General features: G+C 46.7%; 1 protein-coding gene across 1 annotated transcript; it reads right to left on the minus strand.

Moving 5' to 3' along the window:
* Nucleotides 1-3659: 3659 nt before the first annotated feature.
* BAHCC1 (BAH domain and coiled-coil containing 1) lies at nt 3660-95409 on the minus strand. The gene is made up of 27 exons (XM_056867390.1): nt 95244-95409; nt 44559-44738; nt 40439-40561; nt 38337-40022; nt 37771-37876; nt 37201-37409; nt 35742-35900; nt 35345-35553; nt 33035-33350; nt 31325-32017; nt 27651-27850; nt 26910-27046; nt 26486-26611; nt 18175-18289; nt 16996-17263; nt 15758-15934; nt 14940-15241; nt 14638-14739; nt 14088-14220; nt 13418-13532; nt 12695-12770; nt 11240-11348; nt 10972-11094; nt 10305-10478; nt 6961-8045; nt 5266-5502; nt 3660-4564 (listed from the first exon to the last, which is right to left on the minus strand). The coding sequence occupies exons 1-27, from the start codon at nt 95407-95409 to the stop codon at nt 4358-4360; spliced, it is 7533 nt and encodes a 2510-aa protein (XP_056723368.1). The 3' UTR covers nt 3660-4357.
* Nucleotides 95410-144179: the final 48770 nt, after the last annotated feature.

A 144179-nucleotide genomic window follows, 5' to 3' on the forward strand; every position in this document is an offset into this window, starting at 1 on the left:
TGACAGATTCAAAAGGCACTTTCCACATCAAGGTAATGGAGATATGGGGGAAATATCTGATAGGAGGTGTCCAAAAGAACCCTGCCACAAATGCAGAGGCAATCCACTGCCAGCTCTGGTGGGTACAGAGAGCTCCTGCACCAATTGGTATGTGTGTGAATTAGAGCTGCCTTTAGGGCTTTCAGAAGGAGAGTAGTGCCAAGCTGCAAGGAGCGGTTCACAGTGTAGTTTACGGATACAGCAAGAGAAGCTGTCACCACAGCTCCTCCTGCCTGCTCCCTTTCTGGGTTGGTCTGCCCTCCTTTCTCCTGTATATTGAACAGGAGACCAATCAGCTGTGTTTCACAGAAAGAGGGAAAAGATGTGCAGACAAGAGAGCGAGAGCAGGAGACCCTGGAGTTATTGCACTAGCTATGACACAATTCTTTGGGTTTCAGCTTGGCAATCCAGCCTCCGCCCCTTGACGTATATGTGTCTTGAAGAACTTCTCGTAATCTCAGCAACAGTGCTGTCACTGTGCAAAGAGGGTGGGCAGAGATTTTGCCTTTCCCTTAAAATACTGCAGTGCAGCGGAAGGTACCCACCTGCTATGCATCCCAATGTTCCTTCTCTTGTTACCGTGTCCATTTTCCTCCTCAGTCTAAGAAGTAAACCTGGAGTGTTGTTTGCAACAGTACATTGGGGCAGCAGAAGAGGTTAGGCAAAGGGTCTGTTGGAGAAGCAAAGCTGAGTTGGTATGCTCTACCATTGCATTGAAATACTTCTACCTCCTTTAGGCAGGATCTTGAGATTGTAATCTTGACAAACCTAGATATACACAGACATTTTGAAACTCTTCTTTGCACTAGTTCTACAGGAGCTAGAGGTTTACTGGTTGGGGCATTTGTCCTTCTACTTACCTGTTGGCGTCCACCTAAGATGCTGACATAGCTTCCTTAGGTGGGCAATGGGGCCATCATGCAGCCACACTGAATGTGCTGCATTTTCTTGTTGCTGAACCTGCCTCTTACCTGATGGCTGCTCTTCTCTTTCCTCCATTCTCTTGGGTACTAGGGGCTTTGGATGGACTAAGAGGCTAAGTTAAGAGGGGTTTTTCAGAACTGAGATGGCAGGGAACTTCAAGCTGGAATTAAGAAACACCTCCAACTGAATGGCAGTAGGATTTGTGTTGAAAGCCTGCGTAAAGCAAGCTAGAGACAGGGGCTTGTACCAAAGTGGGCAAGTACCTATATTTGGTTGGGTCCCAAAATGATCATCCCACATTCTCCATGATATATAATCTGAACAGTGTCACATGACGATATTGGACATATGACCAGCTCCAAGGCTACTGTGCTTTCAGTAAGCTAGTTAACCGAAAAGTCATAGAGCCAGGCTCCTTCATACAACCCTATTTCAGGGGAATCTAAGCATAAATAGATGTGCAACGCAGAAACTGGTTCTCTAAATTCATCATTAATTGGAACTGCGACCAAAGAGCTCTGAAATAAATCCTTCACTGAACAGGAAACTTTGGCTTGCCTACAAGTTCCCATTCTGTTTAGAAAGACAACAGTCATGTGGATGGGAAGTGCTTCTTTCAGCCAAGGAGCTAACAGTGCAACCCCATGAAGAGTTTCTGTAGTCTAAGCTCACACTGCCATTCAGTGTCTGCATAGGTGTAACTCTGGATTAGACTGTACTGTAAAGGTTGCTCACTGCAGTTGAGGGTTAGGGTTCCCAACTGTAGCTTGGAAATCTCTGGAGATTTGGGGACAGAGCCTGGGGAGGGCAGAATTTGGGAAGGGGAGGAACTCAATGGGAATGTGATTCCATAGAGCACCCACTGAAGCTGTTATTCCCTCCAGGGAAATGGAGCTGTGTAGGCTGGATATGTTGTAATTACAAAAGAACTTCACCCCCCTTCAGGTTGGTCACCCTAAATTGAGCTCTTTTACCTGTAATTCCTAGAACTACCAACAAGAGCAATTGCTATGAACAAAAACAATTTTAGCTTCTAAGTTATCTGAAAATAGAGGATGTGCTAGTAGAAGTATTTACAAATTGGTAAAGAGATTTCCCCTTCATACACTAAGGTTGCAATTTTTGTCTGGTCAGGCTCTTGTTATCTTTTAATAGCTATTAAAAGCTGTCTATAATGAAGACAGATATTCAACAGGTGAATCTTTTCTTTAAGGGGATAGAGATTTACCAGAGCAGGTTTCTTTTGAGCTGTTCCCTACACAGAGAGATAATGGCAGCTAAGAATAAACTTCTTCAGTGGCTGATCTGGAGGGGTCTGAATCACAGCTAGACATCAGCTGGAAGACCCCATAGGTGAACACTGGCTAGAACCACATTCGAAATCTCCTCTCATGTACAGGAAAAAAAAATCAATTTCCTTCCTGTAGAGTTCATTATGATGGATAAGGGCTCTACTATATAATAACTGACGTGAGGTCCCTTTGCAATCCCTGTTGTGAAGGAATTCCAAAAGGTCTAGAATTTTGGCCCTTTCTGAGCCAGATAACAGGTGCAGAAAATTACATTTGAACCATTTTCATTAAGATGAAGTCATGATGATGTCAAGCATACCATCAAGACTGTAGGAGCAAGACAGGCCGACTCAATGTTCAATCTGTTAGTAATTGTTGAAGTTTCCAGCAATATCTAGTGCTCATCAGAAATGGGAATCTGGGAGGAGACCCTTCTGTACCATCTCTGCTGTGGGGATCGTTGGATGACCTCTTGTCTTACTGGATTAACAAAACATAAGAGGAAATACAAAAAAATCCCACTCCAGCAAAGCTAACCACTGCATGCTAGTGTGTGAACTTTGCATTTCACATGTAGGACATTCAGCTCCATACATGGAATAAATGACATATGTACCATCTGTTAGGAGAAGAATGAAAGTTAGCTTGAATGGATGTCACTTAATCTATACGTTACATGCAACCTCTGTCTCCTGCGCTTTGCATCCTGTTTAGGGATCCCTGTGTAGAATGCGACTCATCAAGTGGAAGTCATGTAGGGTGGTCCACCAGTTCCTCCATAAACCTGTTTTTGCTGCCTTCCAGGATTGCAAAAAAGTAGGTTGTAAAGCACCTGTCAAGTCACAATAGGTACATAGCTGTAGGGCTGCATTCAGCTTGGGTGAGCCACACTTTATGTGGGTTGACTGGTGCCATTTTTGTAAGAAGCATCCTTCAAAAACATTTTTTAAATATCCATTGCTCTAGACATCTCAACTGAGAGATCCATCTGCTGTTGTACTATCCATCTACCTTGGCTGAAGAGATCCTTTGGAAATGCTTTGAGGCATAATGGCAGCTTCCAGTTCCACTCACACAAAGACATATTAACATTAGCACCATCTCTGCATCTGTGCTCACAACTTTGGGCAGTATAACATGTAATTCCCACAAGGGACCTTGTTGTGTATGATGAACCCCAAGACACATCTCCTGTACACATCCTGTTGATGTGATGCATACCCTCAACTGGATGGATGTGGCCTTGGGCATATCCTACTCAATCATTCCAGCAGGGGCTTGCCTAGAGACATTCCTTATGTGAAATGGCATCTTACGTTGCCGTGTCCAGTGCTGTCCACAGAGGCCAAAGCTATGGTTTGTCCCAGCCCCATTCTCCCCCGTGAAGACCAGAATGCAAGATCCTGATTTTATAATAATATATATAATCTTCTCTTTAACAGGAGCATATTAACATCCGCAGACATTGTCAGAATAATTATCATTAGAATAACAATAATAATAATAATAATTAATAATAATAACAATAAAAAAGGGTAGGAGGGGTGGGGTGAGGTGAGTCTATAGTACACAGTCCTGTGAAAAGGTCGGCATAGCCTTTTGGAGGCTGCACCGCCATATCATTCAAGTGCCCCCTTCTGTATTTACACGCTTGCCTGGCGTCCGCACCCCCAGCTAAGCTGGGGGGAAAACAGTGCATTGAACACAAAATAAAACCCATCAAATAGCCCTCCCTTCCCGCCCCCTAAAACCTGCCGTTTTTGTCTTGTTTGTTTCTTTTCCATAAAACTTCCCATCAGAAATACATTATTTACACACAAAATAAATAGAGCGGTAACCTGATTTGTGTTTGGCCTGTGGCAAACAGTCAGAGGTACTAGGGAAAGTATGGCTTGGATTCAAATCTGTACAGAGCCGTGTGGGGAGCCGGGATCAGCCTGCAACCCCGGGCATGGCAAAGCCGGGCACCTTGCATATTTCAGGGCCTTGCATCCAATTGCCAGGAAATGGTGTGAGGAGATTGGCCCCTTCTACTGTCCCTTGGCCCTCCTGCCTCCCCCAGCCATTTTCTGGCCCTGGAGCAGTGGTTGTGTCCCGCAGTTTCAGCACAGGATAGGCACCCCATCTGCAGTCACAAGCCGGCCTGTAGTGGGGTCGTAACTCCCTGCCAGGTAGTAGAGGTCTTGCCGATCCTGGTATTTCTTGCTGCGGGAGAGCTGCTCATAGTGTTCGCGTTCAACCACCTGGCATTTGTGCGAGATGGTCTGGACGTCATTCTCATCTTCATGGCACGACTGGTACAGGGCATTCTGCAGGAAGGTCAAAGGTCAGAATGGAACCCAGGCATTGTGGTTAAGAACAAAAGGGCTGAGATGAAACCTGGGCTCCAGCACTGGAGGACCAGGCCTCTGTAAAGGCTTGCCTGCTGCACGCACTCAGCACAGTGAAGGTTTACCACATTTCAGCTCAAAATAACACTGAGGTATGGAGGGTGGGATGAGAATGTCCTGAAAACTATACCTCGACTCCCTCCCACTATGGCAGCATCACCCAATGTAACTGTGAGACATGTCCAACCAGCCTTCCCAGAAGCCACTGCTCAGGGCTACTACTTTTCCTTAACAGTGCACACACCACAGCAGGTGGAAGAAACGACTATGTGTATAAGGGAGGAACAGCAGAGCTTGGAGGTCTTGCTGCAAAGGCTCTAAAGGCCTGGTATGTCTTCTGAGCCCCCTGCCGAGGGGGAGAATGTCTATTACAGACTCATCTCTTACAGCCATCCTCAAATCAGAGATGGGCAGCAGCACATTAACTTTTATTGCACCCTTCTGCAGTTCTCTAGCTAGCTAGCTAGCCCCCCTCTGTTTGGGGGACCTTGGGTCTGTCTCCCCACCCATCTCATCTCTGCTCTGCTCTACTCTACTCTGCCCTGCCCCGAACCCCTCTCCTCCTATCTCTAGCTCAGCTTCTACGCTTGCCTCACTCACTTTCAGGCCTAGCCGCTCACCTTGCCATCGCTATGTCGCTTGCCCAGCTTGGTCTCCTCAGGATGATAGAACCATTTGACTTTGACAACCATGTTGCTGCCCCAAGATTCCCACATGCTCTCGATGCGGCCAATGTATGGCAAGTGAGGTCGCCCAGCAGACAGGAAGACAGCGCAGTCACCGATGCGCAGAGTCTCCTTGCCCCGTACAATCGCCTTGTAGAACAATTTCCGTGCTTTCCCCTTCATGCCACGGCGCTGCAGGGGAAGGACAAAGAATACTTAGTAAACAGTGGCCTACATGACACACACAGGGTCTTCCTTCTTCCTGGCTGCAAGCCCCCGGAAAGTTACCCAAGGGATTCTGATGGGTCACCATGGCAACAAAGCTCCCTGATTGTCAACAGACATCCAAAACCTATAGCAACGGAGCTTAACTGGGGTCCACTAAGTAGCGAAAGCAACCTCTTCTCCAGAGTGAATCCCTGATGTTTTTGCTTGAGGAGGTCTGAGAGAGGATAACCAACAAAAAAGCAAAAAATGGGGTTACCACATGGCTTTTATACCATCCCAGAGGTATTAGTGTCCACAAGGGGGTTATTGACACGGACAGCAGTCTGGGAATGACATGCAGGACTCAACTGGTGCCTTTCGGGCCACAATAATACAAAAAGGGCTGAACTGTTGACACCACTGTACCCACCAGGGCTTGATAACCCCCACACGCCCCCCCGCAGGAAAAGCTGTCTTCCACTTGCCATTCATGGGAGGCTGCCACTAAACAAGCCTCTACTAAGATCCCATCTTGGTAGGAATGTGGCAATTGTTGCAGAATTCTTTTGTAAAATATCTCACTGAATGCCAGTTACTACGGCACAGCAAATTCTGCCTGCCTACAAGGCTGAAATGACCCCTCATATCTTCTAGCAAACCTCAATCCCAATTTTGTGAAACTTTAGTAGTCTTCCCTCCCCACCAGCTGAGAAAGAGGCATGTTATTTTGTAGCCTGAACACACATGAAGTTGCTTTATACTGAATCAAACCATTGAACCATCAAGGACAGTATAGTCTACCCAGACTGGCAGTGGCTCTCTAGAGTCCCAGATCAAGATATTTCACACCTACCACCTGGTCCTTTTTAACTGGAAATGCTGGGGATTGAACCTGGGACTTTCTGCATGCAAAGCAGAGGCTCTTCCACATAGCCACAGCCCCTCCCCTCTTCAACATGTTTTTGTTATTAATGGGACCTGCTTCTGAGCAAGCATTCATTGGACTGCAGTAATAACATTCTAATTACTTAGGATGAGATCAGTGTGAAAAACAGGAATTCACTGTTATTTTGTCAGAAAATAGAGAAAGGGAAATTGGGTCTTTCCGTTCAGGACATTCACAGGAAAAGAGTCTGAAGAGAGGAGGAGACCTCCTAGCTTTAGCCTGTCCTTCTGTCAAAACTCAGAAAAGACTGGAGTCAATAATCACACGTATGAATCACTTCCTTCCAGCTCTACTAGTTTCTCTCATGTGGCCCTCCATCACAACAGCTCAAGCCAAAAACCTTCCAGCTCCTCTTTCGACAATGCAGTGTTTACAAAAAGACAACGCAAACTCAAACAGCCTTAATTTACATCATATAGTCTTACAGTCAATTCATAATATATATATTTTAAAAGAGGTCAGTTCTAAAGGTCCTGGTTGACTCCCAGTTCCCATACCTGAGTGGGATTCCCAGACCACTTCCAGAGCTGGCGTGCTGGTAGGAAAGCAGAGATCTTTGGCCGGTTTTCCACCGAGGGTAGCCGCTGCCGGCGGGAGAACTCTTTGGCTTTAGAGAAGCTCAGGGCCTCCTTGCGCCTAAGCTTGCCCTTGGCACCAGCACCAAAGCACCTCTGAAGAGTGCCACCCTTGGAACGCAGGGCTTGGGACTGAGCCAGCAGGGCCGGGACAGGGTGCGTGAGACAGGTCTGCAAGAGCAACGTGGAGTCCTCATCATCAGAGCTATAGGACGAGTCCTCGTTATCAGACGAGCAGAGACTGGAGGTGGAGCCGGAGCCAGAGCTGGAGGAGGTGGACGATCCAGAGGAAGAGGAAGAGACAGAAAGGCGCGTCAGGAAGCGGGAGGGGACACTGCCTCCCAGGTCATCCACCTCTTCATCTTCATCCATGTCTGAGTAGGAGCTATGACAGTCACTGTCACAGTGCAGCCCATACTCTGTTTGCCCAGTGTACTTGCGTAATGCCAGCCCCATGGGCAAAGCACTCTTTTTCTCCTTGATCCCCAAGGCAGGGTGGGCATAGCCATGGCCAGAAAGTGGCCCAAAGTCCTTGTCGCTCATCAGCAAGGCCTTGCAGTTTTTGTTCTTGGGTGAGGTCACACCCTCGTGGTCCAGCTTGATCAGATACTCGCCACCCACTTTCCGACGTCCTCCCTTGCCCAGCTCAGCATCCAACCGTTCAGCCTTCTTGGCACGAAGGAGCTTCTGGGCACCAGGCAGAACAAGGCCAGTGCTTCCAAAAGCTGAGTAGGAGTTGGCGATGCGGCTGAATGAGTCTGAGCCAAAGCCATTGCCAAAAACAGGGGCTGCCACGCTGTGTATGGGGAAGAGTGCCTCTTTGGCCCGCAGCTTCTTGCTGCTGCCATTGAGCTGGAAGAGGTTCTGTCGCATCACTGTGCTCTTGCTGGATGCCTTCCGCTTGGTCTGGGCCACAGCTGACCAGCTCAACAAAGGACTGGCACGACGGCCCAGGAAGTTGTCCCCAGGCAGGGATTTTGAACTCGAGTGCAGCAAGTCAGATTTACCTGGCAGGAAAGGACACAGATCAATATTAGCTACCAGCTCTACTAAATAACAGGGTCAAAACATGTCTTGTGTCCATTCTCAGGCAACTGTGTTTTCTCTGCTTGTGGTCAGGATCTGCTCAAATAGGCAAGCAAGGACAGACAATACTGATTATCCAGCTTTCCCCCTTCTGCAACTTCAGACCTGCTCCCTCTCCTCAATGAGTCATATTTATTTTTGTCTGAGCCTTGGACTTCACTCAATTTAATCCCAAAGCTGAAGATGCAACCTTTCCTGAGAAAGCTGTGAGAAGAAGGTACCTCATTTTTTTTCACATATGCTGATTCAGGCATTCAAATTAAAACATTCTCCCACTGACATCAAAGGTGTGCTGCAACTAAGGTGGAAAGTGCTGTCAAATCACAGCCAACTTATGGTGACTCTGTAGAGTTTCAAGGCAAGGGATGAATAGAGGTGGTTTGCCATTGCCTGCTGTGAAGAAGGCGATAGAAACCAGGATGCTGTGCTTGCCTTAGAAGCAGTTGATTGTCAGCTAAAGGGAGCCCTGGGAGTGGCGAGTGAAAGTGAGACATCCCGCTCTCAGTCAGCGAGAGGGGCAGTTCGGCTCCAGAGTTCAGGACAGGCAGAACTCTGAGAAGCTGGTGGCAGTTGTGGGTGGTTTAGTCCTCGGGGTGACACATAAAGGAACACAATTTTAAGTTGTTTAATACAGAATCAGCAACGAGGTCATAAGGACGTTAACTCTGAGTGAATACAGTGCGTCTGGGTTTTGACATTGGGAGTTAGCTCTGAGGAAAAAGAGAGTTCTCAAAAACCAGGGAGAGGGGAGTCGTCTCGGGTGTACTGAGTGATCCCTAAGTAAGGTTGAGGAGAATTAGTCTCTAGAGTCCTGAGTAATCCCAGTCCAGTTTAGGTGTTAAACTGTTGGCGAGTGTCGTGTAGTTCCTTACTCCAGAAACTGAAACTGCAGTGTGTTTTAAAGTCAACTCAAGTGAAATCTAAACAAGAAAATGACAAACAGAAGCAAGCCTCTAGCATCCTGAAGTGAATTTAACCATACCATCTAGAAGAACCAAACGTCTCTTGTGTAAATATTATTGTGAAGTGCCTACTCTCAGTTTGTTTTTGGAATTTCCTAATACCTTTCTGAAATCCAGGTTTACCTACCTAAATCTTCACCCTGCCTTACTGGTATAAATACATTTCTGTTGTTTTGAACTTTTACCACAAGACTCCGTGGGCCATCAAATTTCTGACAGACATAATTTCTCTGAAGAACCGAAGACTCCCTTCAATCTGCCACACCTGCCTCTGTGTAGAGACCCTGGAGTTTCTTGGTGATCTCCCATCCAAGCACTAATCAGAGCTGACCCTACTTAGCTTCTGAGATCTGATAAGACTGAGCTAGCTTGGGCCATGCTACAACTGTAGCCATCCAAAAAGGTGAGGGGAGGAGACAACATTGGTATAAAAAAAATAACAGGCATTAAGTAGACAGCAAGCCTAGTAAACTCTGCACTCAAATATTATCAAATATTCCTGCAGAATCCTGTCAACAATTGTAGAATAAGGTCAGGGAGTACCAACTGCCACTTCTTAAGATGTCTCAAAGGGCACTTAGGGTCCCTCCCCCAGTCTTCCATGGCAAAGCCCACCAGCAGTCCAAGATTTGCAAACAGTTCCTATCCCATGATGTGGCAAAACTGATACATAAACTGGGGCTGATTTGAAAAAAGGATTGTTTTGTAGAAATCTTAGTTGAATCTCCCCCCACCCTCATTTTGGTGAGTTTCAGGGATAATTGCAAAAAAAGGCTGTAGGAATAATAATAATAATTAGTACCACTGCTGGTTGGCTGGAATCAGCATTATTGTAAAATGAATATGTGGGGCAGTAAAAGGTTTAGTGCAGGACCCTCCCATCACATTTGCATCAACCCTGGCCAAAGCGTCCTGTTTGTTTGGACACCCATTTCTGACCACCAGAGCTCCACCAGTGCTTCTGAATCTCTGCTTAATATTCCACAGTGCCTACTCTTCAGGACCAGCACTGATGATTTGGCGTTGAAGGGTGACCCTCCTTTTCCTGTCAAGGTCTTGTGGCAGAGGGGACAGTGTTGGTCATTATGCAGCTACAGCTCCCCGGGTGGCTACAGCCAGTCACACTACCTCAGGCTAGTGTGCCTCACAGGGTTGTGAAGATAAAGAATAAGCCTTCAGCACCTTGAATGAAAAGGGAAGTGAGGGAGAGAGACTCACCAGCTTTTTCTTTGCTGGCAGCCTTCTTGCCAGAGCTTTTGATTGGCTCAGAGCCCTCACGTCCCTCAGCGCACAGGCTTGGTGCTGGCTCACTGGAATGGGGAACATCACTGGAAGATCTCTTGTTACGACGGCAGGAGGTGGAGACCAGTAGTGCAGGTGAGGGCTCTGTGCCTACAGAAGCAAAGAGAAGTCAAGGTGAGATAGAAGTTCCTACAACAGTCAGATTAATCATACTTATTAAGGATCTCTACTGAATCACGGTTCGGTGGCCCATCTGTCTTTGCCTCACATGTTTTCTCCTCTGTCAGTATGCATGTGCCCACACACAGTTAGCCAGGTGCACAGCCATACAGGGTCTCCCTCACTCTGCAGTACAGAAAGCGAGATATTCTTTATGCCAAAGGAATGACCACTATGATCTGAGCTGGAGGGAGGTTTTAAAGGATTCTGAACAAGGTGCAGGACAGATACACCAGACACATGGATTGTCACAAGATAACTTCTTAGCAAAGGTGCCAGTAAATACAAGGCTCTGCACTATAATGTGCAATGCAATAGTAACTCTGGACCTGTAAAGGCAAAACAAGACAAGAAGCACCTCAATGACAAACAACCTCTTCTCCAAAAGCACGGAACGGCCCTTGCCATTACCAAGGACACTTACACTGGATTTTAAAGTCTGATGGCAACAGCCGGATGTTGGACACGGCAATGTGGCCCGTGTCTCCGTCATCAAATTCAACGAGCACCGAGTCTGCGTCGTCCTCCTCCTCATCGCTTGAGGAACCTGCGAAGCAGAGGCTGTGTTACCCTTAGGTTCAAAGAAGCACATTTTAGGCCAGCTTCATTGCTGGTGGCAAGGGAGAAAACCTAGCCCGGAGACTTGGCTGCTCGTTGCACCTGGGGTCCTCTTTGCCAGCCCCCCTTCTCACCTCGGATGACATTCCCGGGGTAGAGGCAACGGGACTTCTGGCTCCAGTAAGCACAGACCCGAGTGCCAGGTGGGAGGCTGTGACTTGACTGGGGCCGCACGTCCAGAACCTGGAAAGAAACCAACGGCTCTAGGTTGGCAGATGGTCCACTGTGCTAGTCACAGAAACATTAGTGACATGACTGCCAAGCCAAAGGCGGCTGTCTTCTGTGTCTTGCATCATACAATGACAGTCAAGATGAAATCGGAAAATGAGCAGGCAGGATCTGGGAGGAAATGCTCCTGTATTCAGACGGCAGCACTTCTGTGACCTGAGTGGCTATCTGCCCCTCTTTCCTTGTCTTCAGTCAGGTTGTCCCCACCCTTTTATTCTGCCTAAACTGTACACTGTTTTGTCAGCTACCAGGCTTGCTCCTCAATATGGCACACATACCAAAGATCTGGTCTGGAGTAAGCCAAAGTTGCTAACAGCAATTTTTATCCCCAAACCAGCAATTCTGCATATATTTTATTGATCTGGTTTATATGATTTATTATAAGCACAAATTTGGCATTTCCTTTCGGTGGAACCTCTTTGCTCTCTCAAATTCTGTACTCGTTGTGATGAATAGACTTGAGTAAAAGTACTGGCATCAGCTAAAGCTGCCTTTCCAAGGGCTCTGCAGAATCTGAGAAGTGGGAGCACTGCATAGCCATACCATAAATAGGGCAGGCCTTCACAGCAGCTGTGTATGCACCCAATTGGGCACTGCAGGATGCACAACTGGACACTGGGAAATGTCTCTAGGAAAGGCAGCTATCATTTTGTCCACCACCACTGCTTGATGGAAAGCAAGACATCAGCTGTGACTACAAAAACCACGTAGATCCCACAATGTGCAGCTGATAAAGCATCAACACACAGCTCGGGTTGACTAGGGGCGAAAACGCATGGTCGCTGTAGCCGCCTTTATTCCCTGTTTAAGCCAGGATTCAGCCAGGATCGAATGCATGCATTTCGCTGAACATGCGTTCGATCCTGGCTGAATCCTGGCTGAAACAGGGAATAAAGGAGGCTAAAACGACCATGTGTTTTCGCCCTATGGCAATCTGATTGTACAAGGACATTTGACCCCCTAGCTTTAAAACTTGTAGATGCAATCTCACCTAAATACACCTTGCCTCCCCAATCCTATCCAAAGTATCCCAGCATCCAGATGTTGTGGGCCTCTCAGTTTATACCTTGCTTGTCTCAGCAAAAGTGCTTCTCTCCTGGGTCCTCTGTCAGCTTGTCTTTGCACATTAGCACAGAGGACTAGCCCTTCTTGATCCCTATCTCACAGGTATGTGCCTTATACATGAATACATTGCTTGCTATGGTTCCCAGTTGTATTGAAAACCCAGCTCCTCCACGCCCCCCCCCCCAATTGTCTAAGCGAGCTTGATTAATCCCAGGCCATGATCTATGGAGACTCACCGCTTCTTGTAGCAGCTGCTCCTGGGAATAGATCCTCTGCCGGTTCCCTCGCTCTCCCTCAATGACGATGCTGTAGCTATGGGAGGGACAAATCAATGACAGGATTTACACAGCTGAAATACATGAAAAGCTGGAGTAGTACTCAGCTTGGCTAATTCTGATATACAAGTGAGGGACCTGTGAGGAATCATGGGGGATAAAAGACACCCCCCCCACACTGGCACCATTGCCAGTTCAGGTCACACGCAGAGCGTTTAGCCAAGGTGGAATCTGAATGCAAGTCTCCCAGATCAAACTCTCGGTCCTTCTGCTGTTGACACAGGTCCCTTTTTGTGCAGATAAGTCAAGCAGAAGCCACTGGATATACACAGCCATGCACAAAGGCAAGGACTGGGTAGAGTCACCTGCCACTCTGTTTCCCGGTGGAGAGAACGGGCCCCCACTTTGGTCATGTGAATGCCGCAGCAGGAATTGCGGCAGTAAAGGAAACTTGGATCTCTGCTTGGTAAGGACTGCAATTGCCCATAACCAGCAGGTAGAGCAGAGTAGAAAGTAAGGCTTGGGAAGGAAAGGTGCATGGCAGGCATGAAAAAGGGAACCACCAGCTCTCCTAAATAATGGCATTCAAGGAGCAACAGCAGTGCTGCCGTTTGCTCTTGAAAGAACTCGCCCTCTCCGCCACATTCTTTGCCCTCCTTTGTGCTTGGGAAGCAGGGCCCTTACATGTCTGGTGGCTGCAGACTCTTCACACTGCCGGCATAGAGCAAGCTGTCCTCTTTGGGGATGAGCACGCGCAGTCCGTCCTGAAGATCCTCTTTGTGGATGTTGCACGGCTGGGCTGCAACCATAAGGCCAAGACATGAACCCCACAGCTCACTGTGTCCCTTTGCTTCTTTATGCTGGCAAAGTTCTCAAAATGCATTGTTTGGAACATACCAAAAAAAATCTACACAAGCTCATAAAATCATCTGACAGCAGCATTACAGTTCTAGGCGTGCATCATTCTCAGTGTGATGGAGAACAGGCTTACTAATGGATTATAATAGACTTCGGTCCTACAGCTCCTTGGAGGCTCTGAGATAGGATTCATCAGCCTCACACACATGTGGAGAATGGAGCCAAGCCAAGAATGAACTCAGGAGCCTGGACTCCACCACACTGTGGCATCCCAGAGTGGCCCAGCTCAGTCTCTTCTAAGCATTGGCCATGCCAGCCACATATCCCACATCTGCCCAAGATCTCAGATTTAGGTTTGGCAACACCTGCACCACCATTGCCAGTATTGTCTTCTCCTTTTCCATGCTCTCTGTCCTCGCTCCTGACCACCAAGCCATGTAGAGAGCCTTACTAGCCCCGGCTCCCCCACCAAATGTTAAATAAATAATAGACTCACCCACGGTCATGTCTTGCTCTGTACCAGAGGGTGGTACTTCCTCCTCTTCGGAGAAGCTGCTGTTGTCATCAAACTCAAAGTGATCCTCCATGGCAAAGCTCTCCATCAGCCGGCTGACAGCCCGGCCTTTGCACTGTGGAGAAAGGAAAGAAAATTGTGTCTCCTGTTTCACATAGTGTGCCCCCACACATGAACATGACAAACAGCCACTAGCCCAAGGTGAGAAGGGATTGAACAAAGGCCTCCCATGTCCAAAGTCAATGCTTAACCCTGTATATCACACTGGTCCTTGCCATACCACCCATTAAAGGGAAGACATGGGGCTTGAATGAATAGGGGATGGGTTCGTCTGCCTTCTTAGCTTCTTTCTGCCTCACCCAGGCAACTATATCAACAAAGCCAATACTCAGCAGTAGCAAGGGCCCTGGAGCCTTCAGCTCTTCCACCTCCTGTGGCTATACATCCATATACCCTCTTCCTTTTTAAGCATGGTACCTGGTGCCAAGGTGCTCATACCCTAAACTGAGAAAAAAATTGTTCTGGATCCTACCTGCTTGCTGACCACTTTGCTCTTGACTTTTGCCAGCTTCTTGCCCTTGCTCAAAATGGCCTTTGCATTGCGAGGTGAGAGTGCCAATGCCCCGTTCTTTCTCTGTCAAAGGGGGGAGGGGGATAGGCAGAAAGAGGAAGAAGTCAGTCAACACAATTCACCCTGGACTACAAGGACCTTTGTAGGACAGGGCTGGAAAGGCGCATCTTTTTTCAGTGCCTAGCACCCACAGGGACCAGTCTAACAAGGGCCATTCTATTATAGCAGCCACCTCATCAGGAACATTCCTGGTCTCTGCTTACCCTGAGGGCTGACTGCAGCACTTTGCTCTTGCGGGTGGCCTTCTTAAGGCGTTCACTGCTAAGCTTTCCTGCATCATCCCGGGCTGTGAATGACCTGGCCTGGCTGGCAGAGAAGAGCCCCTCACTGGTTGCGGATGTCCCAGGCCCGCAGTGCAGCTCCTTGGCCTTCAGCTTCTTCTTGTTGGAATTCTCACAAGATCCTGCTCGGCACACTGGTACCTTCTCTAGCCTCCTCACACCAGGCTTCACGGGACGACGCTTGATTTTGACTTGACCCTCAGGACTGGGGATTCTGCAGGGCCCTATGTCGATACAGAAGAGGACAACAATGAAGAAAGGGACCGAGTCTTAGCTAGTGGCCCTCTCTGACATAGACTCTATAATAGTAGTAAGCACATTTTTATGCAGTCCCTTATTTAGTACATTTTTATCCTGCAGCTTCCTCTAAGGAGCTCAGGACAGTTTACATTATTTCCCCAGCCGCCATTTTATCCTCACTACAACCATGTGAGATAGGCTGAGAGAATGGCCCAAGGTTAACCAGAGAGCTTAATGGCACAGTAGGAATTTGATCCTGGGTTTTCCATATCTTAATCTAACACCCTAACCACGACCGTTCTCATTAGCAGCTTGTAGGCCTACCTGAGGGCCTCCTCTGTCTTGGGGCTACAGTTTGGCATGGCATGGCAGATCTGGACCTTACCATTCTCAATGTAGTTTAAAAAGCTGGGGTTCTTCATTGCATCCATCCCTAGCCATTTGCCGATCAAGTTGCTGTGGCCTACTCTCAACCAGCTGGGATGTATTTGGAACGTTACCTAGTAATCCCTGTCTCTCCTTTTTCTTCTTTGCTTTCTGATTGGCTTCCATTTTCACAACTGAGGAAGGAGAGGGGCCAATCACAGAAGGGTTTACTGTCACATGAAGGGTGTCGCTGGTCAAGTTGTCACCACCACCATCATCATCACTCTCATAGTCTCTGTGGTGATTGTCATCTGTGGACAGAGAAGAACAAAGATACATTAATGGAAGGAGGGAGAGGACAACTTCAGTATGGGGAGGGGACTCAGCCATGCCTTGTCATCAACAACCATGTCCCAGTTTCTTCTCACACCAAGGACACACAAGACAAACACCATTTTATTTTTGAGGAGCACATTTCAATGTGAGCTGACAACCAAGGGTTTAGGCAGTGGTTCACAAAATATTTTACTACAAACACCTTCCAGTCTCACCTGGGACCTTATATTGCACTGCTTCTCCCTAATTCCATTACTGGCATCATGGTCAATCCACGATTTAGACCAATCTGGAAATTAACAGCCCTTGGGTAATATGGTGCTGGCCAGAGATATTGGTAATTCCCCCCACCCATATAGTTCATAATGGATAGAACAGTGGCCAAAGTTTTTAAACAAAAAACCCCACCCAAATAAAATTACTTGAATCTGTCAGACACTGCCTCCCTCTGTGCTGACCCAACTGGAAGGGTGACTGTGCACCCCCCCTTCCTACATCCTGGTTTTTGCCCCTTTGACAATATGTCTTTGTTCTATTGCCTTTGGGGAGTGGAAGTAGAATTCCTGTCTCAGTCTTGGCTTCCTGATAAGATGCCCCAGAAGCTCCAGGGGAAACCCGTAAGGCTGAAGTCAAATGGGAACGGACATAGGCCCCAGCAGAGGCTGTCCTGTGCAGTTATTTTTAAATTGCACAACTTCCTCTGCTTGCCAGCAGGAAACACACTGTGCTGTAAACTCCTGGCCAGAGCCAAAGATACCATACTTGTAAATGGCTTGGGAGAATCTAATTGCCTTTGCCTTTCTCAGTGCTCAGGTAGGATTCTGCCATCGTGGGAGGCCAGCAAAGAGCCCATAGTACACATACTTCTCTGCATAGTGTGAGATATCAGAAACAGTCCCAGGGCTTGAGTGCTCTCTTAGGAGCAACAACAGTAGTGCAAGCTAACCGCTGCAATGTTATCAGCACCCTCTCATATAGAACATCACCTTTGCTTCCAAGTTCCAACAGATTCCTTCTCCTCTGCCCTGATCAGTACCTGCATCAGCGTTCCCTGTGATCGGTTTGGCCTCCAAGACATCCAGGTCTTCCTGTGGGTATTTTGCAGAAGGTGTTGCCTTGGAGCTCTTGGGCCGAGAGAGTTTCTTTTGGATCCGGGTGCCAGGGCTAGGCTCTTTTCGGCGGAATGGGCCAATACTTGTGGGCAAGCCTTTGCTCTTGACTTTCTGCTTGAGATGGGAGACCTTGTGTACCACACTGGAAGCTAATTTGCTTTGGGAACTGCTCTTCTTGCAACACACCTTCTCCTGCAGGTCAAGCCACACAGAAGCAGACACATTATTCCTGGCAGAAGAAGCATGGACATTAACGCACTCTGGTCTTTCCCTGTTGCTCCTATCCACCCACTCCTGATTAGGGATGCCAGCCTCTAGATGAGATCTGGGAATCCCCCAAGAATTTCAGCTGATCTCCAGACTGCAGAGATCAGTTCCCCTCGAGAAAATGAATGCTTTGGAGGGTGGACTCTATGGCATTGTACCCCACTGAGGTCCCTGTCCTCTCCAGGCTCCATCCCCAAGTCTCCAGGAGTTTCCCAACTTGGATCTGGAAACCTTACCACCACCACCCATCACCTGCAAGCAGCCAGGGGGGACCTGGCAACGCTACCCCTGATCCACATATCAGAATCAGGAAACGGGGAAAGGCTGAAGCTGTTAACTTATCTGGTTCCACCACCACCCCTGCTGAAACTGCCTCCACTCTCTAAATCAGCTGTCAAATATTCAACTCAAACCACCAAAAAAGGAGGTTCTGCAACTTATCCTAACTGGTCTGTAAGGAAGCCCTCCCCCAGTCTTATTTACACATATTTTCCTTCAATTTAAATCAGAATCTCTATTTTCTGTATGAACAAACAATAGTTTCTACTATTTTTTTAATTGCAATCTTTTAAATGTTTGAAGATGATGATTAGAAATCCCCTGACCTCCTTAAGCCTCTTTATGAAGATCAAATATTATTTATCATTTAAACTTGGACTCTGCATATTCCAGGTTAAAAATGAATTACTTTAAAAGCTCGGACAGAACATAGTTTTCCTTGGCTCTGTCAGATCCAGTTTGTTTATAGGGTTCGTGGGCAGCTTCCTAGTCAATTGCTAGGAAACTAAAAGGATAAAGAAGATGGTGAGGCCAAGCAACCTCAACATTGGACTCACCTGGGAGCTCTTAATGCCGCCGTAAATGGTCTCTGATATTTTCCTTTTTTTCTTCTTGGGTTCTCCCTCAGCCCGTAGCTCTGCACACAGCAGAGATAAGCTGGCCTTTACTGACCTGTGAATGGGAGAGAGATGCTCAGTTTGGAGAGAGCCCAGTGGAAAGATACTGTGCCCATTGCCTCAGCTATGATGAAGAGAAGGCCATGGGCTGCTGAGTATAAGGTTGGAGTGCAAAGCAGATCTTCCTTTGGAATACAGGCATTCTTATATACATGTTCAGCAAGAATTAGCATAAGAACTAGAGCAGGGGTCTCCACCCTTTTTCAGCCTGTGAGCACCCCATTGGGCAGGATATAAAGGAATTAAATAAATATCTTGGGCTGCAACTTTGTGGCTTTAACAAGTTTATGCAAAATAAACCCTTTTGTACGCACAACCTATTTCGAGCTCAGCATTTGCACTGTCTTGGTGCAAGACCTGAGAGTTTCTTTTTGTTAAACAGTGTGAACAAGCCTCCTCATAATTGTTATAATCCCTGGAGCCAGAGATTGTGATGCAAAGGCAGGCAGGGCTGGGTATGTGCAGCTTTCCCCCTGGTTCTGTTCAGTGCTGGTGGTTTGTTAAATAACTGGGAATTTGTCCCATTGAACTCAGAGGAGGTTACTTCTGAGTAAACCTGCTTAGGATTGTGCCGCATGGGTGTAGCTCAGAGCACTCCTTCAGCCTTTAAACAACAGGGCTGGAGCTCTTTCTCTCCCATTTCTCCAGACAAGGGAGGGTACAGTGGGAACTAGGTGCTAAGACATCTGGGTTCTATTGAACTCCACGACTTCCTCAGGAAGCAGCTTTGACCAAGAATGAACTGTGGTTGCTATGTAAAACAGGAGAAACCAAATTTCTTCCTGCCCATAGTAGGACCAGTTGTTATTACTAGAAGGCTGCCTGTGAGCGTGATGGGCAGAGGAATGAAGGATGGAGAGGATGGTTATATATTGCAGGAACCCGTGTGTGTGTGTGAAAACACACTGCCCTGTGTTCTGCATGCACAGACACACATTTACTCCCTCTTGATCAGAATACCACCCTAGGAAACTTATACCTCTTGAAAACAAAGAAAATATTTAATTAAATAAGAATGCAACTTTTAAAACATAAAGTCAATCAAACCAATAAAATCCATTTAATGTTTTCCAAACTAGAAGAGCTCTACATTCCTTCCTAAGGGACAAGGGAGCTCAGACTGAAGCAGAAGCCCTTGAGCGGTGCATTGCATGGAGTAGAAATTGCTACTGAAAAGGCCTTGTTCCACACTTTGGCAAACCCTTTGCGGTGGGAATCTGAAGCAAGGACTCCCCTATAGTTCTTGAAAGAGGAGACGGCCCATATGGGAAGTCAAATGAAAGGGAATCATTTCAGAGGGAGCCGAGTTGTTCTGCTGTACAACAACTAGATTTAGGTCCAGTAGCACTTGAGGGACCAACAAGATTTTTGGAGTATGAGCTTTTGAGAGCCCACGCTCCCTTCATCAGAAGGGGAAAGTGCCCCTAGAAGGGCTGGTCAAACAATGACGTAGTGAAGCAGATAGAACCTCTTGCATGGAAGAGGTTACGCTGACACCACAGAATTGGACAGGCACTCCTGTGCGTGTTTTATGAGGGAGGAGAGGGGGAGATGGCATCCTGCCTCCCTCCCATGCGTCCTGAGGCTGCTATAGGAAAGGGAGGAGGCATTCCTGGATTTTTCATGCCTTCCAGCAACATTCCAGAACGGCTGCCATTTCTGCTGCAGCTCATTAATTCACAAGCGATGGTGGGGGCTGTGGGACAATCACCTCTTTCAGCTGAGCTTGTCAGAAGTGTTTATGTACAAGGGGACTGCCAGAGGAACCGCAGAGTAGTGCCTGCCCAGGAAGTTTAACTCCTCGGCCCTGAAAAGATGGCGATTTAGGAGCTGCACGAGTTGAGGAAGCGGTCTTCGTGCCACGTGGTCTGCTCTGAGGATACAGGTCTGACGGGCAGGTGGGGGGTATATCCCATAGGTTTTGGAGGAACCAATAGGCTAGGAGATACATGGAAAGTACATGCCTCAACAATAAGGAAGCATGTAATTCTGGATTAAAATGTCTCCCATTTCCATAGTCCTGAAACCTCTACTGGAAAAATATACAATAGTGAACAATATGAATTACACTATGTCAATTATCTTCTCTTTTCAGAATTTGGGGGGGGGGTTGTTAATGTGGAAGAGATGAATAAGGGGTCATGGGAAATATGTCAATAAGGGAAGATAGACAGGGGCTGGAGACCTTGGGGAAGCACTGGAGGTGGGGCACAGTGAAGATGTCACACTCTCTAAGTCAAAGGAAGCACCATCTAGTTTCTAAGGTTGGGAGTGAAACTTCTGTGTAGTGGGATGCCTGGTGTTCCTCCATTGCTACACCCACACACACGGATAAACTAAAATTGGCTGCACATTAATTCCTACAAAAAGTGTAGAACGTTAGTAGCATGTAATGCAGTGGTTTAGCAGGAACGCCTAATGTACTTTTGAGCTTTTCTTCATAACCGGCACAAAATCTGCTTAAAAGAAGAAGAAGAAAAAGAGAAGAATGCTAAACATTTCTACACAACATGCAGGAATCTATTCTCTGTGTTGCAGTACAACTGCAAATATGCAGATTCCTACCAGCTGTTGGTAATGACTTTGGTGTGTCTTAAAGTGTGCCTGCAGTAACAAAATAAAAATTCTGTGCTTGGGCAATGCACATTCTGTGACCTGTGTATATGATGCGAATTGGGCACATTTGTGTAAACTGCCTTATTGTGCAGAATGTATTCTGCATTTTTTTTTTGCTGTCCTGCACTGTTTTGTGCTGCTTCTCCAACTCACGGGAGAGGCAAGGAGCTATGTAGGGCACTGAAGCTCTGCCCCTAATCTTGGGAAAGCTCATTCAGCAGTTCTTCCGAGATTTCCACAGGCATTGCCCGTGCACTTGTCTTTTTCAAAGTGAAGGCAAAAAGCTGAATTGTGCGCTCACTACAGTTCTGCATTTCTTCTAGGCACCCACAAAAATGCAGCACACACAAAAGGCCTGCTTTTAACGTACAAATGCTCAGAGGACTCAGGTGGTTGCTCTGCAGGCTCCCACCCCCCAAAAAACAATCTAGCTCTTCCACAGAAAAGCTCAGTAAAATCCATAGGAGGAGCATTCCAGGATTCTCTCTGCAAGCTTTGCACTCTTCCTGTATATTCTTTGGGACGGTATGCAGCCAGTTTGGACCGGCATAGTGGAAAGGATGAGAAGAGGATTGATCCCATCTGGCACATTAAAGAAGCAATGAAGGGATGTGTTGCTTGATGCTGGGAGAAAGGAAAGAAGCAGCAAAGGCAGCATTGTATTATATTTCAAGCAGCCCGGATCAAGAAAAGAAAAGAAAAAAAGGGGGGGAGAGCGAGACAGAGAGAAAGGACCCCCGCCACATACACACAGAAACAAAAACGGGGTTTGGATTTATCTGGGGTGGGTCACCTTTTGACACCTTCTAAAGGATCTGCCCCACTCAGGTCTGGCAATGCTCTTACAACTTGTCCTGCTAGCATAGTAAATATGAAACAAATTAGCTCCCTGAAGGCTTTGTCCCATCCCCCAGTGCTGGATGCCTGCCCACTCTGATCTCAAATGCTCGTTAGTTCTAATTGCTCCACTCCAGCACCCAGAGAAGCTGCCTCGGTTTGCTCCACCCTGGGAATCCAGCCCAGGGTTTGAGGCTGCACAACCCCCCTACCCTCCCGCCACCCCTCTTCCCAAGACAGCTTCTGTTCACACTCCTCTCTCAGGCCCTGCCCCTGTACTTCAACCTTTTGACCCAGTGTCAACCCTGGAGCTGGTGCCAAATTCCATTCTGGCAGCTGCAGCGGGAAAGGAAGGAGGGAATTCCCTGGTTAAGACGAGAGAGGGATGGGACGGGAGCAGAGCACCCCGAGGCAGGCAAAGCGCCACGGGCAGAAAGAGGAACAGGCTGGCTCGTGGACAGCCAGCGACTCAGCGCTCTCGCGAGGGCCAGGCCCCCAGCCACCGCCCTGCAACGAAAGAATTACCATGGCTCAAGGCCGCCGCTCGGTTCCAGGGAGTGGCTGGAGGCAGGCAGGTTTGGCAGGAGGCTCTGCTCAGCGTGGGAAGCTCGAGGAGCAGGAATGTTCCTGATAGGAAGAAGGCCAAGAGGCTGGGCCTGCATCTGGTGTAGGAGCCTGGGTCCCTCAAACGAGGCCAAAAACCTCAGCCTGAGACACAAGGCAGGGATGCCACTATGGCTGGGAGCCTTGGCTCGGCACATAATAAGGGAATCCTATGCCACGGCTGTTTGCTGGGGCAGCTTTACAAGGCAAGTGCATATGTCAGCATGCAAATGAACAAGACAGAAAGCAATGCACGCCAGCCATCCAGTGCGCACTCAAGTATCATGGGCGGCAATACTGTTCTCTCTCTCTCTCTCTCTCTCTCTCCCCCCCTCTCTGTCTCTGGGAACCTGACTGTAAAAGTTTGTCTTGTGGGAAGGGCTGATTCAATGCGCACTTGCATATCAGCATAGTCATGCAAATTATAAGAATGTGCTACGGCATAAGCAAATATAACTATAATAAGCAAACACAATTATAATAAGCAAATATAAATACAAGCATGTTTGCATGTCTATGTGAGCAAGGAGTGTGAGCAAGAGGTGACCGAGGCCTATGGCAAAATGTGCCCTTGGCTTTTGCTGTCTTTGTGGCTGTTTGTACTGGCAGCGCCAATCCTGAGCCCCCTGTGTGAGCAGCATCCGATCCCACAGTCAAAGGGGTCATCTAAACCAGCTCACACTTCTAGTTATTATTAAAATGGCAATTATCAAATGCCATAATAGTTCCCAAAGGACTAAAAATTGGGGAGAGGTGGCTGTGCCCTGTATCTACACTAGAGTTGCTGACAGGCCTGAAGGAAAGTATCCTGTCCCTGGAAATAGGCAGCTGAAGCTTTTCATGGCATGGAGGTAAATAACATTTTCTAAAAGCTCTAGTAAAGGGACAGGTTATTATTCCTCCAGGCAGCCGGCAGCCCTAATATACACTCACAACCTTAACCCCAACGTAAGTATCCCTGATATTAGATTATGTTACTGGTGCCAATACCACTGGTGGAATGTACTGACATCGTTTACCACTAAAGACACTGGAAGGCAGTGTGACAGAGCTATCACTATCCATGCTATAGAACAGTCGAACATGTTTTGCGTGTCTGTACAGCACTTCAAGAAAACCTGTCACATGTTTGACCATATTAAGGTAGAGTGTGTATGTCATAGACCTCAAGTCTCTAAACATGTAATACATGTACTTGGCCCTAGATTTTAGTTCCTTCCTTTATGTGGAAGAGTTTTATGTCTCTGGATTTCCCCTTTGCAAGCAACTGGGAATTTTGAATGCTATTGTGCGCCATCCAGGAGGTAATGGAACTCAAAGAATGGAATCCCATAATTCAAAAAGGAAACATAGCTGTTAAAATTTGCCTTTGAACACACCCTGGTAAAGCAACTTCAGGAATCTTATCAATGCACACTAAAAATGCAGTGGGGCAAAGATAGTCATTTAGGGTCCTATTTGTAGCACATCTGACCCCCCACCCCCCATTTTTCCTTCTGTCACTGAACAGTTTAGTAATGCCAAGGCAGGGGCTCTACCAAAGCAGCTAACAGTGGATTCCCTTTTGAATTTGAAGTAGAAAGGAATTCTACTTTTCCCCAAGATAAATTCTTGTAAATTGGGGAGGGTTGCAGGGAGAAATGGGAAAATGCAAGCAAGATCTCCAACAAGCCCTGGACGGTTTCCATAAGCCATATGGCGGAGCCATGTTGCAACCCAAAGCCAACACTAACTGCTTTTTTTCCCCCTGTAACCTTCACTACATTTGCTAATGTTTTGTGACATAAAACCTAGAGATTAATTTTTTTTCTTCTGTCTTAATTGAAGGAACCATTTAGTACAGATTTAACTATTATTACCAAATCATCAGGATTGATGCAGCGCACACACGCGTGCTCCAATCATGTTTGGACTAGCTCGGAGGATTTATGCAAATGGGCCTGCCGGGAGAGGCAATTTGTAGCAGAGAAGGACAATTATACAGGGCCCGTGAGTGCGGGAATGACTGTGCCGGGCGGCTAATGGATAATCATAAAGCGCCAGCAGCAATGAACACCACTGCAGCGTGACCAATGACTTTATACAGCACAGATAAAGAGGCTTTTATGCAACGCTGCCTTCCTCTTCAAAGAGGGGCATTTCTTCCCCCACAGCGGTGCAGGAGGCAAGGCAGACATGGGGCAGGGAGCACAGTGAAATAGGCAACTCTCCAGCCCAGTTAATCTTCCAAGATTTTGCTGTCCACTGCTACGTTCCAGGGAAGTACCACACTCCGTGCTGAAATGCAACTGCTTCTGGGGTGGAGATAACAGCCATGAATAAGAGGAAGGTGGGGTGAATCCTACCCATATCCTACCACTCCACTAAGAAAAGTTTATTTGTTTGTTGGTTTATTAATTAAAATATTTATACCCCACCTTTCCTTTTGGCTCAAGTTTGAAGTCTTCCTCCAGCCTTAGGAGGCTTCCTCCAATTTAAGGGGCTCTTCTATTGGAGGAAACACAACTTTAGTTGGAGGAAGAAGCACTTAAGTTGGAGGAAGGCTGGATCTACCCCAGTACTGCTGTATATGACTTTTGTTGTGAAAACAGTAATTAAGAAGACACCCCAGTATTTCAATCTCAAAATATACTATCACCACCACTTACATACCAAACAAGTATTTTGTATGTTATATAATATTATTCTAGAATATTCTAATATTATTCTAGAACTGGGGATTGCAAGCATGGGACCTGTAAGGAAGCATCCAGGATAGGGGACATCTCATCTCCCTGTCCCCTACTGCCTTTCCTCTTGCTCACCCTCCCATCTCTGCTTTCTCCTCCCCCAGGGCTGCTTCTCTGTAGACCTTTTCCAAGTTGATGCCTCCCCCATCACTGCTGTCCAGGTGATGGAGGGAGTCTAGGTTGGAAGTGCTTTTTCACCCCCCTCCCCCAGGTAACCAGTGGTGAGAGTCTTGGAGCAGAGAGTGCACACTGCCTCACTGCTGGCCAGCTGATTGTGTGTGTGTGTGTGTGTATGTGTGTGTAAAAGAATGCATCTCCAACCCAGACCCCCCCTCCCATCAGCTGGTAGGTGGCAGAGAGTGCTTTCTGTTACAAGCCTCTTACCTCTATCTACCTTTTCAAGTGAACCCTCATGACACCTGCAGGATCTTTGGAACTGTTAGTAGCAACTTCTGCACTTGTGCAGAGTTTACTTCTTCAAGGGGAGGATAACTTCCCCCATTTTTTTAAGTTTTGGGATTTTTCTGCAAAATTGGGATTTCCCTCAAGTCAGTAGAAAAAATTCCCCTATCTGTACATGGCTCCACTGTGTGGGATTTTAAATCCTCCCTCTGGAGCCATGTTCAGAATTAGATATAAAAGTTTTTGTGGCATGGGTGTTTCTGTCTCTCATCCTAAGAATTTATACTGAATTTTGAAGTACAAAAATGAATAATAAGGCAATGGAGAGCAGGTACATATGAATTATCCATCTAGAGTGGAAAATCATATTGCTTCTAACACTTTAAAAACCTAAAGTTTAATGCATTCCCATATTGAAACACACAGATGTTCTTCTCCCAAAAATACAATCATATTTCCACAATCACCTGCATATACATACAGATTCTCTCTTTTCTCTTGCTGTTGCTACCTCAAAAACACAATTAGTCTCTTTCACATTACCGCCTTAGTCAATATGAGACAGAAACACACTCAACAACAGTGTCAAGTCCATGTCCTCAAACACAGATCACCCCCACACATCTCTAAAGTGTGGGATAGGGGTTACACAATTTAAAGTGGAAAAGTAGCAGGCAAAAGGGAGATACTGAACCTTTCCTGCTTCCTGCCTCTTTCACTCCGGCCCCTTTTCGAGACTGAAAATGAGTTTAACTGGGAGAAAAACAAACTTGGGTGTGTCAGCAGCCCCCCCCCCAATTCTACCTCAGGCCTTTTCCCTTCAAAGGCCCCTCCTCATCTTTTACAGGTAATTGCCAGCAACACTCATTTGGCACTGCAACATATAGCATACAGCAAAACTGCAAGAAAGATACATGTATGCATGTGCTCGCTCACAGTCCAGACAAACAGTGCTATGGTACCCTCTTTCCCTTTCTCCCCACAAGTCATGCCTGTTCACTCACTTGACCTTCCTGCTGTCGCTCTTGCTGACTGAACCCTGCCGTAGTGAGCTAAGCGTGCTGGAGTGCTTGCGTTTTCTGGGTCGTCCTGGTCCCCGTCGAGCCGGACTACGGGAACTCTCATCTCGCCTGCAAGCAATACCCACCATAAACACAGAGGAAAAATAGCAAGAACTTTCCAAACCCCTATACGTTGGGGTCTGTGCAAGCGTTCATTTGATGTGGTTGTATATCGAGAAGGCCTTTAAACTCTTTGTGCAAGTGAGTCGCTTGCTTGTTTGGCCTTCAGATGCCGTAGACAGACTTACTCCAAGAGGAGATGCTCTGTCCCACCCTTGCCCTTCTCATGGCGCCTTATCCACACTCGTCAGGGCAAGCAGGCAGACCCATCTTGCTAGGAATCTGTCGAGGAAGACGAGATACTCACTCATGGTCATGCCGCCTCTGCAGCTTGGCCAGTTCCCGTTGTTTCTCCTTGTAGCGCCGCTGCAGTTCTGCCAGCTGTGTACGCATCTCTACCTCTTGGGTGTCCAAGTTCTCAATGGCTGCTTTCAGAGGGCAAACCTGTGGGAATACAGAAAGCACTTTTCAGCTGTGAGGGAGAGTGTCATGGCCTATGTACCCCACACACTCATTGCCTATTATTTAATTCCTAACTTTGGCAAAGCCCCTCTTTTCTTTCCTGTAGCAGACCCAAGAGTTAAGTGTACTTCTGAAGTGAGGGTGGGTTAGAAGGCTAACTGGCTTCCACTTACATGCCAGAAATCTGACTTGAAGGGCCAACAAGCCAGGATCTAGCTCATAATAGCCCGGTTCTATTGCCTCATTTCACTGAGCCTTGAAGGTCAAAAATATGGACCCCAAATTAGGAAAAAAACAGTCAGTGAGGTATTATGGAGAAACTTTTCAGAAATGCATGACCCCGACTAATCCTTCTGGCAGCTGGCCACATTCAGAGTGGAGCCACAACAGACAAGATGGCTGAATTCTGTGGATTTAAAGGAGTAGACCTGCGGCTTAGGAACGGACAGAACACAAAGCTTCTGATTCATTCTGATTGGCACCCAACATGCTAGAGTCTGGGGCAGCAGAAGACTGGAGGGGAGCCTCTTCTTTGGCAAACCCCTCCACCAATTCATTTGGAGTACCTTGGCTGCAAGACACTTACTGATTTGGCCTTAGGGGTCCAGATGTATTTGCGGCGTGAGACCCTCATGCGAGGGCGCAGGTTAACGCACGGCGCAGCATCTGACAGGTTGCGGAGGTCCGGAGGGCTGCTCTCCAGGCCAGTAGCCTCAACAAGGGCCCAGGCTGCCGCTAGAGTGGCCAAGCTTTGCAGATTGAATGCCGCCAGGTCTTCATCCAACACTGAGGAAAAGTGAAAGGTTATTACTGGAGGAAGAGCATTCTCGACAAAAGGATGGGGTATGGTAAAGATATCAGAGAGCATTCACACACTCGTATCTTAATCTTTAGTTCTTAGTGGATATATTCAGGCTCAAAAAAAAAAAAAGGCAGAAACAATCACAGCCACCAATACTCCACCGTGTCAATTGTATACCATCTTTCAATCAACAAAATCTGCTAACCGGGTGTCAGCATGCACCTTGGACTTGGTTTGCACCACTGGCTGTGTACCATAGATCTGCTTTTCCAGGAAAACTCCAGCTACTTTCTCTGCTCCTTCCCTAGACACAACTGGTTTCCTTATTGAAATGGAAGACTGCAGAGTGGTAGTAACGTGGTCACTATCCTCCTTAAACAAGTTCTGGGGTTGGGATAGCTTGCAAGAAAACCTGACCCTAACTTGCTTCCACCTGTCTTATTCTTCATACACCAGTGTTCAAAGTCAACAGGCACACAGCCATGTTTATCTCAGGCACATACCACACATCCATCCAGGCCGAGAGAAGTTATTGAGATGCCACATACCTCAATAGGAGGCCAGAGAGTGTAATTCAAGCTAAGGGCCAGCAACTCAGAGCCGCCACTGGTAGAACTTAAGGGAAAGAGAGGCCCTATGAGATACCATTAAACTTGGAGGGGGCTTTAGGGAGAAGCCATGCTTTGGAAGGGGGGTTAAGAGCAATGCAGTTACCTCGCTGTACAAGAATTTAAGCGCGCCTGCAGATCACATGCAGACAGAAGAATAAAAAAGCATGAATAATGACCTTATTTGGTCGTTGCTCTGTGGGTCATGTTTGGGTACAAAAGTATGTGCTTATGAGTGTGCCGGCACACATGTGCGAGAGGGCATGCAGGGGAGTCCTTATGTGTGGTTTCCGTTCCACCGCGGGCAACGAACGGTTCCGGTGTGTGAGCAGTAACCGTTTGAGTATAGATGAAAAGCACAGACTTTGCGTAGCCACAGGGGGTGATAACCATCTGCACATGTGGGTTGGTGTACACCTCTCTGCTGGGGGAGGCAGGAGACGACAGGAGGCTCAAACGGCAGTGGAAAGGTGTAGGGACCCCCCAAAAAGGAGCACTTTTATGGTTTTTTGTTTTGATAAAGAATTCATTTTGCAAAGCTGGAATATTTGTGCACGAAGAAGAATTTGTTCTCTAAGGTGATAAAACTGAAACAGGAGACATAATCTTAACACCGGAGGCCTAGCAACTGTTCCTTCCTGGAAGGTGTTCCTATCTGGTAACACTACTTCCCCCATGAAACTGGATAACACAGATGAACGGGACAGGCCTCCAGGGCGACAAGATCCTCATAATAACAGGTCCATCCCAAGTCTCTGTTTTGCCCCAGTTGAAGGTCCACATTGGAAAATCCCTTGTCATACACAAACCATTGCTTTCTGCATGCAACCCAAGGTACTTGTCTTAAAGATCCTTGCCTTGCCTTCCAGTGAAAAATCACTAGTGAAAAAAAAATCTCAAAGGTATAATTTTCTGTAGCTAACCACCAGGACGTTGGAGAACTTAGATACAGCTCACCCTGTAACGGACATTCAAGGTACTTATACTCCATATCGAAGCACATCTAAGTAACAATGGAAGTGGGAAGCTAGCAACTCACATGTCACTTCCAAGTCCGACTTGATTACAAGAGGCCATTCTCAACATCCAGGTGCCTGTTGCTACGGCATGGCTTGGGTAATTCCACCCCCTGGATGGCACGTTACCCAACCACTAGTGCAAAGGAGAATTAAAGCCTGTAAGAAATGCACTTTGAAAGCAGGAAACCAGTGACCTGTGTGAGTGCAGACTGTTTTGCAAGCCCAGGCAGTATCTGACAGTATGGAATGCTTGACCAAACACACGGAAATGTCTACAGGGTTATTAGGGAGAGCACAGCTCATCCATACAAACTTGAAGGTTGCACGAGGAGCAGTGGCTCTGACTTAAGAGATACCAGCTGTTCTTCTGCCCTCCCAAAGCACTGCAACAACATTTGGATTTATTGTGTGTGTATGTGAAATCTGGACAGTGGGCAATGTCAGGCCTGGTTCTCATGAGAAAAGAGGCAGAAGAAAAAATTGAGAACCTCCCTAAACAATTGTGTGCTTGGGGAAGAAGCAGTGCGGCTGGGCAGGTGGGTTTGCTGGTGACTTGTGACTTTCAGTTGTCTGATGGGAAACTTGGATGTGCTCAGGGCTATTTGAGCAGGGCAATGGGAGACGGCTATTTGAGCAGGGCAATGCACAGCACACAGGAGAGTGATGTAGACATATTCTTCAATCACCAGTACAACATTGGGTGCCTAATGAAAGACAATAAAGGAGATTGCCCTGGCCATGGATTCAAATGCATCTACTTTATTTGCCTATGGTGCAAATCTGAAACGCTTCTCTCCAAGGTCTGAAGAAAGATTCCAAGAGTTCTGGCTCCAACCTTCCCCCCCACCCCCACAAGAATAACTTTACTACCGTGAACAAACTTGTGGTATCTAACTGATAACCAGTACTTCAGCGGTTCCCAAAGTTTTTGAGTCATGGAGCACTTTTCAGGATAGAAATTCATCATGGAGCACTAATTTTCACCCAGCACCCATATACTAAATTGAACGACAGTTGTATTTTTCTTTCCAATCTCTTCATGAAGCACTAGGAGATGTTTCACGGAGCACCAAGTGCTCCATGGAGCACAGTTTGGGAACCGCTGCACTAAAGATACAGGAATTGTGATCACACACACAAAGGATTTATTCAGCATTTGATTCTTTTCTTCAGCTTACTACTGCTGGTGTGGGCCTGACTTCTTTCTTTCTTTCTTTCTTTCTTTCTTTCTTTCTTTCTTTCTTTCTTTCTTTCTTTCTTTCTTTCTTTCTTTCTTTCTTTCTTTCTTTCTTTCTTTCTTTCTCTCTCTTTTTCTCTCTCTCTCTCTCTCTCTCTCACACACACACACACCCCATTGAATCAGACCATTGATCCCTCAAGGTCAGTACTATCTACTCAGACTGGCAGTGGTTCTGCAGGATCTCAGGTAGAGGTCTTTCACACCACCTAATACCTGATCATTATAACTGGAGATGCCAGGGGTTGAACCTAGGACTTCTGCATGCAAATCAGATGCTCTAGCACTAAGCCATGGCCCCTCGTCCAAGCAAATCCCTGCTCAACAGTCAGGAGGCAGGACTGGGTATATAGGCAAGCAGATGTTCCCAAATCCTCGATGTACACTGGGGATTTTGGCCCTGCCTCTGCAACCCTCTGAGAACCTACTCTGTTACTGAAGAGCAAATAGCCCCTGGATATCATTAACAAGACACGCAACAAGGCACCAAGTCAGGAGACACTTTCCCACCTCCACTCCCCCTTGCTACTCACTGGCTCAATTAAAGGGAAGGGAGAGGCAGAAGGCAGCGACCGAAGTCCCACACATTCTTACCATGGGTGGCAGCGTCACAGTGCTGCTGCCGGAGTTCCAGTTCAGCCAGCTCACTGAGCAGGGCAATGCCAGGAATCCCTGAGCTGCACGAGGAAGGCAAGGAGATGGGGGCTGCAGGGGTTGGGGGCTCCAAAGATGGGAGCTCGCCCAGATCAATGCTGGCAGCAATGAGAGCGTCCAGGCCACATGGTACCGCCTGCACATCAGTATGTGTCGAGGGGACATCTGGCGAGTTGATGTCGCTCTCGTCCTCCTGGAAGCCATCTTCCAGTGCTGCAGCTGGGCTATCCTCCACAGCCATGACCTCTGGGGCAGGCCCTGGGATGGCCACCTCTGGCCTGGCCTCTTCCGGAGGTTCTTGTGGGGCAGAGACCAAGTTGTCTGGGCTGTCCCCGACCAGCAGGGGGCAACGTGGCATCTCCTTGGTAAGTTCTGTAGAGCTTGGCCTCTGGGGATGGACCAGGAGGTGGGGAGGATGAGGATGGGAAGGTTCTGCTTCGGTGTCTGCAGCCCCATGGGATTGGCTGGCTTCTGTCTCACAGCCTGGCTCTTGCTCTGGTGGGAAAGTGCGTGACTGTTCTGGCTCGGCTGCCGTGGAAACAGTTTGCATAGTGTCAGGATCAGCTGGGTCCAGGGGTAATGGTGATGTATAGCCCAGACCAGCCACAGGATAGGAATAACCAGGGGGAAGGTCTGTTGAAAGAGAGAAAAAAAGAGTAGAAAGATAAGTACTGGCTAAAGGATGGTACCTCCTCAGAGCACACAGCCTGCCAGTGTATTCTTGAACTTTCCAAACCACACAGAACGCATATCAGTCTTCAGAGGTAGGGCACCCGTTCTGAGTCATATAACCTGACCCCATGTTCTTCCAAAGTTCTTGTAGATGCCATGTGAATGCCTCCAAATTTTGTAAATAAATTAGGGAAATACAAAACAAACATGCTCCCTTGCCAATTTATTCCAGTGACACAGTTTGATTTTTGAAGTTATCCCTTCTGCAATATGCCCAGGAAAAAAATGGTATGGTATGCCCTGACCTGGAAGACCCAGGCTAGCCTGATCTTGTCATCAGATCTCAGAAGCTAAGCAGGGTCAGCCCTGGTTAGTATTTGGATGGGAGACCACCAAGGAATACCAGGGTTGCTGTGAAGGAAGGCACGGGCAAACCACCTCTGTTAGTCTCTTGCCATGAAAAACCCAAAAGGGGTTGCCATACGTTGGCTGCGACTTGACGGCACTTTACACACACACACACACACACACACACACACACACACGTTATGTGGTAAATTCGCCAGGGACCAAGAGAGGTTGTGATCTTGATCATGCAAATTGTACATGGACTCTAGAAACTCTTCTGATCATGAACCTTTTTTAGACACTTCCCATAACATTACATTTCCCCCCCTCTTACACCCATGAGGACCAGAAACTTGCATTTTTATGAACAAGTACTTGGATTAATAGGATTTGAGCTGCGTTTGCCATAACTAGTGCTACATGCTGACATCAAAACCTTGCCGGAGGATAGCTCTTGCCTATGGCAAGGCATGCACCATAAAACTTATTAAGGAGTCCACGCCAGATGGTTGGTAACAAGTCTTATATCAAAAAGGATTTCCTGAACAAGTCTCACAGGTAACGGAGCTGCACATACGCAGTTTGCCCCAGACTCTCCCCTCTCATTCCTGGCCCATGATGAATCTCTACCTGGTTCCAGCGATTTGGGATAGTCCTGGGCTGGCTGCCCCTCAGGTTGCTTGTCCTCAGCCTCGGGACCGGCAGAGCTCTGTGTGGGCACTGGGCTTACGGCCGGTGAGCGGGGAACCACAGCAGGACAGACAGGTAAAGTGCAGGGGGCTGGGCATTTGGGCGGGTGGCAGCATGGGGAGAGCTTGGCTGAGCAGGCAGCTGTCGGGGACAGGCCCTTGGAGGGAGCATTTAAGGCAACAGCTTTGTGGGATGGTTTGAGTGGCTTCTCCGGGCCCGGCATCTCCAGCTCATGGGGAGGCTCTTCAGGCTTCCGCTGAAAAGATGAGAGACAGAAAGAAGGTCAACGGCAGATCGTGAGACCCAGTGCCTGTAAAACTATTTGGAGCTTCTGTGCACTCTGATGCTCTACACAAGGGACCAATAAGCATCCCTGTGTGTCCCTGCCATGTCCTCACCTCTTCCCGTGTCTTCTTCTACCCACCAGCTCTGAAATACACCCCACCCCTGATCCCACACTCAGACTGAGTAGGCAGCCATTGCTTGAGGTATATCCCCTTGGAGATCAGATGGCAACAACAACCTCTCTAGTTTTAAGGAACAATTGGATACGATCTTGTGTTTTTCATTCAGGGCTGAGAGTGCTTTCTGTGGTTTTTTGTTTTTAAGTTGACAGCAAATTCTGAACCAAGAAAGAAGAAGAGGTAGGTGGGGCTGAGAGAACTCTAAGCGAGCTGTAACTAGCCCAAGGTCACCCAGCTGGCTTCACGTGGAGGAGTGGGGAAACCAACCTGGTTCACCAGGTTAGAGTACACCGCTCCTAACCACCACTCTTAACCACTACACCAAACTGGCAAAGAAATTATGAATTACGCAACTTGTACAAATTCTGGGAATTACATCTAATTTACTAAGTTTGCTGTGTACAGGAAGGGCAAGGAGTTCTACAGGTACAAAAACTCCATTCCCTGACCAATGGAAATCTTAGAGCCAAACTACAAATGACAGAGGGCCCAGGTCCATCCCATGCCCGCTGACACCATTTTAAAAGCATTTGTAGTGCTTTAAAAATTGCCATGAGTGCCCGATCCAGATCAAATGTGTTGTGCATCAACCCCAGGAGCTCTTGTCCCCCGCCTCTACACACCTTTTGGCACTTTAAAAGGTATGGGTGGGGGTTAACAAGAGTTCCTGGGGCCATCGTACCATGCACCAGATCTAGATTGGGGCCTCACAGCAATTTTTTAAAAAACTACAAATGGTTTTTAAATGGACCTGTGTCCTCCGTCACTTGTAGTTTGGCCCTTATTTAGCCTTGTTTCCAAGAATTCACCAGGCATTTCTTCCATTCTTTCAAGCCCCTTTTTACAATTGTAGAAATTTGTCATTGGGAAAGTTCAGTTCCAAGGAAAGGTAAATCCTGAACCCAGGATAATACTGTACTCCCCCCCCCCGCCCCATGCTTACAGAATTTAAACATTCACAAGCACTAATCATGTCCCTTTGGAATAAGGACGAATGCTGTTATTTCAAATAATTTCCCCAACCGCTACCATTTTCTCTAGGACAACAAAGATGAATACTGCTAGAGACAGGGCCTTGTATCCAGTGAACCAAGAGTTGCACAAAGCTCATGGACTTCTTGCTTCCCCCTTCCCATTGCAGCCCACTGAGCCCCTTCCCATTGCAGCCCACTGAGCCCCCCCCCCAAATCTGCTCCTGGGGATCATAGGGCCCTCACAAAAAAGTATCAAGGCAAAGTGGGAGGGCAGCAAAAATCAATACTCTTCTTCGCTAACAGAAGGACTCTTCTCTCAGCAGATGATGGTAGGATACAAGCCAGGATGCTCAGTGGCATGGAACTATATATAATTCCATTTCCTTTGAGATGACACTGTGGATAGGTTTTGCTCTCATTGGGGTTTGAATATACATGACGTGTTGAGCCAGGTCACACTGACTGTAGAACCTATGGATTGTTTTGTTTTGTCCTCCATGGCCGCATGTGATGTGAGTCATGTTCAGATATTTGCTGTGCTGTCACCTTTCGGCAACACTTGGTGTGTGTGTGTGTGTTTGTAAGAGGGACAGTCCCTCTGGTCTGGACTGTGTGAATTGATCTGTATTCAGAAAAGCTACAGAGGTGGTAGTCTAGGGATTTTCAGCAAGGAGCAAGATTAAACGACCATTCGATCCCTTCCATTTTGATTATCCATGTTCTCCAAAGAAAAGGGAAGAGGTTTCTAACCAAGAGATTCTCCGCTTTCTCCAGCCCCACATCAAGAGAGGCCTGTCTCTCCACACACTTACCTGGCTGTGTGTGTGCCGCTGTACTTCCAGTGCCTGTGCTGCACGCTGTTGCTGTTGCTGCTGCTGCTGCTGCAGGGCATAGAGCTCTTGCTGACGCAGAAACTGGGAGCGGGAGTAGACCGGGAGCTGGCCTGTGTGCTGCAGGTGAGAGCCAGGCCCTCGGCTAGGATACATGGGCGGCCAAATAGATGCCTGATCCATCACCTCAGCTGCTGGGAGACAGGTGCGTCAATTGGAGAGGTAAACAGTGGCAATCCACCTGAAACAGTCCTTCCTGATCCATGAACCAAGAGGATCACGTCTATCTGTTCTCATCAGTGCTGCCTTATCCCCCACCCCAGTTAGTAATCAACAGAAGCAGGATTTACTAGCCAGTCCCTTTCCAGCTGCTACTTACCCAGTGTGTGGGGGGCACCATGGGCTGGAGGCTCAGATGGCAGGATGACCAGCTGGGCAGGCGGCTCCTGCGACAGGGGGAAGACTGGTTGCATGGCACTGGGCATAGAGGCTGGGAAGCCAGGTGGTAAGTTCTGATGTAGAGCAGGATGCCCGATGCCTGGAGTGAGAGGGGGCAAAACACACTGGATTTAGTAAGGGAGCCCAACCCACTCAACACACTCCCAAAGCCATCTCCTATTCCCCCAAGGAGAGGAGCCAGCATCACAAGAGCAGACTTTGCCTTTCTGGTCTTCCTTGGGATAAGCTGTTTCACATGTGAGTCAATGTAATGTATATAGGTGGCAAAATGGACAAACGTTTCGTTCATCAGATATGATGTCGTGAATATACTTCTGGTACACAGAGGTGGTATCAGTGTAAGGAAATTAATTGTGTGTCTTTAGAGAACAAGTTTGGGTTGGATAGTGCTGTCGTCTCCCCTTTGTCTCTACTTGGCAATTAGTAGTGGTCCCAGCAGGGCAATACCTGTGAGGGCCAAACCATAAGGTAGACCAGAATCTGGTTTTGCTCAGACTGTGGGCCTCTTCCTATGGCATGCAGGTCCACATAGAAAACATTGTGCATGAGTGGAAGTTTATGTTGCATGTTCTGGAAAGTAAACACATGAGCACACGACACTGCCTTGGACTGAATCAGGATTATTGTCTACTCAGACTGGCAGTAGCTCTCCAGCATTTCAGGTAGAAGTCTTTTACATCACCTGACAGATCCTTTAACTGGAGATGCCAGGGATTGAGCCAAGAAGATGCTCTGCCACTGAGCCATGGCTCCTCAAGTGGTGATGGACAGCCATATGTGATGATCTGCAGGCAGGCTGCATGTTATTTTTTACTTCCCATGTGGAAATGTGTGAAAGAGCCCTGAGTGTCAGTATTTCTGGGGAGCATTACTGCCCCCTTTGGACCAAACAGCATCTGAAGCAGAAGATCGGAGTAAGCCATACATCTCTCATCATTGCTCACCTAAAGAATGGGCCAAACAGCAGAGGAGTTGCCAAGCAGAACTGATGGAACAACATACGGCAAAACGGCATCTGCTTGGCATGCAGAAGGTCCCAGGTTCCATCCCCAGCATCTCCAGTTAAAGGGACGAGGCAAGTAGGTGATGTGAAAACCTTGAGACCCTCGAGAGCCACTGCCGGTCTGAGTAGACAATACTGACTGATGGACCAAAAAGGTCTGATTCAGTATAAGGCAGCTTCATGTGTTCAAAAGCTAAAAATCAGGTGAGATTAGCAAAGAAGAATAGAAAGAAGCTGAAACTGCTGAACAGTCAGTGCTAGAGGGTTGCAAACTGAGGGGGGGGGGCGGAAATGGATGCAGGTGACCTAGGCCCCACTAAAGGCTCAAGTTTAGTTACAGACTGCAGAATGCACTTCCAGCAAGAAGAGTACTGACCGTATGAGTGTCCACCCATCCAAAGTGAAGGGCTGCGTGTCCGGGGCAACCAATGGGTATGAGCTGGATGGGTGTGGGCAGCTGGGTCTCCTCCCAACTGGCTGGCCTGCAGCGATGAACTGCCTGCAATCATCAGGTGGGGGGTCAGATCTCCGGGGCAGCTGCTTGATGGGTGGATGCGGGCAAACTCCACCAGGTCCTTGTTGTCCCTGTTAGACCAAAACTCATGATGAGGCACGGGCAGGTCAACTGGAATGGAGTGATAACTCCAGCCCTGGCAAAAGGGCTGCAAAATGGGTCATCACAACATCTTAAGGCCTTTAATCCTCACAGTTTGGAAGTGACAGCCTGCCTCTCACATGAACACTTCAATCCTTTGGGCTGATCCTAGATGGGAAATCCCCTACCACTCCAAGACAGCCCGCAAAAATTGTTCTGCCATAGTGCAATATGGGTCCTGCTCAGTACCTTCCAGGGGCCCAATGATATTATCCCAACCTCATTATAATATCCCATTAGCAGCTCAACGTTATTTCACGCCCCAGCCCAGAAGTTGGTCTGAACCCTTACTGGAGCAGAAGGTCTCTCCCTGCAATCCCTAGCCGCTCCTCACACAACCGGCTCCGTTCCTCCTCAGCATCCAGGTCAATGACATGCACAGGCCGTGCCGCACCAGCTGTGCAGGGGGGGGGGGAAACAGACAGGCACAATTAGTAACACCCTCTGGCAGCCACAACACACGTGGACTTCCCTTTCTTCTGGGGAGAGGAGTGGGGGGAGCAAGAAGAAACTGGAAAACAGGTCACAGCCAAAGACTGGCATCCATCTCCGTGCATGAAAAGTGGGACTGGCACCTCCAGTGAAGAAAGGGACAAGGGCTCCCAAGCGAGGGACTTTAGAAGACTGGTAAGAGTGGCTCAGGTATCACGGTCTGGAAGACTGGAATGAGAGGCCTTGGCTGACAGAAAGAGAAGCCAGGGTTTGGTGAGTAGGGGCTACAAACCAAGACTGGAAAGAAGGGCATAATGTTTAAGGGGAGAAATGAGAAGATGGTGGTTGGAAAACAACATTGCCAATCTGTACAGAGTTCAGCCTTCTCTGCTGTCACACTGTCACGCTCACACTGTCACGCTCACCTTTGAGACCCATGGCAGCCCGGCCTTGGCGACTGGAGCTAGATCCATAGGCAGGCTCAGGCCGACTCAGCGTATCCTTCTGACGTGCCACAGCCACAGCAATGCCCACAGGAGGCTGACGCACCTCGCCATCACCATGGCCCAGCTCATGGTCCCTAGTGCGGGCACAGTCTGGGCGTTCCAGCTCTTGCTGTCCTTTGGCCCCCAGGAACTTGCCCCCGTCCTGATGGGCACAGCTGCCCTTGAGGCTGCCCAGGCCCACAAAAGGAGCTTTCTGACCCACAATAAGTGCTTGGTTGCTGTATTTCAGCAGGTTTTTCATGGCGGACACTTCGTCTGGGGGAGTCTGCATTTCCTGGGTCAGCACCGAGCCCTGCGTCATGAGGGCGGCCTGCTGGAGGCTGCTGCTGAAAGGGTCCAAGTAGGAGCTTTTCCTTTCCTCTGCCATGGACAAGGGAGGGCCCTGGCCCTGAACAGGCCATGGTGGCAAGTGGGGCCCATTGTAGCTCAGAGAGCTCAGCTCCATTGATTTGCGCTTGGACTCTGCATGGCTGCCCACCTGCTCCATCTCTGGCTGCAAGTGCTGCTGGTGGCGGATTCGAGCCACTTTCTGGGTGCTGGGTGTTGGCGGCTCCTTGGGGGCCTTGTCTAAAGTGCAGCAGGACTGGCTGAGTTTACACAGTGTCTCCTGAGGGCTGGGCCGAGCGCAATCCTGAGGTGGCACCATCTCGAAGTGCCCACTCTTAGGTTGGTGGGGCAAGCTACCAAAATGGCCGTCAGAGCCAGCGTTGTTCAGGTACTCTAGGCCTTTGAGGCGGGCGTTGGAATTCTGTGGCCACTCCAGCCGCCGCTCAACTTTGCCCTCTGCTTTGAGGTGAGAGAAAGGGTGGTTTCCATACGCGGATGGGTGCTCTGGGCCCACATCGTGGGGGCGCTCCTTGCCCTCACAGGGCTCAGACGGCACCTGGAAGGAGCGGCTTTTATCAGTCAAATGGCCTACAGAAGGCACAAAAGTGGCCCCGCTGATCCGTAACTCCCGGCTGGCCTTGTCCTGCAGATGGCACATCCCGTCTGGACTGGAATGAAGCTGCAGGCAGGGAAAGCTGCCGGTTGTTGTGCTCAGGGCGGGGGGCCCCGTGGGCAGGCTGGAAGGGACAGTGTAGGAGACTGAATGGTGCAGCATCTGCCGCCGCTCCAGGCACTCGCTGTAGGACTGGGGAGGCTCGTGGTGGCTGAGTTCCTTGGCACAACGGCTCTGGACGCCAGTGTGGCGTGGCAAGATGCCGCCACCACCACAGCTGGGGAGTACAGCTTTCCCCGAGTCACCATTCAGCACCTTGGAGCTCAGCAGGCACGAGGGCAGGTGTTTGGGGCGGTTGTCGCAAGAGCCCCGCTGGGGAGGCCCGTCCTTGCAGTTCCCCTCAGGTGTCATCGGCATCACCAGTTTGTGCCGCTCCTTGGCCTCCTCATCAGCTGGCCGCTCCTTGGCCTCTCCCTTGGCCCCTTTGTCTTTAGACAGCACAAAGCGCTCGTAGTCCTTGTGGCACTTTTGTCCATGGCCAGCCTCTCGGTCCCGGCTGCAGGAGCCAATAGGGTGGCCGGGTGCTGCCCGGGCAATGCTGGGGAAGTTGTGATTGGCTGAGAGCAGGGTGGGCTGAGCTGGCAGATTCCGCAGATAGAAATTGTCTGCGGAAAACAAGAAGTGATTAGAATCTGTCTACTAAATACAGCATCCCATACAACCTCCTTGATGCAGCCCAAATATCTTATCTTAATATCTTAAAACCTCTTCCTGCCAGCATACTGACGTTTCCCCCTTTCAAGAATTGTGCCACTTGGCAAGCAGAGGTTGAAACAGTATATACCTGGTTCACACCTGGAAGATGTGACAGGGAGGTGGAATTGGCAACAGGTACTGAACCCTGAGTGCTTTAAAAAAGACAGATAAATTTCGTTCTTTCTCTTTCCCCTCTCTTCTCCTCCTTTCAATTGTCCACTCAATTTGTGCCCTTGATGGAGAGGTCGATTCCACTGTGCTTCTCCCATCCCTTGGGGGGCACACTCACACATTCCCCACCTTCTGACCAAGCCCCAACACTTGCCTTTCTGGCTTTCATAGAAACGGTGCTGACCATACAGGACATTGCTGTTTCCATGGTGATCCAAGTGGCTCATAGGAAGAAAAGTGGATGCTAAGCTCCCAGAGAACCTCGGGTAACCTGGAGCTAAAACAAGAGGCGGTGAGGAATGAAATGCCAATGTCACAATATAATGGCCAAGAAACAAAGTCACTGGCTGGGGCCCTTCGTCTGACCTGTCTCGACGCATATGTCTAAACAAGACTGCCAAGGGGGAATTCAAAACCTTTGTTAAGTCAGACTTTTTGCCGTGGCTGTATTAAGAGCCACCCAGTGCCCAGGGTTGGGAATTACTGGGTTTCAAAGCAGCAGGGGTTCCGCAGGAAAAGAGTATTTCCAAGTTACTGCCACTGTGTCAGAGAACTCATCTGATGGTGTATGACACTTCTAGGGAACACCTGGCAAAGGGAGTTGAAATAGGGCAAAAACAAAGGGGAGGGGGGACATCAAGACCAACAACACACCGAACTACCACAGCTTAAGACAATTCTGATGTACACAGATGACTGGATTCTTCACTAGGCAAAGCATGGATGCCTTGAATATTAGTTGCTTAGTCGTGTGAAAAGTGAAAACCTCTGCCTATTTTGTAATAGGAGGCTTGCCCCAGAGGAAATGGCAGTGAATCAACAAGGCTAAATAAAATAGAAAATAAATCCAAATTCTGCACCAAGGTAGCTAAAATTTTGCAATCAAAATAAAGTTTGCAAATCAAACACATATGCATATATTTTGCATGCTTTTCAATAACATATTCTGCTTGCACACTTCAGGTTTTTGAAGAATTTTGAATATTTTGGCAAGGACAGAGGGAGAGAGAAGAATAACTAGGATTGTAGGTTGGCAATGCATAGTACCATGAACAAGGAATAAAGAGCAGTAGAGTGATTTGAAGATCTGTACTCTGACCATTGTAAGCCCTTCTCTCAGTCCAGTTCTGTTGTTTTCTGCAGGGTACAAACTTGGTTTCTTTAAAATATTAACATACAAGCTGAGGTTCTGGAGACTGTGAATCACCTGAAGCTACACAATAAAACCAATTCCATGCCTGTGCAGATTAACTACTACATATGCATGAAATACACCCGGGCGCTGACTTTACAGTCTTTGCCGGAATTGTAACCTCTGGCTTCCTGCCAGTCTGCATCTTGGTCAAGTGTCAAATGCCACCACTAAGGGTTTTAACTAGGAGAAAAGCAGAGGAGAGTCAAGTAATTTGATTGGTGCCAAGGTGAGCATTACTGAATCTGCCAAATGTGGCCTCAAAAGTACCGGCTCCAGGTTGTGTATGTTAAGGCTCAGAGGCTTTGGGTAGATTTCACACTTTCCCACGCAGGTTCCTATGTGATCTCAGAGGAATCTCTCATTTGTGTGGGTGCTCTTGAGCAGGTCAACCTCTAGCTCCCTCATTTGTAAAGTAAGATGAATTAGTGACCTATTGCACAAAGGTTTGCAAAAGGGGGAAAACATAGAGATAAAGATACAGAAATGTTTGCTATACTACCCCAAAAACCAACTGTGCCTTTTGTTTAAACTTAAAAGGAATATACCACACTATAAATCTGTTTTTTTTTAAAAAGGATAATGTCGGCATGATTAAACTAACACACATACAACACTATCCTATGAACACTTTGGAAGTAAGCCCCATTGAACAGACCTGAGTAGGGTTCTGCGTAGACCTGTTTAGGATTGTTTTCATAATGAGGGGAAATATAATTTCCCCAAGAAAACTATTTGCTTTTTAAATGATGAAAATAATAAATATGTGTGCATCTAGTTGTGGGTTTTGTTTTTTAGCATGTCTAAACTGAATGCTCCTCCTCCTAGCACAATTGTAAACCTAAAAATAGAAAAGGGAAACACTTTGCACAGGAAAAGCAAATATATAAATATGTTTGCACAATACATATGACTAATAATAATAGATCTAGCCCAAATACCCTGACAGACACCTCTTCAGACACAGCTGAATCCAAAGACAAGATCTTTCCACCCTTGTGACTCACAGCTTCTCAGGCTAAAACCCCAGAGGTAGCTCTAAACAGTCTAGAGTCAGGCCAGTCACAAAACTCTCTCCTTCCCTTGAGCGTTCCTATTAAGCGTTTGACTCCTCTCTAGGGTTCCTTGCAGGAGGGGGAAGCCAGCCCACCCTCTGCCTGCCCAACTAATCTCCCAGCCAGCCGCACACCAGGACTTTCAGCCTTGCCACCCCACCCCCTCCACCCTGACGGGCCGCCCGTCAGCATGATGCCGACAGCGTCGCCTGCACCCCGCCCCCAGCAGCCCCGGAGTGCCGGAAGCCAGCTGGCAGCCGTTCAAACTAGCAGTCAGGCTGGCTGCCAGGGCACTGTGCCAGTAGCACCTTGCCGCTCACACTTTTAACTTTCTGCATCTCGCATGGAGGGGAGGATATGGGGGGGGGAAGGGCAATACAACAGCCAGTCACCATGAGAGAGAGGGGGGAGGGAGAGAGGGAGAGAGAGAGTGCACAGGAGGGAGAGAGGGAGAAAAAAGGGGAGAGACAGAGGAGCTGGAACAGTTGGAGGGGAAAGACTGTACAGCCAAGCATCATAGCACAGTTGTGGAGGCCAGGAATAGATTCCTACGGGGATCAGGAAGAGTTGCCATTTGGGAGCGCATGGGCTGGGGCCAGGCACTCTTGCGGGTACCAGTTACGAATGGAAGGCATAGACCATACTTTCATTTGTATCCACCAGCTGAGACTGGCACAAGAGGGTGACTGCACTGGCAAACTGAGGGACATTCATCTGAATGGAGCAGAGGAAAAGTTCAGGACGGAGATACCTGGACGTTTGGGGAAGGGAGTGAGGAGTCGTGACAGAGCTGGGACAGGGGAAGGAGGCGACCCGATGCCTTGTATTGGTCAGAACTGTGGAGAAATACTTCTCCAAGTTCTTTACTGAGAAATTCAGGGTGGGGATGGTAGTTGGGACACTTTGAGGTAATTTCTGGAATCCAAAAAGAAGGGGAGGGGGCCTTACGAGATAAGAGAAAATGCAAACGTCCCCACTGATCCCTTTTGGCTTACCTATCTGGACAGGAAAATGCCTCCCTCTCTGTGCTAGGTGAAGTGGAACAGTATAAATAGAGTCACTTTGTAATTTGTGGACAGAGGATGGAGATGGAGAAGGGGACAGCCATAATAGCAGTGACCTCAAGACGTAGGGAGTCTTTTTCAGCATCTCCCTCAATGTCTACCTGCTATAGAGGGTGGGGAGGGAGGAAAGTATCCATCTCTAGCTTTGATCCACCTACAGCCTCCATCCTGCCCCATGGGAATCCTTCCACGTGTCCCCTTCCCCCTCAATCAGAGTTTCAAATAACAAAGGCTTGTTATAGTGACTCCCCTGTACTCTAGAATCTTCCTCTCTGGAAAATTTCTCTGCCTCCCTCCTTCCTGGTGGTGTGGGTGGAGTTGTTTGAAACTAAGCTCAGAACACTAATGAGATACGTTTTCTTGGCCTGTTCTTGTCCAAGAGTATGGGGGATCCTCTTAGTCAGGGTTATTTTGTCTTCTGTGATTCCACATGTATGGAATCTGGCACAGAATACTGAGAACCTCCATTGCCTTTTTTTTTTTTAAGTAGATGATGTATACAAAAAAAATGTAAGGCAGCATCTTCAAAGGGCTCCAGCATTCTAAGAGGTAGAGTTTCTGCTAAAACATCCCTCCCTCCCTCCCTTAATACCCAGTTCTCTTTATGTGATTTCCACGTACCTGTACCTGTCCGCCTGACACAACACTTAACAGTTTTGCAAATTCTACACATGCACATATATGCACACACAAATATTTAGCACATTTATGCAAATTAAGCACATTTGAATGTATTCACTGATTTGCATAATATATGGTGATAGCAGAATGTGAGTAGTACAGAAGTTTGGCACATTTGATGCATAATTTGGAATGGCAGGGGGAGCACAGAATACGAACAAAACCTGAAAATTTCACAGTCCCTCTGGAGCATTGACCATGTTGTTTCTAGGAAATACCCTTTACATCTGGCAATTGTTCCCTCACCAAGACAGTATCAGTGCCTCCACCAAGCCTCTTTACCTTCGTGGGAGTGTGAGAACCAGATCTGGGAGGTGCCGGAGTGGGGGCCACGGAAGGCCGGTTCTGATGGGGATGAAGTAGGGCCTGTAGGGTGTGGGGGTGCTGCTGAGCCCAAGCTGCTGCTCAGGAAACTGCCCATAAAGGGTGAGGCAGGTGAGTTTCCCATCAACCCGCTTCCTGCTGTGTGCATGAGAGAGAGGAGAGAGAAGGGGGGGGGGAGAAAAAGGAAGGAAGGAAGAAAGTCAGCATACAGACGGAAAGCACAAAACTCAGCACCCTCCCCTCAGTGGTAATCATTTAATTATTTAATTTAGGCTTGTTACACCGCTCAGGGCACATTATGCTACTTAGCAAATAAAATGCATAAAAGTACATTCTGGGAATAAGCTTTATACATTATTTTAATTAATTTTTAAAAACCCAAGCTAAGTTCAAACTACTAAAAATCCTAGTTTATTAATCTACTCGTCCCAGGCAATAAGCTTTCAGAGAAAAAGAGAACATTTTTAGCAGATGTATGACCCCCACCTACATCCGTTTATACTCAGCATCTGAATGCACAGACACAGTTTCCCGCTCGGTCTGGCACCCTTGATGGGCACTTATTATCTACCTGCTGCCTACAACAGGGAAGAAGTTGTCATTAAAGTAAACCCACTAGAAGCCCTTTGGAAGTCACAAACTGGGTATGTTTTCTTAGCACAGAACCTTTAAGCAAGCACGGGCTGGTGAATACCCTGTGCATATACAAAAGCACTGGGAAACAAGCAATTGTGCCTTTTTGTCATTGGGCCTCGAAATCTGGCTGGAAGCTGGCATGCATGCAAGATCCCTTGCTTATTTGGTGTCTTTATTAGCCATCTCAAGCAGATCTTCAAAGAGGCAGCCTATAGATCTCCTAAATAAGTGCATACAAACATACATCTTTGTGACCATGCCAGCAGTTGTGCATCAGCTCAACTGCTAGTAGTTTCAACAAGACAGTGCAAGCTCTGAGCAAATGAGCACAACCCGCAGCATACTGAGCTCCTTGTAAGTGATTTGGCTTCCAGAATAGTTTACACAAGAAAGGCAACCAGGGTTAAAATGTGCTCAGCTATGAAACTCTCAGAAATCACTAGTACAGTGCAAAACTAAAAGTAGGAGCTGTGCAGCCAAAATATAATTATTTATTTTATTTGACTTCTCAGTGGGGACCCCAAAGCATTATCGTCTCCCCCATTTTATCCTCACAACAACACTGTGAGGTGTATGGCTGACCCAAGGTCACCAGCAAGCTTCCATGGCAGAGTGGCAGGATTGCCAGCACCCCACCCCCGTCACTGTCCAGCCAGCCAGTGAGGGAACTTAGGACAGTAAACTTACTCCAACGCCTCTGGCATCCGAAACGGATGCACCGGAAGTGATGTCATTGCATCGCCGACAACTGTGGGGACACTCTGGTATGTGGGCAAAATTCTGGTAAAAGCAGCTCCTACCGTAGCGTTTTTCCCAAATACCAGAGAGTCCCCGTGGTCAACGGTGATACAATGATGTCATTTCTGGTGTGTGCCAGAAATGACATCACCGCGTTTTGGGCACCATAGGTTCCCGCCTCAGCCCCACCCCCACTGGTTGCCAGGAGGTATCTAGCAACCTTACAGAGTGGAATTTGAACCTGGGTCTCCCACATCCTAGTCCAACGTTCTAACCACTACACCAGACTGGTTCTCAAATACAGAGATACTACACTACACATATGCATCACAATAATCAGGGGGACCCTCTCCTTCAGTATTTTGTATCACCAAGCAGACTACTGAATCGCTTGCAGTTTTCTTGCTTAGTTCATAACTTCATTTTCCTACAAACCCTGCTTGATTCTGCAGTGCCAGGATGAAGTCACCCACAGACCCTAAACCCATTTGCCCAGTGCAGCAAGGCAAAGCCACACTTGCCGTCACATTAACTAGATATTTGAAAGCTGATTCTGATGCCGCAGCAGAAGGTGCACAAATACTCCTCAAACAAGCAGTCCTCACACGAGTAGCCCTATACATTATACTGCTGAGAACAAATACAGAACTTGTGTGAACAGTGTATTTGAGCAAGTTGCCCTGGGGTGCATTGTCAGAACCAGCCCTGTTCGTGCAGAATACTGTATCTAGGAAATACACAAAATCTGTGACTAAAATCTGGTTTCCCTGTATCTATTGATTACTGACTCTGCATCATGGGGGCGGCAGGTGGCTGTATATAACAATGACAGCTGCGGTAGCTATATGACTGTTAACAGAGTGGCCACTGCTGCAGCCATGGCTGGAAACAAAAGGCCCAGGCTAGTAGTCCCAGGGCCTCCTCACTCAGGATGTTAGCGTTCTGCTAGTCTTCCACCATGCCCTACTCCCAAGTCACTATTTGAGGAAGGAACCTAGCCAGACCCACAGACACAAAATGGCCACACTGTGAGAAAGCAGGGTTCTCATGGCTTTTCCAACAGGACTTCTGTGCCCTTTAAACAGCAGTGTGACAGGCAGACAGTGAACACTACCTCTAGCACTCATCACCTGCTGAATTTCTGCCTGTCGCATGGTAATCAAAAGTACAGAGTCTTGCCAGAAAAAGCAAAGCCAAAGGTATGGCTAAAGGCTGAGCCCGCAGATATTGCTGTGTGCTATCTATGGGCAATGGGCCTGGGCCTATTAGTCATCACCCCTAGGTATTTGACGTGGGCGAGTGCCTGGTGAGGCACTCAGCCAAGAAACAGGAAGTACTCCTCACTGTAAGCCAGCCCACGCTCCCTGGCTAATCCCATTGGGATGCCTTAGCAATGAGTGTGGGGATGTGGTTACAAGGGCAGGGCCAAGGCCACTCCCCACAGCTAGGATGGAGGGAAGCTTGGGAAGTCCCTTTCTGGACATTGTGCAGGGGCTATGTCAGATCTGGGGAGAGGGAGGGTGTCCATGCTGGGGCTTTGAGAACCCTTCACCTCAGGTTCTCCTATGAGTTGTACACTGATTAGTTAGGACCCAGGAGATTCCTATGAAGCTGCTGAATCTCAGACCCGAACCAATTTATCAGGTCCAGGGGTCTGAACCCTTCACCTCAGGTTCTCCTATGAGTTGTACATTGATTAGTTAGGACCAAGGAGATTCCTATGAAGCTGCTGAATCTCAGACCCAAACCAATTTATCTGGTCCAGGGGTCTGAGGGTCTTTACAATGCCCAGAAGTAAACAGATCTAGCTCTCTCTTCCTTTGGACAGTGATCTCCATCAGGGCTGGATATGCTATTCTTCTCACCCTGAGTCCAATATGAAATTGCTTTATAAGGTTTTCCTATTCTCTTCATATAGGTATACTACTGCCAGACTAGCTTTTATCTCTGTACCAGCTCAACCATCCCTATCCTCCTCGTTTAATTATCTACACTCCAAAACCCCTCATTTACTAATGGCACAAAATTCAGTCTTGACAAGTAGTTAGTAACAAAGAAAATGGAGGCAATATGGCTACAAGTGCACTTGGAATACTTTCCATAAAGTCCCAGATCAGCCACTGTCACTTGGCGGATTTTGGTAAGAACACAGACCACTTAATACATTTTATTGGCGTGGTGGAAAATACCATCAAGTCACAGATGACTTATGATGACCCATAAGATTTTCAAGGCAAGAGACGTTCAGAGACGGTTTGCCATTGCCTACCTTTGCATGAGCTGAGAGAGTTCTGAGAGAGCTGTGACTGGCCCAAGGTCACCCAGAAGGCTTAATGGTGAGGGGCCTTAGCTCAGTGGCAGAACATCTACTTGGCATGCAGAAGGTCCCAGGTTCAATCCCCAGCATCTCCAGTTAAAGGAACCAGGCAAGTAGGTGATGTGAAAGACCTCTGCCTGAGACCCTGGAGAGCTGCTGCCAGTCTGAGTAGACAATACTGACTTTATATTGTCGAAGGCTTTCATGGTCAGAGTTCATCAGTTCTTGTAGGTTATCCGGGCTGTGTTACTCCTCTGAAGATGCCTGCCACAGCTGCTGGCGAAACGTCAGGAAAGAAAATACCAAGACCACGGTCACACAGCCCGGATAACCTACAAGGACTGATGAATACTGACTTTGATGGACCAAGGGTCTGATTCAGTATAAGGCAGCTTCATATGTTCATGTATGTGTTCATGTGAACCTGGTTCTCCAGATCAGAGTCTGTCACTCTGAGCCACCACACCATACTGGCTCTCATACATTTAATTAGGACCAATCAAATGACGCACAACAATGTGCGAGCTTTTGAGTTCTCCAGAACTCTTCTTCAGTCTGGAATGTTACAATTTAAAACATTAAAAATAAAGGAGTTTTCAGAAGGGAAAATGCCTCGAGTTATGTTGGTAAGTCCTGTTCAAGCCTGCATTGTGTGTTAAATGCAGAACAGAGTGAAACAGTGGTGGTTTCAAGTTATACCTAGTTTTTCTCCTAGCAAGAGGCAATAATGGCTTTGGTAAGTCAGTTCCTATAAATTCCCCATCTGTAAAATGGGATAATAATCCTACCTTTTGTAACCCCCAGGGACTAATTGATTTAGCCCAGTAGGAGCAGCATTAGTGGCTCCTCCTGTGAGGTTGACAGAAATAATAACTGAAATAATTACATTATAGAAAATTGTAGAAAAGGACCAGGAATGATAGAGTATTGACAACCAAACCACTGCAAAATATCTAAAAGCTTCTGATATCTTTTAGACATCTAAAAGCTGTTCCTAATCAGAGTTACACATTTCTAAACCCATTGACTTCAATGGACTTAGAAGGGTATAATTCTGCTTTAGATTTCTTCTCTTATATTGCCTTCTGCCATGCATCTTGCTTGGTAATGTGGTCAGTATGTGAGAACTGCTTCTTAATCACACATTGCTCAGCCTGTTGGAAGACCGACAAGAGCCTCAGATATTCTAAACACTGGGGGTGAGAGCAGTGGGGGAAGAAAGTATCAGTCGGTAGCTTTCTTCTTGCCCTGCTGTGGGATGCAGCATCACCTCTCCATCACATACCTCCCACTATGCAGGCTTAGTTTCAAATATTATAAGTTAGTGTGGGAAGAGGAAGCACAACTCACTTGGGCTTCCTCCCTACCTCAACAACTTATTAAAACATCTGAAACTGATCACAGCTTCCCATTCACTATGCTGAGGAACAGCCCCCCCCCTCAACTTATTTTATCCGTGTATGCTTTCAATGGATATTACTGATTGCTACTATTTATTTGAGGGGTACCCCACCATTCCTCCAAGGAGCTCAGGATGGCTTACATGGTTCTTCCTTCTCTGTTTTATTCTTACAACAAACCTGTGAGGCTGAGAGACCGTACCCAAAGGACACCCAGCATTGTACGATAGGATGGAGATTTGAACCTGGTCCTAAGGCTGATGTTAGCAAGTATGCCATACTGGCTTGCCATAATAGCTGGGAAGAAAATAGGGCCACACCAATAGGTAGGAGAAAAAAGAAGAATGAGGTGCCAGAGAAGTTTCTGCTTGAGATCGCCTGATGAAGCTCATCATGAAATGCGCTGGGATCTCAAAGGTCAAGTACACAGCTCTCCTTTGTTCTTTTTTCTCTTGCCATAATAGTCTCCAGTCATTGGTAAAATGCAGTGCAAACTCAAATGTCGATCCTCCCTGGGAAAATTAAAATGTTGCTCCTCACCTTGTGGCTTAATATGCGACGCTCAGCAGCATAACAAGCAGAATTCTATTCTCATATTTTAATTTTTAATGCTGGTTGTTTCTTCATTTCCTCTTTTTTAAATTCTGTGTATGTCACCCAGCTGGCTCAGTGAAGATCAGAAATTTCTCACTAGCGTCCCCTGGAATTCAGAGGTTCTCATACTAGGGGATAAGTGGCTTTGCATAGCTGGGAGGAGGGAGGGGGGCTAAAATTTTGGCATCCAAACCAGCTGCCTCCTTTACCTCTACAGCTGGGATGACCCTAGGATGATCCATATTTTAATTTAGCAGAGCCAAACTTACTTCCTTCTCTAGAATTTGGGGCTCAGAACCCTAATGCCAAAAGGGCCCATAAGCACATCCACACCCACTCTCTATGAGTAAGGCTTTGGGGCTTCCAGCAGAACTATACACCAGGGAGTTTCAACGGTCTAGGGTTGCCAACCTGGGTGGGTGGGGGGAGCCTCCACCCACGCAACACTTCGTGTCTGTCAGCTCCCCATTCAACTGGTCAGTGCTGTTCTAGACAGCCGGGACTGCTGTGTTTTCTTTTGCTCCCTTTCCCACTTGCTCCCCCCTTCCAGCTGTCCAATGTATAGGCAAACCTCTAAACCTCCCTCCAGCCCTTGCATCAGGCTGCACAAATCCCGATGCCATCTCAAGGCAAAACAGTCGCCCTTTCAGTCTGAGCTGCCAAAGGGACTGGATAAATGGGAAGGAGAGGAACAGTTGGGCCTGACGTGGGGGCAGTTGCTGTTTCCAGACCAGGCCTGTTTGGGAAGCTGTGGTGCTGGCCTCTTGGCTTGCCTCTCCCTGGGAACAGAGCCCCCTGCCTCGGCTCTCACACACTCGCCAGCATTTCCCAGCCTGTGAGTCACAAAATGCTGGCAGCATCTGCTCCCCTGACTCTGCAGCTGATCAGCCCCTCGCCAGCTTCCCATCCACCCCCCCCCTTTCAAACAGCTAAACCTTTTACACTCTGCTCAGAGCCCCTGGATCCCATGAACTGGAAATCCAGCCCTGGGCAGCTCCTTCCTCCCAAGTAGTTTAAGCAAAAAGCCAAAGCAAAAAAGCATATTGATTTTTTTTAAAAAAGCAAAACAGGATATGCCTCTGAGTAGGGGAGAGAACCCACAGCTCCAGTTGTGAAAGAATGGAGGCCAAACGAACAGAGGAACATACATGGAGGCAAAGGTTACCAAAGGGAAAAGGAACGCATGAGAGGGGCTGTGGCTGAGTGGAAGAGCATCTGCTTGGCATGTAGAAGGTCCCAGGTTCAATCCCTGGCATCTCCAGTTAAAGGGACTAGGCAAGTAGGTGATGTGAAAGACCTCTGCTTGAGACCCTGGAGAGCCGCTGCTGGTCAGAGTAGACAATACTGACTTTGATGGACCAAGGGTTTGATGCAGTATAAGGCTGCTTCATGTGTTTATATGTTCATGTGACTAAAGGACCAGATAAAGACTTGGGAAACCAATGGGGCGGGTGGAGGGAGGCACTGACCCAGATCCTTTTTCTTTAAGGGTGTTGCTCTGGTCTAAAGGGGGTGAAAGCCAGTCCCACCCTCAACAAATACACATATTGCCAGTCTCTCTCTCCCACCCCCCCAATACACATTTATGCATGGGATAGAACATGCCCAGCTGGTTTATATGTCTGCAAGCTGCAACATTTTAAATAGGTATATTGATGTAGTGGGCAGGATGTAGCAAGGAGCAGCCCCTTCACTGTGGCATACAATGGCTGGCTCCATCGTGCACCTTGGCAAGTGATGATGAGAAGCTAGAAAGGGGTAGAAAAGGTTTGGGACCTAGGCAGCAGCTGCCAGCTACAGAGGGATGTGCATCATCACAAGCAGAGCAAGCCAGGCAAGGAATACCAGGGTTGCTGTGAAGAGGAAGGCACTGGCAAACCACCTCTGTTAGTCTCTTGCCATGAAAACCCCAAAAGGGGTTGCCATATGTCAGCTGCGACTTGATGGCACTTTATACACACACACCTCCACATGGGCTGAGAGAGTTCCAAGAGAACTGTGACTAGCCCAAGGTCACCCAGCAGGCTTCCTGTAGAGGAGTGGGGAATCGAACCCAGCTCTCCAGATTAGAGTCCCACTGCTCTTAACCACTATTCCACACAGGCTCTCATGCATGCTAAGAAAATGAAACTGTTTGCAATATGCACACTTCCTTGAGAAAGTGTTTCTGTGTTTCTTACTTAACCCCTTAGCCATATAATGCATGGTTTGAATGGAAGATACCAATGATGGGGGCTACTGTGAGGATCTAATGCCCCTTACTGAGAATGGGGGAGCTTGACACACAGAAAATTGGCTCACTTTCTTGAGTGACTTATTCTGAATATGTTTTTCTGCTGTAGATTCATTGATTGTTCTTGGGAACAGGCTCATCCTCAGCTTTCCCCATTCTCAGTTGGGGACTTAGGTCTTCACAGTAGTCCCTGTTAGTGATACCTTCCATTCAAAGCATTAATTCATCCATGCCGTGTTCAGGGGTCTTCTCCATAGTGGCAATGACATTATGCAACTGACTGCTGAAGAGATTAAGAGGTTGCCTTCATTGGCTGCCTTTCAAAAGGCTTGCAAGGCAGTTTTGTTCCACAGGGCATTTCCAGATTAAGTGCAGTTGTTAATGAAGAGTAAAGGCAATTCAGATGTTAATGCCATGGGTATCATAGTTTATTTTAGTATTTCAGACATTTATTGCTGTGTATTGCATGTTTATTTTCAACTCTGTATTTTTAATTGCAAGTTACCTTTTCGCATTGGAAAAGGAAGAATGTTTTAAATAAATGCACAAATCTTTCAAACAGCTGGCAATTCACAGTAACAACCACATCTGATGAAATTGTCTTTTCAAAGGTGCAAGAGCTTTTTTGAGGTCTAGAGGGACCTGGCAGCGCTATTGCTTCACAGGGTGTCCAACTTCTGTACTAGTCCTTGTTCCTACGCCTTTAGCTACAGCTTGCTCTGCAGACATCAGAAGATGGCAATATTCATCTACGCGAAGTAAAAATCTCCACCTGCTTATTTCTCCAGATCAAACTGTTGCTAAAGGTCAAGAGTCAGGTGGATTTTTTTACTGGTTAGTTGGCAACCTTAGTAGCACTGTGTAGAGCAGTTGGCAATTTTCTTGTGAGCTTTCAAGGTACTAGACAGAATTTACTTTGATTATAAAGCCTGTTTTAAATTATGAATTCACTCATTGTCATTTTAAAGCTGAGCTTGTACTGGGGCCTCAGTCACCCCTAATTTCCACTCACCCCACTGAACAAATCTGGTTCTTAACGATAAAATCATTCCCTGGAATTCAGTACTCAAAGAACTGCAGTGTAAGCCAACGGATGAAGTCGTGCACGCAATTTCTACTTGTAAAGTTTGATTTCTCAAATAGAGCTCTAAGGTCCTGTCCAACTAAATTCTTGAAATTCAGTTTGCTTTACTTGACGGTTTCATTTCAATATGTGAGCAGAAGAGGTGGAAGGATGTTTGGGAGAGGGCGAACGTTCATTTAAGAACCCAAGAAAGGCAGAGAGAGCAACTGTTCTCCATGTTTTCCCATTGCTTCAAACTCTCTTGTGGCTGCAAGTAAATCAAAGCTTGCTGGGTTCCCCTCCACAGGGGGTTTCACTCCTCCCTAGCCACTGGCAACGAACAAAAATTATTAATCTGAATTCTAATAAAATTTGTGAAAAAGCAGACAGGAACCAAACATTTTAGCAAGCAAACTGTTAGGACTGGGAGGAATGCCATCCAACACTTTCTGTGGAAAAAATAGGCTGTGCTGTTTTCCTGGTTGTTCAGTAAGTGACAGGAAAAGGGATTTTCCACCTTGGGGGGAAAAAACCTTTTCCCTTTTAATACTAGGCAGGAATGGCCATAACCTTAAGCATGGTGTGGGAGCAATGAGGAGAAGCGGGGGAATATTTCCCTTCTAGAGCCGCTGTCATGAAGGCAGCGATGCTCTTGGGCCAACAGACTCAGTGAAAGAACTGCATTACCTCTCTCGATGCACGAAGCTGCTGTGCACCTTCTTTGCTCAACTGTGATGCACACTGCTCAGTTCATAAACGGAGAGATGCCGGGGATCAAGGCTGTCTGGAACCTCTTCCCACACAAAGTAATTTAGTGATGAAAAATTCAGTGCTGCTCCCTTCTTCACTTGATATGCTCCAGAACTGAGTTCTGGTACTGAAAAACAGGTCTTGGGGGTATACCCTAACGTTGCTTTAGGACAAACATTCACATGCAAAAGCAGAAAAGATCTGGGCTGGACAAAATGTGCTTTATAAAGGAAAGCAATAATCAACTTGGACCAAAACCAACATGCCGATGTCTAACGTTACTTGGACAATCAGCCCTGCACCATCTATCGACTGTTTTTATCTTGTTCTTCCTCTAAGGGGCTCAGAGTGACATCCATGGTCCTTTCTTCCTTGTTTTACCCTCACAACAACCCTGTAAGGTAGGTTAGTCTGCCAAGTTCACCCAGCAAGCTCCATAGCACAGGGAGAATCTGAACCCTGTACTCCCAGATCTCAGTCTAAGTCACTGGCCGCTACACCACACTGGCTCTCCGCTCATGCTCGTGACAGGGGAGCGCCTTATTTGTAGCCTTCCGCTTCACAGGGTGCTACATAGCCCTTATGCTGTCCAACGAGGGGTAGGGGTGCGGCCAAAAAATGCTTAATGACAGTGGATGTAGTACTTTGCTGATCTGTGAGAGGGGAGGTTCAAACTTTACCTGGAAGACTTGGAAAGCTCCCTAATTTTCCCATGCATTGAACAACAAACTTGCCACTTGTAAGCAGCTAAAAGGTACTGTACTTTCTGAAGTCTGCAAAAAAAGTCTCTCCCCCACATCATGATCATTCCCATATGGAAATAAGTTCACTGAACTGTGTTGGTGATTTCTGCCCAATAGCAGGAAGATTCTTGACTTTACAGATGATGAATGAGCAGAAGAGAAAAAAAGGTGTGCTGCTAACAGAAGTTGTGGAACTCCCTGCCCCAGGATGTGGTGATGGCTGCCAACTTGGAAGGCTTTAAGAGGAGAGTGGACATGTTCATGGAGGAGAGGGCTATCTATGGCTACTAGTAAAAATTGCTACAAGTCATGATGCATACCTATTCGCTGCAGGATCAGAGGAGCATGTCTATTATCTTAGGTGCTGTGGAACACAAGCAGGATAATGTTGCTGCAGTAGTCTTGTTTGTGGGCTTTCTAGAGGCACCTGGTTGGCCACTGTGTGAATAGTCTGCTGGACTTCATGGTCCTTGGTCTGATCCAGCATGGCCTTTCTTATGTTCTTATGCCAGCGTTGGCCTACTGGACAGACTGCAAGCAGTAGCCCAGTGATATTAGGGTGCCCACAGCTGGGAAGCTACTGGCTAGAAACTTGAGACCTGTAAGGATCATCCAAACAAGGGAGCAACAGCTGCTTCCCCAAAGTAGAAGGTGCTCCAGCCAGACAGCACTGCTCTGTGGCTAGACTAAGAGCCAAAGTAGATGTGCTTGTTTTTAAAGAGCTGGGTCTAGGTTCCCCACAGCCACACAGCAACTGCAGCAAATGACTTTCAAAAATTAAGGAGAGCTCAGAACCCTGATGCCAGGGGAGGAAGAGCTCCTGCCTCCCCCCCCCCCCGAGCAATTTCCAGCACCAAAATAGCATGGGAGATTATTTCCCCTGTTTTGCTGTGCCACGTGCACAGATACTCCATTCTTTAAAAACAAGCACGCCTAGTTGGACTTTAAGAAAGGGAGGAAACTTCCTCTGAGCTGTGTATGGTGTCTGGAAAAGCCTTGTCTGCAGGGCTCCAAAATGCTTATGAGACAGGGAGAGGTTTGTAATGGATACATCATGTGCTAACTACACCTGTTGTGGCTCAGTGAAGCCACTGGGATCGTTACATCAAAGCAGTCAATCCAGACTGGATGCTGCTAAGGATGCCAAGCGAGGACTAGAGCACCTTGTCCTTTGCTTCACTGACACTCCACAGCTTGACTTGTAAATGGTTCCTATCTTGGGCTTCTTCCCCTCACAGTTAAATTAGCACTCTTCAAGGTTTACCTCCCAAGGGGGCTGTTGTTTCCAGCTCTAGATTTCATATCCCATCACTGCCTCTCCGTTAAACCCAATCACCAAACCCAATCTCAACAGTAGCTCCTGGCTTTTAGTTGTTTCATGGTGGGGAATAACATGGTGGGAAATGAACTCCCCCTTCTATTCAAAAGCCATGTGGCCCTCAAGCTAACGCTTTGTAGGCTACCTGAAGCCTTTCTGCTGTCCTATTTCTTGTGTGCGGGAAAAGTAGCGATTAGTGAAAGAGGAGATCACAGAATAGCTTGTAGGCTTCTAGGATCTGTGTGTGCAAAAATAATGTTAGAACTACTTGAGCTCCAACACCTTCCTCCCAAAACAGCGTAGCGTCTATATCAGTGGTTCCCAACCATTTTTTGACCAGGGACCACTAGGACTTTTTAGTTCGGTGCAGGGACCCCAAGGTTCAAAATAAAAATTCAGAGAATTTTAAAATAAACTTTAATCATAACTGTTAGTTAAACATTAAACTTAGAATAATATTTGAATATATATATTTTTATAATAGAGAACTTTTAATTGAAAATATTAATTTATTATGGGTTTATAACTTTCTTTCGCGGACCTTAATTTAGTTCTCGCGGACCCCTGGGGGTCCACGGACCCCTGGTTGGGAACCAGTGGTCTATATTGTGTTTCATTGATTTTGATTTGCACCAAAGTTAAGATAGTTATTTAAATGGCTACAAATTGTTGAGGTCCAGACAGTTGCCCCTAATTTTAGAGGAAATACCCTTTTCTGTCAGCATCATTCCCCTACCACACCTGAACACACACGCACAAAAAAAATAGTGACTTTCATTTCAGACATCATTGCTTCAGTATATTCTTTATTTCGAAACCTTTAAATGTTATCAGCTGTATTGAGATTTCTGCCAAAAAGGGAAAGGATACCACCACTTCGGGAGGTCATTAGTGAATGGGACAAGGTGGAGATGGAGCCCAGGTTGGCTCCATATTATCTAGTTAACTATATCAGTTCAAGAAGCATCACTTCGAACAGTACATGACACACACACATTCTCCATGGAGCTGGCCCTGGAATTTACAGGCAATTCACTTTGATTGCCACTGTTGCTATAACAGCAGCTATTCACTTGCCCTGCTGCTGCCGGGCATCAGCACGGTACCTTCTCATGCTCCAAACCCATCGGCCTGGGCCTCTCAGTTCTCTGGCTGCCAACCCTTCTGTGAGTCAGCCAGCATACATCTCCTGCTTTCTGTAGGTCTCCTTGTTCAAGGTACATCTCCTTTATTGCTCTAAAACCAGTCATACTCTCAAGTCTCTGGCATCTGTGACTCATATACTTTGTGGGGATTTTGATGGAATGTATTCACAAATAATTTAACCCAGTCAACCAACCAACCTGACCCACCCAGCCAAAGAGGGCTGATTGTTCAACACAGTCTAGGGCTCCTGCTCTACAGAGCCCAAGAAGCCTTGTTCTCTAACTCTTTAGAAATACCAGGTAAAGATGTTGCTGAATGGCAACGTATATGACCTATTCCTTTCACTGGACTGCCTTTTCTAACTACAGAATCAAAACTCCTGCAGAAGAATATAATATTCTGGCTTTTAGGTCTTTAGGGAGTAAAGATGTTGTAAATCCAACTAGTTATTTTGGTCTCATGACACACCTGCTCACCCACCAAGGTGTTAAGCATTCACACCATCAGTATACACTCGTACAAATTTGGCATAATCAAACACCAGGAAGAAGGAGGGCTTTAACTTGTTTTAAAGGCTTGGAATGAAGCAGTGCCCCTCTTGCAGTTCCAGCCAGGGATGCTGGGAAAAACAACTCCAAAGGAAGGATGGCAGCGCATAGCACAGGCTCTTGAGCTTCATCCATATACATATGAAACATGTTGATCATTCAGAAGCACAATAAAATACTAAATATTATTATGACTAGAATAACAGAATCATAGAGTTGGAAGGGACCACCAGGGTCATCTAGTCCAACCCTCTGCACAATGCAGGAAATTAACAACTACCTCCCCCCCCCACATCCCCAGTGGCCCCAACCCTCCCCCCGCCATGTAGGATCCCACAATCAAAGCATTCCCGACAGATGGCCATCTAGCCTCTGCTTAAAGACTTCCAAAGACAGGGACTCCACCACCCTCTGAGGCAGCACATTCCACCGTCGAATAGCCCTCACCGTCAGAAAGTTCTTCCTAATGTTTAGGTGGAATCGCTTTTTTATTTGTTTAAATCCATTACTCCGTGTCCTAGTCTCTGGAGCAACAAAGAACAAGCTAGTTCCCTCATCAACATGACATCCCTTAAAATATTTAAACATGGCTATCGTGTCTCCCCTCAACCTTCTCTTCTTCAAACTAAACAAACCCAGCTCCCTAAGTCTCTCCTCATAGGGCATGGATTCCAGACCTTTGACCATTCTGGTCGCCCTCCTCTGGACACACTCCAACTTGTCAACATACTTCTTAAATTGTGGAGCCCAAAACTGGACACTAGTATTATTAGTGGCTAAGCTGCAAAAATGGCTTCAGCTGGGCTGAGAAGTTATAGGCAGGGGATCTACAGGTTGGGACTGAATGACTCCGAGGAACATATATGAGGTTTAGAATGCAGACTGACCTTGGAAGATGGGAGAATTCTAGAAGAGAGACAGAGGCAAGCATGGGAGTTTATGTGTTGGGATTGGGATATATGAGCAGAATAGGGTGCTCCACTCAGGCAAAGAGAAGGGAGAGACTAACAGAAGTGAGGAAAGCTCAAGACTGACATATTGAGTGTGTCTGAATTAATTGCGTTTAACTGGAAATAGTACAGCTGCACCCCACAGCCACCGAGGGTCCTCCCACTCAGATTCAGATTCATGCTCACATACTGAAAAGGGAGCAGGCTAGTCAGTGGCCGGAAAGTTGTAGCTGAGCCCAGGACACAGGCCAGAGGCTGAGCTTGACTTCCACAAAACAGCCATGTGGGGGAGGCCTCACCCAGCCCCAGCCTCTCGGGGCTGTGTGGGAAGTACTCAGAGAAACAGCTGTGCAGCCCCCAGTCAGGATTCAGGGGTTAGAGAAGGAAGTCAAGTTCTGTGGGAGAGACCTGCAGAAAGCAGCCCTGCTGGGAAGAGGTTCAGCAACTAGAATTTGGCTCAAAATTAAGCTCTAGATTCAACTGCAAATACAATGGCCATCTTAGCCCACGCCTGGAGACTGAATCAGAACTATTTTAGCCTAAAAGGAAGAGTCTTGCCAGTTATGGACAGACTCCATGATCAGAATTACTACAGTTGGTTTAAAGTAGATCTTGAGGACCAAAAAATACTTTTCATATGTATACAAAATTTGGAGGTTGTGGAGCTGCCTGCCTTGGCATTGTATCATCTAAGTGATATGGATTCTTTCCCTAATACCAGGTAAAAGGTGAAAGACATGCTATACATGTTCAAGTGCACTGTTTCACTTTTCAGTGCTAAACCCAGGCATTATTATTATTATTTTGCTTCATTTATACCCAGCCTTTCTCCCCAGTGACCCAAAGTGGTTTACATCATCCAAAGTGGTTTACATAATTCTCCATTGTATCCTTACAGCAACACGGTGAGATAGGCTAGGCTGAGAATGTGTGACTGGTACAAGGTCACCCAGCAAGCTTTCATGACAGAATGGGGATCTGAACCTGGGTTTCCCAGATCCTACTTCGATACCCTAACCACTAGACTACACTGGCACTAATTGTGGTTATGTCTTGGCTCGAACTAAATCCATAATAAACAATTTAGCATGCATTTCATATATCAAAGAAGTGATGAATATATGTATCTTTCTTGTAGCATATTACCCAGTATGGACCAAAATCCATCCACCGATATGTCCCTGAATGCAAAACCAGGAGCACAGTCAATCAGAATCACATTTGTATGATAGTGGTTAGACTAGGATCTGGGAGACCCAGATTTTAATCCCTACTCTGCCATGGAAGCTTGCTATCAGCCTAACATCCCTCACAAGGTGACAATGACATGGAGGACAGCAGAACCATGGAAGCCACTTTGGGTCCCCACTGGAGAGAAAGGCAGAGTATAAATGAAGTAAACACATAAAAATGTATATACAACAGTGGATAAGGAGGATAGGGAGACTACAGTCACACTGTGAAATAACAGAAATGTAATGTCAAGTACCAATCATAGCCACATACCAGAAGCACAAGGCCAGAAGAACACACATAACCAGGGGTCGGCAAACTCATTAGTCAAAAGAGCCAAATATCAACAGTACAACGATTGAGATTTCTTTTGACAGCCAAATTTCTTAAACTTAAACTATATAGGTAGGTACACTGTTTATTAACTTAATAAACTTTAATTAAAGTTTTAAGTCTTAATTAAACTATAGGTACACTGAATAAAACTTGATATCATACTTAATAGTGATCTTATTTATTGATAAAAATTAAATTGTAAGTCCCTGCCATTTCCCCCTCCCCGTCCGGAGTCCTCGTCTGGAGGCCTGGTCTACCGCCATAAAAGCCTTTTGGTAGACCTGGCCTCTGGCTGAGTCCCATTGGGAGGCCAGGTGTACCCACTGGCTTTCTTGGCAGTAGAACTGGCCTTTGGAGGCCCATAGAAGCCAATTGGTAGATCTGGCCTCTGAAGGGGGACTTTTCCCCCTCCTCGGAGTCCAGGTCTACCGCCAAGAAAGCCAGTGGGTAGACATGGCCTCCCAATGGGACTTAGCCGGAGGCCAGGTCTATCAAAGGAAGCCCACCCCGCCCAACAGCTGATAGGCGGGCGGGGGGGAAGGTAGGAACCGCCAAGCCACCCACCCAGCAATCGCGCGGCTAGAGGGGAGGGGAGGCTTTAGCCTCCCAACCATTGAGGGCAAGGGAAAGGGGGACCTGGCCATTCTCCACGGGGGGGGGGGGGGAGACAGTGTGCCCGCTCGCCTGCTCTCTCGCGCTCGCTCCCTCTCTCTCTCAGGCGCGCCGGCTCCGCAGCCCGGCTGCCGGCACAAGCGGGCGCGAGAGCAGGGGCTCCGAACCAAGTTCGGAGAGCCGCACTCAACAGGCCAAAGAGCCACATGCGGCTCGGGAGCCGCAGTTTGCAGACCCCTGCACATAACCAATCCTTGTATTTGGGTTTAGACATGATCAGGTCCTGTTCCCAACCGTGCCTATGGCATAGTGAAGCAGGAAAATGTACATTTCTTGTATCAGCTCTCTTGTTGCAAAGTAGATTTGGAAGCTGACCACCCCTTCAGGTATCTGATCTGAGGTTACTTCCCCAAATAATGTGCCAAGATAGCTGCTTCTCAGCTTTTGTACAGAGGAAAGTATTTCCCCACCTTTTTGGGAAGCAAGAGAATGAAAGGCTCAGAACAAGAGGGAATCTGACCCAAAGGAACTTTAATGAGTGAGCAGGACTATCAAAATGGCTCTGCTGAGCCCCATCTCACTTAGCCCCTCAGATGCTGCTTCCTCTCTCCCAACGAGCTCATTAGCCCTAAGACATACCAAAGCATGAGTCAGGGATGGGCCTAGAGCAGCCAGTGCCAGTGGGCGCCAAGAAGTCCGTAACCTGGCTCTGGGGGCAGAGTTACTCAACTGTTTTTGGTTTGGAAAAATTCTGAGAATGGAACAGGCCAGAGGGAACATCCCTGTCCTTGTACCGAGCAGGATCTGGGGAAAGTGTTAAAAAAACAGCCAGCACGATACCCAGTGCAGGCCAATCCAAATGCCACACAGCATGCATGGGCACATCACATGGCCCATAAGGAGGATTGCCAACTTTTGTTTTCAAATAATTCTGGCACATCAGGATGAATGCTTCGGACCAACTGAAAAGGAACATATACAAAGTTTGCATGGATACTCTGGGACACCTGAGCGCACACAGGGGCACAAAAACACAAGGCTGCATGGAGGAAAATGCCCTCAGCCATTCTGCATACATCTTACAAGGACACGAGATCACAGCACAGGTGTTTGCGTTCATTATGTACTTGTGACAATATACTAAAAATACTGTCTTCACCCCAACCAGCACCTTAGTGCGCAAGTTGACATACATATGCAGTCTTAACACCAAACACACATCTTATTCTGATTATAAATCCTCCTGTTCTGAGGAATAAAATTCTTCATAGGTCTACTCATAAAGGCAGTTTTCTTAATGTGAGAACTCACAGCTGTAGAGGAATTTACCTTTAAATTTACTCGCGACTGTAAAGGAATTTACCTTTAAAATAAAGGTAAAGCAGAGAATGGTCTAAACTGTACCGTGTGCCTCAAAGGCTTAACATTCACATTGAAAAGGGAAATCAGTAACTGTCTTTGTGTTTTAAATTTTACTTTCTTTAGGCCTAGGGAAGAGGATGGGTCTATGGAAAGGAAAGGGTTGTTTGCTGGTTGTTTGTGTGTTATATATTAAACTTTATTTTTTAAAAAATGTGGCTTTTAGTAGCATGTGAGTGTATGTGCCCAGATTGCCATATTCGGGGGTGATCACTTGAATTGGCTGGGACCAAAGACCTACTTTCTTAACATGCAGCCAAACTATTCCAACTATTTTCAGTATAAATGACCCCTTGCAGGAAGCTACCTTGGCTCAAAGGGTTGAATCTTTGCCAAGCCCTTCTTAACTAGTAGGTGGTCCTGAAACATCCAACCCCCATCTGTAAATCTCACATATGCTGACCAACTACTTCCAAAAGGAGTTCCTGGGATAAATGAGTGGGTTGCTTGTGACTGTGTGAATAAAGTGCTAGACTCAGTTTAGTGACCAGGGTCAATGATAAAACGGGTGGATCACTCCCAAGCTAGCAGCTGGAACTAAGGGGAAGATCCCAAACCAAGACAAAAATCCATCGGTTGACTTTCCACTGAAAAAAATGGGAGCTCCTTCTCCAGAACACAAGACTACTGCAGTGTAAAATGAGGCATAGCCCATGAGCTGGGAGCCCGGGTTGTTGGCAAGCAAGACTCGTTAGCAACCCATCTAACAATTTATATTATGTACCTCTGGCACAGCTCAACACCGGCAGAAGCTCTTCACACAGATGTACAGCCAGCTGTGCTGTGCCCAGGTCTCCATTATGCTGCCAGCCCCCTATGTTCAAGGGCATGCAAAAAGACCTCTCCCTTCCAAAACAAACAAGCCATAAAGATTCCCTGAGCACCATCTTGCCCTTCCAATTCAGGCAGTTCCCATTAGGGCCTCTGTTTGTGTGTACACGTGGTGGCGTGAGGTAGCACCTGAACACAATATCTACATGGCACTGTCCAATTAGATCTCCTTTTCTTCTCCTGCTTGGGGATTTCCTCTGCCCTGAAATTCCCATTCCCCACCTCCCCAACCTGTGAATCTCATCAGAGGGGGTGTTTGAGGGAGGCCCATAATCAACGCCCAGCCTTAATAGCCAGCAGTGGCAAACACAGGAGAAAAAAAGCCTCAAACTGGCCTGAATTACAGGTAATTAACTGTAATCGGATATAAGCTCTCACTGGGTCTTTCCAGACCGTACACAGGTTGGTGCAGAACTGCAAAGTGTTCATTTTAAAATCCACATCAAGGGAGTGAAGGCAGCCTTAAGCTCAAAAGCACAGCCTGCAGGACCCCATCCCAGCCCCTCCCTCCAAATCCGCAGAGTTCTCCAGTTTTTCAGCAAATCAGAACAGGGATTTAAGGAGGGGGCTCTAACTTAACATCATCGTGATCTATTTTTACCAGTCTGCTTCTCTCTCCTCTACTTTGCCCAATTAAAAATCTGTAGTAATGGCACACAAATTCTGTGATTTGAATAAAACTCAGTTTAAATACATTTGTATGCTAACCCATTCCATTCCCCAATTTAATGTTTTCGAAGGGTTTTCATATTTATTTTTTGCGTGGGCAAATGAAAGAAGGAAAGGACGCCAGTGCTGGGGCTGTGCAGAATATCGGCAGGGGAGAAAAGGAGGGCAAGAAATGGTAATTTTGCGAAAGGACAGTGTGTTGCACACTCCTTTCTCCCACCTTCCCCACTAAGATCCTCATCTGGCAGCTCTTTTGGTTTCTGCAGTTTCTGAAGACTCAACCTGTGCTTAGCAACACAAGATCCAGAATTTGATAATCTTAGGATGCCGAGTACAAGACTCAATATTAACACTGTAGAGAACATAGACACACATAATTACAGGGAATTCTCTTTCTCAACAGCCCTCTGGAAAAGTAGGAAGAGAGCTAGCATTGCCACCTTTCCCCTTTGGCAGGGCTCCTGAACAGCTATCAGACAAGCATAAATTCAATCTATAAAGAAAATTTCCCACCAGGAAGAAGCAGGGAAGCTGGCTGTTGAATTTCTAATTGTTTCACAGTTAATGGCGGGGGAGGGGGGAGAATTCCCTATAAAGTATTTGCCCCCAAACAAACGCTCTTCCCTTATAACTGGTAAGAACATTTGAAGCTGCCTTATCCTGAGTCAGACTATTACACTATCGAGGTCAGTACTGCCTACTCTGACTGACAACAGTTCTTCATGGTCTAAGGCAGAGAGGTCTTTCACATCACTGCCTACCTGAGCCTTTTCACTAGAGATGCCAGGGATTGAACCTGGGACCTTCTGCATGCAATATTCTACCATGGTCCCTCCCAAGAACTCAGCTCTGTTCCAGAGCCATTTGGATAACAAAACCCTCAACCAAGGAGAATTGTGTGACACAATATCCAGACGTGTACATGCACACTCCCATACATTTTTCTCAATGAAGAAATCAATGTTTTAATGAGTGCCCTGGGTCTATCTTCCCGCCAGCAGCAAACAGAAGGCTGCCAGGTTTTCTTAAAGCAATAGGTATGAACTCTACCACCAGAGCATTGCAAAGTCTGGCATCACTCACTAACACAAACAATGTACCTCTATGGTAGCCTCCACCCAACTGATGTCCTGGCTTCTCCCACATAGCCGCGGTTTCCCATATTCAGGCAGCCAGAAAACGACTCCACTCCTGGCCAGTCCAGCAATCCCTAGAGCAGGTTCCTCCCTCACAAACACGATGTTCCCTGGATGAGTAATTCTGTTCAGCGGGAATCGCAGGCTAACATACAGTGGGGAAGAAGTGATAAATTGTGGGGAGAAAAGGCAGAGGGAGCATTGTGCAAGTTCATGTAGCGAGGGTGGGGCAGGGGAGCAAATACAGAACATTGAACCTTTGGTTGGGGTCTCTCTTCAGCTTTTCCCAGATTTCATCACGGACGCAGGAACGAAGCCAGCAGCAAGATGCTTAGCTGGCTCACTTGGAAAGCTGCTATCTGGGCAGAGGTTACATGTATACAATACAGATGTTCTGTTTTACACATACATCACAATGTGCAAGAAAACAGAAAGGATTTTTTAAAGTTTCACAAGTCATTAGGAGGAAAAGGCAAGGACATTGCACACACGCACGCGCGCACGCACACACGATTCCCTCAACTACAGAAAATCTTATCCAGCCACCATTCTGGCTTCTGAAATTTCATCAGACCTGGCCACACATTCAAAGCCTACACACTTGCTTTAAGAAACAAAGCCCTCAGTCCTTCGGAAGGGGCATTTGGCGCCCGTTGCCATATTCTGCACTTTTTTCCGCGTTCCTGTGAAATTATAGCAGTCCTGCACCCCTACATTAGCATAGTTTTAGAAAGCCAATATTGTACGATGCTGTGCAGTCTCAGGCAGAGACACTGCATGATTTTCTTTGCTGCTAGAACTGTGTGTGTGTGTGTTCTCTCGGATTCTTCTCAGGCTTCATGGACTCCTGGCCATTGCAGCTGGAGGCCAATCAGTAGCAATGAAGGGAAAAATGCCATCAGAGACAAGTATCATGATCGTTAACATTCCATTTTCTCAATGTGTTCAAAAATGGAAAACATCTTTCTCAATATTCATTTCCCATTATTTACACTATCTGGTATGCTTTTTATCCCTCCCTTCTCAGAAAGAGGTCAGGTCGGCATATGTGGTTCTCTCTTCCCCATGTTAGGTTCACCAGGTATGTGAGACTCGCCTATGTTCACCCAACAAGTTTCATGGCAGAGAGGGGATTTGAACCCAAGTCTTTTAGATCCTAGTTCAACAGTGTACTCACTTAGCCCTGAGCCCAACTTGGGTCGGGAAAGGGCAGGGTAAAAATGTAATAAAATAAAAAGACCACATTGGCTCTTACACAAAGAACTGCCCAGTGATGTTTTTATCATCAACAATGATGGAAAGTTAGAAAAGAGCAAGAGTCCAGTAGCACCTTAAAGACTAACAAAAATATTTTCTGGCAGGGTATGAGCTTTCGTGAGCCACAGCTCACTGACTCTTGCTCTTTTCTACTACTGCCGACAGACTAACATGGCTACCCACTGTGAATGTTGGAAAGTTAGTAACTGTACACGTCTATTCTTTTTATTGATTAGGCTATATATAAGGCCAAGAGTTTTTATTTTTATTTCTGTGTACATCTATAATAAATATTTTGTTATAATTTGTTGCTCAACTTTAAGTTTCTGAGTTTAGTTCTGGTTGAGTTTTTCCCCTTTTCCCTTTTTGTTGGTTCTATTGTTCTAACCAATAAGCTTTATCACTGCTTGATGATATACACATCCGTACAACATTAGAAATATATTACAAGACTTTTGTGTGAGCTAATTCCAATGGTAGACATACCAATTCCAATGGTAGACATTCTATAGACATACAACAATAAGTGACAACGGGCCACACAATATATCAGGTCATTGCTTTACAGCACACCTTTTACATGTATTTCTGGATGTGTCTTTATAACAATTGTAATTGTATATATGACCACTGAAGAAGACCATATAGGCTGAAACGCATCTGGTTTATTATTGGTCATTAACAATGTTTTTATCAACAACAATTTTGGAAATTTTGGAACTATACATATCTATTACTTTTATTGATTAGGCTATATATAAGGCCAAGTGTTTTTGTTTTTATTTATGTATACACCGTATCATAATTATTATTTTGTTATAATCTGTAGCTCAACTTTAAGATTCTGAATGCTCGAACATACAAAGAAAAGACGCTGTGCAAACAAAAATGACATGTTGAGAAGATGATCCCCTTGGGTCAAAACCCTTCTTTCCAGTACACAGCAGCCTTGCTGAAATTAAGAAAGTCTAGATCTTATCAGTGCCTGGGTAGGAGACCTGCTTGGAGCCCTATTTATGCTATCTTGAGTCTTTACATTATGTAAGAAAAGTGAGGTATAAAAATATATGCAGGGATTTAAAAACAAAAACAAAAAACAACCTTCAGTCCTATGAAGCCCCACCTGCTGTCTGAATTGGTACAGCCCAGGCTCCGGGTAGTGAAAACCAGACTCCAGCCTGGTGCTCCAGCATGGCCCCTCTGCACTAGAGGTCAGCAGCTTTAATAGGCAAGAAAGGGAAGGTTGATCGGGATATGGGAATTTGGTGACTGCAGCAACGCACAAAGGGAGCCCCCATCAGACTCTTAGTACTCCTTAACAAGTCCATCTCCTTTCTCTATTCTCTGTCCAGGTTATTATTCTATAGACATACAGCAATCATCCAGTGGCATCGTTTTGTCATGGCTACGCCTGTGAATTCTGTGTATCATTGGCCAAGCATTCAGCACCCTTACATTCTCCACTCTCTTTCTTACTTTGGTTTTTAAACAAGTTCCCAAACTTTGCCACTGCAAAAACAACTTGAAAGTATGTGGGCAATGTTTTCTGAACTTCCAAATGTTGGCGGAGATGGGAAACGAAGAAGAAAAAACTGAATGCTTGGGGGTAGAGCTTCACAATCTTACATAAGTCCTTGCCCCTTTCAAAAACTAGCAGAATAAACAGCAAAATAAGTATGTACACATTTGCACATTCAGGCAGAATTTGGGCTAACTTGATGCTGAATCTTTTTTAAAGCACAAAATCTGGGCATCGTTGGTGCTCAGTCTGTCGCAACAGGTAGCATGCAACACATATTATACTTGACAAGCAAAAACAGCAAAACAGAGATACAGGTCATAGGTCAGTTATCCTCCATGTAGCCAACTTGCGCAAACTCTGCACAGCAATAATTGGGCTTTGCATTACAGCATACATTGGACTGGTGAAGAACCCAGGTGGTCTTTGGAGAACCTTCAGTCTTGCTTTAAAAAAAGGGGGAGTGAAAGGTTTCTAGTTCTGAAAAAGTGTTAAGTAGTTCTACTAAAGGCTCAGAAAACAGCAGGCCAGAAAAATGTGTGCACCCTATTTCTTCCTATATTCATTCCTCCCCCTAAGCATGTACACATAGTTCATGCTGGCAAGAGAAGCCAGCAAACGTCTAGATTTTGCAACTGGAGTAGGAACAACCAGAAAAGAACAGAAATGTGAAATATCCATATTTATTCTGTTTCTATTATTTAATTTTTATTACAGAATTTATATTTTTGGATTCATGGCCTCTGCTAACAACCAGATTTATTGGTGCAGGATGGTTCAGGATTCAGAATGCTAGCTTGGGACATCACATCCATATGCCCTTCCTGCCACAGATTTTCTGTGTGGCTTGTGGCAATTCATTTAGGTCTTCCTCTTATAATTCTGATTTGAAGTCTCCAGAAGCATCCTTGTGGAAAGACACATAGATATGAGTAAAACACGCACCTGGGTCCCTAGACCTGTGAACAGCGAACCCATCCCCTGTGTCATTGTTCTGGCTGGGACCCAGATGTATGGTGCCCATTATGTCAAGGCATTTGCATGTCCATTGAAAGGCATGGGAGACTTCTGCTCTCTTTAAACTGTAATGTGGGAAGTGACCCCCCCCTTCACCATGCCTCAATTTCCCATCTGTAAAATCCTGTTAAATGTGCCCTGGAGACATGCTTAGCTGAAAGTAATTTCATTTCTCAAGAACAAGCTCCAGGGAGGGAAGAGATTGGCTCGATGGATGCAACTGACTTTGCTTCTCTCAGAGCTGTGTGTTGCGATCAACAGTTGTTGTTTTTCTGAAAGGCATGTGTAGGCAGCGACATTTTCTGATTTCAGCCATCTTCACAACAGTCTGGTGACGCATGTTCCTATTATTTCAGTTTTACAGATTAAGAAACTGAGGCTTGTTGAGCCGAGTGAATCCTCTGTTCACATGCAATTTGAACCCAGGTCTTCCCAAGTCAAAATCTTAGGCTGCGTGCCAATTACTAGATGATGCTGACTCACCATTTCTGGAAACATGCCCATGTCTCTAATGGATGGTCATAAGTATGGTCTCCCACATCCCAGAGGACACAATCCCCTGTATGTTGCTTTATGGTCAAAAATGTGAGTTTGAGACAGAAAAGAGAGTAAGAGAATATTACAACTAAATGAAAAGTCCACTGACTCAATTTACTGTTAAGACAAGTGATCTAATCCAGAGATATATCGCTGCAAATAAAACGGAGGGTAGATTACATTGGAAATAAAAAAATATATACGTAATTAACTGCTGTTCGTCTGCAGAGGGGGGAAATACACCAACCCCACTGTTGAGGAAAGCAGCTCATTTCCACAGCATTCAGAGACGATAATGTTATATTTTATTGAGACAATCTCTTTAAAGTTTTGGCCCTAAAAGTGTGAAATGGCTTGCGGCGAAACCAGCAATCTGGCAGCTCCCTTTGCAAACAGTTTAGCGGGTGCTGTAATAAGAATGGAAAAGCCAACGGTTACAAATTAGCACCCAAGTAGCATTGCAAGACAGGCCGAGGTCCCCCCACCCCCGCTCCTTCCTTAGTTGGGTCTTCAAAAGTATTCCCCTATAAGCCTTGCATTCACCCAACGTAATCTTCGCCTGTCTTGCTCATCAATCAATCTGCCCCATAAAGCCCTCTGACACGCTGAAATATCAGAGAAACATCCACTCCATCAGTTTATGCAAATAGAACAAATCTCACCAGGCTTCTCCAAATATTGATTATGCTTCCTAATTTATAGCAAAATAATAATGATGATGATTACAATAATAATAAAAATAAAGTTGGGAGCAGTGGGGGGTGCATGGGAGGAGCAGGGGGAGGGAGAGAGAGAGAGAGAGTGATTGGGAAAGCAGCTGGCGGCTGAAAAATAAATTGCAACCAACATGGAAAATGTGGTGAATGTTTTGTGGTAAATGAGGGATGACAAGCTAGAGACAGAGAAGGGGTGGGTGGGTGGAATCTCTTACAGAGACTTTTATTCATCCCCACCCAACTTGGCAAGGACAGAATTCCTCAGGAAGAGGAGCACTCCTTTCTCTGTCGTTCTAGAAGGACATCAAGACTAAAGAGTGGTTCATATATTACATGGTGACTAACTTTGAGAAGGACACCGGTATGACACCTGTGTTTGCCACTTCTTGCATTCTTGTTATGTGCTCTGAAAAGCCTTACATATACACCTTAAAAATTAAATGTATGACGGCACAAGAGGGACACTGAACTCCTAGTGGTTAATTTTAATTAGACACATGTTCATAAGACTTTTTAAATTCATAGACACCAGTCCTGCATTTCATGAAACAGTAATGTTGCTAAAGTTAAGCAGGTCAGTGCCTGGTTGGGAAAATTCCTGGATGTCCTATGCAAGCCACCTTGGGCCCCATGAAGGAAGAAATGAAAGGTATAAATTAAATAAGCAATGCAGAGAAAAACCAGGAACAGAGACTGAGGGAAAGCCACAGGATTCACAGGCTCAGTTCCTGATTCTGAGGGGAGTGATGTTTAGGCAAGTAGAGAAGGGGAAGAGATGGGAACAAAAAAACCTGGACCAAACAAATAAAAACAAAAAACACCATTGGCTCCTTAAGGGCACCATCCTGATAAATGGTCAATTTAGCAAAACAATTTTCACATCTGCATAAACACCTCCACCTGGGATATAGGACTGTTTTCAGGGACTGCTATGATTTGCACCTGCTAAAACAAGGCAGAAAAGGACCCTCCAAGAAAACTCACCCATTGTACTCAGAGACTTAGGCTCTTTGCGAGGCCCAGCCTGTTCAGAATGTAACCTGAGGATGCTCTGCAATTACGTTAAAGGGCAGTTTGGAAATTCACTCCATTTTCCCCAAATGACCCTCTGTGTTCTGACAGGGGACTGGACATGCTACCATTAGCTGAATCAAGCTCATACCAAAATGACAGCTGATACAGTACTACCGGAACATCAGCTCCAGTTGTGTCCTGGTGTGCAGAACTCTCTAGTGACCCCACCTGGCAGGTCCAAGAGTTGCAATGTTGCCTGGTACTGGGGTGGGGGAATCCCTAAGGTGAAATCTGCTTGGAGTTCCCTGTCCAACAGCAGCAGTATTTTGAGGAGCATTTTGGGCTGCTGGGAGGTGAAGGGAACCAAGGACGACACACTCTGCTGACAGAAATTCCTCAGTCAGTGGAAATTACGAGTGGATCCAAGTCTCTGAGTTGGTAATGCTAGTCTTGGGAAAATATTTCAAGAACCAGCCTTAAATGTTTACGAGCAAGCATGAACCCTGTACACAGATTTAGATCATGTTTGTAGCCTGGGCAATCCAGTACTAGGTTGCTCCAACCTTGGTACTGCAGATTTTATGGCAAAAATGTGGGAAGACATGTTTTGCTTGGTGTAAACCCCCATGCTCAAAAGAAGGGTATTCATTCCAGTTTTCTGAAACGCACTTGCAAAGCTAACTCTTGTATCTGGAGGCTCATTAAAGCAACTCACTGTAATGATTTATTACTTAATCAAGTAACTGCAGAAGTGTTGTCAGATGAAATCAGCAGTACTTCTGTCCTTCTAAGACAGGATCCCATTTCCAACTGTGGCAACACATCACGTCTCAGGGAAGGGTGGTAGACACCCCATTACACGGCGGTTATGGAATATGTCCCCATAGGGAAGATACTTCACCACAGTATAAGTGGTTTAATTCTCTCAGCTCTGAATATTCTTGTCCAGTTCTTTTTTCAATTACATTTGAATTTGTGGCTTGGGTTTTCATCCTGTGGCCCGGAGTTCCAAATGCTGACTGGGTGGAGAGCAAAACATGTTGCCTTGATCACTCACAGTTTTAAGTTGTTTTAGCTATTTTGCCCTGCCCCCACCCGCAAAGCAACTTACAGCATCATTCTCCACTCCTAGATTTTATCCTCACAACGAAAACTGTAGTGTTGTAGGTTAGGCTGAGGGATAGCGACTGCCTCAGGGTCACTGAGCTTCCTGGCACAGTGGGGATCCAAACCTGAGTATCTCAGATCCTAGTATGATGCTCTAACCATTATACCATGCTGGCTCTCAGTGCTTCTTTTCAGTATCAATAAACATCCTTTTTGCCTTGCGCTGGAAGCTACAGTTCATTCCCTTCTACCCCTTTTCAAAAAGGGGAAAGAGGCCTGCTCTCTGGATCACTTCAGGTCTCAATGCTTGCTCTCTCTCAAGCATCTAAAAGTGTCTTCCTCCTACAAAGCTAGATGGCCCATTGGTCAAATACAATATGGCTATTTTGCAAGTCACCTTTAGGGCTTATTAGCTGAAAGGTGTTAAAGGAATATGGATAAAATAGTAAGCAAATAAACTCATGAAGAGCTTGATGTCATCCAAAACAATTAATGCAAAAATTATGTCCAATGTTTAGACAAATTGCATTTTTAAACATCTACGGTATGTGAAGCTAGATAACAAGTGAAGTTCATGTAATAGATTCAGCTGATCAAGCAAAAGCACATTTCTCAGGGCCAGTTCACCTTTGCCATCTTCACAAAGTAGGCCTGACCATCTTGGAGAAGGTTAGAGCAATGTAATGTGTGAATCTGGTAATCATGGCTATAAGTCCGCAGCAATTCTCTGATTGCAATAGCAATTTTTCCAGCTGTGAGAAATCACAGGAATAGCCGCAGACTGCTATCCATGCTTGCCGGGTTCACACATCACGTTTTTCCAGGGGTGTGCCAGCGTTATTCCAACTTGCATGTGTAGGTAAAACATTCACTGTGTGAATTCGCTCATACTTTTAATTTCATTGCAAATGGATGCTAGCCTTTGTTCAGCCTGGATAGTGGTTGTCATTGTCATGCCCTCCACTTGAAATTTAAAAAGGCAGACCAAGAAAATGAAATGGCAGAAGGAAAGCGTATGATGATTTTATTTACTTTCCATTTTGTAATCAGAAGGGCTGGCCGTGCCTTTGCTAAATGTATGTTGCTCTCCTCTTGCTCTCTTGGGTCCCATCTGTGCCTTCACACATTGGTTGGAAAGGATTTTTTTTGGAAAGGATTTTTTTTTGTTTTTGTTTTCTCTCAGGACCTCCTTTTTAAAATATTTGGCAAATAGGAAATAAGTGCAACAGAATTCTCCCAGTATTATAATTTCAGATTAATCCATATTGTTATGGCCCTAAATAAATGCTGTAATATTGAAATGCAGTTCAAATTAGCTTGACGGAGTGCCAGAAGCACAATTAAAATGTTATCCAATGGGTAATCACAACCTAGTCTCTACGTTGTAAGTGCCACTTGCAATCTGTCACCTTTTGACAGAGAGAGGAGAGAGAGGCAAAAACAGAGAGAGCAACACGGAATGGATGTCCTGATCAATGCTGCCAGTGGTTAAAAGCCCAAAGTCGACCCTGAACTCCTTTGGCAATCTAACCATAAAGCATTTTAGCAGCCTAGATGGGGGTGGGGATGGGGATTAAAACAGGATGTAGGGTGCTGGATATGAACAAGTCACCCACTGACTCTGGAGTCAGACAATAATTCGCTAGTGCTGAAGACTGCATGTTTGGGATGTTTTTGCTTGTGGCGTCTACACTCATCCCACAATTCCCACTATCATCTCAGGGAAATAGGTTTTGGAGGGTTTTGTATGGTTTCAAAAAACTATTTGATCAGAGTGGGATGGAGATGTCAGGGCAACATTGCCACTAATAGAAATACCAGATGAAGAAGAGAGGACTCAGGAAGCAGTATGAGAACCCATGTGCACAAAGATTTACAAACTATTTTTAAACATTTGAAGAAAAAACCACGATTCCTCCCCTCCCAAGTTTGAGGTTGCTGCTTGCAATCTGTGATTAAGTTGTACTCCAGACAGAGGGGTAATAATTTATTTCTACTTTCCACTTCTTGAAGGAATTCATGTACAGATTATGAGAATGAGCACTAGGAGAGAAGAATCAATTCTAAGAGTTTGTTTTCCCTCCCACACACAAAGTTCTTATGTTCTTGTAATGAAGATTTGTCAGAATTGTCCATTTTTCTGCACACACACACCCAATACCTGATCATGGCTATGCTATGCTGACTGTTATATGCCAGCCTGCATATAAGTACCAGCGGGGAGAGCAGAATGTGATCTCAAATGCCACCTCCCCCTGAGAAGTTAAGCATTCTAAACTGTCTTGGGGCACGGGAGCAATTGATGACTAAAGGATGCATTCAAGAGATATTGCAAGGCAAGAAAATCACCCTTTGGTAACACAAATCTCTTTGGTAGCAGAAATTACCAGTGGATCCAAGCCAATGTCTATCCTGTCCGACAGAAGCCAACTGATTAGTATAACTAGTAAAACTTTATCCATTGGTTAGTCACCAAGGATCGTATCATCATTTGACATCGAGCTTGATTTAATGGCATTTCTCACATGCAACAAGTTACCAGAGTCTTTTGAGGCAGCCATTGACTGACATGGGATATGGCTATACTATGACCCTCACTTGCAGGCTTGCAAGCTTGTTCTGTGGCCTCACCAGCAGCCACAGCCAAGAACCATTTTGAAAACCATGGCACTAGACTAAGAAGATCTAAATGATCAGCATTTGTGCCATGTTAACAAATAATTGACTTTCTTTCACTAAAATATCAGCGTTTGAGAAATCTTTAAGGAGCCAATCAGGCCCATAATGTGGACTATGGGTCCTTGTCACAGTTCTTCTTTGTTATACACACAATTTTTCTCAATATTTTATTTTTCAAACGTAGATTCCAGAACTGATGGAATTCCAAGAATGCTCATTTAGGTCATGAACAGACACTGCCTTCTAACAGTCACAGGTGGTATGGTCTTCCCCAATAAGAGACCACTTTAGCCTTTTCGTCCGCAATATATTATAGACAATGCAGGTGCAGGTGCCAAACCTTAACTCTGCCTTGCAATAGGATATTCAAATCTGATTAAATTAGAAACCAGAGCATGTGCCTACTGCATCTCTGTAGTCCTTTATAGCAGCTGTGCAACCTGTGATTGTTCCCTCCTTACCTGGGGGGTGTAATTCACACTCTAGAAGATGGAGTGTAAAAGCACTGTTACTGTGATGCTGGTAATTTTCACACCTCCTTAGCAACAGTGTGAACAAGCGCATAAAAGGTGCAAGATCCCAAAACCTTTTTTTGTATCCCCATTCTCCTTCAGAGCCTTCCTGGGTATCCAAGGAGTTGCACATGCAAGGTAGAACTAGATTTTGAGAGCAAATGAGGGCTCCAAACTACTTTATTGCCCGGATGATGGGAATGAGGGGGCTCACTGGGGCACTTTCAGGAGACAGTGAAGGATGGGTGGAAAGGCCTCTTAGCCAGCCCTATGTCTGCTGATTCACTCCTGTAATTCCCCTCCAGGTTGTTTCATCCCCTAGCTGGGCTCACCTCTGATTTCGGAACTCAACTGGGGTGGAGGTGGAAGGATTAAAAACTGCCAGGGAGGGCATTTGCAAAGAATTAGAGTGAGCAGGGAAAGGATTAAGAACTCCGTCCCACTTATCATTTCTCTACTGTTAGTGCATCTACAGCATGATTTGGGGGATATGAGGTTTAGTAACTCCATGTTTCTCTTATAATGCCTTTTTTGGTCATAGTTACTCTGTTTAATGTACTCTAAAGCTTCTTCAATGTCTCAGTTTGTTTACCCAATCGCTGGCTAAACCTCTAAATCGGGGGTCCCCAACATGATGTACGAGGACACCACGACACCTGCTGATACCTTTCCTGGAGGCTGCCAAGTGTTTTTAGAAAGTGGGCGGCCAGGTGAGTCTTTTACCCAGCAAGGCTTCTTCCTGGGCACTAGAGATGTACTCAGCTGTGCAGTTTTTTAAATACGTTGCTTGGACAGCAGCTACCACCATAGCACAAGGTATTTTACTGTGTGACTGAAGGTAAGCTGCCGCAGCCATTTTTGTGGCTGGGTCCACCTTGTGTGGCAGCCATTTTGCAGCAGCCATTTTATGGCTGTACCCACCAGAATTTGAAAGGTGCCTACAGGCTCAAAAGGGTTGGGAACCCCTGCTCTAAATCTACAGCATGCTTGATGAGCACCCCTAGCTCACTATCTTTGAAACGCAAGTCTTTGAAACAGAAGTCCCTCATGTTTAGCCCAAGTGTACAATGATGTTTCTCTTTAAACATACATTTAGTAACCTTTCCATAGGCAGATATGAGCAAAACAAGAGATAGATTTATACAGATGATATACCTACATGGAATATTGTGCATGCATGGGGGGAGGGGTAGTTTGATTGTGTGGGCATTTGGTTCACACTATAGTGGTACAGGTCTCATTCCCAGCACACCTGTGGGCTGTTACACATCTACAATGGTGAGTCAAAAAGTAACCTGTAAAAGGTGCAGGTATGGTGTCTGCCTGTTTAAAAAAAGTTAATGTGGAGAAAATTTTGGTGCGAGACAGGGTTTAAAAACCCCAAAGTTCACTAAGTAACCTTGAACTCGTTTCAACCTATCACACGTCAAAGGTATGGTTGGGGGGGAGAGAAACCATTATATTCTCACAACTCCTCTTGTGCATCAGCCTGAATTCATTGAACAAAGGTAAGGATAAGAATGTAACAAAACAGGTGTAGCCCTTATTCTTAGCTCACCTATGCACCATTCGTGATTCACACAGCCTTCATGGACTCAGTAACCAGCCAGTATGTTCTAGAGGTTAGTGTGTTCAATGAGGATGTGAGAGATCCGGATTCAAATCCCCACTCAGCCATAGAAGCTTGCGGGTGTCCTTTGGGCCAACCATACACTCTCAGCCTCATCTACCTCACAGGGTTTTGTGAAAGAAAAAATGGAGGCCAGGAGAATGATGTAAGCTACTTTGGGTCCTCATCGAAGAGAAAAGTTGGCTATTAATGAAGCAAATGAATAAAGCTACTGTTTTGGCTATCTTTCCAGGACCACAGAAACATGGAGGGGGTGCCTGGTGGGCTCCAGTATGCAACGGGTAGAATGTGTTCAGCTTGATGGGTCACAAATAGTGTGGGTCTGAGGAGGTATAAAATGTCTGTACTTTCTTCTGTAGGGATAAAAGCAAAAGCTGGATAGCAGAGAGCCTCCTGTGTAGGTATCACCCAAAGAAACAAAATGAAAAAAACAAAGAATCACAGGAGTACGAAGCGAAGGAGGAGAGAAGACGTGAGTAGACGGACAGAGACAAGAGAGATACAAGTCTACAACCAGTGAAAGAATTACACCCATGCTACACTCTTGAGAATTTTTGTTTTAATTTGTTTTTAGACTGGCAAAGGCACAGCCCGATACACACAGGCACACTTAATCCCATCAAAATTAGTTATCTTAAGTGCACCTAACATTGTGTTTTATGACTCGTTTCTAGCCCTTTTGACTATGAAGAAAGGCTTAAAAGTGTCTGAGAAATAGTCTTGTACGACTTCAGAAGTCAGATATGGAGCCAGCAGAAGGGTGTTCAGTTCCTTATCCATTCTAGCAAAAAGAGAATAAATTGTGCAACATAAGAAAATATGTATAATTTTAACATACTGTAAAATCCAGCTTTTTCAGTCACAGAAGTTTACTATTTTTTAAAAGCATGAAATGGCTATGGCTAAATCACTTCCGAAGTCAAGCCCTTGTTACTGCTAGTAGTCATTACACACACCACACCAATGGAATAGCCAACTGGAGACCCACAGCCCCCCTGAAACAATTTCAGTTGCCCCCTTATGGCCCTAACAAATTATAATCAACGGTTTCTCCACAACTAGTTCTTTATTATGGAGCCAGGCCATTTGTGAGGCAGACAGCTCATGTAGCAAAATCATCCCCAGACTCATTTATTTATTTAAATATTTATGTCCCAACTCTACTTGGCTCATGGTGGTTTGCAAGTGATAACTAAAACATTTCAAATTAAAACCAAACCAAACAAACCCCTAAATACCTCCCTCCACCCACTAAAAAACCCCTGACAAACAAACAAGCCTTCTAAAGGTCCCCTCACTTGTTCAGAGAGCCCATTCCACAGGGTAGGAGCGTCACAACTATAGAAATTGGCCATTCCTGATACAGAGTATAATCATGGTATATAATCAACATTACCGGGTTGCTTACAAGACTGTCAGAGACAGCACAACACCACAACCATGTTTTTGTAATTTACTCACAGAAGGCCAAAAACTTTAAATGAAAGCCATATCCTTCAGTATCACGTTCTTTAACATCAAGTTCTTCAGTGGGTAACCTGACTTGGGATCAAACAGTCCACATTTTGGAAAGCATGGTAAGAAAAGATTGAAAATGGTACCATCTGTCTGTCGACAAGCAGCAAAAGAAATGCTTTCAGGGCAAAATATATATTTGACCAAGGCCTGCAACCTGCCTTTGCCTGCCCTCCTCACCTCCCATACATTAGGGCGTCTCTGAAAGCCAGAATCGTAGACGTTGTAGAGACCAGAAGGCAACTTCTGCGAAAGGGTTTCAAAGAAATAAAACTTCAGCAAAGAGCTACTTAAGTCTAGTGGCCTTTTTAAATCATAGCCTTACATGAGCAAAGGAAAAAGGGGGAGGGTAGAAAGAAATTACCAAAACAGTCTGTATGCAATAAAGCAAAATTTATAGGTGTATGCCTTCCAACCACCAGTAAGATAAATATTGGTTTTATTCTGTGAATCCCACTTCAGCTTTAAGAGGAAGGCTTCTTCATTTCTCTGTTATTTGATTACATCCAGGTAGATGAGTGAAAAGCAAAATATAATTGATTCAAATGGAAACAAATTTAGAACTGTGAGGTTTAAATGCGAGGGATACACATTCAAACATCTCAGAAGTGAATCGTGGCTGTACAGAAAAACAGATTAGATAAATAGGAAACCAGAAGTTCCCATTTCTGAGAACATGTAATTCTGATTGGTCCTATTTGTGCTTCAGAAAAGGTATATAACTCTATATGAAAGCCTTGGAAATCTGCTACCTTTGCTCTGAGACATTCCTTATCCTTTTCAGATACCCCCTGACCCGCCCTCCGCCCCCCCCCACACCTGGCAGCAATAACTCTTCCAAGCCTAGCTATGCCTGCCAGTGCAAACAAGTCTCTCGGGCAGAGTTCTTGAATTCAAACCCCGTCCTATTACAGTGAAATCCACAAACTAACCATATTGCAGGTAGGAACTTATTTCATGGGATCTGCTTGGAATATGCCACTGACCTGTGGAGCACCATCACAGGTTCAGAGATTTTTGCAGAGCACTACCATACATTTCAAAAAGCTACTTTTTTGGTAGGTTGGTTTGGTAAATGTGACTTTGCCATGGACATTATTGACTCCCAGGTTTGAGCACGGCAGCACTTTCGCTTTGGTCTCGAGCTATAAAGAGTGGCGGACCTACATTTTTGGGACCCTGAAGCTTGAACTGTTATGGGGGGCCCTTTGCAACCAGCAACAATAGGACAACATCCAACAAGGTCCAAAGGGCCTAGCTGCCCTTGCAAGGACCTTGAGGCCCAATTGGCAGAGAACAGGGTGGTGGGGTGGAGGCCTTGAAAATGGGCCATACAGTGAGCCCCTTCCCACCAGCAATGAGGTCTGGGTAACTGCTGTTGTCTTCTTCAATGGGGTTGTTCTATGATAGATGTATTGGTTCATTCTCTAATAGAGAGGAAGAAGGTCTTCAGAGGGGGCTTGTTAGGATAAAGAGGTGAAAATCCGATTTTTGGTGTTAAAATGCACAAGCGAGACGAGTGCAGCCTGAACTGAGAATTCAGATCTTTTTATGGTTCCGATTGGCTCTAGCCTAAGGGCTGAGCTATAGAACTATTAAGCCGTGCGCCAATGAGGGATTTGAGGATCCAGCTGCCAAAATGTAGACTATGAATAGATTCTGGCGAGCTCAGCAAGCCCATACAGCTGGGGGTTCAGGCACTGCAAGCCCCTGAGAAAATGTTGAAATTTAACCAATTATGGGGACCTTTTGAGGCCATATGAAATGGGTATTAGAGCATATTCTAAGATCACTAATTAAGTACTTCAACCCATTGGCTTATGATTCTATCACTAAAATAGCCTTATTTTAATAACAATTTTAAAAAACTCCATCAATTTTGTTGAAATCATTAAAAAAAAAGTTGCTTCAGGGCTCCTCCGGGATGAGGGCCCCTGAAGCTTAAGCTTCATTAATTTCATAGTAGATCCACCACTAGCTATAAATATATAATTCTAACATTGGGACCCCAATGAACCATGGGGGGGTATTCAAATCTCCCCCACCAGGATTCTCCATGTTCTGAAAGACTTGAGCAGGCTTGTGCCTCCTTCCATCCTCATACCCTGCTTTCTTCCCTTTTAACTGACACTCATCTGCTTGCAACATTCCATGCCTCCTGAAGCAGGCCCAGACCTCCTCGCACCATTTTGAGGATTGCTTTAAAAAACAACAACATTAAAATCCTATTTTTTAACATTTGGGTTGTCCCCTGAGTAGTAGGGTAGCCAACCTCCAGGTGGTGGCTGGAGATCTCCTGGGATTACAACTGATCTCCAGGCGATAGAGATCAGGTCACCTAGAGAAAATGTCCACTTTGGAAGGTGGACTCTATGGCATTATACCCCCTTGAGGTCCTTCCACACTCCAAACCCACCCACCCTAGGCTCCACCTCCAAAATCTCCAGATGTTTCCCTGCCCAGAGCTGGTAACACTACCTGAGTAGGCAAAGGCCCTTCTCTTGTCTGTAGTGTTTTTGCAGCTCTTATCATCAACATAAGGGTCAGCCTGTTTACTGTTAGATATAGTGATATTACATTTATGATAATTTCCCCACTTCTTGAAAGAAAATGTATGGCTATAGATAGGAAGGAATGGTTTGAAATGGGTGTGGTTAAAGGGAAAGGGGTGGGGCCTCAAAATGATACATGCGATAAACTGAGCGGTCTATATGACTGTAAGTTACAGCTTCAACTATGATTCGGTCTTTGGCTTTTCAAAGGTATGGAGCTCCTTCTGACAATGCTTTTATTCATGTCTGAAAGAGGTGTATAGAGAATGGAGGTTTGGAGGGGCCAAGGCTCAATATGCACATCCTAACAATATCAACAAATGTATTCTGTTGACCACACACAGATGGTTGGCAGGATACATGTGTTCATACCCGTGAAAAACCTTCCATTTTTGCCTAGGTATGCACGGGTGATTTTTGTTTCCTGTTCCCTCTTTGCATATTTTAAGACACAATCAAAGCAAAACAAAACAAAAAAAAAGCAACATTAAGCTCCAACTTGCTAGCCAAAACCAAAAACCCATGTGATCTCTTCAGAATGGAGGAAGTGCTCATTATAACTTGTGACATTTATTGGTTGGATGTTGCCTTGAGCTTGGTGGAGTAGGTGGTGTAAATCTTATAACTAAAAACAAAGGAAATGGCTGTCTTTCTGACACTGTGAAGTTCAAGGTCCTAGAATGGATGTCCACTTGGGGAGTGGAATGCGAAGGAAAACAGTTTTCTCATTCGCTACAAAAGAAGAGAAATAAAACTGGTGTACAAGATGCAGAGCCCTGACCTGGATGGCCCAGGCTAGCCTGATCTCGTCAGATCTCAGAAGCTAAGCAGGGTCAGCCCTGGTTAGTATTTGGATGGGAGACCACCAAGGAAGTCCAGGGTTGCTGTGCAGAGGAAGGCACTGGAAAACCACCTCTGTTCGTCTCTTGCCTTGAAAATCCCACGAGGGGGTCACCAAGTTGGCTGTGACATGACAGCACTTTACACACACACACACACACACACACACACACACACACACACACACACACACACACGATGTCTCTAGGGACTGTCAACATCAGGATCATTCAATTCCTATCATCAGAGAGCATCACCCACTTTTATGATCATACAATGTTCGTCTCTTGCCTTGAAAATCCCACGAGGGGTCGCCATAAGTCGGCTGCAACTTGACGGCACTTTACACACGCAGGATGCAGAACATGGGCAACACACTAACCATGAGCTGAGCATGCTATTTCCAATTGTTATTTTTCTGCCTTTTTATTTCATTTTTTCACCAAAGGGTAAACAACAGGAATATCCATTAAAGCAGCCTTACAAATATCCACAAGAAGGTATTTGGCCACAAAGTATTTACTAGCCTATCTACCCATGTATTGCATTATATCATTCATTTTTAGCACATCAACATCCTGGATTTAAAAATATATATAATTCAGTCTACAAGACCTTCCCTCATCTGCTGTTTGGAGGCTAGGTTTACCATAGGCAAGCGACTATTTACACGTCTACACTGATGTAGGTTTGACAGCCTGTGTGGTGTAGGTTTGAGAACCAGTGTGGTGTAGTGGTTAAGAGTGTTGACCTAGCATCCTGAAGACCCAGGTTCAAATCCCTGCTCATACAAGGGAAGCTTTCTGGGTGACCTTGGGCAAGTCACTCACTCTCAGCCTAACTGACCTCACAGGGTTGTTGTGAGGATAAAATGGAAGAGAGGAGATGTAAGCCGTTTTGGTTTCCCACTGGAGAAAGGCAAGGTATAAATGAATAAAATAAATAAGTAGAGGGGGTGGAGATGGGTGGGAGATCTTGCTTTTACTTAAAAGGGGACAGAAGTATCCATTTTAGAAATCAACCTCTATCATGGCAATTAAAGATATATACATTTTTATTTTGCCTTTCTTCCACTGTGGAACTCAAAGAAGCTTTACATAAGATTACATCCAGGAACTGACCATATCCAAACCTGCTTTAACATTTGACCCCCAACCATACATACCCTGGGAACACTAAACTTCTAAAGCTGCTGACTTTTCTTGCCATAATTACTAAATCTTCTGTAGTTTACCACTGCTCCTATATGCCATGATAATACAGTCTCCAGAGCTATTTCATCAAAACGGAGGCCCAATGTGGATATCAATCCACTTCCTACACCCCAGCTCTATATTTAGGTTGGGTACATTTCAGTAGCTAGATCTCAGTTTACCCATGTCCACCCCAGTTATGGGAATGTTCCTTATTCTCAACTCAATTACCCATCAAAGAAGGATGTAGGATATTAAAGAGCAGAGTGAGATACATTCATAGGCATTTCTTGTTGTGTAAGTCATTGGATCACCCTCTTCCTTACCTCCCAGCACTATGCAAGTAAAACATTTGCAAGCTAGGCAGCCGCTAACCATTCCCAATGCTTATTAAAGTCATTCCCAAGCAGTGTCTTTTGCATGTGAATCTCTCTGTCAAGTCAGAAAGGAAGCAGCTCACCCATCCCATCCTCCAACAGAAATGTTGCTTTGCCAACATAGCCCATGATCTCTTACCCTCCCCTCTTCCAGTTCTCTCCTTTACCGAGGAAGGGATCAGGAGAGATCTGCTTGCCAAAGATGAATTCACCCCTTTCCGGGAGACAGCTGAGTCAGCCTTGACAGAGCTGAGCTGTCATAAATACGCTTCTGAAAAGTACATTTTGAAAATGCTGTAATACCAGGGTGTTTTAATATTTAATTAGGCTATCACCACATTGCACATGGAGTTCACTCGCGTCCCCCCCGCCTCTCACACACAGTATCTAAACTGAACCCTAGCAACACACTTCTGAAGTCCATGTGAGACAGTATGCAGACATTCCCAGCAAGTGTGCAGAACAGATGTTTCCCTGCCAGCGCCGTTGCCTGTCCTGCACCCTTCTGGATTTTGGAGTCCTGAAGTAGCCCTGCAGGAGTGAGTTCCAGTACACCGCCCTCTTCTCTTTGCATCCAAGCACACCCTCGGGAAGTGATGTTTGTCAGGTTGAAGGGATCATTTTCGTAGAAAGCTTTTGTTACTGTGCGAGCGGCAATGATGGATGACTTCTGGGAAATATTTTTCCCTCTCACTAGTCTAAAGCCATTCATACAGCAGGGTCTGCAACAACTCAGGGTCAGAACCACAGGAGCTAGCCTCAAAATTTCCAGATTTGCTTTAAATTCATGAGTGTGTGTTCATGTGTGTGTATGTGTAAGGTGCCATCAAGTCGCAGTTGATTTACGGTGACCCCATAGGATTTTCAAGGGAAGTGATTTTCTCTGTGAAGTCTTCCTTGGTGGTTTTTCATCCAAGTCCCAACTCTGCTTAGCTTCTGACATCTAACCAGATCAGGATTGGGCTATATGATACTACTCCACATCCCATGTTTTAATATTACCCAAATCTATGCCCATTGCAATGAATGCCAGTGCAATATTAATGGATCTACTCAGGAATTAAATAGCAACCCACCTATAGTGTGGCAACTCTGATATGAAAAAAAACTTGCCAGATCAGGCCCAAAAAACTCCACCTATCCATTATTCTGCTTCCAGCTGTGGCTAGTTAGTGATGCTGGGGATAGTCAAAAGCACGACAAGATGGAAAAAAACATTCTTTACCTACAGTGTCTGGTACTCAGAGGTATACTGCCTCTGAACATGGCAGTTCAATTTTGCTATAATAGGTAGTAACCATAAATCCCCAGAGTATCTCTCTGAAACACTGCGCTGTGATTTGTGGCTTAGTGCTTACACAGCAGTTGAGTCATCCTATCCTAAGTACGTAGGATTGAGCCATAAGTCATATTCCCTAGTTTGCTACATCTACTTCACCACCTTTATTCATTTTCCCTGCTCCTGCACAAAACCCTATACCTGCCCCCACTTAAATGAATGAATTGGGCACAGCTGGTGAGCTGTACCGACAATCCCCTCCCATCACCACCACGATCTTGCCTGTACTGCTGGGTTATCTCCCAACAATGACAAAGGCCTTATATTTAACAGGAAACACCTAGCAACTGCTTACCATAAAACCCCAATCCTAATTGTAATTTGTCTGCTTCCCTCCCCCCTCCCCCACACAGACACACACTTTGCATTAGATCACAAGCAACTGCTCAAATTTACCCCTCCTGATTTTCACTATGAGGACTCGGAATTTTATATAAAATTTCCATTAATCAAAGAGATGTCTGCTGAGAAGCCAGAGGCCCTTATTTGAAGCAGGGCCCTTGCAGCAACCATTTGATGCTCTGTTTTCTACCAGTTCTAGGAGGGACAATACTTCAGAGCTCTATTCCATGCATAGAGGACCACCTGAAACATGCCCTACCCTACCCCTAACCTCTCTCTTGGTCACTCATGAATGCAAACAATGGCATCTCTGGGAAGATCTGACTAATAAAACAAACAGATGAAATCACTCTGCTGTAATTCTGCAAGAGTATTGTGTGCAGTTCTGGAGGCCTCACTTCAAAAAGGATGTGGACAGAATCAAGCAGGTACAGAGGAGAGCAACGAGGATGATCAGGGGCCTGGAGACCAAGCCCTATGAGGAAAGGCTGAGGGACTTGGGAATGTCTAGTCTGGAGGAGGTTGAGGGGGGACATGATTGCTCTCTTTAAGTATTTGAAGGGCTGTCACTTAGAGGAGGGCAGGGAGCTGTTCCTGTTGGCAGCAGAGGGTAGGACTCGTAATAATGGGTTTAAATTGCAGGCGGAGAGGTACCGGCTGGATATTAGTTAAGAGTTGTTTGACAGTGCAATCAGCTTCCTAGGGAGGTGGTGAGCTCCCCCTCACTGGCAGTCTTTAAGCAAAGGCTGGACAAACGCATGTAAAGGATGCTCTAGGCTGATCCTGCATTGAGCAGGGGGTTGGACTAGATGGCCTGTATGGCCCCTTCCAACTCTATGATTTATGATTCTATTCTAAATTTTGCTTTCTTGGGATTCTTCTTTCTTTCTGCTTGACACGTGTGTCTTTACCTCCTTCTATGTCCCTGCCCCGTCCTCTCTGTAATCTTCAAGAAGGAGTGCCACTAATAAGGAGTAGACATGTTAATCTCAAAATCTGTTTTAACTTTTGACACACGCTTTTTATTATTATTATCATTTCAAAAAAGGGAAAATCCAGAGTTCGTGTTCCCGGTAGTCTGCAGAGGCACTAGTGGGGGAAAATCGCATAGACAGAAAGAAGGAAATGATAGACTGGAGTGGGGAGGGGCTGCTGCCAGGATGATAAATAGCTAAATGAAACTTGGGGAAATCTTCAGGCTTGCTCCATAAAAGATGATGGGTTATCGTCTCACACTGCAACCAACTGACTGTAGCTGGGTGTGTGTGTGCTCGCAACACATGCTTCTTTAATGACGAAGATGAAATCTTAAAGTAATTAAGAAAAAGTTTCAAGATAGCTTTGCCTCCAGATCTGTTCACTCCCGCCCAGGGCTGCCTTTGTTCCTCTTTGCTGTGCTCAGTGGACTCGCATTGGAGACAGAGCTGCACATCAGCATAAGAGAGAGATCAAGGGATCCTGCCTCTCGCAGCAACCAGCCTCCGGTGACATGGGCTCAACTGCCTTTCAAGAACTTACAAAATTAAAGGCAACAACTTCTGTTTTTTTTTTTTTAAAGCAGTACACAACCTCACCTGTTTCAAAATATTGTCGAACCCCACCTGTTTCGTCCCCATCGCTTTCTCAGTCATGCCAATTCCCCCCCCCCTTTTAAAACTGATCCCAGTTTGGAATTTAATCCATTGAAGCAGCTGTACGGAAGGAGGGAGAGACAATCGCAACTTTGGCACTGAAGGCAACCATCTGATAGGCAAAAGAAATAAACAATTGATCAGGAAGGCTTTTGCCCAAAGAGAGGGGACATTATCTTCTCCTCAGCTAGCTATTGGCTTCCACCGCCTGCACAGAACTCTCACTGTTTCCTTCGCAAACTCCTTTCCCACCAAAGCGGATTGCTACATCATCCAAGAGGTATTATTTAGTGTATTGTGTGGAACAGAAAACATGGATGTGTGCACAGAATAAGCAGACCCTATATTATACGCTGCAGAACCTCATTCATTTGCATAGCCTGGAGGACATCCAAACTGTACAGATAATAAAAGGCTTGGATAAATGGGTGAGCTATTTATATGGGGTGGGGGAAGGGATGGTATGGATCAACATGGAAGACCCACATTGAGTTCTGACATGCAAGAGATTCAGCTTAACTGGGGTTTGGAGAAATTGAGTTTCTTCAGCTCTATGCTATTCAAAATATCCTAGTCGGAGAAACCCAGTTCATGTCCAAAATTAAATTTGCAGGACCAATCAGTCCTAGTGCCCCATGACCCATCCAGGCATTTTTCATGTTATGTATCTATCCAGAGTGTTGAAATGGCATTCTAAAGTAAACATATTCTGCTGGCAACACCACCAGAGAAAGCACAGAGTAAATTTACTAATTTACTCCTGCCTAAAATTCAGTGCCTGCAAGGCATGTCCATTTACAATATCCTTACAGCTACAAGGTGATTGTAGGCCTTCTGCCATAGACTTTCTGGTCACCTGAAAGAGTTTTAATTGCTCAAAGGCTTTAGTACCATTGCGTGTTATTAATTACGACTCTCTAATGAGACTTTTCAGCTATTTCAACAGTTTTAGAAGAATGATCAAGGTTTGAACCTCTAGGCTGGGAAGCATAAAGTACCTTGGCTTACTATTTTTGCAGATTTCTGTGGTTAAAAAAAGTTAAAGAAAAGGGATATGTTGGTAATAAGGTTCTAAAAGTACAGGTGCATATATGAATGAAGAAGGATGCTTTGAGTAAGTTTAGGGATAGAATGGACATATTGGAAGCAAGCCATGAATTTCATAAATGGCACAAACTCTGCAACTGAGGTGCAAAATGCTTTACAGAAAGGAGTACCTGTTGTTTAATCTAAAGCCCCAATGTTCAACTTTATATACCTTTTATGTCAACTGACTGTATCCTCTGGTACAGAGCAAACCAAAACTTGTAGACATTTCCTCAGAAATTAATAAACCAGAGTCATAAATTAAATTTTTTTTTTAATTACAGATTGTTTGAACCATTCTACTTCACCTCTATTATTCAGAGTTGTTCATATTTTTCCTTTTTTCCTCATATTGTTAAAAACTTGACTATGACTACAAGGTCACAAATCACTGGTTAATTTCACTTCTGCTTTGAGATTTAGATTACTAGACAGAAACAGGTTAAATACTTGCATTCATATTACAGTGACAGAAAAACTGAGGCCCCAAGACAGTTATAAAAAAAATACTCATACAGAAAAGAACATTCAATATTCAGACAACCAAGTGCAGCCCTTCTGATCCTGAGCATGCTTTCTGCATTCATGTTTATGACTTCGGGGACGAAAACCCACAGAGTTTGCAACAACCGCTGTGCTATGAACAGTGAACTTTTAACGAAGCCAAAAACAAAACAACAACAAAGATCTTCTGCATTCTCTAAGTTGCTGGGTAGCTCAGAGCTTTCTGTTCAAAATCAGAGGTGCTGTGGGCCCTTGATTTCCTAGGAGGGATACAGAGGCCAGGAATGGGGAGGGGCAAGGAAGATTTGTATAAGATGGACAACAGTCTCGAGAACATCATTTCAGTTTGGCCTATAAATACAAGCAGACTGGCGGCTTCAGACCTGAAATCAGAGATACAACTGACTTATGCAGCCTTAAAACATTGAATTATCTGGCTCAAGGCAGATGAGTTTCTGTGTCCCCCTCCTGCTAAGTTTTACTGTGATCTAGACAGATATCCCCTAAATAGCCTATGAATTAAGCCCTTGTCTTTTTTTCTCCACCGTTCACCCAGTGCTTTTATTTTATTATTTATTGGGAATTACTGGTTATAATTAGTGTGTTCTAATTAATTATTACCTGCCAAAGTTAAAATGCCAGCTCTCCCCCAGTCCCGTTTTACAAACCACAAGCAAAAGTTAAAAGATTGCAACTGTGCTAATGGATAAAACTGAAATGATAGGAAAGCAGTTTTCATCAGCAACACAGGCACAGTCTCTCTCTCATACACACACAAAATGGAAACTAGGTGGAGTGACTTTTGTGTTCATTATTCTTAATAAGCCTCTGTTTTAAAAGCACTCAGCTAGAAAAGTCTGTACTTAAGGAGGACGAAGAAGGGGAAGCCAGCAATATTGGGATTTTTGGCTCTGAAGACCCCTGCTTTAATGGGTAAAGGGCTCTTTTGTGAGTAGGTACCGCATAGAGAATTGAAGGGTAGAGAGAGGAGCTGTGCTTTCCCATTATTTATGCACACAGTCTGTGCTAATGGCATATGCAAGTTGACAGCATACATCCTATCAACTTGCTGAAGTGTATCTTGATTGTTCAAACACACTCTTAAAGGTGCCCAATCATTTATCAAATTAAAATAACTGTGCTGTGTTTCAAAGGGCTCTCTGAATATCTAAATTGTGTTCTGGTGTTTCTAACACCCCCTGAATTTCTACATCCCCTGAAGTCTCCTCCCACCTTTCCAAGTGCTCAAGATGCTATGGCAGGAGGCTTTGGGGGAAAGGAAATTGGGGTGGAGAAAAACCTCCCCATCCATCCAATTGCACGTTTGCCCAGAAATATGCTGTTTCATGATTTCGTCTTCTCTTCCCCTCCCCCCGCCATTCTCTGCTGTGTCACAAACTCCAATACAAATCTACTAATCCTGCAGGAAATGATGGACTCCAGAAGCCTGACCAATTAAATTTAGACTCTTGAAAAGCTTGGTGGCTAGTAAATTATAATTTTTATTAGCTTGAACAATGTTCCTGTAAGAGAAAGTGGAGTCTCTCCCATGAATGGTTCTTGTATAATTTATTTAACTTCATGAGCCTTGCCAAAGCCTTGAATATTTTTAGATCTTTCTGTTCTAGGGTTTGGCTCCCCCCACCTCTTTAAAAAAAGGGAAAAAAAGAAAGTGTGAGTTTCTGAAGAGATATTTTTAGGCTTCTGGCTGTTATTTTAAACAACCTTCTTTGCATTTGGACTCCCCATATGTTGTGCAGCCTCTGCTCCAGGGCTAACCCCATTTGGAAGAAGGAGGAGTGGCATACATTTTGCACTGGGGAAGTTGTTCAGCATAAGGAAACATTGCCTTGTTTCTAAATTAGCATCACAGTCACACACACACACACAGCCCAGTTACTCCTGTGGAAAAAAAATCCACCTCTTATAGGAATAATTAGACATGATGGTAGAGCAATTCCCAGTGGGATAATGTACATTTCAAAATTGAACTTTAATTTGTGTGTGTGTGTTCTTGTACAACCACAACCACCTTGCATAACCATGTGCGCCTTGCAGTTCTCATGCAAAAGATCAGCGCTGGCAGTTCCTAGCTGTTATCTCTGCATTGCCTTTGATGTCTCATGCTACTTGTCATTTATAAGTAAAGATGGTTAGAGTCTTTAGAACATGCCTTTGAACAGTAACTCCTTTAGCACCTATTTAATGCTAGTAACTGTGTTGCAGAAACATCCACTGGTGTCATATAGTTAATGAGGTATTTACTAAAATGTATTTTCTTTAAGGGGGGGGAGACACCAATGGAGGAGACAGTGGGGGGGGGGGGATCCTGTACAGAGCCTGTCTCTCCAGGAAGTATTGTCTCTCCTGCTCATTGGAATTAATGATAACTAAATCTACATGAAGTTGTATTACTCCAGGAAAATTTCAAGAGTAGAACACACACAGCATTTTCAGTTAATTAGGAAACATCTTCCTGAAAATCCCTTCCCTATTTGAAACCCAGATCCATTCCTGATGGCTACCAGTTTTAATATGAATGATGCTCATCACTTTAAAAAAAAGTTTATTCCAAATTGATATTTCCACCCAACTTTTTTTTAAAAAAGTACAGCTCCCTTACCTAGGTTTGTGGGAAGATAATATTTGGGCCTCCCTGGTACAACCCCTTGTGATAAGACTTTCCTTTGCATACTAAGCAGAATCAACAACAATGTGAAAATCCAAACACCTCCAGGCAGGAGTAATGATGAATAATGCTGCTAATATCCTTCTCTCTCTCTTTAAAAAAAAATTCACAGCTTTGACTTTGGACCATCTGCATTAGAGACGCACGCACATACACAAATCTAATGCTGCACGAAAAATAATGAGACAAAACATTTTAATTGCACCTTTTGTGACAAGGTTACTATAACAGCGCTTTACCATAAAATTTTCTACAGCAGGATTATAAAACTATCAGCACTCTGCTTTAAGAAAAACAATTTGTTAAATGTTAAAAGTTAACTTCAAAAATTCAAGGTCTCTGTGGCTGACTTTAAAAGGAAAGAGAAATTGTTTGAGGGGAGGAATAGGGAGGGTACAACGTATCTCCACAGGGAAAGAATTCCAGCAAGAAAGGGGTGTTAGAATACATGCTTAATCAATGAATGTATGCCTTGTGGAATTTTGTCCAAGTGGACATAAAAATTACGATCTCTTGTAGGGCACATCTTGTTCCAGTCTATTCCCAGCAGATTTGTTTTGCAGCCGTCCATTTGGAATTCTGTGTTTAATTTTGTTGCTGCCTTGGCTGCTTCTCAAGTCCATGATGCAGGCTACAAACTGACCAGGCCCCTTCCCCATTTTTTTCTTTAAACAGGTTTGCCTAAAATATTTTAAGACACCATGGGCGCTGTGCACAGGGAAATTCTATTGTGCGTTTCCCCAGAATAAATGAGAGTTACACGAGAATATAAACACCTCTCTTGTTCAGACTGAAAGAATAGAAGAAGATACTAGGCAGGGGTTATGATACCTGTACAGATTAACAAAAAAGGCCATGGAAGAGATCCGCTACCGCCTAGTCTGTATATTTTCCTGTTACAACCTCTGGTTCCAGAAAGGGTTTTCCCTGTATTCTAATTGTACATCAGTGTCAAGATTGCATCAATAATGGATTCTATGGGAATCATCAATTTGCTTCTTGCAAGTAAAAAGCCACACAAAACACCCACACAAAAAATGTTAAATATAAACCTTAAAGATTGTGAGAACAGAATTTATTCCAAATGGTATTTTCAATTATGAATGTAATTGAAATTTTCATTTTAAAAAACAGAGCAACAGAAGAGACAAATAAAAGATCTACAGAAAGATTTTTTTTAAAAGCTCAGAAGCAGGACGAGAGGTATTGAATCCAGACCACGGAAGAAAAGCATAGTGATTGACACAAATCATACTCTTCATCCAATTTGCCTGGGTTTGCATTTTTAAATTATTTCCTGATGTCACTAAAACCAAACAGTTTCTGAAAGACTTCACACCAGTGAGAATCTTCTCTATTGAAGGGAAAGGGGTTTTTCTTTCTTTTCTTTTTTTTAAAAGGAAGGTTTTTCTTTTTTAAAAAAAAAAAGCCTGGGGAAAAAGGCTGCAAAACCATGGTTCAATTATTTCAAATAAAGCCCATTTAGAAGTACGTGTGTATGTAGATTGTTGCATTTGTTAGCACTTTTTAAAAACTCATCATGCTAAAAGCCCATTAGTAATTATGCATTTGTGTATGTCTTTGTAAGAAAGAAATGTTTGATTGCACTCCCAGCTGACAAATTTTACCCATTCTGGTCCACCTCATGCCATCTTTTTTAATCCACGTACTAATTGTAATCCCATTAAAACAGATATAATTTTATTAGTATTCAGTTCATCAAACTAGCAATAATAGCTGTTACTACTGAGTTTGGAGAAAAACAAAAAAGGGGGGGTAACTTTTTTGAGCTATCAAGCAAATTATAAATAAAATGTAAGTGCCTATATGTGGTTTTGCAAATCTGAGATTAAATCCATACTTCTGTAAATAGAGATTCCATACACAAAATGAAGATGAACACTATATTCAGAGACTGCTGCAAGATTTGAAACATCAACCATATGACTCAATCCTCAGGGACAAAAATACATATACACATACGTACGCTTTAGCTTAAGTGCAGAGGCTGTTTAGGTTGTACCAAATAAAAATCCAAATGATCACCATAGAAACTTTAAAAAGGGTATAATCTTTATCAGATAGGATCTCATTAATAAAAATTTTTTCCAAAAAGTAAATGCAACAAGGCTGGATCAAACAGATTCTGAAATGTCCAGAAAGTGAGACAAAAACCATTATTCAGCTCCACCCCCACATAAAGGCAGCTTCTCCATTCAACGAGTGGGTTTTATTTATTTATTGTATTATCTTGGCCCCATCATGTACCTTATGTCCAGTGAGATCCCAAATTCTGGAGCTGAGCTACTAGGAACCTTAAGTTGTATATGCACATAATGGACATTTCATTTTGCGCGTTCACTCTTTTCCACGGAGCAATCCAACCTATTAATTCCAGCAATGTTGCACCCCTCCCCACCCCAACAACCCATTGATTATAAGAGATGCCACAGACAATCGCCAAAGAACCTGGCACATACAGGGGGGGGGGGGCCCTCCTCCATTTTTCTTGCCAAACTTTGTGTCTTTAGCAGGATACCACAAGCACTTGTTAAAGCTAACACATGCACTGCAAACCCATTCTCACCCTGACACTTCAGGGCTTTATATAGAAACAGGATTTTCTAGTCTTACACCACTGGCTCTATTAACGCTCACCCTGCACATACAACTACCCCTAATCTGAAAGCACACAGCCGGCTCTTGGGTGCTCACCCTTCCCTGGCAAATAACAGCCTTTTTGTTCAGTCAGAAAGTGCCTCCTTGTTCACGCAAGAGAATGTCTTAAGGATGTTAATGCAGAAAAAAGGGTTTCTCTCCCCACCCCCCCCTTCTGTGGGATTTATTTTTCTTCAGCCCCAGCAACCGAGGGGGGCGGGGTGGGGGCTGGAACCACCTCTCCTCAGCCACCAATTTTTTTTAAAAAAAAACAACAACAACGAGATGCCACCATGAGGGATATTGAGCAGGGAGGCCCGGAGGGTGCTTTTCCCACCCCCACTATGTCTAGATTTGCTGGAGAAAAAATATCCCAGGTAACAACAAAGCCCAACTGAACGCGCGCCCCTCTCGTTATGAACGACGAGCCGGGGGCAAAGGGGCCAGCTCCCCTCACCACTTTGGAGGGGGGAAACCCCCCCCCCATTGCACGGAGCCCATATAAAGGGCGCTGCAAAAAAATAATAATAGGGAGCCTCCGCTCCCCTCCCCCACCCTCCCAGTCCCGTTGACTGACGGCTCTTCCGATTCGCCCTCGCTGACATCTCCCCCCCCCCCCCACCCGCGTCGAGCCCGGTCCTGGGACCCGTGGCCGTTTCTGCACGGGAGGGTTTTGCCTCGGGTCTGCCGCTCTCCGGATGCCCCCCTTTTCCCCCCGTCCGGGTTCTCAAAACTCCGCCCGGGGGCTTAGGGTTGAGCTTTGGGGATGGGGATGGGGAAAGCGTGCCTGCGGAGAGCGGCAAACCCGAGGCGCGACCCCCCCCGCGCCCCAGCGGCCGCCGTGGCAAGCTCGACGCCGCCGAAGGTGAGCTGAGGCGATGGTTTGCAAGACACTTTTTTTTTTTTTTAATGTTTTCGTCGCCGGTGTGTCGCCAGGGAGAGAAAGGGCGGAACGTTTAAATGGTAGTAAAAAAATAAATAATAAAAAAAAGCAGCATGAGAGGGAAGCGCCTTTGCAAACAGCCCACTCGTCGTCAAGGTCCTGCTTCTCGTGTGTGTGTGTGTGTTTTGTTCCTTTCCGCCGCTTCTCAGACAGCCGTCCGCTCGTTTTGCGCCAAGAGCACGTTGCAAAAACCAGAGGAGCATTTTTTTTCCGGGGGGGGGGGGACGGACCCCGGCGCGGGCGACCCCTCCCTTTCCGGCCTAGCGGCGCGGGCCCTTCCCGGCCGGCCGGCTCCCCCGCGGCCCGGCACTGACCTGTGTGCGTCGCCATGGAGATGGGCGAGGGGAAGTATTTCCCGGGCTGGAAGGGCCCTCCGTGCTGCACCGCGTTGTGGCCGGCGGAGGCGAGGCGGCCGGCGGCGTTGCGGTGGCCCCGCTCGGTCAGGAGGTGAGGCGGCGGCGCGAACTCCCGGCCATCCATGCCGGGGCCGCGCTCCTGCCCTGCCGCCGAGGCCCCGGCGCCGGAGGGAGGGGGGGGACGGCGGGGCGGCCTGGCCGGCGGCGAGCAGGCCCCAGGCGCCGGCGAGGCAGGGAGGAAGGGGGCGGCCTTCAGCGCGCGCCTGATAATCTTCCGCCGAGGCTCCGCCGCTTCTCTTGGCTCCGGGGATCCGGCCTCATGCTCTGCGAGGGGGACAGGAACAAAGCGTCAGAAAAGCCCGCCCGGCTCCCCGCTCCTCACCCGCCATGCTCGCCTTCTCCCCTCAGCCAGGCCAAACCCCAAACCACGTCCCAGCCCGGTTTTCCAACGCCGGTCGGAGAAGGCCCGATCCAGCGGCCCGGCGCTCGTGGGCCCTTCGCAACCGTCACCCCGCCCGGAGATTCCCGGGCACCGGAACGGGCGAGGAGGCCCAAAGCTTTAAAAACACGCACACAAAAACCAAGGCGCCCTATATAACTGTGTGTGTGTGGGGGGGGGGGGGGGGCTGGAATTATATGCCTTGCTTCGTTGTTTTTTTTAGCCACCTCTGAAATGTTTCTTGCTAAGGCATTCTCTCCAGAGCGGATCGCTTTTGGGAAACCTTCCCCATTCATTCAGAGATCAACTCACACCCGCTAAATTAATTCCCAGTGGGTCGCCGTGTTAGTCTGTCTGCAGTAGTAGAAAAGGGCAAGAGTCCAGCAGCACCTTAAAGACTAACACAAATATTTTCTGGTTAGTCTGTCTGCAGTAGCAGAAAAGGGCAAGAGTCCACTAGCACCTTAAAGACTACAGGCTTAAAGACATACAGGCTTAAAGACTACAGGCCACAGGCTCACAAAGCTACCAGAAAATATTTTTGTTAGCCTTTAAAGGTGCTACTGGACTCTTGCCCTTTTCTACTACATCATAGTTCGGAGGGCGAACCAGAGTTCCTTCGAAGCCCAGACTGCAAAAGAGAAAGGAAAATTAATCCTTTTTGTTAGTCTTTAAGGTGCTACTGGACTCTTGCCCTTTGCTTCGAAGTGAGCTGTGGCTCACGAAAGCTCCTACCCTACCAGAAAATATTTTTGTTAGTCTTTAAGGTGCTACTGGACTCTTGCCCTTTTCTACTACTGCTAAATTAAAATTGCTTTAAGGATTTTCCGTCTTTTCCTGAGAGGAGTAGGGGCGCACTGTTTTTTTTTTTTTCCAAGCTCCGAATTCATTAAGATTGGATTGCTTTCCTTTGAATGTGTTTTGAAGGTGTTGGTGGGTATCTCCCGCTCTCCTCTAAAAACCCCAACTATCTTGCTCCCTTCAGCAGGGATCAGTTGCCTTGCTGTGATCTTAAAGGAGCTTTCGGCAGACCCCAAGCTAGGGAAAGGAGCTTGCTGTGTTTCAATCACTCAAACCCAGAAATAAATATTTCACTGCAGACACCTTAGTGGCAAAGTCCTGCATTCCTCTTCCAAGGACAGAGGTTTAAATCCTACAACTGTATTCCCAGACAAAACAGTTATGTAAGGTCCTTCCTGTGTATTCATTCCATTTACACATAAGGAGTTTTTGGCTTAGGCCCAGGGTGTAACATTAAGCCAAAAGGAAGAGAAGGGAAATAAAATACCCCCCTTTTCTTTTTCTGATTTACCCAACAAGTCATTGGCTTCTGATTACAAAAAGGTGCATCTCCTCCATAAACAAAGTAACTGAAATATTAATGGAAAAAACACAATGCTTCTGCTTGGGGAGGGGAGAATTCTACACACCCCTAGACCATCTGCCCTCCCAACACCTTGGTACGAATCTGGGCAGTCAATTCTATACAGCTGATCTTTTTCAGAACCCTGAATTGTCCAAACATGCATATCATTCCCAAGCTTAAATAAGAGGTACCTTTATATTGATCATAATTATTAACCATATAGGCGAAAGAATTTAAAAATTCAAACACCTTAATATGCTTTGATCATAACAAAGCAATTAGGATGTTTTTAATTTACTGAATACCATTTTGAAATTGCTTGAATCAATGCTTCTAGTTCTGAACTATTTGATATTTGATTTAATCTGTAACTGAAAACATATTCGGTGACTATATATTTGCACAACATTTTATATATATATATATATATATCATTGTAAATAAACGGTTTGGCACACAATGAGGTCTCTGGCTTACAGCTAAATACAAAAGGACTGGCACTCTTTACACTCCCCTCTTTGGAGATTATAATCTCCTTCGCTCTGATCCTAAGAAATATTTTCTATTTTGCAGTTATAGGGTTCTCCCCCCTTTGGCAAGGGGGACATTCTCGCAACAGGCAACCAAAATAATCTAAAGGGGGGGGGCTTGGAAGACAAAAGCTGCTTCAGCTAGCTTGGGATTCAATACATCAATTTAAAAGGAAACTTGATGCATAGGGATTTTTCTCCCTCCCCCCTTTCCTTTTAGGAGGAGAAGAAACTGGCAAGAAAAGCTGGAGAGACGGCCTAAAATAAACCCACTGATTGGAAATCATGCATCTAGGCACATGGAAAGTTTCAATATTAGTGTTCCAGGAAGGAGTTCTCACCACCACGTACTGCAGAGAGGTTTGATTCAAGCTCATGCCCATCTTGGCAAGCCCAAGAGTCGAAGCGAAAGTGGGGACTCTAGGCTTCTTCCAGCTCTGGAAAACGGGCTTTTATCTGCAGAACCGGGGGGCCTCCAGATCCACAGAGGAAGAAAAAGAAGAGAGGACTCGCTGCATGCAGCCTTCGATCTAACCGGGTTTCCCTCCCACGTCGCCAAAAGGAAGAGGAAAAGACGCTAATGAAATCGGGAAGGCTTGGAACAAGAGAATGGGGATGTTATTGCAAATTTACCAGGTTTGGTTCCGGTGAGACAAGCCGCCTCCTTTTCATTTTTTTCATTGGGAAGGAGGGAGAGAAATGGGGGGTGGGGGGGAGAGAATAACCCAGGCTCGCCAATTCTACCGGATGTCCGTGCTTTGGCATGTGCCGTTTGATAGAAATATGTTCTCCTCCCAAGGAGATGCAAAAAGAACGGAGGATCCGGCAGCTGCTTCAAACGTTCGGCGCATTGTTCTTAGGCCTTGGCCGGTGAACGGAAGAGGAAGCCTCGGCCACACCGGCCGCTTCTCTAGCCCAGCGAAGAGGTCTCTAGAGCGTCCAGGACTGCAGCCAGAACCAAGGAAAGCTTTCGACTAGCAGGATCGGTACACGAAGAAATCACAGGGATCAGCTCAGATGGGAGAATTCCCCCCTCCTCCCTCAGCCGCTCACCCCATCTCCGACTCTTCTATTTTTCTTGCTCCCCCCATCTCTCCTTAACAATACAAAAAGGGGGAAATGCCAAGTAAGCGAGGCTTCTTTTGTGTATTTTGTTTAGCAGCAGCACTACCACCGCCAAACGTCCTCGGAGCATATATAAATACAACTATTACTAATGCGATCTGAGACTGACCATATGAAAAGACGCTGGGTGAGAAATTGAGAGGCAGAGAGGAGACAACACAAAGCCCGACCACCTCCTGCCACCAGAAGCCCAGATTCTCTTCCACCGAAGAGAACCAAGTCCTACCCTGAAGCAAATCAAACAAGCCAAGCCGAACCATTACATTACATTCAAACAGTGATGTCCCTTGCAATGTTACAACGACATCCTCTTCTTGATTGTAAAAATTAAAGGCTTTCTCCTATGTAAAAATCAACATGCTCGGGTATAGACAGATAAATTAACACTTTTTGGGTAATTCAGAAACCTTAATGCAATACGTATTTGTGGGGGATAAGACTGTTCAGAAAACCCTAGATCGCTCATTCAGTTACCTATTGTGATTTACTTTTAAACAGGGTGGCTACAGATTTGCATGCATTCCCTTTTTAAAATGTTACAATGCCTCTGTTTGTTTCGCTTGCAAAGCACACATTCACGGCTCCATTTTAAAAACTCTAGAATCGCTGTAAGAAATATGAGGACAATCATGGGTTTTGTTAGTACTACCCGGAGCTAGGTACAAAATTTCCAGGGAATAGTAACAATTTCCTAAAAAGAAACACACCAAACCATCTCTTTTCTTTTTTGGTAGAAATACAATGTGTATCCCTTTCCCAAACACATCTACAAAATTAGGGGATTTTTTTTTTTAAGTTGAAGCGGAATAAAACAATTGAAAGACAGACAATTGTTATATATTTCAATCACGTAGGTTTCTGAATTGCCTTTAAAAATAGCTCAAAATAATTTTTGCCAGCTATGCACACACAAAAAAGGATATATCAGAATTGACCACCATGAGGGTATACTTTATTTTAATTTTTTTTCTAAATATAGCGATATATAATGCAGTTTTTTTTTTTTAAAAAAGACTAAATAAATTTCAGTTACTTACTGGAGGGAGGGGTGTTCCTCTGCTCACAGGGAACCCAATACAATTAAATCAGTGAGTGGGACTTTGTTGTATTCCTATTGGTATTTGCACTGTGCTGACTGTTGCACTGTAAATGCACTGGCTGCTGCTCCTTGCAGAAAGGAAAAAAGACCCTGTCGCGGGCTCCAGCTTCCCCAACCTCGCAGCTCGGTCCTCCAAGCAACTCTCCCTGCATACTAATAAGCTCGTGCCACTCACTCAGGGTGAGCACGCTCGCTGATTGGCCGCCTGGTCCTCTACGGTAATAAGCTCGTGCCACTCTCCCTGCGTAAACAGGCTTCCCAATAGGCTGGCGTTGGGCCAGGGAGCTGCCAATCAGAGAGCAGCAGGGCTACTATTCAGCCCAATGGCGCCTAATTCAAGTCCCTACAGTTGCGCAGCTCCTCTTGCCCAGTTTCCCTTTGCGTTGCTGAACGGGGCACGCAGCCATGTGAAGAGGGAGGGAGCCTGGGGGGCGGGGGGAGCTTGGCGAAATGGGGAGGCGCGAGTACTCCAGCCCCCCCTGCACGCACACACACAGCTGAGTAGTGAAGGGTTATTAATTGTTTCTTTCGCTTTGCTAGACTGGACGGTGCATTGCAATCTAGCAGTGTTATCACAACGGGGTGGTTATACAGATCAGTGCGTGGAAAGTGTTGTCTCCGATGTCCATATGCAGCTGATAGCAAACAAGGCATGCTTTTTACGGACAAAAGCACTCCCTTGTACTTCACTGCGTCCTCCTTGGCGCTTAAGAACGTCTGGTGGGGTGGGGTGGGGTCTCGAAAGGAAGCGATTTTTCGGGGCACAGGGAGGACAGATCACATGGCAAGCATTTGAAGTGCACGATGTGCCAGACTCAGGAAAGTCCCTTTACTGCGCTCTGTATTGAGACGTATGCAAAATCCCCAGTGGGCTAGCATAAATGGATATATATATTTTCTCCTCTCTCTTTCCCTCCTCCCCACATCACCCTTAAACTCATCCTCCCCACAGCTTCAAAGAAAAACTTTCAATGCATTCTCTTTTTTAAAAACACACAAATCCATAGCGATCACGATTCTCTCTGTGATGGTTCTTTTCACCGTCATATGATACTCCTGCACAGTTTCCACTGTACTGAAAAGGTTGCTTCGTTTTCTCTTTCCTGCCTGTACTCCCACAACGCACAACATATTTCCACCAGCAAGTGCTGCGCGGCCGCCCAGCCGGTTTTGCACTGGCAACCTAGAGGTTAACCACCTAGCCTTGGGTTTCTTCTCTCCCCCCTTTTCTTGCAGCCCTCCCTTCCCCACTTCCAGGAGGCGCCTTGATTGGTTGGCAGGCCTCCAGCCCGCTGTCCATCACCCAGTGTAAACAAGGCGCTGATTGGCTGCTGGCCAGTCCGCACTGGGCTGCCTGAAAAAAGCAATTACTGGCCCCGCGGTTTGCAGGGGGGCCGGGGCTGGTTTGATGAAAGGAGATAAGCTGGGGACTGTTTCCAGCACCACACCCCCAATCCACCCCCCACCCCCGAGGCAGAGCCCACCGTCCCTTGAGCCAAAAGAAGGTCAAAGAGTGGAGAGGATCAAAAGGAGCAAAGAAAAGGCGAAACGGACTGAATCGCTATTAGCGAGCCTGAAAAAGCAGAGCCATTCATTCCAGGCAGGTTTTGGTGCATCGGGCACCCGGGCGGTGGGGGCTGCGGCTCAGCCTCCCCTGCCCTTTGCAGAACCGGGGATCCTGCAGTCGCCTAAGGGGGGAGAAGACGGGAAGTTTACGGCATTTAAAGGGGGGGGGAGAATAGGGGGGGCCTGGCGGAGCAAGCAGGCAAGAGACCGAGCGGGGAAAGGGAGGGAGGGAAGGAAGGAAGGAAGGAAGGAGCGCCTTCTTCTGTCGCCCGGCGGATGCTCCAGGAGAGCGGGTCGGAGAGGCGAGCGGCAGGGGCTGGATCCTGCCCCGGCTAGCCAGTCCCGAGGGCTCCCCCCACCCCCAGCTTCGAGAAAGGTGCCCGAGGTGCGTCCGCCTCGGGAATGTTTCCGGGGGGGATGCCCGCCCTGCTTTTGGCAAGCGCGGCGTGTGCGTGGAAGCGAACCGGCAGGAACACGCAGCGAGGCGGGGGAAGGAAGACGTTCGCCTTACAGAGCGGCGGCGGTAGGGAAGCTGCGCGATTTCCCTCCCTTTGCCCTGGCGCTTACGAGGATCAAATAAAAATTAAAAGGAGCTTAATTGGTTTGAAAATGCAAGCAAATCAAAATAACCAGTACGAGATATTACATTACAATGGAGCTATTCATTAACCAAGGAGGCAAATTGAATTGAGGAAACAAGGAAATGTGTGTGTGTGTGTAAACACGTGCATTTCTTGCCCTGATGATATTGGGGGGGGGGGTCGAAGTCACCTCTCCTTTAAAGCCCAAAAAACTACATTATGGATCTCACTTGCCAGACGGTGAGACGCAGGGAAAACCTCGGCGGTTCTGGGACTGCCCTTTCCAAGTTTTTGTTTCGGTTAGTAGCGCTGTGTTCGTATTATATAAAAGGGTCAAATATTGCAGGCAGCCGAAGACACAATACAGACACAATACAGACACCCTAGACACACACACACACACACACACACACACACACACACCAGCAAACCCCCTAAGAAGAGAAAGCTTTTAACTTACTAAGCCTTGCTTGCTTTACAGTCGAAATCAAACAATTTTTCTTTAAACCAAGAAGGAAGAGAAAGGTAGAGCTACCCCACATCGTGGGAGGAGGTCAAGTAGAAGAAGAAGAAATTAAAGATGTGCAGACAAAGAATTCTTAAAATTAAAAATCGGATGGAAGAATTGGATTCTGAAAAGGGACTTTTTTTGGGGGGGGGCGTTCCTGGGAAGGCAAGTGGGGCTCCTGGAATGCTCTTATTAAAAGTAAGGGGAGAGAAGGGAGAACTGAAAGCAAATAGCCTTTCAGCTGGTCCCTTCGCCAGGAGTCCAGGAGAATGCAAGACTGTATCAGGGGACCCACAGATTTAACATGAGGAGCGGAGATAGCAGGAGAGGCGATTCTCAGCAGCTTTCTCCACGAGGGCATTACAGGGGAAAACACACTCATGCACACACATGTGACATGCGTGCACGGAATAGCTGGGGACCTATCAGCCTGTGTGTGTGTGTCGATCTGTTCATTGTGCCCACCTTTCCATCTATCCAATCCAGGCCCACAGCTTGGACATGGGTGGGGTGAGAGCAGTTTGTGTCACAAGGACCGGGATTGGACTGGCCTTCAGATGTAGGTAGTTTGTCTTCCCGAAAAGCCGCAGTCTCTGCAAGAAGCCTTTTGAAAAGACACCACCCCCCAAACTGGAAAAAGATACCAACACAATTGCTCCTTGCACCAAACATTTAACCTAAATGTAAAAACCGGTGTAAAAAATGGCAAATATGCACAAACCCAAAGAAATCTCAAACAGATTTTATGTCCCTCAGTGCTGAACTATGAAATAAATCCTTCAGATTCCAGTTGGAGGTTGGGGTATAAAAGAAGGAAACTTTGGAATCACAGGTTATTTCTACTGGGAGACCGATCCATGTATGAACATCTCAATGTAGGTAGGTGACTATCTGCCAGCCTGTCTTGTTCTTAGACCAAATCTTCTGAAATACAAGTGAAGGAGAGGAGGAAATTGGTACCGGATCATTCTGGCTCAGCATCCACATACAATTCCTCACTTGTATTCTCAGGGTTGTGATTTTCCTGTTGCTGCCCCTGGTCCCTGCTTCAATTAACCAACCCTCAGTCGACCCCTGCCTCCGTTTCCCTGAATCAAGAGTTCAGCAGTGCTTAAATTCAACACTTCGTGGCCCCTTTCCCCAAATGATGGGTGCATTGTGCAAGGAGTCTTGTTATTCAAGGGATGAGCTTCAGGCGCAAAGGGAGCATTCCCTTCCGTGCTTTTAATAAAACCAAAAGGAAAATGCATCGTCCCTAAATGTCAGCAGAGAAAGCAAATCTGCTCCGTTCAGACGATATAATAGTGATACCTTTACAGTGGGAGATAACTGCAGCCCTGAGCATGCAACATCCGAACACGACTTCAGCCTGCTAAAAGTATTTATTCGGGAGTAAAGCTGTCTGGTTTCTCTGAAAATATTGCTCCAAATTAATCACAGCCTATCACCTCGATTCAGAATACGTTTACCTGGAAGTAAATTTCCAGGCTGGCCTATTCAGGGATACAAAGCGCTATCTTCAGCTCATGGCCTTCAGTCTTAGAGAAGATTCCCAAGTAGGTGTGTGGGGGTGGGGTGGAGGGGCACCAATCGCCTAAACTTTACTTTTCGAAACTGGTAGATGTGCTTTCCCATCCCAGGGCGGATGGCAACGAAATATACCTTGCTCGGCTCTATGGGCATTCTCTGAAAAGCAACCGAGCCAGGCGGGAAGCCCTAACAAAGTTGGGGCAGGGGGAAACCCACGAAAACAAAACAATCAAATCCTTCCAGGATTCTGCAGTCTTTGGGGTTTTAGAAGGGGGGATATTGCAAAACTTCAAAGTGCGGGATGTGAGTTACTTGGGAAGTATCTTTTCCTTTCTTAACCGTTTGTTGTGTGTGTGTGTGTTGGGGGGGGGGTTCGGTTTGGGGTGTGTGTGTGCGAGGGAGGCGGGTCGCTGTCCGTTCTTTCAGGTGGCGCGGAGCAATGAATGCGGCCGGTCTCCGAGAAAGCAGCGGTTGCCCTGCAGCGGGGACTGGATGGAAGGGTAATTAATGCAAAGTGACTGATTGCTCTTGAAGAAGGCCAGTCCAGCGAAGGGGATTGTCCCTGGCCATTGAAGCGTCGCTTGATTGACACCCTCCTTTCCATCTCCCTGCCGAAGGCAACTACCCGAGCGCTGCCTTTCGTCCGCGGCTTAAGCCGAGCCTTGCAAAAAACGTCAGCTCCCAGCCGTGGCGGAGGGTGGGTTGAAGGAGAGGGTCCTCCTACGACAACTTAAAAAACAACAACCCCCAATTACCAGTTCGAAGGAAAGAGGGGGGAAATTAATCAGGGAATACAGGGGTGGGCCACAGCAAAGAAACTTTGCGAGAAATGGATGTTTAAAAAACCAATGAATCCTGAATTTCTGGATTTAATTCTGATCCTTTTAACGTCCGGGTCAGAATCGTTTTAGCATACGTCCTAAAACAAATCCTAAAAAAACCCCAAAAAAACCCGCCAGTTCCACCCTCCTGAAACTACTTAAAGCAGCCATCATGTGGATGGTGGTAAAGGTTAAAGGGTGCCCATATCTAGTTTTCCTCCCTGCCTTCCCCACTCCACCCCCTTTCCCGGTTCCCTTCTTTAAAAAAAGGGGGGAGTTGGGGTTCCCCCCTTTTATTGTTTCAAAACAGTTGTTACAGCAAATAACTTCAGACAGGGCTGGTGTATAAACCAGAGGTCTGTTGGCAAATTACCAGCGCGCTCGTGCTCTGCCTGCTCACTTACACATATTGGGGGGGGGGGGTAAAAAAAGATCACTTTATATTCTCCACGAAGGGAATGTGGCTACCGGGAGGGAGGGGAGGGGAGGAGAGGGAAGGGGGGAGCCGCTGTCTCGCTTTGAGATGGGCCGCAGCACTGTCAGCAGAAGTTACAGTTTCTCCCTTCCCTCCTATTTCTTAAAATCTGTCCAGAGCTAACAAATGTTTTTAATTTAACGCGAATAGAGCCTCGGTATCTCTGTGACTCCCTCTACAAGAGAAGCAGGGCAAGACGCGTAGAAATAAATATTTTAGAGAGCGCAGCGAACGATCTCTTCTTGAGAAGAGTTGCCTTTTTTCTCTCCGAAACGCTCACCTTTTTTGTGGGCCTTTTCAACAACAACAACAAAATTTAAGGGAGTTGTTTTAAAACATTGTGTGTCTGGGGGGGTGAGGTGGGAATGAGGGAAACAGACAGGGAGGGGTAGATCTGTGGCCCCGGAGAGTACCATCACACCTTCTCCCTCCATCGGCTTGGACTGAGCTGGCACTTACTCGTAAGTAAGCCTCGCCTTGTCGAGCTGAGCTGCAATTAAACCACATTTGGGCCTCAGTTAATATAGCGAGTCCCTTGCCGAGAATTAACTTCGTTCATCTCGGGACACATTAAGGAGATTTGGTTCATCTCCCACGGCTAGATTTAAAAGTCAAACTGCCCCCGCTGCTGTTGGGAGGCAGTGGCGAGAAATGTTGTTTGGTCAGCAAATCCTGGTCAGATTTTTTTTTTTAACCCTCTCAAGGGATCTTTGTCGAAAATAAACTCGTGACTCTCTTCTGCTTTTTCGCCATGGCCCGGCCTGTTATTCAGTTACAGTCAAAGTGCTTTGGAAACCTTCAAGCCGATTTGGTGCCAGATGCATGCGAAGGGGCTTCCTTCCACCCCAAGTGAAACTGGCGGACTCCCTCCCCCCCCTTCAGGGTCTGGCTGTAAACGGCAGCCGCAGGCGGACCCCAAACCTGAATTTCACTTGGGTTGAAATCGAGGGGGGTATTGACTGGCTTTCCCGGAAACGCACTTATGTTTAGCAGAGGGGTGCCAGCCCTGCTCGGATCGGGGACTCAAGGAGATCCTTGGGGGAACTCTGGGGGGGGGGGGCTGGCATTCCTCCAACCCCCTTTCTTCCATGAAGCTGTCCTGGGCCCCCAAGGCCATTCAGCTGGAACTCACACAACTGCATGGGCCGATCTGCATCCCCTGTTTCTCGCGGCCCTATCCTGGAGGCATTCCCTTTCTTAAAGGCTTCTCCGCTGGCGAAATTGAGATTACCTGCTCCTTGGGCTCGGGGCGTCTCCTTCTGCTGATGTGACTCTGCAGAGGAGCCCCAAGTATATGACGACGACGACAATAACAACAACTACAATAATAAAGGCAGCTGATTTTTCTGCTTGCTAGCAGTGTGGGTCTCCAGTGTGGGTCAGCTTGCCCCTTCCTGTTTGAGCCAATGCTCAGGGAGCGCCTTTCACCCAAACCAGCGGGCTAGGGAGGAAACGGCGGCCTCCCCTCCGCCCCTCTCTTGTGCTCAAGGTGGCCAACACGCAAACATCCCCTTTTTCGTGTCCAAATGAATATGCAGTCATTTTAAATTCTCAGACCTCAGCTAACCTTCACACTCTGGGGAAATGTGCTAAAATATTGCAATTTAATATCTCTCCATCTGGAAAAGAGAGGACTCGCGCGAGGGAGGAGGAAGAGCGAGGACGACACCCCCCCTCACACACACACACGTTAAATAAAATTATGGATTAACCCAGCACGCTAAATAATTGCCTAATAAGGGCCGAGAGACGTGAATCTTTGCATTTGGGTAATTGTATGTTGGGAGCCTGGCCTAATGCAATTGTTTGGGCCGGGTTCATTGTTCCAGGTGCTGCTTGGTCAAGGAGCAAATTAGAAACAATTTCTTGGCTAGGAAGAATTCTGAATTCTTTTGCAGCGGGCGTGCCAACACGCACACACACGCACATTCACACGACGGTTACTGGAAAGCAACTGGCGCGAAGCTGGAAATGTGTCCAGTTAGTACACTCCGCAAACTTTCCAGCATGCTAGATCGCGGCATGAATTGGTGGAGGGAGGGAAGACGAAGATGCTAGGCTTTACTCGCGAAAGCCCCAATTGCAACCCAAGCGCTAGCTACATTAAACGAAGTAACACCCGACTCAAGGTTGTGGGTAGCGCAGCTTGTTTTCGGGGTCCAACAGCAAAAGTCATCCTCATCCCGGCTGGTTCCCGGCCTCGATGCGTTCCAGCAGGCGAGGCAGATCTCGTCCGAGGCAGGCGTCCCTTCCCCATCCCTCATCTCCCCCCCCCAGCCTTTCCACGGTGGGGGAAGGGGAGCCAGCACGTGCTCCGCTTTGGCTGCCAGTCGCCCCGCGAACATACACTGTTTTATATTACTTGTTAAAAAACAGACTACTGGAGGATTAAAAAAGACAGCAGGGAAAAAAGGGAAACCACCCACGAACCCCGAAGGCTCTCCCGGGGTGGGCAGCAGCGATGCCCCACTTCGCCTTCTCGGTTCCATCGTAGGCGATGGGGCTTCCTCCGAAGTCAGGCTGCTTGGGGAGCGCGGCGACTGGCCGCCGGAGCACCCTTTGCGGAGAGGCTCTCTCTCTCTCTCTCTCTCTCCCCCCACCTCCCGCCTTAGCCTCGACTCCCGTGCCCCACTGAACGGATTCCTTGAACCCGGCCCTCCTCCCTTATCTAACCAGGACAAAGGGAAGAGGGGAGAATGCCAATTTATGGGCCTTTCTGTTTGTTCTCTCTCTCTCTCCCCCCCCCCCGTTTTAATGCTTCCTTTTACCTAATCTAATCTTAAGGATGGGAGAGCAGTTTTCAAAAGAACCTCTCTAGCCTCGCCCACGAATCTCTTCCTGGCCCAGTTCGGAGATTTAGACAGATAAGATTTCTTCCTGGGTCTGCTACATGTAGGTCCCTCTCACGTTCCGCCAAAGAGCATGGGCCAATAGCAAAAGGACCATTTGGGTCCTCCGTGGGGACATTTGGACATGAATCTGGGGGGGGGGACATATATGCAACCTACTTATTTCAAAGCTAGGGCGACTTCTTTCCAAGCGCTGGGGCCCGGGGTGGAGTTCCTGTTCTTGAAGGGGGATTCCCTTTGCTCCTTATTCTGAAACAGCTCCGCGGGAGATCAGGCGGCCCCCTCGGATCCTTCTCCTTTCCTTCCAAGAACTCCTCAGAATAAACACTGGAGTTCCACCGCCAGACTGTGAATTCTTTTATTTAATTCAATGAGAGCCAGCAGCAAGTGTGTGTGTGTGTGGGGGGGGGAGCATGGCCTCTCCCCCCCACCCAGCCAGCGTTTGCTCTGGCAATGGGCTCCTGAGGCATACAAAGGGGTTTTGGAGCTGGGCCGGCCCCAAAGCCGCAGGCTGGACCCTCCCGATGGGCCCACTCTGAACCCGGCAGAAGCCAGCCCCGTCCAGGCCCCAGGCGGTCGCAAAGGCCAAGGGGGCTGGAATGTGGGGCCGAAGAGCCAGCGCCTCGGATGCGGCCAGAGGGCTGCCCTTTGCAAAGTGACCCGTCGGCCCAGGGAGAGAAACTGACAGAAGAGAGATCTGGGGCTGGGTCGGTTCGTTTCATCTCCTTCCACCAGGCCCCTCCCCAGCTCCTAACAATGCGTTGTCTCCTCGCAGTAAACCAGCCAAGGGGCCAAGAGGAAATCAAGCCGCGTCTTCTCCCGGTTGCTGCCCTCCAAGTTTCCTGACTCCAGCAGCGACCGAGATATCGCCAAATTCGAAGTCTTTCAAAAGGCTCCCCTCCTTCTCCCAAGAATTCACTTCAAGGCTCCCAGGAATTAAAGCCTTGACACTTTAGGTGTTGCATTATTTATGGAGGTTGTCAAAAGTGGGCCTTGCATTTGAGAGAGGGAAATGAAAGAAGGGGAATCATAGAGGGAGAAAAGGTATATTGTGTGTGTGTTTGGGGGGGTGTGTGTTGATAGATAATGAAGCTAAATCTAGACAGGCCGAAGAACTGCCAGGGGAGGAGAGAGCAGGGATCCAGCTAGTGATGGTCAATTTTTGGCTTTTCTTTTCACCAAACCAAGTCAAGATATTTAACTGGTCAAACTCCTCCCCCCTCACAATCGGGAAAAAAAGTAGGCCTATTTCTTTCTATCTAGGGAGATTCCCCAGGCAAAACCAGGATTTTTGTGCAACAGTCAGGGATCCTAGCCGGATTCTTTATGCATATACAAGGGGAAACGGACAAATTTGTTAATCAAATAAATCTACATAGATAAAGTTTATAGAGGCAGACAGACTGATATTGCACCAAGCCTACAACACATTTTTAATCTCAAAATAGACGTCTCCACTGCTTCCAACGCACTTTTTTTTTTTGCTCACAGCAAGGAGTGATTTCTAACAAATAAGGGGTCCTTCTTTGCTCAGAGGTAATGAGCATTTATAACCCACTGAGAATTTTAGTGCACGTATATTACACACATACGATATTTAAATACACCCAGAGATAGCTTCATTCTGGCTGCCTCTGGGATCACGTTGTTCTATATATACCATTTTGTATAGGGACAAACATAATACAATATTTTTTAAACTGGTTATTGGCATAATAAAATCGTTCCAGGTTGTGTGGATTTATTGCATCCAGGTTTCTCCATGGAATCATAGCAAATCTAGTTGCCCCCCTTTTTAAAAAGGTGATCAGAGCTCCCTCCCTCACCCCAAAACCCTTAGTCAATGCCCTGTTAAATGCAGAGTTGCAATTTGTAGCTAAATATAGCCCAGTGTGTTCACACACTGAAAGTATAACTCAATGTGTTTGTTGTGTGAGGTTATCAAGGAACCAGCCCATCTGGGTTAAATTAAAGTGGGTTTAATAAACGACACCAGGCGTAGCCAAATCTCTCCCCCAACCCATTCCAGAAATGATAGAGAGATAGTAGGCAGACAGACAGACAAAAGTCCTGGCCTATGTAGATTGCGCCTGGATCAGATTTGGGACAAACATTCCCCAGACGGATAGGGTAAGGGGTAGATGAATGTAAAATAAATAAACATAGAAAATGCAACTTTCCTCCGTACTTTTAAGACTTTGTGCGTCTTGGCACTGGATCAGGACAACTTTACACACACACACACACACACACGCCCTAGTCCTTCGCTCCAGGCTACCTGCAAATCTAGAAATAACAGTGCTGGGCGCCCTTCTGTCACCCACTGACCCTCTTTAGAGCCAAGACAACCCAATCCAAGCCAAATTCGGAATTTGGTCCGAGTCGATCGGGGCGGGGGGGAATAGAAGGACGGAAGGGTGGGGCTGGGGTGTTCAAGAGAGACCGTTTCCCCGCAAAGTTGTTGTGACATGTCAAAAGGGTGCCTGTTTTGATAAACACACAATTAGTGCCAGGATGTGTGTGCAGCTGGGTAGAAAAGCATCGCTGGGAGAATAGCCGCCGCGGCCCACACCCAACGGGAGCGGGATTTGCAAAACGGAACTTTTCAAGCCATCATTAGCCCCCCCCCTTCGGTTGAATGGGGCCGAGCCGGGCGGGTGGGGAGGGCGAGAGCGGGGGAGCGCGGCCCGAACCATATGCCACACACACCGGGAAGAAGGGGGGAAGGGGGAGAAACTGGGGAGGCTGGGGGGGAGGCTCGATCCCGAAGGTCGTCCGGGCCGGGCTGCGCTGGATCCCGCGGATCGACTGCTGGAAGGGAACCCGGCCCTGCCCGCCCCTCCCTGCTTTCTTCCCTTGGGGTTAAGTGGGAGGGGGAGAAGAGACTGTAGTTGTTGATGCTTAACTACTTTTATTGTGATGCAAAGGGAAGGCCCCGGGGTGAGTCGTGAGTTTTTTTTGTTTTTTTTGTTTGGGGTGTGTGTGTGTAAGGGATGGGGGGTGGGGAGCGAAGGATGCTACCTAGATGGGGGGAGGGGGGCGGACCGTCTGGCTCTGTGAAACTCTGGCGGCCCTCTTCTTTTACAGCCCTACGGAAGGGCTGCCTCGGAGGGCCCCCGTCCCTTCTTTTCCAGCGGCCCGGGATCGTGCTCTGCGGTGGGACTCGGGGAGAGTCGCAGGCCAGCTTCTTTCCACCCAGAAAAAAAGAGATGGGGGGGCGTCGTTCCCAATGAAAGCCCCCCCCCCATCCCCCCCTCCAGATGCCCTCTCTGGAGACCCAGGCGGATTCAACCTTCCACCTCTGGTGTGTCTTGAAGAATCGATGCAAACTAGCCGGAACCCGAACCCACAGAGCGATGGGTCTCGAGGGCCGGGTGGGTTTCCCCCCCTCCCACAGACTCTTTGATTCTCCCCCTCCCGCCCCACACTTTAAACTGGATCTCTTGGAACCGAAAACAAAAGGGGGGGATTTGAAACACAATGCCCAGAATAAGTCGGAGGAAGCCGGCCAAGAGCGCCTCGTACCAGGACCGCTGACATCACATCCCTGTTTTTATTCCACGTCTCTTCCCCACCCCACCTCCCTCCACCCCAAGCAACTTTTAGCACTCTTAACTTCACGGCTCTCTAATAAAAAACAGCGGCGAGGGGTTGCGCCGGATTGCTGGTGAAAGACTAAAAGCCACTGGAAGGCGGTGCGAGTGCGCCTGCGCAGTTCCCCCCCACGCCTTGCCGAATCTATGCACGATCAGTATTATTTCTTTTAAAGATCAATATGTTCGAATAGAGGAAGAGAGATCTTTTAAAGAACTTTAAAAAAAAAAACTTGGATTGCATCTTCCATTTAAATGCGCCCACCCCCATTTACAGACTGACCCCCCCCCATGAATCCACCATTGTTACAATGCTGGTGTGGGGGGTTATTTTTTAACCGCGGCTGTTTCTTTTATTTCAAATGCGAGGGCATTATTAAAACGTAGCTCTTGCATCTGCTGCTGGCCTTCTGGGTGCCCCCATGCTCCCCCCCCCAGGGGCATAGCCAGTTCCCCATAATCTCTGCCTCTCCCTTTAGACCCCAAAGAATCAATGGATCGGAGTCTGCAGCTCTACTGGGGGCACCCGATTCCATCCAGCGTTCCGGGCAGAGAAGAACTTCTTTTCCACTTCCATCTTCACGCCAGGATGCAGAGCCCAGTTTTTCCCCACCCACCCCCTTCGGGAACTGTCGCTTGAATTGGGACCCGGGAGGGGGGGCGAGGCGAAGCTGGTCCCCGAGACATAAAATTGGGTCAGATCGAGTTTTTTGTCGGGGGGGGGGAGAGAGGGAGGGCGACCGGGGAACAATTCAGGCCTCCCCGGAGGAACCGAGGAAGGAGTTCCTCCCCCCTTCCCAGCCTCTCGATTCCCCCGGCCCTCCGCCCCGCTCCCCCAACGGAGCTCCCGATTGCCTGTTGCGAAAGGGGTGGAAAAAACCCAGCCCACCCCCAACTTGCTTAGCCCAGAAGGGGCGAGCAAGGGCCGGCGAGCTGCGGGGCGAGCAGCCGGCCCTGCGCCGGCCGCCGGGGAGGACGCAGCCGGCTTCGGGGCCTCCCTCCTGCCTAGATCGCGCGGAGCCGGGAGGCAGGGCCGGCTGCTCGGTCCGCCCCGCGACCTCTTTCGTGAACAGCAAAGTCAATCCCTTTAATGAAAAATCGTTCAATAAATCTATCTCTGGGCCAGCACGAATATACCGAATTTGGGAAGGCGTCGATAGAAAGCCGAGCGTCGGGGTGCGGGGATAATTTGATCTGAAAGACGCGGGGGGGGGGGGAGAGAAAAAGAAAGGGAAAGAAACAAAAGAGACTTTGAGAGATGCATGCATATTCAGCGGGAGAGACGACGGCTCTCCAAAAGTTAATATTTGAGTTCTCTCTTTCTCTCTCTTTTGCAGGCGCGCACATCTCGAAATGGATTTTTTTTGGGGGGGTGCCCCTTCCGATGCGCGGGTCTTTTACATGTATTTTAACTCATTTTGCTGCTTCTGGCGGGGAACAGAGCGGACGGACGGGCGGGGAGGGGGGAGTTAAGGCCAAAACGGCCTTGGAAAGAATGCGGCGTCTCGGGTGGAAGCTGCTCGGAAAAAGCAGGCTTTGGAGGTAGCCAAAGCCCGTGCGAGGACCGAGGCGACGCCGGGCGAGCTGCCTTGGCATTCAAAGGCGACGTTGCGGGTAGCCGCGGCCAGCTCCAGCGGGCCCGGGTAGCGATCCTGCTTTCTTTCTCCAGAGGACGTGGAGGCCCCGCTGCGCGTTTGGTCCCGGGGATTTATTGTTGCGAGGGCGAAGACGATTCCAAATAGAAATGCAAACGACCATCGCTCAATATTTTCTGTGCGTGCGTGTGGACATTCATGATTTGTCTGTGCAGGGGCAAAGAGGGGAGCTTTTAAAAGTATCCGGGGAAAGGAAAGCGAGCAATGCGCCTGGAATGCAGCGGTGTGGGCGAAGCCACTGCAGCCGGCCTTCGGACGCATTTCGAGATCGACCAGGAGATCTCGCAGCAGGGAGCCAGCTCGGCTTTCTCAGAGCAGGATCTTTGAGGCCCCATTTTATTTTTTTTATTTTTAAAAGTTTAAACCGGGAGAGAAAGAGATGTATACACAAACCTTTTGCTCGGTGTCAACATTCTGGCGCGGGGGCAAGAGCGCCCTGTCCTCGAATGAATGAGGTTTCCGGGCAATGTTAAAATAAAAAGCGAGTAATGTGCGTGCGGGTAATGTGAGAGTATTTTTAAATACGCGTTGCGGTTTGCATTTGGAGCAGGGCTTCGGGCCGGGCGGAAGGGGGGGACGAGAATTTCCAAGACACCTTCTGGAGAGACTATGGGCAAAAACGCACGGTCGCTTTCTCCTCCTTTAATCCCCGTTTCAGCCAGGATGCAGCCAGGATCGAACGCATGCGTTCCGCCTAATGTGTGCTCGATCCTGGCTAAAACAGGGATTAAAGGAGGATAAAGCGACCGTGCGTTTTCGCCCCAAGATGGGAGCCAGAAACAGCGGATCGCCCCGGGATCTGTCTTCCGAGGGGGGGGGGGCTTCGGTCCTAGCAAGGCGACCTTTGCCTGGCTTCAGGATTAAATCCCCATGAAGGTGGCGACGAACGGGAGAGGAGAGGCAAGGCAAGCGGGTGGCCGAAGAGGGGCCCGGCGGACAGAGAGGCTTCCCCGAATGCGAAACAATGCGAGCACATCGAGACAAAACCATTACTTACAGCTCGCCGCTTCCCTGGGTCAAAGTTCTGTTGAACAAACCGCAGACACAACAATAACACACACACACAAAAAAGGGGGGGTCCGCTCCACTGGGAAAAAAATAATGTGGGCCAGTAGAGAGAGAGACACACACACACACACTCCCCGCGATCCAGGTCCCGGGTTGGAAAACGCCTCTCTTAGGGCGAAAACGCGCGGTCGCTTGAGCCTCCTTTCTTCCCTGTTCCAGCCAGGATCCAGCCAGGATCGAACGCACGTTCCGTGCGTTCGATCCTGGCTGGATCCTGGCTGGAACAGGGAAGAAAGGAGGCTCAAGCGACCGCGCGTTTTCGCCCTTACAATACAGGTGAGGATTTTCTCTCCGCTTCCCCCCGAGTTCTCTTTCTTTCTCTGCCTCTAGAAAGCGGAAACTGGAGACGGGTGTTTTTTTGCGCGTAAAAAAAACCCAGATCCTCTCCCCCCCCCCCAGCCGCCGCCGCCGCGATCGAGGATCTGTTTTTACGGCCGCGGCCGGCCCAGCCTCGCTTGCCGCGCTGACGGCTTTCGCGTGGAGGCGGCCGTCTCCCCGCTCCAGCGCCGCGGTCCCCCTACCTGCCCGCGTGGAGCAAATCCATTCAATTAGGGCGCCGCGACGGAGCTGGAGGCTCTATAATCTCAAATTTATGGCCGGAGGACGCGCCTCCCTCTCCCGCAATGGAGGCCGGGGACATTAAACAGAGAATTGATGCGAGGGGAGCGGGATCGAATCTCTTTCCCCCACTTCTGCCACGCCATTGCTGCCGCTCGCTCGCCTGGTTTGTTTCCCCCCCCCTCCTTCCAGGGTTTGGGGGAGAGGGAAGGGGGGCGGGAGAGAGAAAGGTTTTTTTTTTCCCCTTCTCCCCCTTGTTGGCTGCGCGGTGGGTGTGAGAAGGGGAGCGGTACGACGTCGCCTCCCGAGGCGGGTTTGAGCCGACCCATTTATTCATCCCCCTCCCGCGATCCCTGCACGGCTGTGTTATGGGAGCCGGGGGGTGTTCTCCCCCCCTTCCCTGCCCCCGCTCCGAATTGATGCCTGGGGCTTGCGGGGCTTACCTGATCGGGCTCGTGCTTTTTAGTGCAGGCTGGCATTTTCCTCCCGGCCTGAGAGATACAATCCTGCTTTCTCCCGGTGTGTGTGTGTGTGTGTGTGTGTGTGTGGATTTTTTTTTTTTAAAGGCCAGGCCTCCCGCAGTTGCACCGCAAGCTTTTTGGACCTGCACAGAATCGTCATGCACGAAATGGGAAGTTTGAGTTCTGCGTTTTCCTCCCCGGCTCCATTCCGCTCGGTTAGAAAATAGAAGCGATCTCGCTCTCCACGCACATCACAGAAGGGGAAGGGAAGAACTCACGGGGGGGGGAGAGGAGAGGGGGGGGAGAGGAGAGAGGGGGGGGAAGGGCCCTGGCAGGATCTCTTGGAATAAAGACAAAGTGAGGTCCCTGTTGCAGCTGCAAACGCCAGACGGGGGAGGGGGAGGGGGGAGGGGGGAGGGGGAAGGGGAAGCGCGCAGAGGAAATCCCGGCCTCGCAACCTTCCAAACATGAAGAGGAAACGGAGATTTGCAGCTCTCGGGTCACTTCTGCACACAATCGGCGCGTGTTGCGCGGAGCAGAGCCGTCTACCGCCCCGCCCCGGGATCCTCGCCATTAATTCCCCCCGTCGTCGTCCCCCCCCCCCCAGTTTCAACCGCAAAAGTGCTTCTGTGGGTAGGGTGTGGGGGGTGTTACATTATCCAGAGCTTCGCAGTCGACTTTCAACCCCCCCCCCCCTTCTTCTATAAGTTGACAAGTCCGCGGCTGTTACCTGGCCTCAGATGTAACAACGCTGGTTCAGTATCCCGCCTTGAAGAGGAGCGTGCCCTTTCTCCAGGGGGCAGCCAGCTTCCCCCCCCCCAGGTACCCCCATCTCTTTTGTGTATTCACACCCGGAAGGTCACTGATTTCACCATCCCAGCAGCAAGGCCCTGCTCCGCAACCCTCTCCCCACACTTGGTGCTCCCGACTTCCATCTTGCCCCCACGTGCAGGGAAGGAAGGCAGCATTGACCGAAGGAGACCCACCGCCAGGGGCATTTTGCTGGAGTTCGTTATGACACAGATGAAGACTGTTCTCTTCCTTAGGCCTCAAGCGTGGGCCCAAGGAGAGGGGCCCCCCAGCCCCTGGCACAGAAGCAGGGGTTGGGATGCCAGGTCCCTTTCGAAAGCTCGGCTTTTACCCAGCAGAAGGAAATGAGCGGCTTGTCCTTTATCCTCGCTATTGGGCAACGTAACACATCCTTTCCTTGCCTATAAAGTAGAAAGAGCAGGACACCAGTTATGCTGCACGGAAGTGGATAAGCGCTCTCCCAGCACAGAGGCACCCCCACCCCCCAATAATTACATTTTGGGGATTCGATCTGGATACGGTCCTGCTCTCCAGTGTACTTAGAATATCGGTTAATCCAACGCTAGTATTTGCTGCCTTCTCAAACCCGGCCCCATCTTGGCCCCGTGGAGCCTGGCTTCATCACCTGTAGTTCCCGTTACTTCCGTGCAAAGCTTTTTTCCTTCAAAAGAAGTGGAGGCTGAAGGAAGGATTGGAATATCACTCAGGCCCATCGTAGTCCGACTGAGCTTTAAAGTGGGAGATTTTGCGGCATGGGACTGGCAACATGAACCACAACCACTCAGTCTACCAACACAATTCTTTGATTACCTTTAAGGATTGTGAAGCAGTTTTGGCAACAGCCCCATCTTGAGGCGGGGAGTTCCACTGGCTACAAACAAGAGAGAACTCTTTTCATTCCGTTAATGTTGCCGCTTTTTTAATTTAAATGCACCTCCAGGGCCTACAGTCAGAATTAAGAAACTGGACTGCAAAAGGTTATGTGGAACTCCATAAATACCAGCTGCTGGGGCTGAAGTATTGAGCCTGCATGCTTTGGATTAGTGCTACCAAATTCTAGTGACATTGTTCCAGAGCCAGGCAGTCACAAAGGCATCTGGTTGCTGGGATTGGAAGATTTTAGGACCAAAGGACACCAAGGGTATATGCGAGTTTGTATTATGTCTCTGGAGGGAAGGCAGCATGGTATAGGTCAGATCTCAGATGGTAAGCAGGGTCAGCCCTGGTTAGCATTTGGATGGGAGACCACCAAGGAATACCGGGGTTGTTATGCAGAGGCAGGCAATAGCAAACCACCTCTGTTCGTCTCTTGCCTTGAAAAACCCACAAGGGGTCGCCATAAGTCGGCTGTGACATGACGGCACTTTACACACACACACACACACACACACACACACAGTCTCTAGGGACTGTCAACATCAGGATCATTCAATTCCTATCATCAGAGAGCATCACCCACTTTTATGATCATACAATGTATGAGGATTGCCCTACCCAGCCTCTGTGCACTTCTCTGTGAGCAGAGAGTGTGCAAGTCACCCTTCAATCTGCCACCCATCTTCAGCCTTCCCTCCCTCCTCCTCGACTTCCAGTGCTTTGCCCCTCTGCTTCTTGCCTCTCCTGCTTTCTGGATCTTGCCTTGCATCTCCAGGCATACCCCAAAGGACTCCTAGTCTGCCCCGTGGCTTTTCAAGTTCATCTTCTGTTCTACTTCTTGTCTGCTTCTTATCAGAGCTGTAAAAACTAACATCATCTCCGGATTTCTCATGATCCAGCTTTAACAGCTGGCATCCCTCTGCAAACCATATCCGACTCAACTGTATCACCATACCATAGTGACCATGCCCTAGACCAGGGGTGGGGAACATCAGGCCTGGGGGGCGTTTAAGGCCCGCAAAATCATTTGGTCTGGCCCTTCAAGGGTCCTGGCCGATCTCTAGCTCTGTATGGATATTGCTGTGTGTGTTTTGCTCTGCACATGTAATCTGTCTTTGGGACTGTACTCTGTTCATATCAGGTACCTCTCAGACACAGGGCCAATTTGCCACCCAAGGAACCCTGGTGCTCACTTGCTGCACCACACTGGCAGAGTGCACTCCTCGGGAGGTGGAGATGGGCGTGGTTTGTGCCTGATGGCACCTTCCAGACAGGGTCGAAGGCAGGCTGCAGAGCCCATCTGTGGTACTCCCTGGAGCAGCGTTGTCCCTTGCCACTCGCACCACTGCAGCCCGGATCCACAGCCCCTTGGAACTGGCAAGGCACAGGTGGGAGGACAAGCCCATTTCCTGCCCACTTGTGCTATTTCGGAGGGACCCTCTGTGGGCCACCTTGGAGCCTGCAGGGAGGTGCCCTCCCACTCTTGCCCTTACCATCCAGCTCCAGGGCAAGGCATCTTGGCACGCAGAGAGGCATTCCTCCTCCTAGGTCATTGAGGCAGCAAAAAAAAAGTTGAGCCAGCCCTGCTCAACTGTCTACCCTACTGTCAAACATCTGTCTCCGCCTGCCCAAATAAAAAGTGTTTCTGCATTACTTAAGACTCATGGGACTCGGAATGCGTGTGAGCGACTTGATTTGATATCAATGGGCCGCTCATTTTAGAGATCAGTTTGCCCCCCCCATTCACAGAGCTCTGATGCTGAGACTTCCATCTTCTTTGCTTCAATTTAAATTACTTCGTATTTTAATGTACTTTGACTTTGTACTTTTACGTACTTTGACAAGTTACTGAAACAGCTTTCTGACCTCTTACTCCCCCTCCCCTTTACTAGCTAAAGTTACTTGGGAGAGCCAGCATGGTGTGGTTAAGAGCAGTCGTTTGGAGCAGTGGACTCTAATCTGGAGAACTGGATTTGATTCCTCACTCCTCCACTTGAAGCCAGCTGGGTGACCTTGGGCTAGTCACAGCTCTCTTAGAGCTCTCTCAGCCCCACCGACCTCATAAGGTGTCTGTTGTGGGGAGGGGAATGAAAGGTGATTGTAAGCCAGTTTGATGCTTCTCTAAGTGGTAGAGAAAGCTGGCATATAAAAACCAACTCCTCTTCCTCTTCTTCTTCAGAACTGAACCTGGATCTACCATCTCAAGGCACAGCCTGTGTGATGTTGTGCCATCCTAAGTCAGAGCCAAGTGCCTAGAAAGACACTTTTGTTTGGGTATTTATTTTTGGGTTTTGCTTTAGAGTAAACCATCTGAGAAGACAGATTGTTGATCTAGGGAACTTTAGAAGGATACAGAAAGTGGGTGGGTGGGGTGAGGGCTGTAAAGAAGCCAGAAACTTTATTTTACAAATTATTTATAGACTTCTACTGTGAAAGTGTGTGTGGGGGATATGGCCCCATTGCGGTCTATGTTTCTGGTGCCCAGCCATTTGAGTACTGAAATAGCTTTTCAGAATTGTTCCCAGCCATATCCACCTTGCATTTTTAGAAATCAAAGCTGTAATCGTTATTGTATTCATTTATTTACTTTGTTTATACTCTGCCTTTCTCCCCAGCAGGGACCCAAAGCAGCTGACATCATTCTCCTCTCTCCATTTCAGCCTTACAACAACCCTGTGAAGTAGGCTAGGCTGAGAGTGAGTGACTTGCCCAAGATCCCCTAATGATCTTCCATGGCAGAGCAGGGATTTGAACACAGGTATCCCAGACCCTAGTCCAGCACTCTGACAGACACCTGCTGCTGCCCTCAGGTCTAGGGCAGGTGTGTGTGTGTGTTAAGGGCCTCCGACTCATGGCGACCCTAGGGCAGGTAGACAAACCTATTATCCCCTTAGTATTGCCACACTCTATGACAAGGCGGCCTCTAAACATAAAGGATGCATACTGCTGATGAGGACATTGCACGTGCCCTCTACCATGACATGGAATGATCAGACCATTCATCTGTCAAGGTCAGTATTACCTGCATTGGCTATCCAGGGTTTCAGACCATTCATTGTCTTCCAAATAATATATTGTTTGATCCTTTTGACTAGAGATACTGGGGATTGAACCTGGGACTTTCTACATGCAAAACAGGTGCTCTGCCTTTGAGATATAGCCCACCCCACTGGCTACATGCTATGGCTAAAAAAAACCCTATTGGAATGCTTTTAAAGACTTGCCTGTAAACTTGGCTAGTGACTTATTTTTTAATTTAAAAAACCCAGAGTTCAGATCAGTAATGAATATTATGAACCAGATGTCATCTTGGACTGTGCATATGTGGAATACATGTTGGCTTGGTTGTAAACTGGGTTACCCTGGGATTGGCTTTCAATGGGTTTAGTGAATTCAATTGACAGGTGGATTAATTTTTAAAGGTCAGTTTCTGTACTGGACAAAGTTTATTGGTAGTGAAGGGCATATATTTAAAGAAATTAACATGTGCAAATGTACCTTCCCACTCTCCTTTTCTAAAACAGGTTCCAGCAGTAAGAATGCAAGATCTTCAGTTTGCTGATAAGTTTTGAGACCCATCTGGGGCCTCTGATTGGAATGGCCAGACCTGAAATGGAGCCCACAAAGATTCAAAAGGACTCGGGCCAATCTAGGGGCCTCTAGGCCTTCTGTGTATTCTATGGAATCATCGAACGTGTTCTGAAACCTGGAGGTCTCCTTGCCTACTCTGCCTCTCCTGTCCCCCTCCTCCTGGATATCAAGACTCTTGCACCATTCCTAGCATGGACCACATTCTCCCTGCAATTCGTCTCCGCTTAATTCTAGTGGGCTGTGAGTAGGGTTGCCAACTTCCAGGTACTAGCTGGAGATCTCCCGATATTACAGCTGATCTCCAGCCGATAGAGATCACTTCACCTGGAGAAAATGGCTGCTTTGGCAATTGGACTCTATGGCATTGAAGTTTCTCCCTTCCCCAAACCCTGCCCTCCTCAGGCTCCACCCCAAAAAGCTCCTGCCAGTGGCAAAGAGGGACCTGGCAATCCTAGCTGTGAGGGCCAGAACTGATTCAGGGAGGCATAGCAGGCTCAAAGGCTTCTAAGCCCAGACACATGACTAAAGATATCTTTAGAAGTGTGCTGGGAACCAAAGACCTCCAACCCAGAAGCCCAGTCCTGAATTGATCCAGGAGATCTGAATTAATATGCAAATATCCACTAGGCACCTAGGCCATTCATATAGTTTTCCTGGGTTATTTCCAGATTTCACTGGGAGGAACTTGCCCATCCTGACAAGGAACCAAGAGGAAGGGGTGTGTAGGAGTGTAAGCATCTCCTCTTTGTCTGCTTTCACAGAGTAGCCCAGAGGCCTAGTCACATGCCTCAGCACAAACTTCCCAGAATTCCTCTTGGACCTTCTCGTTTCCAAAATTGTATGTCTTTGAAAGTCTTCCTCCTATGGGAATACAGGGGTGGATCCAAACATCCTCCATGAGGGTTGCCAACTCCAAGTTGGGAAATTCCAAGGGATTTGGGGGGTGGAGCGGGGATGGAGCCAGGGAAGAGTGAATTTTGGGGTGGGGAAGGAGCTCAGCAGGGATGTGATGCCATAAGAGTTCACCCTTCAATGCTGCTATTTTCTCCATGGGAACTGATCTTTGTGGTCTGAAGATCAGGTATAATTTCAAGAGAACTCCAGCCCCCACCTGACAGCTGGCAATCTTAACAGCCTTCCTCCAGGCTGGAAGCCTTCCTCCAACTTAAGTGGCTCTCCCCCGCCCCCCACCAGTGGAAGAGCCACTTAAATTGGATTAAGGCTGGAAGAAAGCTTCAAACTTTGTTCAATGAAGTAGCAGGATGGAGGTAGGACCCACCCCAGTATCTTCCTTTGGTAAAATGGGCATTCAAGAGATATGTTGTCTAGCAAACCTTTCTTGTTCAGGTTTCAGTTTCATTTCAGGTTTGTATGTGTGAAGTGCTGTCAAGTTGCAGTTGACTTATGGCAATCCCTGGTGGGGGTCTTCAAGGCAAGGGATTAAGCAGAGGTGGTTTGCCATTGACTTCCTCTGCGGAGTCTTGGCCCAGCTTAGCTTCCGAGATCTGACGACATCGGGTGATTGCCTAGGGTGCCAGAGTTAGAGGGCCAGCAAAAAAGCCTGTACTGAGTGGAGCACTGCTTTTTACTGTCAGACTACTGGCTTGTCTAGTCTAGTGTTGTTAGCTGCCTGGAGAAAAAAAAGGTTCAATAGGATGACTTCTCCCTTTTCTGTCTATTGAATGGTGTGAGTGTGTGTGTGCCAGTCATACTTCGCTGAAAGCATCAAAAACCCTTGCACCATCCCTGTATTCCCTCTCTCTAGCAGCAGGTGGGGACAGAATTTTCTAGGGATTGGAAATGGTTGCTGGGGGTGCTGCTGCTGATAAAATCTACTATCCTTTCCCTAGCAGCTCACTGGATTCAACCTCTGAAATGCTTCTTTCTAGCTCAGGAACTATGGGGTGGTGATGGTAACACATAGCTGGGCATAATAGTCTTCCTATCAGCGCTCAAACTGAACTGGGGGCCTGAGGGATATTAGGTGGGAGCAGAACTGCAAGGACACCATTCATTTCAGCTGAGAAAGAAGAAGAGTTGGTTTTTATATACCGACTTTCTCTACCACTTAAGGAAGACTCAAACTGGCTTACAATAATCTTCCCTTCCCCTCCCCTGTGAGGTAGGTGGGGCTGAGAGAGTGTGACTAGCCCAAGGTCACCCAGCTGGCTTCATGTGTAGGAGTGGGGAAACAAATCCAGTTCACCAGATTAGCCTCCGCCGCTCATGTGGAGGAGTGGGGAATCAAACCCTGTTCTTCAGAGTCCACCACTCCAAACCACTGCTCTGAACCACTACACCACGCTGGCTCTCTAAGGAAGCCTCTTTAGGTCAACAGAGAAATTCAGGTGATACTTCCTGACCCCAGAAACAGCTTCTGGGCCAGGCTGAGAAGCTGGGGGATTCTTGCTGGCTACAGAATGTCTTCTCCAGGTCTGACAGGCAGCACACCAGCTTGAAGTCCACATGTAGATCTTTCCATCTGATTATAAATACCAGAATAGCCAGAGTAGTTTTATTGCCTTTGCTTTCTGAATGAGTCAAGGGGTGGCATCAGGGGATGGAGACTCTGATGAAACTATTCTGGCTATTCTGGTATTTATAATCATTTCTATAATATTGCTAAAAGTAAAATGAGCAAAATATTGAGATTTCTAGGCTTTGATATTTCTACACGTTAAAGCTGAATAGCAGAGTTAAATTTCGCCTCTTCTGCTGAGTTTGTAAACTTCTGATCTCAAAGTTGATTTTCAACTAACTTACTGCAAACATCTTATCTGACTTAATATGAAGAAACGTCTTTCCTGGAGATCTGTCTAATTTCGGTGGCTAAGATTTTGAAGTTGATTTTAATTATCTTCTGGTGGGGCTGAGGTGAGCTGGCTGCCAGGGCCCGGGGCTCCTGTCAGGGCCCACTGCCGCTGGCCCACATGTCCACATACCTCCCTTGCTGCCCAACGTGCCTCCACGTGCCTGCTTGCAAGCCCTCTGCCATCCATGCCCCAGAAGTATGCACTGTCCAGCATTGTCAGGGAAAGGGCATGTGGGTGGTGCGGGGGCATCTGTGAGCGTGGGTGGTGTGAAGGCTTGCAAGGGGTTGGCAGAAGGGTGTACGGGCACATGGGCAGCAAGGGAGGCACAGGCAGGGGTGCCTGGTGGTGGGCAGGGGAGGGGAGCCCCGGACCCTCTCTGTCCAGGCCCCCTTGAGAACTTTAACTGGCCCTAGTGAGGTTGCGCAAGAACTCTTTAGAGCTGTAGTAGCAGAAGAGGCAAGTGAAAACTGGCTCTGGAGAGGTGCTGGAGCAGCTTGAATATTGTTGGTAGTTCAATCCCCCCCCCAAATAACAGAACTAGCAGATCTGCATGAATTTAATGTCTTTCTGGGGCTGGAAAAGTGGTGAATTGTTTTCCTGGATTCCTGCCCGAGGAGAGTGTGGCTATCCCCCCTCAAGGAAAGCAGTTGTGAGCTCTCTCGTCTATAAGTCTTCAAACCACCTTGCTTTTGTGATGGGCGTCTATCCCATCTGCACTTTTGCTCTAGATGCTGCATCTCCTTTCCTATCTAAAGCAGGGGGTCTTCAGTCCGTGGGTCATGCCTCTCACATGGGTCCCAGAGCGCCACCTGCTGGGCCCTGAATCTGGAAAGAGCTGCCTTTGAGGGCTGGTTTTTGGAAAGATCTGCCGCTTGTGTACGTGCACAGAGAGAGCAAGGGTGCCGCATCTCCTTTTTGGTCTCTCTTCATAACAACACAGCCTGGTCTGGCCACTCCCACCCCACCAGACAGTCTTCCAGTGCTCCACATGTGCTTGGACCCCCTCCCCCCCTGGGCCACTGGTGAGATCATAACTTTGGCTTTTCCTGTCATACGATGTCACATGCCATCCTGTCACATGCCGGCAGCTCTGTGAGTCACATGCTGCTGCCTGGGTGTGTGTGTTAAAGGTGGGTCTTTGGACATTTTGAAGACTGCCACTTTAATCCTTCCCCCCCTTTCTTTTAGGCATTCCTTCCCGTGTGGAATAGCTCCTTGATCCATTCATTGAAGGCTGCATAGAATCACCTTTTTCTTTTTTCTTCTAAGGCAACATTGTGGGAATTCTTTACAGGATTAGGTCTGGGATTAAGTAAATGCAGAACCAGGACCTTCAGGCTGTGCAAGAGAAGAACAACCAAGAAGTTTGCCCTACAGACAAAATAGCATTTCAGGTCATGTGTGTCATACAAGGACGTGAGTCCAACAGTAAGGGCAGAAAACTTAAGTACTACAGGTAACTGGATTCAGGACAAGAGTGCAAAATCAGCTGTCCATAGATATTTTAATGTGCACATATTCCCATGGAATCCCTCCTATTCTTGGAAATCTTCTAGGGATTGCTCTAGAATTAGGGTTGCTAATACCTGTTTAGGTAGTTCTTGGAAATTTGGGGGCAGTGTTTGGGAAGGGTGGAGGAAGCTCAACAGGGATAGGAGGCCACAGAGTCTGCCCTCTAATGCTGCTCCAGGGAAATCTTTCTCCAGGGAAACTCATCTCTGTAATCTGGAGATCACTAGTACTTCCAGGAAAACTCCAGGCCCCACCTTGAGGCTGCTAACAATATGCAAGATCTACGGGAAACAGAGTAGGGCATTTCTGTTCTGACATGGTGGTTACAGAGGCCTGTTTAGTACTTCATTGCATAGCTTTAGACATAACATCACAACTTTTCTCTTTTAGAGTCTTTGTTTCAGATTATGCAGAATATTGATGATAATCTGATTTTTATATATTTTTTAAAACATATTTTAATCATTTTTTTCAACAAAACCATGAACTGTAGAGAGTGGGTCTTAGCACAAAGATCGTATGGAAATTCAGCTAGCAAATAAATGGAGAGCTGGTGGAAGGCTACAGGACTCAGAGTGGAAGAGAGACAAGTGGAATTCAGAAAACCCCAGTGAAGGAAGAGAAGCAGGAAATGGTGTTGTACATGATAGTGGTACCAAGCAGGGCACTGGCAGCATAAAAAAGCTTGACCCTTCCCTCCGTACTTTCAAAACCCGACTTGTGAAATCAAAACACACGCTTCAGACTACACCAATATATTTAAATATGTTTTATATGCATAGCACATCCAAGATACAATATACAAGTTGAATATGTGTGTGCGTTGTTTACAGATCCCCAAGTGAGGGTGCACAGTTGTAACCTTGCCGTGAATTGACAACCTCTTCTTCATCCAACTTGAATCCTGCATGTGCAGTATCGCAAACAATGGTCCTCATATTGTACCCCGGGTAGGAATCTATCTTTCGGTTGAGGTGTACAGGCTGCATGGCTGGCAGGGATGAACACTTGATAAGTTTAAGCAAAGATATTTTGACACTCAGTTGTGCAGCCCACCCTCCTTTTTTGACACAAGCTTTTGATCTTTCAAGGCTGCATATATTTCTCTCATCCATGTTTGTGTCATTGGAAATCTACTGTCTGAAAGGCATTTGATTTTAAGAAGTAGAGTCTGAACAGTTGCAGGCTCTTGAACTCTGTTACCTTCCCCTAATGCTCCCTGGTCTCCTGTTTCCATACCCTTCCCTTCCCTCCATGTGTCTGTCTCCTTATTTGCTTTCTATGATCTCAACCATATCAAAATGTTGGAATTCTGCAAAAATCCAAACAATTAGATGTAGCTTTCTTTGGAGAGCTTTAGGCAAGTCATGCTCCCACTGCTTCAATTGCCTGTCTGTAAAACAGGAAAATAAAGTCCTGCTGCAAATGGATAGTTTGAAAAGAAATGGTAGGACAGGCTGAAAAACATCAAAAAGGCTGTAATCCCATGCTCACCTAGTTCAGTGTAACACTGCAATCCTATGCAGAGTTACTGCGGTCTAAGCTTATTGAAATCAGTGAGCTTAGCCTGGAATAATTTTGTACAGGATTGCATTGTTAGGCTTATTAAATTTGGTAGGACTAGGCGAGTAGGTGATGCGAAAGACCTCTGCCTGAGACCCTGGAGAGTTGCTGCTGGTCTGAGCAGACAATACTGACTTTGATGGACCAAGGGTCTGATTCAGTATAAGGCAGCTTCATGTGTTCATGTGTGGTCCTAAAGGAAGAAATTATTCATAATGTTATCAATGATCGTGCCTATGAGCCATTGCTCAGTTAAGGTGCACCGGGCACAGGATTGCAGCCAATATGCATTACAAAGTCTGAATGTAGAACATGGATTTCTGTTTACTGCACAGTTTTTGTTTCTAATTGATAAGCACCTTCAGAATTATTGATGGCATTAAAATACCCCTGATCACATTATCTAAGCATGGAAGTGCATGTTCCCCGTTTACAGATGGAAAGTGGAGGCACGGGGCGATTTGCCCAAAGAATGCCGGAGCAGTCTTCTGCGCGTCTGCCTCGCCACTGGCCTACCTTTTTGCTCACCAGCCTGATTAAGTGTTTCCCACTGACACACAGACAGATTTTGGCAGCGTCTGCGATTTTTGTTTTGGAACAAGGGCTGTGGCCCTGAGTGGGGGAAAGAAAAGGAACCAACTTAACTCCTATTAGCCACTGCCATTGTATCAGATGTGTTAATAATCGGGTTTGCTAATGCAATTGCTACCACGATGCGAAAATCCGACTGGAAAATGTATTAGAGCAATTATCCCTCTTACTACCTCAGCCTGGTGTAGCATTAATATTCAATTTTGATGTGGAAGTCCTATTATGTTAATGACTTTTGTGACAAAAGTCGTTAATGTAAGACTTCTTTTTTTTTTCTCCTAACGGCACAGCATTAGCTGGGTAGAATACCAACGTGACGTTGGGTAAGTCTAACAAGATAAAACAGAAACTCGCCATCGCTGCAGCGTGCAGTTCCTTAACATATTCCGAGTGTGTTAGCGAGAGCTGCCATTACCTCGCTACAATGGGGAATGATATACACTACAAAGTCAATAATTCGACAAGACCGAGCCTTGTCTAGCGAGAGCGCTAGTTCCTCAAAACCACAGCCTGTTATTAGAACCTCAAATAAAAGCCTGTGGCAAAGGCAGTTTGTTGCCGCTCTATGATTATAGAAATAGCCTGTCCAGCTGCACCAGAGGGCTGTTTAATTCAGTGTCCCTTGGAGCAAAGCCTACAAACTCTCCCTCATTATGAGGCTCATCACTCTGATTCTCCCCCCTCCGAAAATCAAATTTCTGAGTGTCCTGCCAAAGTGTGCTACACGGTGCTCTAAATTATAGGTGTTCAAAAAGCTGAATCAGGAGAGGAAGCCAGAGATGGGAGTCTTTGTAGATGGCTCTGAACTGCATTGGGGGCAAACAATGATCTGCGCTGTGGGATCAAGGACTTCCCCATCGAGCCTGGGTGGGTGGGTCTTATTCCTTTGCGGGTTGCTACTGGGTAGGTATGAGGTGGGGATGTGGCTATGGTGGGGGGGGGTTTCATTGCTCCATCTCGAAAAGGCAAGAGCAAACGTCTGAAGGAGGAGGAGGAGGCTTTCTATAGGAATGAGTGAAAGGGACTTCCCTAAGTGGGGCAAGGACAGATGTGAACATCACTCTCTCTTGCTTGTATTAAGTGGATCTTCGGGACCACCTTTCCTGGTATTCCCCGCCCCCAGGAGGACGTTAAGTTCGACCGATGAGAACTTGCTGGTGGTCCCTGGCCCTAAGAGCGTGTGGCTGTCTTCGAGAAGAACCAGGGCTTTTTCGGCCCTGGCTCCGGCCCCGTGGAACGCTCAGCCAAGGAACATCAGGGCCCTGCGGGACCTAAGGGAGTTCCGCAGGGTCTGCAAGACAGAGCTTTCCCACCAGGCCTGCATCTGAGGGCAGCTGCGAATACCATCTGTACTGGCCTCCCCACCCCTCCCCATTCAGGTATTTGAAATGGCTTGGTAGAGGGGCAGCCGCCTGTGTGGGCTCTTACAGTAGAGCGGGATTTATATGCCATCTCTGATTACAGTTTTAAGGCTTGAGTTTATTGAGGGTTTTTATTGTGAGATTTTTTTAAAAAACGATGTTATCCGCCCTGAGCTGGCTTGCTGGGGAGGGCGGACTACAAATAGGAAAAATAAATAAATAAATTTGCAAGAAACCTGCAGGTGCTCCTTCCGAAATCAGGGCAATATCAGAGACTGCAGCAGCTGCACTCTCATGTTGATATCTAGTGTTGGTGGGGACCCATGACACACTTCTCAGTTAGCCTCTCTATTGGACTACCTTCCTTCCAAGAAGCTGTCATTGCACCAGCTATATTTGGGGGGCTCTCTCTCGGTTGATGTAATGACTCACGGCCACCAAGAGGCTAATGGCGACTCCACTGAAGGGTCCCTGTCTTATGCTGCTTCCTCAGGTGACTGCATGGGGGGGGGGGCACATGAGACCCATCTCTTACACCTGGTAGTAGCTCCTACAGGATGAATACACAAGGAACGGGGTGGGAGAAAATCAGATGTGTCATTTTGGAACAGCAACTGTAACTTGATGAGTCTGGTTGTGTTTGCAAACATAATTGAAATAGGGGAAAACCGGCTGTGATGGTTCCCTCCACCTTCCCTGCTGCCTGGCTATTTGGCTTATAGAATCCCTCACTGGGCATCTTTGCCAGACATTTAAAGGTCAGTGTCACCCATGCAGGTCTGGGAAAGTTGTGCGCTACGTGGCAGAGCGAGGATAATGACCTCAATTCATTATTCTGACTCAGGCCCTTTTCATTTCAATGCGGAACCACATCCCCACTTCCCCCCTTTTCTTAAGCCCCCCTTCTGATCTGTCTCTTCTTTTTCTTTTCTCCAAAGCAACAATATGGATACGTAAGGTTGGTAAGATGAAGTGTTCTTTGCTAATGTCTTCCTGTGATTCAGCCCAAAGGGCTTGGCAGAGATGCTGCGCTGAAGATGTTTGCAGCAAAGGAACACAAATGGGTTTAAGAGACACCTTGATTTATTTCTGGCATGAAGCAAAGGGTGGGCTGAAGACTGGAAATGTAAGCATCTGGTAGGAGTTGGACTGGGGGCATTTTAAAAATCCAGGATATTTAAAAGGGCTCTTCTTCCAGAAAGACATGTTCTTCAAGATGGAGGAAAGCAGCATCCTCTAAAATTCAAGCAACCACCCAAGTACGCCCCTTGAGCTATTTGGGTGCATGTCCTTGTCTTTGTTTGCCTGGCTTGATTTTCTGAAATGATCCCAATGGGTCACTCAGTTCTGCAGGCCACTCCCTGCTTTTAGTCACTGCTGAGATTTCTTCCCTCTCTGGCTGCAAAAAGGTCAGTCCACAAACAGGCAAAAAAGGGCCTTAAGTGGTGGGGGAGAAAGCATGTCATCACTAAACAAACCCTCTTCCCAGAATGGGCAGACAATAGAAAGCCAGTTGTCTGATCCCATTTCCAGACTATGGTTTTTGAACTATGACTTTGGTTTGGGGAGGGGTTGAGATGCCATTTGGGAAGCAGCAGGGGCATTTTTGGAGGTCAGAGGGGCCATCTCTTCTACCATGTTGCTAGATGTCATGTGATGATTCCTCAGGAATGCCAAGGTTCTGGTCAATTCATTGTTTTTGCACACCAAGTGAGAACAATGTGATTCTGATTAAGAATTCAGTGGGACTATGTACTCGGTATGCACGCCACAGGACTGTGTGCTGCCTTCTCCTTTTTCCCGAGGGGTGACTGCCTGACCCGTAGCAATAACGTTGCTATCATTATTATGAGCTATCAAAAGGTAACCACAACAAGCACTTGGATTTTGAGCAATTCAGTCTTGAATATATTCCAGAAGGGGCCTTGCTCCCTCCCACTGAAATCTCCTCCCCTCGAAATACCCCTCCTATACATATGTGCTGAAATCCATGTCAAAGCTAACTGCTACTGCTTATTGGCTGATTGCTGCTTTGTAATGGGCCTCACTCACAAGACTAGAGATGGAACAAATGCTAAATGAACAGAATAAAGCACTGGTTCCCAACCATGGGTCCGTGGACCCCCAGGGGTCCGCGAGAACTAAATTAAGGTCCGCAAAACAAAGTTATAAACCCAAAATAAATTAATATTTTCAATTAAAAGTTCTCTATTATAAAAATATATATTCAAATATTATTCTAAGCTTAATGTTTAACTAACAGTTATGATTAAAGTTTATTTTCAAATTCTCGGAATTTTTATTTTGAACCTTGGGGTCCCTGCACCGAACAAAAAAGTCCTAGTGGTCCCTGGTCAAAAAAAGGTTGGGAACCACTGGAATAAAGTAACAAAGGGCATATGAGGATGGCAACAACAACAGCTCTCTTTCAACAGCTGCACAGCATTGCAAAGACACTCAGTATAACCACCAGTGGCTGGTCCTAGGGCTGTCTGATATTACAAGGGTCTGTCTCTCTGTGTATGTTTTGACAACACTTTTGTGGCATATGATACCAGCAGAGTCTCAGTACAACACAGTTTGCTTGCCGAGGAAAAATTGTGAGCAGGGGTTGATCTTTTTGATCCCTAACATTTTGGAGAAAAGGGAATAGGCATAGGGGAGGGGCGCAGTATTAAGGGGCTATGATTTTAAGACCCAGTCTAATAGCAGAGGTAAGACCCGATCAAACGGCAGTCAAAAGCCCCCAACAGGACAACTTCCTACAATTTCTCATCCAACAAGCAAGGAAAGGGGGAGAGAACAGACTGTAAGTACAATTATAAAGTATACATTTCCTCCATGTTGTTGGTAAACAACTAATGGACAAGTGAACATCAACAAAAGATCATACATTATGCTAATGAGGGGCCTACATAGGACCATTAGCAAGGGATGCAGTTGTTGTTTTCAACTGAAGTTGCAGTGAAATGGCTGGACATAAACCAACACACACACACACGCACAACAGGCTATACAGGTCTGATTATCTGGAGGACCCCTCCTAGGTCCCTGTTCTTCAATATTTAAAACAATAACAACCACCTTATATGTGCCAGACATTTCCAGGAAAAAAAAAGAGATATAAGAGAAATACATGTCATGATGGGCAAATAATGGTACTGCGTTTTCCCTCAAAGTGCATCCCTCGTTGGAGAGTTGTGGCTTTCTGCAAGAAAAATTGTAAACCTTTCAGTGGCATATATCTACTTAAGCAAAGAATCAGATAGGTTTTTTTTTTTTTTTAAAAAAGACAGAAAACGAGATCGGTGAAATATTTTTTCTTTCACATTTAAAGAAACCAAAACCAAAAAGGAACTCATGCATCTTTGAAACATGTTAGAAGATTTCAGTGGCTTGGAGAATTTTGGCAACCTGGCCCACGACAGAAACTTCTGTAAACCTCATAAAGCTCCTCATCTTTTCTCTCATCTCCCACCTCTACTTTATTCCCTTCCCCATGGCAGAGTGTCCTTCCTAGGAAACAGAAGAAGAAAACACGCTAGACAGATGTGTTGTGCTTTGCCCACAAGTGACCTTAATAAGCAAAATGGTGGACCGGTCTCCCGGAATGTATGTTCGCCACCTTGAGGTCCATAATGGGAGCCCAGGCAGGATGTGTATGTAATGTGTGTGTGTGCGTGCAAAGTGCCGTCAAGTCACAGCCGACTTATGGCGACCCCTTTTGGGGGTTTTCATGGAACGAGACGAACAGAGGTGGTTTGCCAGTGCCTTCCTCTGCACAGCAACCCTGGTATTCCTCGGTGGTCTCCCATCCATATACTAACCAGGGCTGACCCTGCTTAGCGTCTGAGATCTGATGAGATCTGATGAGATCAGGCTAGCCTGGGCCATCCAGGTCAGGGCATGTATGTAATAAATAACTAAAAATAAATACATAGATTGGTTGATACAACCATTAGACCCCAACACTTCAATCAGTCTGCAGAATATGCAAAACACAAATGTGCAGGAGGGTGTTCCTATAAAGGGATTAGAATTTTAGAATAAGGAAACAGCACAGAAGCTTTATAAGAGATAAGTTTATAGTCTATCGCGGCTTTTTGTGTGTGTGTGTGTATGCATCACCTTCCTTTCAGTGCTTTATCTTTGACCTTTATTACCTACTTTCTGTATTATGGTATGTCATGACTTAAATAGTTTTGTTTGTTTGTTTGAATTGTTGTCCAATTCTGTAATCTTAGTCCTACCTCATTTTAATTGGAGGTCTCTGCTGTTCGATTATTTTACATTCTACATTCTGTCTTGAGACTCAGTGAGAAAGTGAGGCTATAAATGAAGCAAATAAAATATAATAACATAAAATAAAATAACACTATATCTGCAGTGGACCTGGATAGACAATCAGATCTTGGAAGCTAAGCAGGGTCAGCCCTGGTTAGCACTTGGATGGGAGATCATCAAGTTATACCAAGGTTGCTATTCAGAAGAAGGCAATGAAAAACCTCTTGTTAGTCTTTTGCCTTCCAAACCTATGGGGTCACCATAGGTCGGCTGTGACTTGACGGCAACCCCCCCCCCTATATATATAGGTTTCAGGCTGTTTAACTGTCTTGACACCAAACCAATGAATCCTGGGAACTGTGGTTCAAGATTTGCTGTGCCAATTAAACCGGTTGCAAGCTTTTATAAACAGGCAGCATATCTGTCAGGCCATATAATGTCCACCCACTACCATTCAACTCAAAATATTTAGAGATAAACAATGAACAATTCATTAAGGAAAAATGCTGAAGAACAACAATTTTAGCCCTTTTCTGTTGCCTGAATGGCTTATTTTGAAAACAGAATGTTTTTGAGAACCGATTGTGAACTTCTTGAGGCAGAGCTGTTTGCCTGAATTCCCACTGTTTTGTATCACATGCTGCTATTCACATCTGCCTCAGACAGGGCTTGTAAAAATGTTCTGTAAAGACACACAGCTGCATCATTGTATTTTTCTGTGTGAGGATACACGATAATGCATCACAAGGGGTGGGGTGGAATCAATGTCCTTAGTTTTTAAAAGAAGGCTATGGAAATTACTCACTCCAGATTATAGGGCAAATTTTAAATTGGGACAGGCATTGGGCTGGTTACTTCACGGGCCCAAGATGGCTTTGGTCTAAGGTGACCCAGTGCACGGAATGACAAGGCTCCTGTGCCTTTAACAGTTCTGCAGAAGAGAGATATGGGGATTTTTGCAGCTTAATATGCAGGCGGGAGAAAAGATGCACCTGCCGAAATCCCCTCTTCTTTGCAGCTGTTACAATCAAGAGCTCTGTCCTCTTTTGGTAACCTTACATTTGCCTTGGGTTTTGTCTGTGGAAGATGAGAAGGAGGGAGAGGTGCTGAGCTTTGGCACGGCAAAGGGAAACAGTGGTTATGCAGACCACAGGGAGAGGGTTGGCATGACTAGTTTGCTTCCAGGTGATGCCACCCAGGGTGAATGCTTTGGTGGTTTTCAAAGAATTGGAAAGAATCCAGTGAAACATCCTACACCGGATATCCTGTCACTGAGGACAGTTTCAAACATGTCAAAGCCACATGAAAGTTCTTGCACAAATCGCTGCAGGGTACCAAAGGCAGCATAAGATGCCATGCCACCCAAATGCACTACACTTCAGAAGCCAGGGAACCAATATGGGGCAGTGGTTCGTGTGTTGCACTGACGGGACCTGGACTCAAATCTCCCTTCTGCCATGGAACTCACTGGAAAAACCTTGGGCCATTCGCCCTCTCCTAGCCTAGTCTAGCCTACCATGCAGGGTTGTGGTAATGATAAAACAAAGGAGTAGAAAACTATTTATGGTACTCTGAGCTCCTTGGAGGAAAGCAAAACAAAAAATGTGATTGACAGAGAACTGTGTGATGGTTTACCTCTTCAAAAAGCCAGACTTGGTGCTCCGTCTGAGAAAAGTGAAAGTACGAACCTTTTGAAGAGGCAAAGGACAAAATGGCTAATTTTATGGCTTATGTATTATTATTGATAATTTCATTTTTTAAAATATCCTGCCTTCAGGGTTTATATAAGTATCCCTTAATAATTTAATGACTGCTGATCTGTTTGGATTGGCAGTGCTTTCGCACATGCACAGTTTTGAAAAAAGAAGAAGAAGCTAATCTGTTTGGGCAAGTGTAGAAGTTGTTTGGTGCCGAAGCAAAACAGATCAAACAGTGAACAGCTGATATTTGAACATTGCAGTTGGAACACAGTAAGTTCAGCTGATGAACATATTCAGTGCAAAATTTTCCCCTATTGCTTCGTATACCTTCCAGTTTTCCCTTGCAAATTCTTCCTGACGATACCTTTTCCTATTTTCTGTCCAGCCCAGAGGTGGGGGCATTTGCTGGTAGTTATGGGAAGGGTTAAACACTTATCTTCCAATGGCTTTATTGTCTACCACACACACTCTTCCTGTCCCTGCATTCACAGAAACCAGCTGATACATGTTAGGAAATGCATGTTTAGTTGTATAAAGTGTAGTTCTGCCCTAGGATGCCCACTTGAAAATGTAAACTTTGAATGTGACAATGAAGTTTTGAAAACATGCTTCCTGTAGAGGTAAATTTGTCAGACTGCCAGGGTTGGCTGCAGCTCTATGTTGTGTGTACACTTGGGGTTTTTGCTGAGTGAAATGTAAAAAGGTTCAAAGAAATACACACGTATTGTGCAACAAGCTGAAAGTGAAGAAAGGCCTATACTTGAAAATCTTATTGCTGAATGCTCTATTCACAGCAGCGGCAGACATCTTCCCTTTTCTCCCCCACGCAAAAAAACCACTTTTTAGCATAACTCCCACCTTTAAACATTTCTCACATGAACCTTCTATCTAAGCCCTTTATCATCTTTCTAACTATCCTCTAAAGCCTTTCCAAGTTGTCAACATCTTTCTTGATTTTAGGGTCCCAGGAGACTCATTTGGGGTTCTCAGTTTGAAGTGAGAAGGGCACAGCCATGGAACACGCTCAATGAGCTATGCCCCTTTGTCAGCTGAACATCCCAAAATACGAGAACGTTTCAGAATGTTTCTCTCCTTACATACACTGTGTGCAGCCACTGCACTAATATTTCCTAAAAGACCCTCATTGGTCATGGCGCGGCAGAGGATCTTCTGAAGCAACCAGTTTCTTCAAAGGTTTATTGGAGCCGTATGAGCAAGCCATTTAAAAGCCTGGTGCAGCAGGCAGAAGCATTTGGTTAAAAAAAAAGATTCCCCCCCACCACACACAGGTCTGATCTATTTGCCCTTTCATTTTGGGGAGGGGATGAGGACAGGAATTAGCTTGCAAAGTATAAAGGTCCAGATCTTTAGGAGACAGCCCTACAGTGGCCGCTTTACAAAAGGAAGGTTAATTACTTCTTAAGGAGAAAGGATCCGATTGGAGTACATAAGACATAGGAAGCATTTTGTAGGGGTTGCTGAATGCGCAGCAATGCAAAGGTTGCTGGGAAATGGTACATTAAGAGCTTTGGGGAAGGAAACCCCCCCCCCCCCAAAATGCTTTTTCATTTGCCAGTGGGTGGCAAACAGTGTTGGGTTGTGCTGATTGGGGAAGTTAGCAAGAGGCTGTTCTGGAAGGCCAGAGCAAAAATAGACAAGAGTACAACGGCCAGGCTGTGGTTAGCTCGCCTGAATGGCTGTGATTAACGTAGGAGAGGCAGTGGCTTAGGCACTTGACTGGTTACACCTCTCTGGGGGGGGGGAGTATTGCGTATTGGCATATGTGATCCTTTTAAACGCTCGCAGGCTATAAACTCTCCATTGAGTAACAGTGAAGCTGAATTAAAACTGGCTTAGAGGCAAAACTGAACTATAGGCCAGTGAAAAGCTGGCCATGTGACAATATTAAAGGTTGTGTCATCTCTGCCCTGTGCTATTATTTTGGCCAAGGTTTTTACTCTCTTTTGCCTGCAAGGTCATTGGGGACAGGGGTCTGTCTGTTGCTGTGCAGCTGCACGGACTCAGGGAAAAGGCTCTCTTTTCTACTAAGACATCTTCTGGCTGTATAAAAGCTTGTCCCCTATATTCCACCCTATCCTCCCAACCTTCTGCCACATGTCAGTGCAATCCAAAATACAAATCTAGAGCAATATGCTACGCCTATGGAAACAGATGACTTTGAACACATGAAGCTGCCTTATACTGAACCAGACCCTTGGCCCCTCAAAGTCAATATTGTCTAATCAGACTGGCAGCAGCTCTCCAGGGTCTCAGGCAGAGGTCTTTGACATCACCTATCTGCATAGTCCTTTTAACTGGAGATGCCGGGGATTGAACCTGGGACCTTCTGCATGCCAAGCAGATGCTTTACCACTAAGCCATGGCCCCTCGTTGGTTCTCAATGTCTAGCCGCTGAGCAGGATGAAGGCTAAGCCCCCATCCCTAGACAGCTTTAGGCTGCTTTCACCAGAAGGATTTGCTCTGCCCTGGTTCTCAAACTGGAGTGGGTCCCCCACCTCAAGCATCCCCACAATATTGTTAGTGCTCCTTCCAGCATACTCCATAGTTTCTCTTGATGCTTCCCCAACGCGCTTTGTTCTGATCTTTCTGGAGAGATTGGAGTAAAAGTGATTTCCCCCACAGTGTGGAAGGGAAGCTGCACATTTCCAAATTGCCCCACCCATATCTGGCACCATTCTGCTTCCCTGGTTCCCTCATGCCTCCCTCCCTGACTGGTGGGCCTTTTAGTTAGCTTAAAAAACAACAACAGGTAGTTACTATAGCGAGAAAACTACTACTGTTTTTTAAAAAAACTGGCAAAAGCCCTCTGACACCATGGGGGGGATGGCAGGCACAAGGGGATACCATGCAGAATCCCTCTATGAGAACCCTTCATTGCCACGGAAAACATCTCTGTACTCACTGTAGCAATGATTGCACAATGGGGAATTATTGCCATGTAGAAGCAGCCTTATAGTTACGTTCTCACAACACAGTGCCCTGTTTCTGAGTTTGCCCCTGGGTCCTGCCAACCAAACATAGTCTGAGAGTTTCTGACTGAAACTTAGGCTCTCAGGAATATGAGGTCTTATTCAGATTGGGAATGTGGTGGGCAGTGAAAGCAGGCTTAAGCCTCGCCTCAGTGCTGTTTTCTTGACCTGAAACAGCTCTATGGAGTGGTTGTTTCCCCCATTGAGGACATCTTATGTGTCGAGATGGACTACATGTATACCAATGGGATACATGTATTTTCTCCCAGTAAGGAAAACAGCAGTTCCCTGGGCCTTTCCAGGCTGAGAAAAGGCATGGGAGGGAAGGCTTAAGACTCTATTCCTCATGTGCCTGATTCAAAACAGGCCCCACATCCTTAACAACCTAGGTTTCAACTGACAACGCTCAGTGCACATCTGCTTGATGGCCTCCAAGGTGGACTGTGGGACACAAACCCAGAAACGGTGTATTAAGTAGTTAGGTTCTCGAGTCAGGCCATTGGTCTATCAAGGTCAGTGTTGTCTATGCTGGCTGGAAGTGGCTCTCCAAGGGTTTCAGGCCTTTCACATCCCTTACGACCAGGTCCTTTTAACTAGAGGTGCTGGGGATTGAACCTGGGACCTTCTGCATGCAAAGAAGGTGGTCTAACACTGAGCCACGGCCGCTCTCCCTTCACTTTCACTTTTTACTGGCTCCATGTAAGCAGAAGTTTATTGCTCACTCCAGCAGTCAGGGGGTGGGGTTTTTGTTCCACAGGGTCTTTTTTGCCCTTCCCTAGCAGAAGGAGAATAAAATTATGTTATACAAAGAAATATAAACGTACTTTCTGAGATTACACAGGTTGCAGAATTCAGCTTTTTCCTGGCGCAGAATTTTGGACACTTTAATGCAGATTTCTTTTTAATAAATTATACTCAGTCCTGGTTTAAAAATTCACATACATGATAACTGTGGGAAAATACCTCTCAAAAGCCTTACCCCAGACTGCTCTAGTTTCTGATCCTGGAGAACATACTGCCTTCAGATTTTCAAGCTCTTGCTGACATTCATGAGGTTTAGAAACTTACCAAATACGGAGGGTAGATTTTGAGGATGGTAGAAAAGGAAAGGTGTTCATTCCCAGTTGTAATGGCCCTTCAAGCGACACTTGGCCATCTGCAAAGAAAGTGCCCAGGTACTAAACCAGAGAAGGGGACCAGACTAACAAGCACGCCCACACCGAAGGTCCAGAGGAGGATGCACTTTGCGCATGGCCAGTTTGTCTAAAAACTCAAGAGACAAAGGAAGGTGGATGCCATCCAGGAGGGCAGCTGTAGAGAGTAGGAGATCAAGCGGAAGAACAGATAGTCCCTCCACTGGAAGACAGAAGAGGTTTGCGGGCCATGGAGAGGGAGGGAGGAGTTCCCAAGAGGAGGGGATGAGAGGGGGCTTCGAAGAATGCAGGCTGAGTGGTTGTTCTGGTGGGTGGGATAAGCCTTGGGGGATTAGCTGCTGGACGCTCAATACTGCTGCCTGCCTCCCCATCTGGGTTTATTATCATCCCAGACATTTGTGACATTAATTATCTTCTCCAACTTCAAAAGCTTCCCCACTTGTTGAGCGACTAAACAGAAGGTCTTTTCTTCCCATTGCCACGGGGCAATTCCCCCCCTTCAGTCTCAAGGGCAGTTTTTGCCCCCCCCTTCCAGTGAAATGGAAAATGCTGACACAAGGGCTTTGTCTCTCCTTTCAAATTGCCCACCACTATATTTTATTTCCACCCGATCAGAAGCTCCCTCCACTCTTGTCTAATGCTCTCGACTGCAGAGCCTACAGAACAAGGTGAGCGGCTTCATTTCTGCTCCGAGAGTTGAGCTGCCTGCAAGAAATTATTTAGGTAGAGTGACACACTCCCTGCGTAGGAGGCCTTTGTCGCTGGCCAGAGGGGTGAAAAAGAATGCCATGCAGTCAGGCTATTCAAAGGCCTGAGAAGACACAGGAAATGCCCTGCTGTCTCCTACAGGCCCTCTTACCCCCTGCTGGGCTCCTGCAGCTCCCACCGCCCGTAGCATTTAGAAAACGTTCTTGAAAGGGCATCACCACCATCTATAGCCGTGGAGGCAAACCTATGGCACGTATGCCGGAGTGGGCACTCAGAGCCCTCTCTGTGGGCACAAGTGCCGTCGCCCCAGCACAGAGTTCGCCTGAGTTCGTTACTAGAAAGCCAGAGGGAAGCGGGGCCGGGCTGCTCCCTTCCCCCTCTCCACACGCGCCTGAGGGCATTTCTCACATCACCCGCCCCTCTGCCCACCAGCCCAATGGGAATGCTTCCTCCCTCCCCTGTCTGGGGTAAGGCATGTCAAGGAAATGGGACCCCCCCCAAATTCCTTGTTGCTGAAAAATCTTTGGTCCTGGCTGGGGAAATCAAACTGCAAGACATTCCAGGATGCGGCTCAATTAACATTGGTAAAAAATGCAATTGCTTCCCCCATCCGGGGGACCACTTGTTGTCATAGTAACAAATGGTCCTGCCTCAGGGAACCCCAGGTGATCTGCTCTGTAAGCATTTGTCACCTTGGTGTTTTCTGTTGCTAGCTGGATGTCATCAATCTTTGGTCAGTTGGCATCTCCGGAATCTCAGTGAGGTTTGAACTCCCCCCCCCCGCCCCGAGATCCTGGAAAATAAAAGAGGAACACTCACAACTGTGCATGTGGTGGTCTGGACACACGTACAGCATGTGTGATACCATCAATCCATCTGATTCCTGGGGCAGGGATATGCCAAACGGAACTCTTGGAACATTTATTGAATGCTGAACTGATGTGCATCATCGCTTTTGGAACGGGTAACGTTTTTGTAACTTGCTACACTTTTGCCAAACTCTTGAACCTAAGAATCCTACTGTGTAGCTAGCTGCTTAAAAGCTTTGTTGTTTTGATTTGCTTTTGAGAACGTCACACAAAACTAATTTTTATATGATATTAAAGGTAAACCCCAGAATTGCTTCTCCAATCCTATTGGAAAAGAAGTGCATGCCAAATTTCACATAGCTGTGAGTGTTCATGAAATACAGCATGATGCAGCCATCCAACTAGGATACTGCTGGCTTAATAAAAAAAATAAATGCAATCTTGCACAGTATTACTATTATTGACAGTATTTATATTTCACTTTTCTAACTGCTCCCTGTCCCTAAGGGGCTCACAATGTAAAAAGAAGCAAAAGAACACCAGCAGACAGCCACCAGAAAAGACACTGCTGGGGTGCGGAGGACCAGTTACTCTCCCTCTGCACAATAAAAGAGGAACACCCACTTACACAGCATGTAATTAACCTGTGGAATTCCTTGCCACAGGATGTGGTGATGGCATCTAGCCTAGATACCTTTAAGAGGGGTTTGGACTAATTTCTGGAGGAAAAGTCTATCCCGGGTTACTAGCCCTGATGGGTATGTGCTACCTCCTTATTATAGATATGGGCCACTGTGAGATACAGAAGCTGGACTAGATTGTTCAAAAGTATGCCAAATGCAAACTTTTATCTTTCCATAAAAAGTTGTTTGTATTATTGAAACCTCTGTTATTGTGTTTTTCTTTTAAGACAACAGATGTTAATGTATATGAGTTGTTTTTTCTAAACTAAAACCTCAGTATTCAGGTTAAATTGCCGTGTTAGCACTTGGCGATAAATAAGTGGGTTTTGGGTTGCAGTTTGGGCACTCAGTCTCTAAAAGGTTCACCATCACTGATCTATAGGGTTGCCAACCTCCAGGTACTAGCTGGAGATCTGCTATTACAAGTGATCTCCAGCCGATGGAGATCAGTTCACCTGGAGCAAATGGCCGCTCTGGCAATTGGACTCTATGGCATTGAAGTCCCTTCCCTCCCCAAACCCTGCCCTCAGGCTCTGCCCCAAAAACCTCCAGCTGGTGGCGAAGAGGGACCTGGCAACCTTAACCATCTGCTGTGTGTGGCAGGGCAGAGTTTTTTTTTTTGAAAGCTCAGGCTATTTTGTAGGTGTTAAGGATGTGCCACTGGTGACCAAGATCAAGGTAACTCATACTATAGTATTCCCTATTACTATGTATGGATTGGAAAGTTGGACAATGAATAAAGCTGACAGGAAGAAAATTGATTAATTTGAAATGTGGGGCTGGAGAAGAATTTTACGGATACTGTGGACTGTCAAAGAGACAAGTGGATTCTAGATCAAATCAAGCCTGTGCTCTCCCTAGAAGACTTCAGGGAAGCTCAGCTGTAGGGCTGCCAGAAGCCCCCCCCCCCCCACGCTGCTCTACAGCTGGTTTCTGCCCAGTCTGAGTAAAGCTGCTGCCCATTACTCCAGAGGCTGTGGAGTCACGGGCAGCAACTTCAGGCGGGGCAACAATGGAGGGCCCCCTCCGACCAAGCTGTAATTGAGTCCCTGCTGCCATGAACCCAGAGGCTCTGGAGCCATGGGTAGGTGGCAGTCAGCTGTTGGAAGGGCACACCGCTCTGCATCCCACACCCAGTGGTTCAGGGGCCCCATCCTTGACTTTTGCCCAGGGCCCCAGAATCACTAAAAGAACTCCTGATGGCTTCTGCAAGCCACTTGGCAGAACGTGTGAAGTCTGGTAATGCAGGACTGGAGCCAGGGTGGGGACAACTGGTGCATCACCCCATCAGAGGATTTTTTAAATAAAACGTACAAGCTTACATTGTTGACACACTCTCATTTAAAAACAAGAACTTGATTTTGGAATAGTGAATACAAGTGGAAACCCGCAAGGACTTCCAGGGGGGCATCTCATTTCCCCCTCCCCCACAATGTCTTCTTCCCCTCCCCTGGCAGCTCCCCTGGCCTCTCCCCCTTTCCTGCTTCTTTCTCCCCTTCCCAACCAACAGCCTACCTACTTTCAACTGCTCCTCTCCCTATGAAAACTATGGCACAGTTGTGACTGCTGGGCTTTTATGATAGCGAACCCCTAAGGACTTGTGGGGGGGGCACATCACTTTCCCTTGTAAACCCCTCCCCATATTATTCCCTTTCTAGTATTGTTTTTATGCTTTGTGTTCCTCTATGTCTTTTATCCCTTCCCTGTTTCCCCATCCCTCCCTCCTTTCTTGGTCCAAGACTGCGGTCGTAGACCTAATAAAAGATATAGTTTAATTATTCCCTCTCCCCCTCTTCCTGGTAACCCTCATATGTTCTCCCCTTTCCCTGCCTCACTCTCTCCTTCTCAGCCATTTACCGACCTTGTATCTGCCGCCCACCTTCAGCGATCTTTATTTACTTCATTTATACCCCACCTTTCTCCACAGTGGGGACCAAAAAGCTGCTGACATCATTCCCCTCTCCTCCTTTTTATCCTCACAAAAGATTATCCTCAAAACAAAAGATTAGGCTGAAAGAGTGTGCCTGGCCCAATATCACCTAATGAGCTTCCATGGCAGACTGGTGATTTAAACCGGAGTTTCCCAGACCCCATCGTGAAGCTCTAACCAGGGGTGTTGAACTCAATTGTTACGAGGGCCGGACATGACATAAATGTCACTTGGTCAGGGCAGGCCTCGCCAGCCCAGATCGAGAGTGGAGGGGCTGCCTTGGCCGGCTCGCGGGCTGGATAAGAGCACTCAAGGGGTTGGATCCAGCCCACGGGCCTGAGGTTTGACACCCCTGCTCTAACCGCTACACCACATTGGGTTTAATAGGGCGGCGGCTGTTGAACAGTAGCAAGCAGTCAGGCCTAGGTGAGTCATGCAAGTCAGGCAGTAGCAAGTAACCCAATGGTTGCTGCCAGGCCTGGCCCCAGTGAGCCCTCCTTCAAAAGGTCAAAGTATCCCTGTAAAGGGCCCTGCCCCCTCCCCCTGCCTTTTATTGACAAAAACCAAGCCTAGAATGCTGTGGTTGCTTAGCAACTGCCATTGAGGGCCTCAGTTTTTAAAGCTACAGGCACTCCTTTTATCTTTTTGGTTTTTAAACCCCCCCCCAAATGTATTTTTTTTAAGGTTTCAGGTTTTTCTGCAAACCTGGGGCATTTTTCAGGTTTGTAGAAAAATCAATCTTGTCTGTTCACAGCTCGTCATCGGATTTAAGCATCCTCAGATTTGGCTGACTTCACTATAAGAATGTACAAGTAGGAACCCACAAGGATTTGTGGGAGGCATCTCATTTTCCCCTTCCCCACTATTTCCTCTTTCCCTTTCCTGAAAGCCCCCATAGCCTCTCACTTTTTCCTGCTTCCTTCTCTCCTTTCCACTCAATAGCGAAGCTATATTTATCTGCCCCTCTGTCTTCAGTTTTCCCTCTGCCCCACTAGGGTTGCCAGCTCCGGGTTGGGAAATACCTGGAGATGTTGGGGGTGGAGCCTGAGGAGGGCGGGGTTTGGGAAGGAGAGGGACTTCAATGCCATAGTGTCCAATTGCCAAAGCGGCCATTTTCTCCAGGTGAACTGATCTCTATCGGCTGGAGATCAGTTGTAATAGCAGGAGATCTCCAGCCACCACCTGGAGGTTGATAACCCTACCCCCCACCAGTAAGAAAATTTTGGCCCAGGTGTGTGGTGGTGGCCACTGGGCCAGGCCTACTTGGCTGATAGGCAACCCTTAAGGACTTGTGC

The sequence above is a fragment of the Euleptes europaea genome, chromosome 1 (genome assembly GCF_029931775.1).
Source record: "Euleptes europaea isolate rEulEur1 chromosome 1, rEulEur1.hap1, whole genome shotgun sequence".
Classification (NCBI taxonomy): Eukaryota; Metazoa; Chordata; class Lepidosauria; order Squamata; family Sphaerodactylidae; genus Euleptes; species Euleptes europaea.

Excerpts from the sequence above, each read along its gene's own strand:
- BAHCC1 (XM_056867390.1), bottom strand. The coding sequence starts at position 95,409 with ATGGATGGCCGGGAGTTCGCGCCGCCGCCTCACCTCCTGACCGAGCGG. Across the intron at positions 32,018-33,034 it reads TCCCAAATCGCTGGAACCAG|ACCTTCCCCCTGGTTATTCC; the intron begins GTAGAGATTCAT and ends CTCTTTCAACAG. Across the intron at positions 14,221-14,637 it reads GCAAAGTGGTCAGCAAGCAG|TGCAAAGGCCGGGCTGTCAG; the intron begins GTAGGATCCAGA and ends CTTTCTCCACAG.